Below are 116,302 nucleotides of genomic sequence, written 5' to 3'. Positions count from 1 at the left end.
TATTTGGTTTCATTAATCCTGAACCAGGCCATCTGTCACCAGTGGAACAGGTTTCAAGGATTTATAGCACAGAAGCACAGAGTAAGAGCTCCCAGTCCATTAAATGGATCTGCGTACAGGCTTAACAGCGATTCCTCCATACTCCCCATCTGAAATGGAGCAGTTCTTGGCACAAGAATGAATCAGTAACAGGCAGAAACACTACCAAGTTCTTTTCAAAGCAGCCCAAAGGAGTAACAGCAGGGGAAAGCAGGTGCTTCTTTGACTTTTACAATTCCTTTCAAAAACTCCGAGGCCTGCTGGAAGGAGCATCTAGTTCCCACAGACCTCCTTCCTAGATCCAGGTGGAACAAAGGTGGCAAAATATTCTTGGACTCCACATGTGTGTGTGGCTGGCCACTGTTGTGCTTATATTCCACAAGAGGCTCTAGGAAGAATTCACTCTGAATTAAAAGAACCAGCACTAATATATATAAATGTATCTGTCTCTCTATCAATCCTTCAATGGTTCAGATATGTTCTAATTACTTATCTAGTCTTGCCCACCAGCAGTGAAGGTACCAGACCCTTCTGGATCTGAAGTTTGCCTGCTACAACCAGCTCTTTCACACAGTGACTCCCTGATTTGCAAAGCTGCAGACTGTGTTTACTGTCTTAGTATTGCAAGGTTTTAAGTACTTCAGATTTATCGCTTACTGTATGTTTATGCAGTCTGACATAACAAAGCTTACATCATCACAGAGATCCTGCCGAGCTATCTGGGGACAAGACAAATAAGGAGACAGAATCCAGCTCTCCTCCCGAACTCAGAAGCGGGATTCTCATTGACCAGTGCAGAAGCAAACTGATACATAGAAAACAGCAGCCTTAGGATCCTTTTACTACCATTAAGATACATTAACAGATGGTATTAGAAACGTCACCTTTCACATGCTGTTTGAAACCACTTACAGGCAAGAAATACGGAAAGATCAGAACTGGCCCTGCTGAGCAGAAGCCCCACTCTCTTCCACCTTGTTTAACTGACCATTACAAAAGCCAAGTGCAGTTGCATTTTGAGCCACACAAACTACACAGCCACAGCAATGCTGTTCTGCATGCTGGACCAGGCAGAGCAGGTTCCACTAATTATATCCTCTGTTTAGAGTTCTGCAAACTTTCTGTCACTGTGTCCAGGAGGGTTTTATCATCTTTTTCCTATGAAAAGAGAGAGAAGTGCTGTAATCACTGCAAACCCCCCTATGTTTTGAGTGCAAATCTCACAAAGTGCCGGCTAAAAGCAACCGGTTACAATTTTCATAGGAAGTGGTACTTTGAGTCTCGAGAGTTCCCATTTTCATTCTCATTTCACTTCTCAATACCCCTTGTTCAGTTCATCACTGTTCTGAAAGAGTCACTTTGGGTCTAACAGGCTTTGTGTCCTCTGTACCCTGCTATGGAAAAGAAGATTCCCTCCTTCTGAGCTATAACTGCAGGAAAGATGTTGATGCGTGTTCACAGAGGTGCAACAATGCACTACGTGATTTGGCAAATACTACAAAAAGGCTAAAACTGAAAACATGCTAAGCAGAGGAATGCAAGTGCTCTTCCTTAAAGAAGAGAGACAGAAGAGCATATAAAACAGAGGAGACATTTATGAGAAACTGAGTTTTAGCTCCCATGGAATCAGCACAGAAACCAGCAGCCGAGTCTCCAGCCCAGCTATTCAGAATCCCCAGATTTGCTCATCCCTTAGATCATTCCTTACTCCCTTCCCTTTCAGGCCACCTGTGACCAAGTAAAGACCATTGAAACCCCTAAAGAAAGTGTCCCGAGTCCTGGTTGAAAGGAGCTCCCAGCCTAACAAAGTGTACTTTCACAGCTGGAGTCCCCACAGTAGGTACGCTGTCCCCCAGCCTACAGCACCCATCTCCAGGCAGTAACTACCCCATCTCCAGAACTCAAATCAGCAATAATATAGATCCTCAGATCTAAAATAAGCCTGCAATTAAGTTCAATTTGGAGTGAAATCCTGATCTCCTAAAGTCAGTTTTGCAGTTCCTTATCTCTTATTCTGAGATCTGCTCTCCCCATCTCACTCAGCTGCAAAGACCCCTAGCAGAACAGAGACCTTCCCAAGCGACTGCCCAGGTCAGGGCAAGGAGGAGCCTCAGGAGGCCCCAGAAATAAGGTGTCAGAGTCTCTGAAATCTCACCCCCTCCCAAGGGGCCATTAAGAAATCTGAATATAAATTAGCACCTCACCCACACAGTGCTTTTGCAAGCCTTGCTCCTTAGCTAGCTCTGCTTACAAATAGGCTGCTTTGAATAGCTTTGAAGAGTCATGTTCCCATTGTAGCAGTGCTCACCTCAACAAGCTGTATGTGGGAAGGCAGAAGGTATGTCCTACCCAGCAATCAGATCTCCAGAGGGATACAAAACTGTTCTGCCCCTCAGGCCTGCCTGCCTTCCCTGAGGCTGGGTGAGCAGTACTGCCAGGGTTCTCCTTGCAGCCTGGCTGATAACGATGCCTGGCCAGGAAGAGCTTCCACTGCTTTTGGGGACTAGGAAACTATCCTCCAGTTGTTGGATATGGCTTCAAACTGTGGCTTTGGGGTGGAGTGTATTAGGAAGCCTGAGAAACGTGAGAATCAGTAACACCAGGTTGTCTTAAAAAACAATAAAGAACTGTTTTTTGGTCTTTTAGGCGTGTGGTGGCTGGCTTCAGTGAAAGAAGTGTCATATGTATCCTACACAGAAAGACAGATGAGTGCTTGAAAATCAGAGCAGGAAACCCAGCATGCACATCTTTTCCCTCTGCTGACCCACACTGAGCTACTTCTGCATTGGCAGGGAGAACAGAACCTTCAGGGGGATGTGGGGGTGTGCGTGTGTGTGCTCAGCAGTTGCCAGCAGGCTGTCCAGAAGCAATGATCACAGACAAAAATAACCGTAAAAGATCTTTCCAAATATAGACCCATCATTATTGGTGCTGTATCAGTTTCATTTCAAGCTGTGCCTGACAGTGTCTCGTTCCTTTTAAAAGAACAACAACAGGTACTGTGGGACCAGGGCCTTTTCTCTAGAAAGGGAAAATGGGGAAAACAGTTTCATGTCTGACAAAAGGATGGAGAATTCTTGCTCTCCATGTTTAACCTTGAAGGCTCCCTGGTTAATCATAAGTAGAGTGAGCTCACCAGGGGCTGCTGAAACTCACAGGACATAGCAGTTTCGAGGCACTGCTGTACATACTGTAAGACCAGTCTGCAAGCTGAAAGTTTGGGCACCATGACATGGGGAAACCGTGTGTGGATTGTGCATTACTGTTAGCAAACCCTCACCCTATGCACCTGGAAGTGTTCAGTTGCACAGGACCAATTTGAGCCAGCTGGAACCAGGTTGCTGTGTTACAACCTGATTTAAAGCTTCACTAGGTGGGAACTTCTGACATAGAAAAAAGCAGGGAAGGGAGAGGGGGACATAAATGTCTGTTTTTAATTAATTCATTAATTGTCTCTTGGAAACGTTTACTAGCTTTTATACAATGTTGGCAAAATCCTGCTATTTCACAAAGGAAGAGAACAGATCTAACCAGTGCAGTCTCTGTGGTATATGTAAAAAAAAATGCACAAAGCTACTGTCAGAATACATCAGTTGACTGTCTGGAGGTGTTAAGTATTGCCACAGGTGCAGGGCAGGCCTGGTTACATACTGAGAAATAGCCATATTTGCTTTTGAGACATCTAAGGAATTAATGAGACTTGTTAGCCAAAATATGCCATTTTAAGGGACCCAATACTGCTTCAGGCAACTGAAGGCAAACCTTCAGAGGAAGTCAACATCAGTTAGGCTGTTTTTCGGATATGAAGATAAGTTCTTAGAAACACTGTAGCACTTGCAGCATCAGCTGCAGTACCTACGGGGCTATTGCTTCCTCCGTGGGCAGGCACAAGAGTCGAACTGACCAGAGAAGTGTGATCCACACTGCCAATCTCAGTAAGACAACTTGCCTTGGAAAACTGCAGAGTATAAACTATACTCAAAGACATAAATCTACTGCTGGTTACCCAATCTGACGGAAATCATGCCCAGTGAAGCACAGCAGCTTCAGAACTGACTTACCAGAGATGGTCAACTTACAGCTGCAGGTTGTCGGGATCCTTAGTAGGCAGATGCCACTTGAGCTGAATCACAACTCGGACTTACTTACATGTGATGCTAATCTTGCCCTTGTACAGGTCACTCCTGGATGGGGTTTGTTGATGAAAGCACAGTTCATGGTGCAGACTCTGCCCTGACTCATGGTGTGGTTGGTCAGTGAGGAGCACAATGCCAGTCAGTCCCTTCCTAGGACACTCCTCCATCTTGAAGTCAAAATGTTCTGCCAAGGACACAGAGACACCTTGGGCTGCTTTGCACTGCACTATCGGTTGGACACACAAACATACAGACACATAGACACAGCACCATCAGGATGGCATCTTCCCCTGCCTAAGTACAAATCCAAAGAGCTTGGGTATGAGAGTTCACGCCCTGGGCCTTCTTTCCCCATGAGGGAAAACTCAGGGAGGAAGAGGAATGAGCAATACGCTGCATTACCCTCAGCATCTGACCAGTGTACCTATTACCCATGTAAACAAATACAAACTGAAAAGCAAGAAAGGAAGGAATCAGAAACCTCATTCTCCCATTAACCTGCTGTGCAACTGTAAGGCAAGCAATTAATTTCTTTGTTTCTCAGTCTGTAAATAAGGTGTCAGGTTTTTGCTCCATGGGGATATATTGATGCTTTCTCTTGTTAATGTCATTAAATTGTAAAGTGCTTTGGGATATTTGACTCCCAAGGTGCTTTAGAAATGCATGATTAAATTACACCCAATTATAAACCAAACCAGGTGATCTTGGAAAGGAAGGGATATTGCTCTGCTGGCGTTCCTCTGAGGCATTAATAGTCTACACGATGCTCTGGGGGAATCATGGGGATCTGCATGGGCAATTTAATTTCCAGTGTCCACTGTTAATCTTCCATTTTCAGCCTCTATCTAAACATATTTTATGAAGTCTCCATCATCTTCTTTTGCATTGGCGTGGGGTCCCATCAGGTAAATCCCCTGCATCCTAAATATAACACTGTAAGGCAAAATTCTCCTATGATACCTCATTCTCAGCCAACAGCTCTATCTCCTTCCTTCTCCTTCAGACTTTTTCTACCATCTCTCAGGCTTGTGCAGATAAACCCAGTGACTCACCATTTATAATGATGAATAAGAAATCACTTCACATCTGCTTGTGTCCTGCTATCCCACCTGAAGACAGGCAGGCTATTACCAAGGAAATGTACCACAAGGCACAACCAATCTAGCTTTCTCCTATTTACTACTCTTTTATACGCACTCAGAAGCTACTGAAGCTATTTCCAGACCTGGAGTAAGATCCAGGCCTACAGCAATTCCACTGAAGAAAACAACTACAGCCACCAAAGTGGAGATGTTTTTCCTCAGCTGCTCATGTAACTGAAGCAATGTACATATGGTCTAGTTACATGGATCAAGAAAGGCTGATCATTAAATAAAAATAAGCTGACACTCAATTACTCATTTTAGTGTATCACTGTTACTGGAATGTATTGCCCATTGCTTTTAATGGGATTAAAAGATTTGTAGAAGCATGTGGACAGGCTTCTGAAGAAACATATGTATAGTCTGGTGACACATGTTAATATATAGTTTGCTTGATTTATATCCGTGTTTTAATAAACAAAATAGTAACAGGCCAGATGGAAAAACTGGGCTTGGATCTCACTACTCCAAGTACCTGCATACTGCTTTTCCCCAAACCGGGCAGAAAAATCACTTACCATTTTGATTTGATGAACTGGGGTGTGTTCAGTTTTATTTGGGACTACTGCTAATGAGACATCCTTATTACTGATTAGGCCTGAGCAGGTAACAACTGAACAAAGGAAAAGGCATTTACCTGACGGTGACTAGTGAGTGTGTTAAAAGCACATCTAACATACTTCTAGGGACTTCTATAGCTCTGGCCTGGAAAGACTGTCATGCAATCTCCTACCCATGACAGATTTTTTTTTTAACGAATCCTTTTCATTTAGGAAACAAATCCCGGTCAGACAGGAAATATACTCCAAGACAAATGACTTGTAAAGCCAGTATTCTGTTATGTCAAGACATGACATCACCACCGTCCCTGTACATGGACAGGCCCTATTGTCTTGAATTTTAATTTAATCAACATCTGTAGGAACCACTACGTAATGTGCGACACATGCACATAGTAAAAGGCAGCCTGGTCTTGAGAATACTGCTATCAAGTGGATGGAATAGAAGGGAAGGTAATCTTAAGCCCACTGCCCAGGTGGGGAGCTGAGGTGCAGAACCTGTTAGTGGTATGCCCAAAGCCAAAGAGGAATCCTGAGCTTAGTCCACAGTTGTGTATACAAAAGCACCCTTCTTCCTCCAGCACTGTCATGAATGTTTATGCTTACCTTTGTCTTTGCAGATGTATCACAACTCCGTTGAAGCTCAAGGGTCAGACAGTGCTTGTTGCTGTAGACCTTTTCTGCAGCTGTGAACCATGTGGCAGTACTGACATGTTTCAGCATACCATGAGTCTGTTAGTTGTCTTCCTCATCTTCATCTGGGTGGCAATTCTGTTTCAGGGTCACAGTTTCTGGGATTTTCTCAGCCAGCTGTGGTAGATCAGAGGGAAACTAAAAATTAGTCTGTATGTTTAAGTATTGGTTTCTTCTGTTTGGGACCCTCCCTGTGTCCTTTTCTGGGAAAAGAAAAATTCACTTCAGCTCCTCCCTTCCAAAGTCTCTGTGTGTGTAGTTAAAATACTTTCTTCCTTAATTTCTTTTAGCTTGAGGAACCCGAGTAGCAGTTTGCCCTGTGTAATTCCCTTCTGATGAAAAAATAAGGTTGTTAATTTTAAAAAGCACTCTTTTGTGAAGAGACGTACAAAACACAGTGCAAAGGTCCCTAACCCCCAGCAGATTGTTACAGTAATGGAAGTCTCTCTAAGGAGCAAACTAGTCTGCCTACACTTGGCTGCACCCACTTGCAATGGAAATAATCTCACCAGACCGCTAAGGGGACAGACACTGCTGTGTTAGTGCTATTATGGGTATGTGCCCAATCAAACACGGGATGAGAAACAAGGTAGCATTTAGGGATGTCTGGAGCAATACTACTTCATCCTTTCCCTCCACATTGGTCACAGTGAGGAAAGCCCAGTACCTTCCTTATCGCTTGGGTCTGAACTGTGCTGCTCCCATGTTTGCGTCAGCTAACTGGCTCTGACTTTGAGCTAGTGCAAAGGTTGGGCTTGGGAACAAGGCAGACAGCTGGCTTGACTTGGGAGATGCCACATAGACCTCATGCTACAGTTAATCCGTTTGCTTGCCTTGAAAGCTGAGGGACAATAGCTGATGATAAATTTGTACAATTTAAACCGAGATCCATTCTTACACTGGTGCTGATTCTGCAAGGTACCACAAAGCCACAGCTTGCACTGACATCTAGGCTTAAAAATAGGACAGCAAAGACATTGTCCTTAACCTCTCCAGATATGAGCTCAACATCCATGTGAAAAGAAATCATACCTCAGAAAGGACAGCATAAGGACCTCAAGCTCTGCCTTTACAACCTAATTGCTCCCCCTAGGTCACTCAAGGTTTAATCAAGAACGATTTAATTTCAGTTTGTGCAAACTGTAGTTGCATGCTTGAAAACTTCTGCTTCTGCTGATAAACCAGAGAGTTTCCTCCATGCTTTATGGTTTGCTGAACACTGTCAGTCCAGCTGCAGAGGGCTGCATGATGCAGCTGACAAACTTGTGTGCACAGAAGTCCCTCTACCCTAACCACCATCAGAGAGGTTTATAAAAAAGAGCTTGCCAGAAAAATAGCAAGCAGTTACGCGGGACTTGATGAACCTAAAGCACTGTTATGAGTTTTCTCCAACAGTCATCCTCTTTTAAATCAAAGCGACAGCTCATATGACAAAGGCCAAAAGATAACTGCAGCCTCCATAACCCTGCAGCTGTATTTCACTGGATGCCAAAGAAAACTCTAAGTGCAGGATTTCTCTTGTGACAGGACATAACACAGAATCTTACAGGCAAAGATGTATGAATGCACCCTGCCCTCCCAGAACAAACCACCCTGTGGCTCTCCAACCTCACAGTCAGATCAAACCTACGAGGGGACAGAAGCAAAACACAAGACAGAAAGAGATATTAAAAGATTAAAAAAGTGAAAGACTGCACAGAAGAGTGAAGCTGTTCTTCAGTTTGTTGAGTCAAGCCCGAACAAGTGAATGACTGAGACTGGAAGAAGAAACCTTCAAACTGTTTCAGCAGAAGGCAGTTAGTGTAAGGGTTGCAGTGGGCTAAGAGCAATGATGCCAGCTATTTTCTTAATACCTGTACCACAAGAAGAGAAACATTAATGCCTCAGCAAACAACATCTTAGTAATGAGCACCTATTCACACCAATTTTAGGTGAGGAAGCTAGAACATTTAAAAATAGTTCATGTAAAAAATGAATGAGAACAAACAAAAGAAGAGGCAGCTTTAATGCCTCATTAGATTATTTTATTGTCCACCTCCTGTCACAAACAATTTTGTACATCTGTTTCCAATAGGACTTGTCATACTCTTTGGTACAGTACTGCATGTTGCCATTCTGCACCAGAGAAGTTTGTTTGGAGCCTGTAGTGCCTCTGAGATTTTTTGGTGCTTCTCTCTTTGGAGATGTGGTACAAAGCCATGCTTCACAGACTGTTTATATAGTTCCAAAGTGGAGACTGAGAGGAGAAACAAGCATTTTTTGGTCACCCAGATGTTGTCTCCTGAGATTTCCTTAGTCAAGCGTGAACATCCTTCTACTCTGCAGAAATCAGTGTTATACAACATGACTTACGAATCATACACCTTTTCTTGCTGGCATTACTGCTGCTTAGAGCAGTCAGCATCATGCTTTGTCACTTGAGAATATCATAGGCATAATAAGTCTGATTTTCATAATTAATAATCAAGAACTCCTAAGTCCTAAACAATAAGGATTTAAATAATTTGCTACCTTGAATAGTAAGCTGGCTAGGGATTTCAGGAAATGTTATAAAATTTTCATTCTCAAGACATAATTAGTGTCTCTGAAGTATAACCTCTGATAATACTATTTTATCTTTAGCACGCTAGCACCTGACTGCTCGTCCCATTCAAACCCGTCACCTGAAAGAACTATAATCTTGTCTCAGTACCACTGTATTTAAAACTAACTGGCATTTCAAACATGACAGCTTATTTGCTGTCATACTTACCCACCTAACCCATACTCAGACTACAGTATCCATGACACAAATTGGACAATCAATTGTAATCACATGCTCAGTGTGAGAGGTCAGTGGTGGAAGAAACAACTGCCATTATACCTGACATACCCATTCATGGGACAGCTCAGTGCTAGCCAGGATCACAGAATGCTTTTAATTTGACTGACTGCACAGCTTGTGCTGGCCTCTGCTTCCTCGCAGCATCCTGAAAACACAGCAAAAAGAAGCAGACCTTCTTGCACAATGTTCCTTTGTGCAAGATGAATTTGATAACCCTTTACAAAAATGATGTATAGTTAGAAAACATAAGAAAGTAACAAGTGAGAGATGGGAATTCCAGCTGGACAGATACTGCAGGTCATACCTAGAGGTGGCATTGCTAGAATTCCTTCTTTGTAGAAGTAACTCCATTGCTTCTTCCATGACTTGGATTCAGAACAAGGATTTGTCTATGCTGCAAGCCTCCCACAGTGTTAAATAGTAGTAGAGATAAGCATTCTGGTGTATTTTGTCCATCCCTTGGTCCTCAGCTCACAACCTCTAGTACATATCTTGATGGCACAGCTCCCTGGTTTGGCTCCTGCCAGGCTAACAAAATGCTGGAGCTGGACAAATTCACCATGTGGAGGGCATTCATGAGTTCTAGAGGCTCCGTGACAGCAGGAGAGCTGTGACGGATCACTGTACCTGCAGGCCTACGCTTCTGTATGTGAACACAGAGCTGCTCCTATTTCAGGACGTCAAACCTAGAGTGAAAGCAGCTTTAGTAAACACGGAGCAAATTCTGTCCAACAAGATTATGCAGTTTCTAAAATGAATGCACATACATACAGCCCTGTTCCAAGGCTGGCCATTTAGAAGTCCTCACAATGTTTGACATGGGACCATCTGAATTCAACCTGGAAAGGACACCTTTTATGAGCACTGACCACCACTCATTCTCCACATATATTTGGGAAAGGTATCTATGCATTAAAGATCTATGCATTGCTTCTGTCTCTTCCTAGCTGATTGATGAGATCTGTACTGTATTTCCTAAAACCTGTCTTTTTATTGTTTTGACTGCTTTGTCTCTGTTCTTATTTAATAAATCTCCTCTTACAGTCCTATGTCAAGTGGTTAGGTGCTATCTGAATTGCTCAGGCAAGTCAATTTGCTTACTGGCTTGCAAGATACTGTTAATGTTCTTCAAGTTTACGTGCCAAGGAGTACAGTACCCCAGTTAATAGTCATTCTTGAAAATAGGTATTGGTTTTTTTGACCTTTAGTCTACCTTGCAGCAGTCTAGTTAGGTCTCTGTAATACATAAGAAGAGCAAAAGATAGGATATTAAAAAATATGTTTTGAAGCAAATGAATAGGGGCTTGAGTATCCAAATACACGTTCCGCTCTGAAAGTCTCAGGCAAAATGCAAAAAACAAAACAACAACTGCAACACTAAAAAAACACACCACCAAACCAAACCAAAAAACCACCAAACCCAAAACTAATCCACAAAAAAAAAAAAAGTCAACTAGTGCAGCATGCTGTGCCAAACTTGATGCTAGTGGCTTTTACAGAATATATTCACATGAGCATAAAGGGTCATGAGGAATATGGTGCATATGGATAATACATACTCTCCTGGGCTTAATGTGGAAGCCTATGCGAGTCTAATGCAAGCCTTCAAATAGGAGAAGAATCATGGCTTCAGGCATTAAATTGGTTTTGTGTTATCTTCTGATGTAAAGAAATCTGAATGCTTTCCCATCTGGGTAACTATTTAACCTCAAGGCTCCCATCTACTAAATAGAATTCTCTATTTTCTTAGTTATCTTCTATGCTCGGCTTTTCTTTTCCTCTAAATTATGTGCATCTACTGAGGTCCACTCCTATATTGATTAAAAGATTCCATCAATAGTTTAAGCAGTTTATTGATGGCTTCTGTTAGTCTTTTGTTTTTCAAATGCTTTAGTTCTATGGTCATACAAAGTAAGGAATTCTCTGTAACGGGTAAAAAAAATAGAATTTGTCCAGTTTCTGAGGCTACGGCAATCCTTTAGAATTTGTTTGTGATTTCAGTCAGTCCAGAATTAAGCACAGATTCTCTCCTACTAAAAATACAGTCTTAAGGGAGAAGGAAAAAAAAAGACGCAATTTAGGCAACTTTCATAAATTCTGCAAGACACAATGCAATTCGTTACATCAATACAGGCTGAAGTTTGCCACATTCCCTCAGACTTCAGTCATAAATGCATAGGTCTAGTTATAACATACATGTTTAGGAACCAGATGATAAATGCTGAAAGAAACATACTGATGGGATTCTTTGCAACAACAGGTTGAGGGTGTGCTGGGAAGTCCAGGGCCCGCATGGTTGATATCTATCACATGGAATTCATCCTATAACCTTCAGGAAACCACCCGTTTTGAATATGGTACCTGGAGAGACAAATGTTGCAATTAGACAACTTTCTAATCACCCATGAAAGTGTTCCTGAGTGGTCATTTATTTTTTCTAATTGCTTTTGGACTGAGAAAAAAACAAGAGGAAATTTCAGCTCACAGACTGCTGGAGAACAACATGAACTTAGGGGTCAAGGGAGCATCTTAATTAAATCTAGCCTTCAGATCTCCAGGGGTCCATTTTTACATCTCTCGCTAAGGTCCAGAAGAAGGAGATAGAATTTCTAAGAATATATTATGGAGAGAGAAATACATAATTTATCATTATAATGCTTTCTACTACATTATGGTCCATAGCGCCTGGTATAATCATACACGCTGGGGAAAAATATCTTCATATCTCGTCCCACTGACTTTAGTGGGACTTCCCATGAAGTAACAAACTCAGAGTGGCCAAGCCTTTCATAGTCCAGCCTTTAAGCAAGGTTAAACCTCCATTCAACAACAAAAAAAAAAAAGAGAGAAAAGCGCCTCTGAAACTGAATAATCTATCATAAAGTGTTTCCATTATTTACCATGAGTAATGCTGTTACTTTAAGGGGGATATTTTTGGGTAGTGTGATTGATCATAACTTAATTAATATGAAAGTCCAACATTTTGAATGAGACAGAGGAAAGAATCCAAGAAAGTACCAAAATATTAGCAGAAAAGGAAAAGCATAAGTCTCGTTAGTCAGATGCTGCTGCTGACAGGAACATTCCCATGTGTTATGCAAGCTGTGCTAAGCATTGATCATATGGTTGCTATCTGATGGATACAACAAAATCAGTCATTTGTTTAATTCAGTTCTGGTCTAAGTCAGGGAAAAACAGCCAAATTTGGGTAGGGAAAAATGTAAAACATAGATGCTTGAAATTAGGCACCCAAATCCACAGGTGTGGCTTTCAGAGGTGCTGAGTGTTTTGCCATCTCATTGCTGCTTGTGGGTATCCAGCTGTTTCTATTTGAGAATTGAAAAGCAGATCTCACTTTGAACAGTGTATGTCAAAATATACATCTTGCTAGATGCCATGATGACATTTGGTTGATTAATCTCTAGCTTTTCCTCTGGCTACATAAAACATAATAATCTTGGTCTGACCTTGGACTGGCTCTTCGGTGACTGGGACCCAAAGATTGCTGCCTTTCTTCCTTCTTTCTATGATGTTGACTTCCACTGGAAAGCCTCCATCCTGCGCTGGGGAGCTCCAGGCGATGGTGACGGTTTCTTTCCTGACATCTACAACTTGAAGCTGAGACATCTATCTTGAAGGCTCTATACAGAGAAAAATCAGTTTAGTGCAGCACAGACGGAATTTGTGGACTCCAAATTGTGTGCGTCTATGTACACATACGTACAGTAAGAAGTGAAGGAGGCTAACTTGCATGTTTAGGTTTATTAATGGCCACAACCTTTTTCTAAAGCCTCTTACTTTGCCATCCACTTCCCTTTATCATTTGAAATGGTTGAAACATTTCAATGCTTGCACTTATTCAAAAAATGAGCTCTTTCTGCAATGTGCTGCAGAGCAGTCCAGAAATGCCTTCCCTAATCCATAGGTGGTTTGAGTAAAAATGAAAAAATGCAAGGTTTTAGGTGAGAACTGATATATATTACTTTAATTTGGAAGTTTTCTGTCTTTCTGAAATGCTTCAATAGGCCAGACTCATTGTTTCTACTCTGGCTTCTGTGATACACTCTGATCCTGGGAAAAGGGGGCTGCAAATCTTGGGAGGTACAGCTTCTGCAAGGATCCCAGTCTGTGAAGAAAAATGGGCACAAGAGGTACCCAAACTATAACTCCTAGAACACAGCTCAACAGTGTTGCCTAACCAAGTTCGGTTTTGGCTGACATATTTTCTTTCTTGGCTGCAAAACAAAATGTTTTTAAGCATTCCCTTTTAAATTATCTTCTCTCCTCTCCCACAATATTTTCCAGAGAAAGCCACTTTTCATTTCTGCTGTATTCTACTAAGCTTATGTAACTGACACTAGAACAGAGTGTTAGTCAGTCCTCTCTCGTGGCCAGTCCATGTTGAGGGGTTTCTAAGTCCACAAACACTTGTAGTCAAAAGACCTGGCTATTTGCTTGATCCTGGCTATTAGCCCAGACACGAAACAGCTTCTAAGCTCCTGACCTTGGAACGTCCCCTGAGGCACAAGGACAGCGTTCTTTTGGAGACTGGCAAGAAGGAAGAGGACAAAAATGATGGGAAAGAGGACAGTGAAACCACCTTAAAACAGCTGTCCTGAGATGATCAAATGCTTACCAATAGGCTGGTCCAGCAAAAACTTCTGTTTCAAGGGGCTCAGGGAGGCCCTCAGAGTTCACTCCACATATTCTGAATTGGTAGGCTTTTTCTTTCTCCACCTTACCCATAGAAAATGTGGTGAATTTACTTTCCACCACCCTTACTTTGATTCGAGATTTTTTTCCCCAGCCCATCTTCTTCTTGATGGTGAAGTGAGTCACCTGCTTTCCGCCATTGCCTTTGGGTGCTTTTCATCTCAATATAGTGCATTTTCCCTGTGTATTCCAGGAACTTTACTGTCCCCTGTGAGGGTTTTGGTTTGTCTGCAGTGTGAGCACTGAACAGAGTGACGTGGAGAGCTATTATTTAGAGGGTCGTATCCTTTCATGGTGTAAATCAGGGTAGTTCTATTGATTCCAGCAAAAGCGACCTGATTTGGTAACTCAGTCTGCCCCACTGCAAGTTTTTTTTTTTTTTTAAAGGAAATCTGAATTCAGACAACATATCTACCAGTGACTGGCCTGCTATAAACAGATTTGGGATCTACCAACCATTCTGAGGTAAAGACTGACAGAAGCCGAGCCACAGACATTTTTTCAGATTCAGCACAAAGGCTCTACTGTCTTCTCTTGAACACTTTTTGGTTGTAACCCAGTCACTAGTTTTCTCCATCACCTCTTTCTCTGTCAGCTCAACACCATCTCTGAACCATGTGACTGCACAAGGCAAGACTTTGCCTTGAAAGGCACCTTGATGCTTGCAGTATGCTCAGTCTTCGTAGTGTGCAGCAAAAAGCTTGAGGACAGGTTCTTCAATAACAGGAGAATCTGGAAAGAACAGAAGACAACTGAAAACTGCAGCTGCAAATACAGTTTGACATTTTTCCTGTGTCTGCAAGTACCCAACAAAGATGGTCCAGAGCTTGGCCCCTCATACATTCCTTAATGTTTTTAATGTAAGAATCCTGTATTTCATCAAAGTCTTCAGGGATGTGCAGAATTTTCAGTGTGTTTTGATTTAAGTAATTTCGTTCTGTTTGTTGTTCAGGGAGCTGGCTCATCTCCTTTAGTTGTTCAGCTCAGCAGAGAAAGAGGAAGCTCTGGGAAACATCAAGCCCCCAAAGTTCCCCACTTCCTTAGGGCCCGGAGATTTGATTCCAGGCAGTTTCTAAGTTTTGAAGGTAAAAGAAGAAGCCCTTTGTGCTAGTCTTCCCTAAGGCTACATTTAGATAGCTATGATCATGACAAAGATCATGGAATCCAAGTTTACAGCTTGTAAACAAAATACTCTGTCAATTGCTAGAGCAATATTGGAAAATGACAAGGATGTAATGCATGCAGTAAAGGAAAATAACCAAGTTCCTAAATATTTCCGGTGTTTTTTCTTTCAACTGTCTTATGCATATGGTTTACAAAGGACAATCTTCTGCTGAAATAGTCATAAAAATGCAGACTAGAATAGTTCTGAAAGCAGGAAGTCAGCCCTCCTTATAACCAAAGCTTTGCTGTGGATGAGCTTTTACTGCACACAGGTTCGATAAATCTATATTTGGTGCTGCAGACAAAGCATCCTTACTGCTACATTTGTCCTGCTGCCTGGGCAGTGGTATCTATCCACCTCGCCTTGATTCAGCAGAGAGGCTCATTTCCATGCTGCAGACGAGTCTGAAAGTCCATCTGGCGCCATCTGGCTGCCAAGAGCTGAGTAATACACATATTTATATGTAATTTCAGAAAAGGTGTTTTTCTTGTTGCTCATGACAACAACGCTTGAAGCAAGCGTTGAGGCCAACATTCTCGATCACGGATTTATAAATACAGAAACCTATGCTTAGTCACTTATAATCAACGACTGTTCAATTTTCTCCTCTCAGCTAACAAAGAAGCAGAAAGAAGCTGTTTTGCTCATGCAGACAGATAAGCCTGTCAAATGGTACAGGCCCAGGTTAGAGTACCTGGTGAAACATCAGTTCTGCAAGCACTGTTGTATGCCTTGTGAACAGCAGTAAGGAGAGGGGGTGACTACCTGCAATGGCAACTGTTCCTCTGTCCCTTGGCTGAATGTGTACCTCCCTTCTTGCTTCTCTCCCAGCCTGTCAATGATGAGTTTGCAGATGGCTCCCTGCTACACTATCTAGATCCCTCTCACGGCCATAATCTGACAAGCATATTGAGGCACAAAACAACCCGCATTGCAACAAACACCATCTCTGACCCTGTCCCTGAATCCTCTGATCAGAGTTTCCTCCTCTAACACAACTAAGGGGTCAGGATTTCTAACTCCTTCTCTAGCAAAATGCTCTGTGATGTATGGACAGAATGAATTCAGTGTTATGTGGGCAGGGGGATCTGCAAATCTGCCTCTAAAAGCCACACATGGCATGCAACGAAGGGTGAGCATTAGCATGCAAAGGATATGCTTACTGATTACACTGAAAATCTGAGACTCGGTGAGGGAGAAGGGTGGGTGGTGAGAAACCAGCCTTGTGGGAATGAATGCAAGTATACAGGCTGAGAAAATGGGTTAACAAACATGAAAGCATCTGTACAGGAAACTGGGAAGGGAAAAAAAAAAAGCCAAGATCCAAAGCCAAAACTTACTAAGAGCAAGGCTGTAGAAGACTGGGAAGGGCCAGATCAGTTCTTGTCTGCTCTGTCCATCTGTTTGTCCTTAGTTAAAGGCCCCTTACCAAAATCAAGCCAAATCCCACAGTAGCTATACCGGAGAACTTCCCATTAGGGTTTTGCAGCTTTTCTTTATACTGACAACACCAGAGGTATTTTACCTACTTGCCATCCTTGAACCACACTCCTTCCACCTTCTCATCATTCAGGATGACACAGAGTTTGGAAGGATCCTCAGTTAGAGCAAGAGTATCACACATACACCCTTCACAGTGGCAAAAGCACCTGGAAGAAATGCCAGTGGAAGCATGTGAGCAGAACGATTGTGGACTGAGCATTTAAAACACCAAGGAGGTATTTACAGAAGGGAGACCTCATAACAAAATGGACAGGCCCTCAGGATGAAAGCTGTTATCTCTGCTGTGAATTGGACATCAAGGGAAGAAAGGGGGGTAAAGAAAGACTCCTGTTAATTAGTTTTTACCCTTCTTTCTGGGTATCCACTAGTGGGATACAGCTCTAGGAACCCAAAAGCCAAAGCAGAAAACAGCCTCTTGGCACTGCTCTGGACCCTTAGCTGATCCAGAGGAACTTTCAAACCAGATGAACTTTTCTGCTACTACCTACAGAATATTTGTATCTGAACCTGAACTCTGCACATGGAAGCATAAGTCTGTAACTAAGACACCAGACTGCAATTCCGTTGTGCACAGGATGGTAGGAGCGCCTGGAACCACTGCATAGAGAGGTGGCTCAGACACAGCTTTCCATGTTACCTGTACCACATAAGTGGTTTCTTCTCCAGAGGAGAGGTCAGAGAAGGCCCCTGCCCCAACCCTGTCCCTTCAGGTCATCCTGATGGGCACTCACATACCAGGCCTGGTACCCGTTTTCCAGAAGCCAGGGTTTTGCTGCCCATCACCATCACCAGCCATACTCAACCTTGGACCCAGACTCCTCATGAGGCTGCACACCTGGAAAGCCCAGCGCTGGGGATGCCACTGGGAAACCGCTCCTTTCTTCTGGCCTGTTTTGGGAAAACAAAATGAGACATGCTTGGCCAAAATGCTATTAATAGTGTGACCTCCACCCAAGTCTGTGCATCAAGTCAAGCTAGCATTTGTGGGGCATCATCTAATGCAGAAAATGCCTAGCTATTAGGAAGACACCACCCTCACAGCGACAGCTGTCAGGGGTGGGCACTAGGACAGATCAATCTTCCACATGAACAAACTGCCTAAAATCTGCCTGATTTCACATCTGAGCTGCTTTTGGCCCCCGAGGTTTCATTAATACCATCCTGCCAACTGAATAGTCAGGTGTTTCTGAACTTGTGAAGGATACACTAATATCATTTTATTGGCCTTTCAAGCAGTTTATTTTAAAATAGTCTTAAAACGCTGCATTTTTCATGGAAGGTATCTGGGCATACTCAAAGCTGGTCCACAGCTAACCGAAATCATCTCAAATACTAACAGCCACTGAAATCCACACACTGCGAAGAACTTTGAAATTCTCCTTCAGTCTATGCCAAGAGCATGAAGCTAAGCTTGCCAACCCTCTCTTTTAACAGCCACGTGTCCTTATAGAAAGTTCATAGATAAAAGCTTACAGCATCAATAACGCTACTGCAAAATTAATTCACAAAACAAATGTGATATTAAATATTTACTATAACAACAGCCTCACGTTGTGCTGCTGGTCTTCAGCAGACTGCAGTCAAACATCCCATGGGTCACTTCAAAGAATCAGGATGAGAATTCATTATGACAATCCTGGCTAAAATAAAAAACATCATATTTTACTAGGCTGGTTTAGGTGGCATGTGCAAGGACTTAAAAGGAAGATTTACTCCTTATGCGTCTACCACTTTGTACAGCAAAGGGAAATCCTTAATTATTACCTTCATGCTACCAAGACAAAGCACACACTAATGGCTCATTCCACATTAAACAGACTGCAGAGCAGGGTTATCTCACGTCAGTTTCCTATCTGTTACAGCAAAGCAGCACTACTACTCTGCAATGAAGAACAGTGCAAAGGCTACTGTTCCTCTTCCTCTCTTGAGCCAATCACACTTACCATCTTCAGTTAGACTGCCACTGATGTACCGCTCATTAGGGTCACTGTCTTGCACAGCAATCAATGCCTGTGCAATCTCTTGAATCACTCAGTCCAGCAGCATTAATGATAAGCTCTGCTCTCTTCCCTTCATGCTTTTTGGTGTACTTAAGAGACCTCTCAATCACCCATTCATACTTCATCCCCTTTAGGGTGACATCTTTGGAAGTCAGCACGTGCTCCAGGCAGGTTTTTCCCTTTTCATCTTGGGTGCTTCTCAGGTTCGCTGACGAACTGAATTGTAACCACTAGGAAAGGGGAGGGGATTGGCAACAAGAAATGGCATGTATCAGCAAATACCTTATAAATCAGAACAGGTGGCTTTGCTTTTGCAGGATACAGCCCACACTCCTACACAAGAGAGATTCCAGGCTTGGGACTTTACTTCCAGGGTGAAAGAGGCCCTGATGCTTCTCTGCTTGCCCATCTACAGACCAGCTGTATAACACTGCAGCTTCCAGTTCTCTCAGCCCAAGTTCTGGGGCTTTGCACTTTAGCTGTATGGATTTTGCAGCTCAAACCTTGCTAATCTTGTGTTTGATTATCCCACAGCCCAAAGATGCTTACCTTGTGTTACTTATGATTGATGAAGAGGGAAGCTTTCTCTACTAGATCTTCAGTCTCAACACTGAGTGCTCTAGGGCCACTGGACCTAATTGTGGACCAATCTGTCATCAGTAGAATGCCCTCATACTTATCATCTTGGTTCAACTCTTGCCCATTTTACTTCCAGGTGAAGCTTGGCATTTTGTTTGGCAGGCAGATTTCAAATACTGTTGTCAGCCCTTCTTTCAGCCTTTTTGGCTCTGTTAGGAATGTTAGGAGCTCACCTGTTAAAATACCAAAAAGACAAATACTCATTTTGTTTTGGCTAGTTCCTGACCTTAGATTTCCTACACTAAATAGTGAGACTTCAGTGAAGTCAGTTTGATTTCTTTCTTAAATGGCAGCAAAAAGATCAATTAATTCCTTAAACTTCAGCAGAAATTAATCTAACTAATGTTCAATAGAAATTTCACGTAGTCTTACAAAACTGAATACCAACGGACACATTATTTTTCCGTTCAGTTCTTCTGTCTCAGCTCTGTTTTTTTCCCCTCTCCTGACTCTAGGTCATTGTAAAGTCAATGGCTTCAGGCAGCTGCAGATAAGATACCTGGAACCATTTGGCATAGCTGGAACCAACTGGCAAGCAGGAAGAGGACTGCCATCTTTCTGCATGATCTGTCAAGGGTTCTGCAGTACCTAGCACAGGATTGCTATTTGGCTTATGCTTATATCGCAAGGCAAATGTTACCAAATACTCCGTGTCCAAGCCCTGCTACTCAAAAAGATAAGTATTACACTTAAAGAATGGTACTTCTGGCAAAGCTTATCTTTAAAAGATGGTCCAACTGCAGTAAAAGGTAAGGAAGGTAGGCAGCATCACTTTTACCAAGTGCCAAGGTGCACTTTATCATTCCCATTTTTTCCACTAAAACTGGTCCAAACTCAGTAGTGACTCACACCCCTACCACACTTACGTCAGCGGAGAATTGGGCTTATTATGTGTAATAACCAGGCTTCAAACTGAAATCTGCTATCTCATGAAAGGTGTTTTCACATGGGTGCTCTGGTAATTGCAGGTTGGTCTATGACTTGAACAATGTTAGATTTCTGTTTGAGCCTAAAAAGACCAGTGAATCATGATTGTTACAAGGATGTCTAAGAAAAGAAAGCAGGTCACAGTTTGGCCCACCAATTTTGACATTCACATTTTTTTCTGCAGATGTTGTCTTTGTACACAGAACCTCCCATATCCCATAACAAACATCACCTATCGCTCTGAATATAACAGAGTTTCTTGCCAGCCTCAAGAAAATTGTGGACGCCCAGGTATTTTTCATTCATGTTGGTAACACACAGCATATATTTCTTACCCATCTGCTTCATATTTTTCTCAGGGAATACTGGGAACACAAAGGCTTTGCCCCATAATAAGCAGAATGCCTGCACCTTTGAACACACTCTTTTTGTCCAGTGGACACAGCAGGCAGGACACGCAGTGCTGCTTAAAGGACACCTAAAGCCAGCAGGGGGTAGCACAGTGAATAAAGTCCAGCCTTGGTCTCCTTTTTAGTAGGAAATCAACAAACCATTGTCAGCAAGTGCAGCTTTGCCCCAGGCAAGTCAGCCTGTTAGAGAGCGAGTCTCCAGTATAGCTGAATGCATACCCAATCATCTGAGAGGCATCCTGTATGTTGCAGGTTACTCTGGCCAAGGGCATTTGAACATGTGTAATACAACAGTCATTTCTGTGAATAAGATCTTGTCTGCAATATTCATATTTGGGTTATTTCATTAACATTTAATTATTTCATTCATTGTTTATCCTAAGGAATACTGGATTGAAGACCTTGGCTAGACTATCAGGATGCAACATTAACATCAAGAACCTGATTTGACATGAATTTAATCTGTAGTGAGAGATCTTCCTACAGACATGATAACAGAGAAGTTCTGAAGACATTTTTACCTTGTTGAGATTTGGCACAATTCTTTCATGCTCCTTTAAAAATCCACCTTCAAAAGTCCTGCTGCAAAAAATGTAGATGTGTATCCTATCTGGGATGTGGAACTGCTTTCTTCCACAGCTGTCTTTTTTGGATGTAGGCTTTTTTTTGAGGTCTTTTATCTCTGTTAAGAGTCTTGGGTGCTGTGACAGACGTTGTAGGCCATTTTATGCACTTTTATGCAAAGGACAGTTAGTCACCGTGGACAGAAAAACAAAAGTATGAATGGAAATGAACATTTAAACTGTCCTGAAAGCAGACAGTGCCACCAACCTCAACCTCCACTTTCTTCTTCATCTCTTTCAACTTTTTTGAGAAGCCCATGGAAATCAGGGAACTTGTAAGTTCATGCACACCTTCTCAAAGTCCTTCTCTGACACTTTGGAGAGGATCTCTAATGTTTCTTTCTCCTCAATCATCATCTTCTTTATGTTCTTCTTAGCAGTTAGAGGTTCGACACACGTAACATCTCACAAGTATTTCATGCTACATTTCTAAGTAAGAAACTGTCATCCCTATAGCATTACAGATATCTAGGAAGGGGCATTGATGTGGTTCCAAACAAGCTCTCCTAGCTCCAGAGAATATAGCAAAGGTTTTAATTGCTTGCCTCATAGGGTCATTGCTGGATAAAGGCACTACAGAAATCCTTCCCACCACCTTGCCTGCTAGACCATCTGCTGGGAATATGCTGCATTGCTAATGCTCCAGGAACAAAGAAAGATGATTTTGGTGTTGATGGTGCCTGTGACACTGCAAAACTGACAGAAGCAGTGGCCTGCATTACTGGTGCTGAAAGTTTGACTATGCCTCGAGAAATGAAGACTTAGAATCAGTTCATAAACAAGGAAACAACCTGTCTGACCTTTTCTTCATCACTTTTTTTGAAGTCCAACTTTTATTGACCTGGGGAAAAATGCCAAGGTAATTTTTTTGACTGCTTACACTCCTAGTGTGACCTTCCACTAGTCATTTACATCCTCCATACTCCACTGAGTAAGATGTTCTAACTTCCACTGATGTCTTTGGTGGGCTATGAATGGGGCACAGGCAAGTAAGGAACCTAATTTAGATGTGGGAACTGCTCTTTCACTGAAATTTGCAGAGGACAGAGCTGCAAACTGAACCACGAACAGCTGCTGCTATGGCATGCAATCAGTGCTCATGTGCCACACTGGGTGGAAAAGGTAGATTCTTTCCTCCTGCTTCACTCCGCTACTTAAAGCTAATCTCCACTGTAAAGACACTCCATTTTGTTTAACTTAAGAATTTTTATAAACCTAGCTGCTAGTAACTGGTCTAGTCACTAATCAAGCCAAATCCCTAGCGCTTACTTTCAGACACAATCAAGGATACCATGTAGTATCAGTGTGGGTATTGGACACTATATGCTTGTACTTATCTGCATCATCTCAGAAGAGGCATTGGGACTGGAAAGAAAAAAGAAGCCAATGTTATCAGTGGTGGTAGTGGGAAATACAGCAAACGTATTATTGAATTTCTCTTTTTATTCTGTTAAAATCAGTATTTTTAACTCTTTAATAGAACTGACCTGTTGAAAATCCAGAATCTTTGAGGAGAGAAATCTGAGACCCACTCCTATGCCCCTTCCTCCCTAAAGATCTCTCACAGCCTTGCCAAAGCCTTAGAAACAGTCAGAAGCCTTTCCACTGACATTGATGTATTTTGGATTTTATATTCTTGGCCTAAGGCTAATGAAGATGCATTTCTTCTCCAAAGCATCCTTTTATTCTGGTGCTCTGCAATGAAAATGAATATCACCCCTCAACCGCATAAGCAATACAGAGAGCAAAGGAGTGTAAATGGAAGCTGCTGGACTTAAGACTCTGGAGTTTTGTAGGAAAAGAAATAGGGAGTTTGACCTGCCCTGGTGGGCAGACTTGTAAATAAAGGACTGTCTGAGAGATGAGGTGGAATAGAGTGGGCTAAGAAAGAGAGGAGACAAAGGGACAGAGCAAGTGAAATGAGGAAAAGAACAGAATGCAGAAAGGCAGAACTTCTGTTGTCAGTCACGTGACATCACAAATTAAACAGGGATGAACTGGGACATATGTCCTGAATATTATTATGAATTAAATGTTAGTATTGCTTTTGCCTGAAAGGCACACAAGATGCGTTAGTGCCCCACTACAATATACACAAAACCAAGGAACAAAAATAATGGTTCTTGCTCTAAAGCTCTTTTCTGTTGATAGGCAACAATGCCTTACAAACATGCAACAGCATCTGAAACTTGCAGTATGCCAGCTGCAAACTGGGACATTTTCCTTGCTGCTGAGGAATGCTATACTGCTTCAATTTTTCTTTTTAAAAGTTTTATTGTAAACAAAAGAACTAATGGCAAGAAAAAAAGGAGTGCTACCTTCAGCACATACTCCTTATTGATACTATAAAAAACGCTCTAGATCCTTCTTCTACTGGAACCCACTCTCTCTTTTCCCTGTTATACTAGGCTTTTGTTTACTTATCATTTCAGCTCAGAATGTCTCCAAAATTCAGGAAGAAATGTTGGAATGAATGAATGAATGAAAGAAATGGAATAGGGACCTGTTACCTGCTTTCTCTGTTTGAGTATATGATATTTTAAATGTCTGCTTTATGGAAAAGATTAGATTAACCTTGCTTTACTTTACTTACTGTACTTAGTACAACTTCATGTCCATCACAGATACCACTCTGGGAATTAAATTTGTTCTTTAGAAGTGCTCTGCACACTGACAGGAATGATTTGTGATTTTTTTGTTATATAAAATAGAGACTCTCATGACCTTTGTTACATCAGACAGTTATGGATCTATCATATGGGAAGACGATGGGAAGGCTTATTTACTTGGTCATTAAGGGCCACATTCTTCCAGCCCCAATCAAATCATTCGATCATGAGTTTTGCATAAACAGGAACTGCTAAATCTGAAGCAGTAAGGACTGCTTTCCAGAACTTAAAATGAACTGCATCTTTCCCACTGATTTTGACTGGTCCAACACAAGTCTCTAGAAACAGTGACATTATATCATCTACATAAGGGAAAAAAGTAGGCTGCCTAGTTTGCATAGGGGTGCTGCAAGGTGCTTTGATTCTCCGGTGTTAGACATCATTCAAGAATGGTAATAACAACTGGATGTAACAAAAGGCCCGTTAGGACTTACTTCCTTCTGTCAAGCTGTACTAAGCCCTACTTATGCCCTACGTTTAGACAAATACATATAGCTTAAGACAAATACTCAACCCCTACGTCATTCAGTACAAGTTTTACACAGAAAGGCAACATTTCTTTTGGTCCCATTGTTGCTTTAGTTACTCAAAAAGACAGTTTTAGATGCCCAGGTCACAAATGCTACTTGCCTTCAACAATTCTGGTGGTTTGAGAGACGTATTGTGTTTGCGAGCTGAAGACTTCAACGGAGCAGTGTGTCTCAATCTCAGTTTGCACGTGCACATCTTCTGCTGTTACAGTTCTGCTGTTATGGCGACAGGGTTCTGAGGGATGCAAACTCTGGAAGGGAGCATTAAGAAATACACTTGCCTGATGTATGTAGGGGTAAGTGTGGCTCTCCTGTCAAACTAACTGCTATCTAGCAATTTGCGTTGGCGAGCCACTGTGCATCAGGATAACAGAGGTGAAAAAAACCTTGTAGAATAACCTAGAAGGCTGTTTTTATCACTTAATGGATCTACATACTGAAATAGGCAACATTTTAAACTGTTAATTTTAGAAGGCTCCGAAGAGGTGCAGCATTTTTCAACCAGAATGAACCCATTTAGTATTTTTTTGAGAAGTATTTCCTCAGTTTAGGTAAAACAATAACTTTTTTCCAGCCAGACTGACCAATAAGGAGCTGACCCTGAATACTCATTTCTAACAGCTCCATGCAAATGCCTTACTGGAGCTAGTACATTTTTCTGTGGTAATAGCAAAAGGTCTCCATTTTACACCAGGAAAATCAACACAAACGCTACTATCAGAATGGATTTACCTTATTTATTTAGATAATTTCATTGCGCTTTTTCCTCATTAAGGACTTCCACAGCTGTCTCAAGTTTATCACACTGGAATATATGAATGCTAAGAGGGCTTGTGCACACCTCAGTCTTGGTGAATGTGGCTGGGAACTGAGTCGCTGCTCTCACTGCAATACCAAGACACAACCAGAAAGGAGGTTTCTTTAAGCCAAAATAAAGCAAGACAAAATGTTTCTAATCAAAGCCCACAGCTGATGGTTCAGCAGAGGCAATACATGTAGTGCCATGAGCTGGCCTTTGAGAATAACAAAAAGGCTCGCTTCCCTCTCAGCAAACCCCACAGAGAAGATGCAGCCCACTTTTTGTCAGTTTGGCATGCATCATTTGGTAAGTCATGTGTCTATGCTACTACAGAAACTTGTCAGCATATAACCTGTTTCCAGTGGGGATTCTGCTGCCTACAGCTATGCCAAGACTAGTGTCAGTATGGAAGGCAGTTTGGGGAAAAGGGACTATTCACTTCTCATCCATAAAGGATGAGCATTAGTCATCTAGAAATGGCAGGTCCCTAGTTTTAAAAAGTGTTCCTTGATAAGGCAGATAAAGTAAGAAATGGTAATCTTTGACACAGTTGTGTCCTTGCTGGAGGATCATGGGGCAGGAGATCAACCCAAAACACAACCCTTTCCAAAGTTAGGGGCATGGGCTTCTATTCTGATAGAGGCTGTAATAATGCACTGTAAACTAGAAGATACAGTCCACAGGGCAGACAATGGTAAAACCATGTGACCTTCAGACTTTGCTTTGTTGCCAGCAGAAATTACAGCTATACCAAGAGTGCTCTGTTTTGGGTGGTCACCCAAACAGGTCTTTTTCCTTCTCAGAACATAAATACTCCAGTCTCCTTGCTGAGCTGGCCTTTGTCTCCAGCTGGCCTGTATGAGAAATGAACGTTCTCCAATTCCTTATGTACAGAAGACGAGTGAAGAGTCTCTGTCCTAGCCTACGTATCTCCATATATCCTCTAAAAAAATAAAGGGATATCATGCGTCTCTAGACACTGTTTTGTCATTCTTCTCCTGCTCAGAATTTTTCTCACAGCAACACGATTTTTGAAGCCTTTTCTAGAAACCAAGAATCTAGGAAAAAGAGCTCTCTCTTTCTCTTGCCTGCTCTGCCCAAAGGGTTTTTTCTTCTTCTTACCACCCTCACTTTCACTGTTCTGTTCTCACCCTTTCTTTTCCTGCATACCAACGGTCAGCAGCGTGAGCAACAGCAATGAATGGGGCTGGCTTGGAAGAGATAAGAGATGTTATTCTATAATCCCAAATGCCCTTGTAAGGAGTGTATTTTGCCCTCAGTCTCTATGGAGCAACTCCATACCCAATAGCATCAAATGCTAAAGTGAGAAGGCACCTAGCATGCTGCTTTACTTACCTGCTCCACCACACAATCCACTGCACACTCACCGTGACTTGGTTTAAAAACCAACCCACCATTCTAACAGTTCCTTCTTTCACCTTAAAATGGAATTTCATTTACTTGTATTTCCTTTACCTGATCAAAGTTTTTCAGCCTTGACCACAGATTTTCTGAACATGAAAATGGTACAGGTTAAGATCCAGCAGCTTATGCCAGCTGTGGAGTACAAATGAACGGTAAGAAACCTTTTTTTTTTTTTCTGAAATGCTGGGCTATTACCTTTTGTTATTGTTCACTCTGGCTACTTTCTAGCCAGCAAGTGCTCTGTTAGAAAAATTGCCCTTAACAGTAAATTTAGTAAGAGCGAGCGAGCTTTTGGAAGACTTGTGAGGTTACAAGATTCCTTGTTTCTTTATAAGATTGCCTTCCAGAGACCAAAAAGTTGCACTTGAAGGATATGTCATTTTCTGTTACTGCCCATCACCTTGACTCAACTAGCCCATGTCTTGACTGTGGACAAGAAAAAAAAAAAAAAAAAAGTGGTAACACAGACAACCCTCCACGCTTAAGAACACAGGTGTACCTTGAATCAACTGATGGGTACTCTGCAGAGACATTAACTTCACCCATCACCATACAGCATTGCTATTCCACTGTATGGCTTCTACTAACAGAATCAGCATCCATTTGCAAGGCAAACCACATCTTGAGAAACGACTAGGTGGTACCATTGCACTATACAAAACAAAGACTTGGTGTGAGTGAATGTTCATTTTAGATTCTGTTACAGAAAAGAGTTGGACAAGTTTGTAAGTAACTGAGCTTTCCCTACACCATACTTTGCACAGCTCTTTTACCCTTGTTTTTAAGTGTCTCAAGGAGTGATACTTCAGAGTGGTATTTCATACGGTTCCTTTCATGGAAAGCAAAGAAAAAAGCAACACAGACATGAAACTAAAGCTATTGACCTCGTACAACCATTTCCACTTTGCATGCCTACAGCCACAAAATACAGAGTACTAGGACATTCCTGACAGACATATCTGCTGCCATATATTTTACCTTTTTTTTTTCTTTTTTTTTTCCAGCTGCTAATGTCCTGATCATACCTACCAAAAGAATGGAGATTTCAGACCATTACTGACCCTTCTGTGTCCCTTGGCTTATGTGAAGTCCTGTAGGTTGTTCCAGTCTTCGGAAGGTGCCTGGGTCCCTCCACACTGGACAAATACGGCTTTTGATCCATTCAAACTAAATACTTAGTGGCCTCTTACAGGCTATGCTGTTGCATCCATTACACTGACTTCAGCAGCTTCTCATTTTCAGAATAACAGGACAATGAAACTTCAAGTATGAGGCTAAAAGGAGCATATCTTCAGTAAGTTAAAGGTATGCCTTCTTTATTTAAAAACAAACATTACCTCCCCAATCCCACGTTTTCTTATAATCATTTATAACACCATTTTAGAACTTTGATCAAAGGCAGACTATTAAACAATTTACCACCCTCGTTTTTCATGTTAAAAAGAAAACATGTAGGGTCAGGTTTCAAACATTACAGCATTCAACAAATTCTGCTTTGGCAGTTAAGTCAGTCCTCAATGCTTGTTTCACAACCTAGTGAAATGTGCAGCCTTTGGCTTTGTTTATTTTTAAGTTCTACAGGCAGCAGTATCCACCATTTCTGAGTCCAACCAGTTTGTTCAGACAATCAGACAGGGACTGGGCTCTTTGGAAAACCACTTCATAACTTTAGATTACAGAGGATATTCTTTGAACAGTTCTTGCTCACCATGTAATAAGTCTGAGATTGTCACCCCTCTTTGTACGGAGAAGGACTTCATTCCCAAACACTAGGGTAGTTCTCAAGAGAATGAATTACAGGTCACAGCCTGTGTATTTCTCTCTCTTTTACATTACTAGTGTTAACAGCAGCAGTGCTGAAATACTGCAAGTACAAGAGGCCTCTTTACATGGATACAGGTCTATCCATTCTGAAGGACACAAACTACATATCTTGTTTGTAAATGAGGGTGAACTAGTGGCAATAAACTGCTTCTCTTCAGTAGCTGCATTTGATTTCTGCTTAGAACAGACTACAGTTATCTATTCTGTATTTATGCTAAATCCAAATGAGAAGGGAGTCTAGTGCAGAAGGCACCTTCCACTTACATTTTGCAACACACAGGAACTTGAAACACCAAAGGATGTTTGCTAGCCAACTTCCAGAGGCTGACAGAAGTAATTCTAAGGGTAAACGCCACACAAAGCAATGGCAATTCTCCAGGAAATATACCACTTTTACTGATGATTTCAGATGACTTCTACCTGTCTAGGAAAGAAAGGGGAAGGCAAAAAGAAATTAACAGAAATCAATAAAAAATAGTGCAGAGGCTAAAACATTGTCAGCTTTTTCAGTGAGCTAAAAATATTGTATATAGACACCAAAAATAACTGCATGCTGTAGTTCACAGGCTAAAGAGGGATTCCAGCATGACAGAGGCTCTGTGCTTCCTTCTCTTGAAGTTAGTGTTATTAACACAGATACATTCATCAAATCAGAAGAGTGTGGAAATAGGATTGGTCATGCCGTAAAGTGGATCAGGTATTACTTATTGCTTGTCTAATAAATCTGTCAAGGAACTGACTTGCATTTACCCCTTCAACGTTCTAATTGAGAAACAAGGGCCCAAATTAGGTACAGAGAAACCTGGTATCTGGGCTGAGAGTCACATTTTCCCCAACAAAAACAAAACACTGCCAACCCAATCCAATTCCACCCACTATTCCAAACAGACTTAAAAACCAGGCAGTCCGTTTCCATGCTCATTTCGCAGTGCTCACGAGTCCTCCCTCATCCTTCTGTTCTTATGCCAGCTACTGCGGCACACTGAGTGGGCATGTGCATATGCATACACATGCGTGCACAGTGCTGTAGGAGAAAGCTAATGTATATGAATGAGAAGATCTTTCACTTTGGATCGTTAAGTCTGGCCACACTGTCAGGTGTAGGCTTGAAGAAGGGAGTGAAGGATTCTCTAATGAAGAGTTATTACCCTGACCTTTATGATGGCTGTGTGTCTGCTCTTCATTATTCCTCACACAAGCCTAAGGACCAAGATGATGACAGTGGATGTAGTAAAAACCAATCACACCCATTTTTCCTTCTTCCGAGACAAAAGGAGTCAAAGCTATCTGTTAAGAGAGGAGGTTTCTATTGTTCTGTGGTACCTTATTAGTTTTGACTTAAATCCTGACAATTTTCCTTATGTCCACTTCAGAGGCAAACAAGCTAAATAAGCATGCAAAGGAGAAAGATTAGACCAAAAGGATCTATGCAGATTTTTTCCCTCTGATCCCTGGAGAGAAGCATTGCCTTTGCAGAGAAAAGCAGACACGTTGCAGCTGCTTATGGGACTAGAGGAGTTAAGGTCATACATAACAAAAATTTGACTCAGGCAAACATTACCATTTCCCAAAGGAGAAATGTCTTTAGTCTAAAGATGCATGGTACTGCAGATATTTTTGTCCCCAAAATTCTGAGATGTATTGAGATCAAAAGGTAGGCAGAAGAGGTCCTCTGAGGCCCTCTGAAGGGTGTCTGGCAACACAGGCTCTCTCCAAGGCAAGAGATGGTCCCTGGAAGACACTAGCTATCAGCATTTTGGATTAAAACTAGTGCAACACAGTGAGTTATTTATTTTTACTAATAAAAATAATTACTATATTTTAGTAATATATTTTACTAATAAAAATAATTACTATTTTTATTATTATTTTTACTGTATTTTAAGCCTAAGGAGCAACAAGCAGATAAGAGAGAAACAAGAAATATGAAACATGGAATTTGAGGAGCATGGTCCAGTGAAGAAAGAGAAATGAGGGCCGGGAATTACAATATGTGAGTCCTTTGCCAACTTTATCCTCTTAGATGCTCTGAACCATATTGCCAGCTGTGGTGCCAATAAGACTTTTAATTCTGAGTAAATTGTTTAGCCTCTGTGTTCAGCTTTGCTATCAACTGAATAAATCTTGCCTGCTGCCCTACTTGGAATTACATGCAGCACAAAGCCTGTGAAGATCTTCTGCATTGAAGTTAATTGTACTCCCTTCTATGAAAGTTCATGCTACGCCATGAGAATGTGGCTTCTGCTGTATTCAGGTGCTGGAGTCTGACCTGTATCAGTACTCAGAGGAGAGTGGACTCTTCTCTTTCCTTGCCTCCAATAGAAGGAATTCACCTCTTTGTGAATATGTGAAATTTACTTTTAGGTATCAGTTTTCTAGAGCATGCAGTTCTTTGAATGTTTGTTCCTTATGAACAGCGCTGCAAATGCTGCTTTCATTCATATATTCCTTTTGTGCTTTTGAATGGAGTCATTTTTTCCTGCAGGAGTCCCGAGCTGCCCTATGTTATCTTATGTTAATTGTCACTCTCACAGACATCAGCCAATACAAGTCTACTGCCTCAGCAGAAGAAATAAGGTTATCCCCAATGTATCTCAGAAAACATTTTTTTCCCTCCTTAGCAGATGCACAAAGCATGCGTTATGTCAAAATTAGAAAGAGACATTTACGATTAACAATTTGTAAAATTACCTTTTCCCTTTAAAATGATTTCCAGAGAAAGAACAAATTGAAGTCATACTTCAGATCCACTTCTAAAACTTACCAACTCACCAAGTGATTGACAAACACTTTAAGACCACCTTAGTGTGCAATCTGCACAGTTCCTCCACTGCAGAGACAGCAGGGAAACGACGGGAACCAAGATTCTGTTTCATGATCTTTTTAGTCTCGAGTCCTTTTGTTACTGCAAACTCATAGATTAAGAATAAGATTTTCCTAAGTAGTGTAATTACTGAGGAAACATCCAAAATTGTTAACAGCTTTTGAAAGTTGTGCAAGTGTGACACTATTGTACATAGTAGATAGCTGATGTTTCAGAGTAATTTGACCAAACTAACTTTTATCATGACCCTTGAGAGAGTCAGTCATGCTTTACCTGGGGACAGCTCATGCTCTCTCATGCTATGTTAGTCTTTGTTTTTACATAATCCTGTGTCTGCAGATCTCAGAAGACCTACAAAAGGACAGAAAGTGTCATTACTCTGTTACCACGAGAGAAACAAACAATAACTGCATAAGCATGATGGCCAATGACCGATGAACAAACAAGGAATTGATCTAGGCTCTGCCTTAGTCTTTTCACACTAAGCGTGAAAAAGTTTATGAAACTGACAGGGAAGACATTACAGCTGGTTCTAAATAAAATTATCTCAGGTTATTACACGCTAACATATCCAAGGAGAGGAATTCAGCCCTTTGAGGAACAACTGTGTTGTTCGTAGGTGTTAATACTGCAGTTTCAGGTACAAATAGGCTTGGGCAGTGAGCTGGAGAGGGAGGACAAAGTGTGCTAGATTTTTTTCTTAAGACTGCCTAGTAAAAAGAGAAGCCTAGTGAGATGCACAGTTTAGCTTAGTCCCTATTGTCAGCTCAGTTTCAAACCTTCTGAGTAGCAGAAACAGCAGCTCCACTCACCTCAAGTGCTTCCGCATGGTCAGAGACCCTTTCTGCTAATCCTAAACACTTAAGACTACCTCTGCCATCAGAACCAGAGCAGCTGATACAAGGTCCTTCAGACACACACACACACCCTTTTTTTTTTTAAAAGAGAAATGTTAATTATGGTAAGGCTGAAGTATAAATAGGAGGATTAGCTCTGACTGTTAGACAAAATAACACTTCAAGAGGCATTTGAATATTTTGATCTTGACTAAGCAGCATGCTCTTGCCTGGCGTGAGATGGCAGCAGGGCAGTCCTCATAACCAGAGAGGGGAAGTAGGCTGACACTTGCTTTGTACTAGTGAATTGATGCAAAACAGCCAGACTTTACCCATGACCACACTCTCAGGACACTCCATATATGCAGAACAGGAGCAGACAGCAGGTTAGATTTCATTCACCAGTAAAAATTGTTTGTTTCCATCCAAGTCAACAAACCACACTGCTAACTAATGCCTGCTGAAGATATGCATACGGACTTCGTCAGTATGCTAGAGCCCTTCGTACCGTGTTTGCCATAAAGCAATTCTCCTCTAGAAAGTTTCCTTGTACAGAAGGCAGCTTATACAGTCAACTTCTCTCCTACACGCACAATCCTACCCATCATCAACAAATATTCTTTATTAGATACACAGCAAGCTGATGACAGAACAAGTCATTTTATTCACTGAGTCAATTTTGACACTGAAGGGCACTGAACAGCTGAAAACATTATTTATAGGGAATTCCACTTACAATGCTATTCAGAACATCAGTGGTGCTTTTGTTATTTCTAAGGAGTGCTCAGACAAAATAGCATTACCCTTTTGAAAGGATCAGTAGCAATGGGAAGAACATAGCTAGCAAGGTTTACATAAAACTAACAGTCATGTTATGCTCAAAAGCTTAAGTTTATTGCTCTATTTAATGACTACCGCCAGTATTTTTAAAAAGAATGCCAGTTCTTCCTGCTAGCTTCTCACTGAAGGAAATATTTTAAATACAGCAATAAAATCAAGTGGTTTAAAGATAACACATTTTGCCACACATTCATGCAAACCCTGCTGACAGGATTTTTACAGGTTCATGGATACAGAATAAACATTAAGGATGTGTACTGAAATACTGGGAAGCTTTCTGCACAGTGATGAAGTTGTAGGCATAACATTTCTGGCCCTACCCTGCACCTGCTGATGTCAATGGCAAAACCTCAGTGAGAGCAGGATCAGCCCTTACTGTTCTGAGAGCTGCTTTCCCTTCTCCTGATAAAGAGGTGTAGTAAATTCAGAGAATCTCCTGCACTAACAAAACCAGTGGGTTTTGGTTATTGTCACAAATAGAGAAGCAAATTGTTTGTAATAGATGATTACAGCTTCTATTCACAAAACACTCATCTTTCATATAAAGGGTCCTACGTACCTCCTTTTTTCTCTGCTCATCAGAGAACTGAAACATGTGCTTACCTCTAAGCATTAAACACAAACTTAAGCCTGCATAGCCAGACTAAGGGCTAAAAACAAAAGCATGGGCAGTAGTCTGTCAGTAGTCTATTATTTTAAAGGAAATGCTGTTGCCTGGACTAGTGATTATAATGGGCTAACAATTGTCTCAATTGGGTTTGAGGGTAAACGTATCAAAGAGCAGCCAACAGATTTAGGCTTTTTTTTTTTTTTTTTTTTTTTGAAGCTGCCTATAAGATTTTCATTTCTAGTCATACTAGTTTTAATGAGCACTGGCCACCCAGTTACTCTCAAAGCATTGAAACAGGTTTAAATTCAGAACACAAGTGTTTGTTATTCATTTTTCAATAAAGATGAACTGAATTAAAAGAATAATAAATCCTCACCTCAAATTCCTCAAATTTATGGGGAAGTTGTATTGGGATTATGATTTCACTATGCAAAAAGAGAAAATACTTGCAAAAGTCAAATCTGGCTACATGGTGAGATGCCAAAATATTGACAAAGGAAAGGTAAAATATGAAGAATTCAGATTAACTTCTCCCCTATCAACCTTAGATTCACCCAGCTGTAAGGATACCAAGGTATGTTGCTGGTAGGAACTGGAGGCAAGAATTTCACTCACATCAATGAAATAATTTTTTTCCCTTTAGTTCTGATAACACTGGTGGGGGACTGCTTTAAAAAAAAAACAACAACAACAACAACAAAAAACAAGCAAACATGACGTGTGAAACATTTCAACATGAATCTACTTGAATCTTTCAATGCAGAGGCTCAGAAGGTTTACGATATACACAGTATTTGGTAATTTTATATGTAAAAACAATCAGAAAGAGGCAAAAAGTTACTTTCAAGCTTAGTCAACATATGGCACATTTCAGCATGACAATTCAAAAAGTTTCACACTGTATTTGGATAGAATAGCAATTATCTTTTAAAAATAGCAAACTGAAGACTGATTTTTTTTCTTTTTGATTTTGTAACAAATGAAGCTACTATCCTTATTTACAGTATAAATAAGCCTTTTTTGGTGAAGATTATGTCCTGTCACATATGTTTAAGACAAGGCATACCTCAGCTCTTAAATGTCAATGCAAACAAGAGCATAAAAGCAATATCAAAGTAAAATAATATATCTTTCTCTCCAGCTAAGACAGCCAGGTTACCATGCATCTCTTATCAGATCTGAAATATATCTGAATGCAGTCAAAAGTTCTCTTGGTTTTAGCCTTTAGGAATATCATGAACACTTATTCTTCTGCTGCTCTAGAAAGCTGTTTTCCGTACAAGCTCATGACATGATGGACAAATTGATACTGTTCACAAGTCTGGATCATTCCTCCCCTGAAAAGGAAAGAAAAAAAGGGGAGGGAAACAGTAGCCTTATTACATGCAAATAACATACTAGGAAATGGCACAGCTAGCATGAAGCTGGTGTTACACACAAAAAATCTATTCTAAAATTTCATGAAAGGAGTGAGAAAGCACCCATTGATTGTAACCAGCTTGCAGTCCAACCTCGAGCTCTGTTCTGAAAGTTTCTGCTAACCAAGGAACAGAAACAAGTCAGAACAGGAACAGCGGAGGCCTGAATCCAGTAAGACAACGCCATCTTCATTTGCATATATATGGCTGTAGCACCTGTATTCTAAGCACCATTTTAAACGTCGCAAAAAGAAACCCATACCTCAAAGCTCTACACGGACAGATATGAGCTGGGGGAATATAAAGAGGTGAAGTAGCTCCTGTAAGACTTCACAGTTGCACTAGGGACTGAATTCAGGAACAAATTCAGGACTACAGAGAGCCAGGCTAGCCCAGAGAATTGATGCAGCACCCTACTTTCCCAGTCTGCAATGTCTTTGTGCCATCCCAGACTGTTGGTTTTTTTTTTGGGGGGGGGGTAAGATCACCAGCAAACCAGATGATTGAGAGCAGGATTTTGGAACAGACACTGTAATTTTTGCAAAGGACAACTCTAACTAGTAACTCAATTGACTGCCATGCACACCTTGACTAGTAAGAGACTCCAAGAGCAGAAATGTGTTTTGGTTCAGCTTTTACTGTTCTCTTTAAACCTGCAAATCTGAAAGGAAATGCAAACAGGAGCAGAAACAATTTGCTTCTCTGTGCATCATTAACCTGTGTATTTCTGCAAGTACCACATTAATGAACACAAATACTACAGTGGGAGACAAAAATGAATGAAAAAGAAAAACACCTTAAATTTTGCTAAGAGTACCTCATAACAGTGATACGATCTCTTCATAATTGATTATGAAAATAATTAAAACCTGTAGCTCAAATTCATAGGTTTACGCAAAATTGTCCCAGCACTAGTGCTGGTGCATGGATCCAGGGAATGCAGTGCCAAAAGGAGTCTGAAACAACAAGTAGCATTGAGGAATGTGGGAGCCTGGGGGTGGCCAGCGCCAACCAGACTGTGTCAGCTTGAGAAAGAGAACATGTGATGCCTTCCGTCAGAAATCAGAGGAAATTAATGGAAAGTTGCTTCCTCTGAGCCAAATGGGCAGCAGACTGGTAGCACCACCCTCAGCGACTGCCCTCTTCTCTGGGGCCCAGCTTAACAATTGTGGATCACACAGTCATGCTACCAGAAGGTAGATGAAGGTTCAAGACAACCTCCTTCTTCAGCCTCTTGCAGTTACTTTGCTAACAGAATGCTTGAAACACACTCTTAACAATGAGCAGGAATCATGCTTCAACCTCTCATCAATGAGCAAAGGGTGGGAAACACACAGAATGTTTTTAAAGAAACTATTTCCCAGCTGAGCATCTCTTCTCCATCTGCTCTATTTAACACAGGCTCATGGTTAGCGTCCTTCTGTGCCACGCCCAGCACTGAAATATATTTGTGTCAGTCCATGACACACAAGGAATTTTAGTCATATCTGGCAACTACTCCCCATGCAATCCCATTAACAGCAAGGTTGGACCCTGAAGTTGTAGCAACAGAAGCACTAGGGTGGCCATCAAGTTTCAGACCACAGGAAGTGATTTTCCATTTTATCTCGTTCCCTGTTTTGCAGTAGCTTCCTCCCCTTCCCACGCATGCATACCACAGCATGTGCTTGCAGTCCAGGCTTCAGCACAGAACAGAGATATTACTCTTTCACCCCTGCTTGCCACAGGAACCTTTCAAATTTGAGTTGCATTCTGGGGAAGGACAGCAAATGTGTCTCAGCACTGCAGGAAGGATGCAGGAATGATCACTTCCTTTCCTTAGTCACACCGCGTTATGTTAGGACCAACTGTTGGCCAGCAGTGCAAAGCCCAATGCACAGTTTTTTTGCAAAGGTAATCCGTGAAGGAATGAAGGGATTTTTCACTCCTTGAAGAAACCATGCTTTCCTATAGCAAGGTGGTGATTTGACTGCTTTCCATCTTGAGTATTTCCTCCCATGAGACTAAATGGCTTTTTCACATCCCACCCCACTAACAAGAGGTACACGGCAGCAACAGCGGCTCCTGCAGGCTTGCTTTTGCTCTGTGGCATCCTTTAAGCACGACCTCCCCTCTCCTGCCTCTACAAACGACTGTCAGTTGCCCTCTCCCAGCAAAGCAAGTGTTTTTAATCTGCTTTCTGTGCCAAGTATGTTTGTAAACAGGTGTCTTTGACCATCATTCGTGTGGCTATTTTCCCGTGTAATACTAGTCATGGACACAAGATATATCAGATACAGCCAGATACTTCACTGGGCCATGGATAATCACCACTCACTATTCATATTTTGGTTTTCTTTTTTCTCAAGAAGCCTTTCCTTGTTTGGCCTGAAATCCGTTGAAATAGCCAAATCTCCAAGCTCCTGTAGGTCCCTGTCTATCAGAGCCTCAGCAGGGCAGCAAGCATTTCATTTTCTGCCTCCCACTGAGCATAATTTCTCCTCTGAAATAAAGTTCAGCGTGGGGTTGAGGTTCTTTTTTTCCTCAGAAAAATCTTTGGTATGTTTTTCGTGACATCTCTTCCCCCGACTACATTTATCATTATCATTAGAGAGAGCACTGAGACATGTTTTGATGGCACTTGAAACCAGTGGGAGAGGAAAAATAACATCTCTGGTGCAAAATTCAAGTCTGTTTACTTCATAATCAAACTCAAGGTGGTGTGTTAAGAAATGCTTAACTGGAAACCATTGAATTTCTGGAGATTTTCACAGCTCCTTTCATATGTCTGCAAACACTTCAGCCTGTGCATGCTCTCCCCCTCCCCACAAAGTCCCAAGCAGCAGTGCCCTCCCAGCAGTGCTCACAGCTCCAAGTACGAGGCCAATTTTCTCTACTCCTGGGAGCAAAGTGCTGACCTACAGTTCTGAAACAAGTGCAACTTTGAGCCTTTGCTTCTGTATGAACATGGGGCCAACTCCTCTGCTGGTGAAAGGTCATTCCAAGCCTGCACAGCTGCACAGATTTGGATGCCAGCTATGAACCTAGCTAGGGATGTTTGTTAAAATTTACTGCTCTCATAAAACAGGCAAGACAGAACTGCTTAGAACAGGACAACTTCGTTCCAGGAATGTTCTCCCTCTTCCCGTTTTCTCCTCCTTAAGTAAAGGGAAAGGTTACCAATTTTCTTTTTCTTTTTATTTTTTTCTGGAAAATAAACAGGTTTTCTTACCTGTCTAACCGTAACTGGCAGGCTGTTCGCAATATGTCAACTATGCCCTCACTCTTCAGCTGTTTACAACAGACACTAGTTGCAATAAAGCAGCCTGTCCTCCCGATGCCTGCACTAAGGAAGGGAAAAGGAGAGAGAAGCAGTGAACAAGTTAGAAGGGCTTTGGAACTTAATGGCACTCATTTAACAGGAAAACCAGCAGTCAAACCCCATTATTCCTTTCCTCCCTCCAACCTCTGCCAGGTGGGTGCTTGTGAATATGAATGGCTTCAATGGGACAACACGATTCAGTGTGAGCCGCTCACATCAAAAGCACGATTATTTCACATACAGTGCCAAAAAACAGACTACCAGGTACTGTCTTACCTAATATACCATTGAATTTGTCAAACTAAGAAGTTAAATAGTATTTCTTGGTTAGACTTGCTTTGAGATCAACCCTTGCTTTGAGGGCAACCTTTGCTTTGAGATTCTTAATCCTTACAGCTTCTTTGAAAGCTATTTTTCATTCATATGTACAGTAAAAAAGCCCCCTTGCTTTAGTAATTCAATTTAGCTAACAACAATATGATAAGTATGGTGCCATTTGCTATCAGTTCTGCAATCTATTAATTCTCTGAATTAGAGTAGGATACAACAAATTCACTATTAAAGAAGCTTCACCTTTCCTGAACATCTCTGTATCTGATTCAGTCCTTGCTTAATGACCAGAATTGATTTTATTCTCAAGGCACAGTGCTACTGAAGCTGTGAATTCTTATCACCTTATAAAAAACTATGCAGCAAAAGCTGACAGCCCTTCTTATACGTTAAATAATAAAGTGAGCATCCTCAGGAATAATTACCTGACACAACTGTAAGAAATCCTGCTTCCATTTAAATTGTGCTAAAGTCATAACACAAAAACACTGGCAACAAATGTACCAGCAATAATGGAGTCTGCAGATAGCTGCTGCTGATTGACTCCTAATACTGTTTTTCTTTGATTGTATAGAATGTTTTTTTTTTTAATTCAGTATTTATGCTTGTTATGGAAACTGCATTACCAACAGCTACATTGTAATTGTTTTAACTCGTATTACAGAATGATTGAGGCAATTCAATGGAAGTTTGGTGGGCCATCTTACTCCCTAAGAGCTAATCCCAGTCTTATAGTCAAGTAACTGTGATGGAGGTACCTACCTGACTTTTTTCAATGTCCCTAAAACTCTGTGCCTCATGTCTCAATTTATCTTCTAGTTTGTTTATTAAGACTTCATATATTTCAGAGTTTCAAAGTACTCTTTGATGCATATGGATGCACATCAAGAGATTAAAAAAAAGAAAAGCCCCTCACCTTACATTTGATACCATAATCAAATAGGCTACTGTACGCATCTCTTGTATGCTGCTTCCCATCCATAGATCTCATTATTGTGCAAAGGGAGGGTACAACATTTTCAAAGACAAATAGTACCAAGAGAATACTTATCCCAGGCCAAACTGCAAGTCCCTCAGTGGCTGAAAAAAAGTCATAATCCTTTTTAAGACTGCCACACTATCCACAGGACCTTACCAAGACTGCTAGCCTCCTTTAACTTTACATTGCTTTAAGAATAGCTTCATGATTGGCTTGTACTTATTTTTTTTCTTCAAGGTGGGTTACTTTACATCACTGAAGGCCAAACCCACCAGATTATGTTCTACTGAGGACCTCCCACAGAGGCCAAAGGAGATGCAAGTACCCTGCATCTCAGGCCTTGACCGATGGCTTGCTGCACACACCGCTCTCAATTAGAGGCATCAGTTTAAATTCCTTCTTTGGATAAAATGACTGCAACTAAGAATAATCTGAAAGGGCTCTGGTCCCCACCTATCACATAAAATACTTCATAACCCTATTGCCATGTCTCTTAGTGTCTCTTAGTTTTTGTTGTTGTTGCTTTTTTTTGTTTGTTTTTAAATAAAAATGCCCTAATTGCCTCCAAATTATATCCAGATCATGGATGTGACACCATACAAGACAATGCAATATGCAAAGCACAAGTGACACAGTGGTCAGAATCTTCACCTGCAGCAAACACCATCCTTCTTCAATGAGATTTTGAGAAATACAGATTTCCAAGGGTAAAGGGGATCTTGTTACAAACTGTTTGTTATTTTTCTCTGAACTCTCCCCTATTTGTCAAAATTTGTTCCAAAACAGGCAGAAAAAGTGGACATAGCACCTTAATTATTTACCCATTCTGCATACAGAAAGAATGACAACTCTGCATTTCTTATTGAATTTCCTTTTCTGGATTCAGAACTGCATTTGACCTCTCAGTTTCAGCATTATACAGGGAGCTCATATACAACCAATACAACCTCCAAGTTATTTTTGAGACACCTGCTTTCCAGGAGATCATAGCCCTAAGCATGATATCCATTTTTTTCCTGGACATAGGATCTTGTCAGTAGCTACATTTAAACACATGTTCTAAGTAAACAAATCAAACAATATAAACCTGGAGAGATCTGATTCTAACACTAGTGTGGAATTATATGAGTATTCTATTAATAATTACTCTCTATTTGCTTATAGGTGGATCTTTGGCAACACTGGACTATGAACCATTCATGCCAGAGCCTCTTCAAAAAAACCACTCCTGTTATATGATATCTCATTTACTATAGCTTTTGATTAACGACCGTATGTCATTTCCTAGAAAATTTTATGCAAAACTAGGTGAAATTCCTTACAGAAATCCCAAAAGTACATTTATCAAAATGTACTTTTATTGAAATAATGGAAAATTATCCTGGCAGTACTACTGCATCACTTACTACACTTTTGCAATTTACCTGGAATAATTGTTTTGAGAACTGACTTGTTGTTTTCAAGTAATCACATTTAACCTTCTAAACACTAGCAAAACAAGACTTGCTTTTGTTCTCCAGAACTTCTATTTTTTTATCGGTAAAAATTATCTTATTATTATTATTATTGAAGTTAAGGGTTCTTATTTTTCTGATTGCATGCATCTTCCTACTCAGTTTCATTCAGTGTGTTCATTTTGGTAAAATGGCCCTTTTAAGGTTACTGAAGACATTTATTTCTGGTAAGACAAATGAAATGAGACTTATTACTTGTAACTGAGCCACCAACAGCTTCTGTGTTCAGCTCAGACTATGTGCGCGCAAAAGGTGGAAAGAGAAAACTTGAATTTAGAAGCTCCAAGAATATTTAAAGCAGTTGGACCAGATCTCTTACATGTCTGACTGATGGCCAATACGACAGTATGCCACTGTATGCAAAGGAGCCCTTTGAAGTTGCATACATCATTTATTTACCTGCAGTGAACAATCACTGGGGCATTCTTCTCTTCTGCACTCTGCATTACCTCGTCCACTTCCAGTACTAGCTGTAACAGAGGGGGAGCTTGATCTGGTGTCTTCTGGTCTGGCCAAGATGTGTACCAGTAATGTTTCAGGTTTCTGACTTCTTCTCCTTTCTGCAACCCAGTTTAAGATAAACATCACATCACAAAGTGTTTTTTTTTTAAATCTAATTGTAAAGTCATGTTGAATCCTTCCTTTAAGAATGTGGTGAGCAAATCAGTGCTAAAAGAAACAGAAGAACCAAATGGTGAGCCACGCAACACAGAAATCTAGACTCCAAAGATCAAGTCTGCACTTCAGCAAACTGCCTCAAAAAGAAAGAAAACCTACAACCCCCCCACCAGAAGTACTCTGCTCTTTTAGTGCCAAGAACTGTGTGCAAAACAGTCTGCTCCCTCTTGACAGATTCATTCAGCAAAGCCAGAGCTGTACTTGTGACATAATTGCTTCATAATATATTTGACAGACAGAGAGCCAGGAGCCATATCTCTGTCTTTGATAGCTAGCTAGCTAGATGAGGGATAGAGATGGGAGCTTATTTTTCTCTCTTTTCTGACAGACAGACTCTTATCAGTTTCCTGTCACTTCTCTTCTCTTAGACACAGTGACAGATTCAGAAACACTGGAAGATGAGAATTGCATCTAGTTGCAGTCCAGGGCTTTTCATGAGACAAATTCTGATTGCCTTTATCTCTCAGCATGGCTATGAATATAGCAAATGTGCCTTTACCTTTTCTGAGTGCCAAGCAGCACTCTGTGCCTCTAATTTTGTGTTCAAAGTGACATCCTTCTGCCTGATTCCTGAAGGTGCCAAACAACATGGAGCTCAGGGAATTGGCCTTACCCTTTCAGCCATTACATAAGCCAGCTGGCACATGGCTAAGCAAATGGCTTCAAAAAGTCCAGGAACTGAGGTGTTAGTTTCCACAACCTTTCCTTAAACACGTCTGGCTGAGTTCAAGAGATGAGGGGGGAAAAAAAGAACAAATTTGATTCTTTCTAAAGAAAGAGATGCAAAAATCTAGAAATAGTTTCTGTCACTGAGGCTAAGTCCCTATGACTATCAGTTGATGGATGTTAGAAGTGCTCCATGACTGCCACCTTCCACCCTTCTCCTGGGTTGGCAAAGCTTTGCATAGCTTCACTTGTAAACTGGACTGTGGAAGTCATCTAGTTCAATCTTTTCTCTTTCTCTAGTAGGATTAATTTTCACATGGATCAGGTTCACTCTTTGGGTTACTGCACATTCTCACAAATGCTTGTGTTGGACATGGGAGATGGAACAAGGGTAGGAAACGAGAGCTGGACAGAGGGAGGCTGGGCTTCATTTTAGTTGTTGCTCCAGCTTATGCTGGGTTTGAAGTGCTCATTGAAGTGCACAGCCACGGGAACCTTAAGGGTATGTCTCGCTCAGTTGAGAAAGAGAGTCTTACTACTGTAGCACAGAGCATGGCCCTAGGTTATTTACCTTTGTCAGAAGATATTCTGGTTAAGAGAGGATAACTAACTGTCATGAATAGCACTTTGAGCTCATGACAGTAAACCAGATCAGATTTCAACACTGCTCTGAAACATGGATATGCACAGTTGCCTTTCAACATGTGACTATGTGTAAGCCACAGAAGTTATGAATACTGTATTCTTAAGTGGGTCGTGAAAATTGTAATTCAAATGTTGTCAATAAACTCAGAGAAAAGTAAAGAGTTAAAGTCATCTGAAGAAAACATGAATCACTACATAAAACCACTCATTTGACAGAAACAGAAAAACAGCCAAAGTTCTAAGCATGAGCTCTGGATATCTTTAGTTTGTCTATGCTGTTACCAGTTCTGTGTTTCTGCTTATAGAAGCTTGTACACTTCTGATTTGACTTTAATAAAAATATTCTTCACTGGTGCTTCTTTGAGGCTGAGAATTCTTGGGATAATTCTGAAGAAACTCTTCTGGAAGAGACTGCAGGATTTTTATTGAGGAAATTGTTTTGTCACCGTAACTGAAGTGTGACCAATTCTGTGATATCATTATTCCAGAAGAATTAAGCTATATATTGGTTCTTGCTGCTGCACTGTATTGTTTGGGATAGGTTGTATTTAAGGTCAGTGCAGTCTGCAGTACACTTGTAAATATTCTTTACTTCCCACTTGTTGGAGAACATGATTTTCTCCTTGCTGCTTTCACAAAAAGCTATGAGTGACAGACTTTCCACACTCAGTCCAGACCTGAAATTTCACATACTGGCTTTCTGCCTATTAGCATATGGCTGAAGAACTTGAAAATGGTTGGATAAAAAGGAAGGCTTTTTCAGCTTGGAAAGAAATGGTGTTGTTATATTGAAGTCAAGGGTAGGTGTGGTATATTAAATATGTATTAAGTTTATGTAATAGATTGTTCTTATTAAAGCATATAGCTTGAGATTCAAGAACCTAGCAATGAAATCAGTTGTAAAATAAGACTGGTATTTTAGACTAAGTAGCACCAAATAATTTAAAAAAAGTAAATCTGCCTTTAAACTCTCTATCCACGAGATGATAGAATGGTTACTGGTATGTAAAATTAGACAAATAGCTGGAAAGATACTATGCTTAGAAACATGAGCAGAGAGAATTCTGTGGTGAAAGGTGTTGATAAAGGTCATCGGCAGTTTTTAATGTCTTAGAGTGAATGATTCCTTAAAGCATCTTCAAAGTCAAGTCAGCCTTGTGAACACCAGGAGCATTACCATACCACTATTATGACAAGCAGACCAGTAGTCCAACCACTGCAAGAAACTGAAGACAGGCAAGCAACATGAAAAGACTTTTGGTCAGTTCGCAACTCCTCCATTTCTTGTTAGAGCACAACAGTCATCTTAAGCATAAACAACTGGAGATATCTAGCAGTCTGACAACAGTCTAATAATACTCATACATAGACAAAAAATACCATGTAAATGTTTTCTAGGGTCTCCTATTACAAAATATGTAAAACTCCATGCAAATAAAGATTCCTATTAGTAATCAGTAATGCTTTGACTAAGTCCATGGCCCAAAGAACATACAAGCCTTTGAATTCTACAGAATATCATCACAGCGGTTAGTGGGTTATTCCACAAGCACTGTCTGTAGTATGACTTGCAAAGGCTGGTAAGACCACTGAACTAACTGTCACTCTTAGTGACCAGTCATAGACTATCCTGAGTTGGAAGTGACACAACAAGGATCATCAAGTCTGACTCCTGGGTCCACACAGGAACACCCAAAAATCAAACCATATTTCTTAGAGTGTCGCCCAAATGCTACTTGAATTCCATCAGGGTTTGGTGCCATGACACTCCCCTGGGGAGCCTGTTGCAGTGCCTGATCACCCTCTCGTGAAGAGCCTTTTCCTGATAAGAAAAATCCAAAACATGCATCTTCATGCCATTTCCTTGGGTCCTATTGCTGGTAACCGAAGAGATCGATCAACACAAAAGACACAGGCACAGAATGAGTCCACTGATTTCTTCCGCACTGAGTTAACCCTGTACTGCTAAAGTTGGCCTGGAAGTTTTCAGATTGTATGCACATGGTATAAATCTTGGATTGCTTACATTATTGTGGTATTTGTAGTTTGGTGAATTGGACAGAGCAATATGACTGCAGTAGTTAAAGTGATACTTGTACAGTAATTTACTGTGCAAATATTTCTACACAGCGCTCTATGAAGGCCTGGTTTAAGGGTTTAGGTAGCAAACTATTTTAAGTACATTTGAATGATTTACCTTGTAGGTGTGATGAGCCTTAAACGGTAATCATCTGCTTGTATGACTTGGTTAACTGTGATTTCTATTCCTTCGTAGGTGACCTGTTCCTCTGGCCAATATTCTGTGCATTCTGTGTTGCAATATAAAATAAATCTAGTTAAGCAGCCGTCAGGGAGGTTCATTTTTACTCCTCTGAAATTGGATTAGCGCATGCATAGATGAATATGAATGATGGTTGTTTCTATAATAAGTACACATTTCATTTCTATACAGGGACCACAGTTCTGGCAATTTTTGCTGCATTCATAACAGCTTGATTGCATGATAAAAATGCACAAATCAATAATGACTAACCACTGTTTTTAAATACACACATCTTTATTTAACTTTGTGCATGCTATACATTTGAGGTGTCACTAGAAAGGCCAGCAGCAACGTACTGTGTTTATTAATAGCCTGTGTTTTCAGATTAATTCTTTTCTTAAGATAATAATGATTAGCACAATATATAGATAGGTTGCTGCTATTTCTGTGGTGTTATAAATGGATATGGAAATACAAAATACATTTTTTCTACTTTTGATAAAGGGCCATTGTCTCTGAATATAGATTATCACCTGCATAGTTTTTGTACAAAAGAAACATGACTGGAGATGTTTGGGAATTAGCTTATGTACCAAATCCACTTTAAATGGGTTGAGGATCTTACATCAAAGCTAAGGAACAAAAGGAAGCAATAGCTATGGGATCTATCAGACTGCTACAATTTGATTTTGCCAAAACACAACCAGAGATGCAGCCAGAACTACCTGACAATTAGAGAAGCTGAAACCACTGTCCATATGCAAATCTACATCATGGTACTGATACTTGCACAAGTAGGTGGGATCTGTACCACTCGTGTCCTGGAAGGACTGAAACAATTGCGTTTTTTGTATGCAATCTCTCTTTAAGCTAATCAACATGCAAAAGAAGAAAGCACTCAACACGGTGTAGGGACAGGTCCATGGACAAGGAATGACATGAACAAGACAGTTTCTTAGAAAAGACTCCCTGTGTTAAAGCAAGAAACAACATCTTGTTATCATAAGAGAATAAGAACCTGCTGCTGGACAGACCCAGTTAAAGAGGATGGTTGCATGCTTTCTCTACTACACAGCAGCACACAGTCTTGAAGGAAGTGAGTTAAAGTTGTGTTTGCCTCCCTCCCCCACCAAGAATAATTCCATTTCAGGAGAAAGACTAACAACAGAAAAGTGTCTTGCAAAGTTACCGAGTCAAATTTGTGTGGGGGAAGAAGCAGTGCTGTTCCATCTGTATAGCGCATCAGTTAATAACCCACTGGGAATGTGGCCCACTGTGTCTCTGTAAAATTATTTACGCAGATCTCATTTTTACTTCCTCTCTTCTTAAACTGCAGAATCCATTGTAAAAATTGTCAAGTGCGCTAGCATCTATCAATAGCAGACGTTGCTCTGCTTCAAGGAGTGGAGTAAGATTGCCCACTCATTTCTGTGGGCTGTCTGTCAGTTCAGATTAGATGCGACAGAGGGCTGAGATACAGAGCTCTTCATACGCACATTAGCCAAGTCATTGCATTGAGCAGGAACACAAAGCCTCTGTTACTAGCATCATGGCAAAACAAAGGTTTTGGTTTTGAATCTACGTAATTCTGAGTCCTGTTATTCGTATATTAATATGTATTATGGAAAAGAGGGAATGATATGGGAGACATCCACATGAAAGGACTTACCCTGTATTTATGGCTGAGATTCCTGACACCTTTTAATTTTTGATACAAAATGTATCAGAAAAACTCAACAACTGTTACGATATAGACTGTAGCTAGCTCCACTCATATAGAGCAACACCACTGCACTGTGCTCCTTCCCAAGACTGAGATGATGGACGAAATACTTTGTCAGTGTGGATAAGAGGAAATTCAGATATAAAGGTTATTTTACATTCCTGTTATATGAAAACTATAGCAGAAGAACTTCTCAGCAAATACATCATTCAGGACCAATGTTTCCTCTGCTTCTTTTTCTCTTTCAAATCTCAAAGTCCTTTAATGATTTGGGTATACTATGTCATAATATTTCAACATCTTGTTCACCATAACCTGCCAACTCTGATCAATGAGCAAGTTACTCTTTCAGTGCTGCCTCAGATAGAAGTGGATGTGAGGACGTGAGTTTAAAATGTTAGTACAAACAAAACATTTAGATTAGCAACTAACCTTTTTTTTTTTTTAAAAAATCAGCAGTGCCCTGAGAGCATGTGTCCAATTTGCCAGCTGTAATAACTATATATACATTTTTTTTTTATATTGCAAAGCATGGTAATTCTGTGTTTGTCTTATCCGCATCTATTTTTTCCATTAAAATTCAGGCTAAAATGATTTACTTCACAACTGGGGAAAGCTAAAGGTTTGTGAACATGCAAAAATTATGGGCACTCAGCTTCCAGCTAGCACTTCAGGCCATCTGTATGACTATATTCTCAGTCTTAAGTGTCTGAAATGTCTTCTCCAAAAGAAATGTCCCTGAAACTCAGTAGTTCAGTTGAGAGCAAGCTTTGACAAATATTGCTGCTGCAGATAAGAAACACCGTTTGTATTTCTCTACTACAGCTTGCTGCCAGAGGTGAAGGGGGATGCAGAGCTCAACACATGCCCAGACCATATTCTCACATTCTACACTGCCAATAAAGGCGACAGAAGAAGATCAGCTACCGACCTGTAAACCAAAGACCAAGCACACAGTTCTTGCAACTCTGCTATGGGGTAAATTTTGCAGTAGGTAAATTAGTAATGAACAGCTGCAGGGCAGCAGTATTTATTACTGCAAATAAAAATAACATTAGGCAGATTACCCAGAAACATTGTGACGATTTACTTTCTAGAAGTACCAATTCCAGCAGGTTGTAAACAGAAAATTTCTGCTTCTTAATTTCAATATTTCAACAGCATTTCCTAGACATATTTGAGGAAAAGAGCCTCCATACCCAAGTCAGCTCTAGTTGTTGATTATTGTAACTATCTTTTACAAATCAGGGACAGCCTCTGAGAGAGGTGGCTATAGACAATGAACTATAATAAATGCAAGACTGAAAAACATCGATGCTGTTGAAGACTAAAACAAATAGGGCTAGAATACAATTCTTTCTGATTCCTTTAGAGACAGCTTTAAAGCATGTCTGCAAATAGAGCTGGGTTTGGAAAGGCTTCAGGTCAGCAGGGAGACAAAAAATAGCAGAACCAGCAGGCTAAGTCAGACAGCAAAACAAGACTTTCAGTAAATTGAACTGAAAGAATAGCAGCTCACATCTTCTCTAACTCTGACGAATTTAATTCTAGCTCTGATTGTTTAGGCCACTGAACTAACTTCTGTTCACTTATTTCTGCTGGCTTAGCATCTGTGCTGAAAATATCTGCCAGAGAAAAGATAAAAATACAGACTATATGTAACACCATTACCTCATTCATCTCTTCTATATTGGTAATCATGACAATGATGGGAGAACGCTCCTGCCACACCATTCTCCAGAAATCACTGACAGTATTAACTATCGGTCCCTGAGTAGCAATATATACCTTTTCCTCTCCTCCATAGCCCTGCCAACAAAACAACAAGAGAACAGTTTTAACAGGATGTCCACCACAACCTTGAAGGTTCAGTCTTTAAAAGCTGGTTGGAATGAAGACACCATGGTATCGGTTCTTCCCCTCTCTCCTGCACATGGAGCAAAGACACAATATGGTCTCATAACTCCAGCAATGAGAGTCCAACAGCCTCAAGGTGACTCTAGCTAGGTCGCAAACCTTATTGAGGCTTATTTTCCAGTGCCCCGATCAGCCAGCTGACAAGCAATTTGCATCAAGAAGTGCAGAAATGTGCTTTTCTCTGGTTTGAACCAGTGTAATTGCACTTTGAGATTTAGTTTTCATTTAACGTAAGCAGGAGAGAAGAGCAATCAGATCAGCCACGATGTCTTTAAAAGCCAGTGGACGTTCAAATTTGTTTACATTAACAGTGGCTGATAGAGGCTAGACAAACATAGGACTGTTGAGCTCTTACCCTGATGTAGTTAGCATTGATGTAAGAGCTAAGTGGGTCGTCCTGATCAGCTGAGGTAAGGCACACTCTGCTGTGAGGATCTGAAATGTGTAAAGAAATAAGCAATAGTTTGTCATTTGCTGATAGGAGAGAAAGACAGACATCAGAGTTTGTACAGCGAGACATTTGGATGCATTCACGGCCACCACAATAAATGTCAGTGGCCTTAGAAAGCTCCCATGTTAAAATGTTAATACAGAAAAAGGTGAAAGGTACTTGGGGTCATTTAGCTTCCTCTGATAGTTTTACCCACTCTGAAGCCGCCTGAATTTCTCCTGTTGCAGAGTCAGTGCCCCAGAGTGACTCTGGAAAAGCAGCAACTTTTCTGCTCCAGAAAATTACTTCTCAGTCTGTTGGGTGAACAGATCCATCCTGGCTTGTAAACATTATTCTAATGGCAGCAAACACTTTTTCTCCCAAATCATAAATATACATTTCTTGCGTGCAGGCAAGCCAGATGAATTTTTCCCCCATTTTGTATTGCAATAAGCTAAAGTTCAAGAAGTGCTATTAACAAATGTAATGGCTGGGGAAAAATTGAAGGATATTAAACAGTCCTTTTGCACAAGATGTTTCAGTACTTGAGGCCCTTCCTCTTCAACACTATTTATGAAGCATTCTTCTTTTTAATAGGACAACAAAGGAAAACATGATTCCATCTGAGAACCTCAGTCTAGCTCCCACTGAAGTCAATGGGAGCTGTTCTACTTGTTTTAATGCAAGCTTACACCGGTCCATATTCATCCATTATCACCAGTACTCCAGTTTGTTATCGTTCACAAGAAACATTCTTCTGACAGCGGCCCTCAGCAAACATTAACAGTGCATCACCAGGAGAATATTAGAAACAAACCACAGATAACATCTTCATTAAAAAAATGAGACTGTTCAGAAACCAGAACAAAATAATAAATATGCAAACACAGTGTGATATTGGATCAAGCACAAAGGACCAAACACACAGCTGTTTCTACTGTACTATAAACAGACTCAGCATGAAACGCTGTCCTCAGACAGAACTAATTCACATAATCTATTATGTGATAATGAAGTCACAGTATCATGTGATCTACAAAGCAAAGATATTAACGGAGATGGTGTTTAGTAAAACAGAAATATGGAAGCTAGCGAGTTCCTCTGAAATACAATTCCTTCCTGCTCTCCTTTGCTCATCTCTCTAGTGCTGGGGAGATGATGAGACAGGAGATAATGCCACACCATAAAAAGGTGACATCGGTTGCCAGATATTTATTTAAATGTTACTGGACTGGGTAGTGAGGCCCATTGCCTAAGGTCCTTTTGCCTGGGTTTTATGCAGTCATCCATGGAGCCTGCTCAAGTTTGAGTAATGGTTACATCATTTCCCCCTTCTCAGAACAGCAATAATACTATGTTGTCCAGCTCACAGTGAATCTCTAGGGACAAAGAAATTGGATTTGAAGAACTCTATCAAGTAAGTTAAGTGCCACAGACTTCTAAGCAAAGGTTCCTGTTGGTATTCAGCTGCAGTTGAACTCAAGTTAATTCTCGGTGTGGACTGTTACTGCTGTGCCCACAAATATTAAAATGTTATAATATTCTTTTACTCCAAATTATAGTACTTGGCTTGTGATTTTTCTGCTAAGGTATTTACATTTTTTTTACAGTAGTATGTTAGTGAGCAGTTCTAATTATTTCATAGAAGAGAGGCTTCTTAATGCATTGTTGATAGAAGAATTTGCACTGTTTTAAGGAAGCGTAACTGAGTTAAACTGCCTCTCTTAGAAATGTATAAACAGGAATAACTCATTCTTTTCAAAAAATCATAACACTTTAATATCATGAGAGTTTGTGGCATGAATTTCGATTTTTTCGAGACAGAAACATTTAAAGTTAAATCAAATCCTACTCTTAACAAAAAATGTTCTTCCAGGACAAAACTAGTGCATAGGCCAGGCTAAAGAAGGCACCATATCTATTAAAACAAAAAATAAACAAACACACACACACAAAAAAAACAAACAGTAGTAGCCTGCATCTCTACGAAGCCAAACGACATCAGCTATTTTTTCCACAACCTCTTTTATGGACTTTCTGTATTTATGCTATGTTAGACATTTTAGAGGAATTGGCTAAACTTACTGAAATGTTTTGCATAACTTAAAATGGCATAAAAGCAATAAAACTGTGTAGAAATTAAAAAGAAAGTCTGTCTAGACATTACTCTTCAGAAAAGGATTCAAAGAGACTGACACGCAACATACCACCCTCTGGGATCCTGTAACAAGACCCTTTTCCATATAATCAAACAGTGCCTTCAAATATCCTAGAGAAAAGTCATAATTTTCCAGGAAATTCCACAGGACTTTTCCCAAATAGAAGATTGCAAATAAGTAATTTCATGTTTATGAAATAACCGCATCAACCTTGTTAGCTTGGCATTTTTCCAAAAACACCTTTCTGCCATCAGAAAGCCATCTAAGCCATTTTACTACCAACAGTGAAATGTGAGTATCTGCAAAAAGAATTTACTACAAATGAAATATAAATTAGATGAATAACAGACTATTATCATGTCTCTCACTTACTACAATTAACTTGAGGGTTGCAAGCAACTGATCATCATGTTAAGTGACTTTACCTTTTAACAATAACTGCCTAGAGTGCTTCTGGAGATGCAGTTGGTGATGGAATTTTAATTATTTTTAGGTTTTTGGATTTGGGGTTTCACTTTGGTTTGGTAATCAAGCACTTGCTGTTCCCTTGGATAATCAGTTACCCGAGCCTGCTCTGCTGCAGCTTGTCCAGTAGTTCCTGCCAGTAGTGCTTTCTGCAGCTTGGAGAAATACTAAGTAGATACACAAGGCAGCACAGGCTACATTCGGTCAGCTCGGAAACTGGGAAGTCAGTGGATGGTCAAAACCCAAAAAGGACTGGACTCTCCCTCATCTTGCCTACAATTCCCTCTCCTGCTTTGTGCATGGATACTTTACTGGGATCCTCAGATTTAAAGCATAAAGGAGAAAAGTATAATTTTTGCACTCCTTGCTAGCCTCTTTACTGCCAACACTGTACCCTTCAAAATGGAGGTGGCTAAACAAAGATGAACCCAGTCAGCCCATTCTCTCCTCAAAGACATCAGGCCATCCCCTGGCCACAGCCAGGGACATAACGTTGCACAGAGACTGTGGTTTTAAAATTCATTCAAGAAAAAAAATAATCCAGATCATAATGAGCTTGGAATAAGCTTGTTAATCTTTGGAGGCATGGTAGGGTAGAAACTAGTTATCAGGAGAGGTCAAAGCAACAGCAATGGCTGACACAGATATCCATAAGGCTGAGATAAAGTTTGCAGCAAGTAATTAACCTGGAGTGTGATCGTTCTCAGAAGTATATGGTAGCATGTTGGCAGTTATTTACATCTCAGGAACAGGGTGTTAAAAATGGCAGCAACTATGAGTCTAGAAATCCAAAGTGGGATTTTTAAAATGGATCCAGTTCTCAAAATGCACATTAAATACAGAATGCGAAATAGATAGGTCACTTTAAAATCCAGCAGTTTAGGCTTCTATAATCACCAGTAGCTTCTGCAATCTTCCCTTTCCAGCAAAACCAGCAAATTAATACCTGAATGATTCATCACAATCATTAGCACAGAAATCGTAAAGCATCTGGATGAATGTTTTTATGCTTCTGGTCTAAGGTGGAATGCAAAGTCATCAGAAGGGTTGTGCACAATGAATCATTAGCTGCAGCTGAAAAAGTTGTAAATCTAGTTTTAAAAAAGCATAAAAACCTAGCCTGGAACCATTTCCAACCCAGGTTCATTGTCTAAAATGACAGGTATAGCTGAGGACATTTTTGACGTCTCTGAACCTATCTTTACTAACCTGACACTGAACCATTTGGGCTTTGCAAGTATAGCTAACTCTGGTTAGTGGTGGCATCTTCCAACAATGGCTTACAGCAAAAATGAAGCATGACATCTAAATGTATTCATTTTCAAGTATCTTAAACTGAGACATAGGGGAAAATTATACATATAGAAATCTGTACCAAAACGTTTCTTAAAACTCCAATTCTTGGCTACAAATAATGTAACAGAAGATTCTGATTTTCTCTCTTTAATGCCATCAGAGCAGTTTCTAATACTCTTTCTCAGTTTGCATTTGAGGTATGATTCTGAGAAATACATTGCTCGGTAAAATAACGTCCTTCTAAAAGAGTTTATCAAAGAAACCACTAAGTAGCTTCTGAATAAACACACCAAATTCCTGTGTAGAAATTTTAGACAGAACCAAATGATGTAATTCTATTGACTTTAAAACATAAGCGCTACTGATCTTCTGTCAATTTTAGGTTGTTCATGCTCTGTACCTCTTTTGAAATTTGATTTAGCTTTGAAGCTATGTCGCTGCTTCATAAATACAGCCAGTGGACAATATGGGGTAGTGACAGCACACTTGATGTATCCTGGAAAACACACCAAAGTGCGAAGCCCTTCAGCATGTGGAATAGACCACCCTGCACTAGTGATTAAAAAAAGCAGGAAACTTACTTGGGAGAATTGTTTTGTAGCGATTCTTCCGCACCAAGCCTGGAATATCATTCCTTTGGATCAACAAAATTCATTGGAATTTCCTGCTCAAAAAAAAACAAACCAAAAAAACCAAACAACAACAACAAAAAAACAAGCAAACAAAAAAAACACAGAGTGGACTGTATTATTAGATTCACAAAAGGAATAAAAATCCCAAACCCATTATGCCTGTGAGGGAGGCAAAGTGATGAAGTCAACCAAGACATATGGTGCTGTACTTCTAGCAATTTACCACCATTATATGATTGATGTTCCTTTTACTGTCACTGGCTTTCTTTCCTGAAATTACATGAAAATGTTCGTAGTGACTAATTCGTTGAGTAATATGCGAGACAGCATTATGTTAGCTCCTAATATTATTAGAACTGAATTGCAAGTGTAGGCACAGAACTAAGTAAAAGGTAGTACGTAAGATACTCCGCTCCAAAAGCGATGGACCTCAGACACCATCCATTCTGACTCACATTCCTTCTTCCTCTCTGAGGGTGGAAGGAAGTAATTTGCTAGTGACTCTCACCAGCAACAAATGACGACACCACTATGACAGGTGCTGCATTGACTAGATATAAAACCAACACCCATACCAGGAGCTGGGCAGGAGTTTATCACTCATTTTGCTCGCCACACTTTACAGCTCCATGGGCAAGGACAGCAAAGAGGTGTTCAGGGATTACCTGCTCTCTACACTACAGTCCTAAAGAAACAATAAAGGAGAACCTTTTATTCTCCAGTACTCACCTCCTGCAATTAAGTGGCCAATGCCAGGCAGGGACAAACAAGACCCACCAACAGGAGACACCAGACATGTGATAAGATGGGATGTGTAAATCAGGCTCAGCAGAGAAGCAGCTCATGGAGCTTGGGAGCAGAGATGGTCAGCACAGCTGCAGCACACTGAATTTCAGAGGCCAGTACTGGACACACTGGTAGTGAAGTCAGGAAGTTATGATGACCTGTTAAATTCTCAAGCTTTAGAAGACGGCCTCTTATACAGCACTGAGCATGCTGTGGGCCTTAACCAGAGGCAATTAATTATAAAACATTTGGTGGAAGTAGTTTCCTCTCAATTTGAGGAGCTGCATGGGAGTGAAACCTTTATGGTTTCCTTAGTTATGTTGTATTCAGTCATCCACAACCCTACTTGAGCCAAGCTCTCTGGAACTTATTCTCCACTCAAATTCTTGCTGAAATCAAGAGGACTTTGAGTGATTAAAACTCTAAATCTTGTAAGAATTTCAGGACTTAGCCCTGCAAGTGACACCCCTGACTCTTCCCAGTGTCAAGCACGGCTGCTTGCTTTGTTATGAATTTGCACTTGGAAAGCCAAGTAGGTTAGACAGAGACAGAAAATACATGCTGTAGAGCTGGTGGTAACTGTTTCATAAAGCAATCTAGTTTACATTTTTAATTACAGAAGTTACATTTTGATTAAACAGCATTTTTACCTACACTTCAGTTTTCATTAAAGTATGAAAATGACCTGGGATGGTTTGGCTGTTGATTTTCTGGACAGAAGGAAAACTAATTCAAAAGTTCTCAAAGAAAGGAAACTTATTTCTTCTAACATTGCTTTCTTTGCGTGAAAGCTACAGTGGGCCTCAGAGACTGATTAAAATGCATATAAGATTTGTTCAGCAGTCAACTCAGACACTCATTAAGTGACCACTTCTTCCCTTGAACAGCAATAGATGCTTTATTTTGAAACTATCACAGATTACCTAAACAAAAGCTGCTTTTCTTCAACTTGTACAGCACACTAAGTGAATTAAGGACCACAGATATCTGTCAGGCTGCTTTAAAACAAAAGACCAATCTATCTCATTTCTGAATCTCTCTCAAGAGCAAGTGACACTTGAAGTGTCATAAAGGGGACAGGCTGAGAAAGATGCTATGTTGCAAAGCATTTTCTTTCCACTCTGCTGAGATTCTATGCTTAAGAGAATCCTAAAAGCAACTGACAAAGCAGCTTACAGCTAGTAAATAATTTTTGTGCAGAAGGAAAAACAGTACAACATACTTTCTAAGGCTCCAGCTGAGTGACCTAGCCATCCTGTGCTTCAGTCATCTGGAGAACATTCAGGCAACTTGGAAAGTAGCTCCATGACAAACATTCAACAACAAAGAGCATGCACTTGGAGTAATTTCATCCCTAAGGCAACTCAAAATTTCAAGAAGCTGTGTCTATAGCAAACTAGGCTTTTCTTCTATATTTCAGTAAAGTTGGATTTTGCATTAACTAGTAGCATGCTGAGGAAGAAAAGAGGAAAAGGAAAAAAAAAAGACAGACTGGTGAAAACAAGACTTTGCTGTTGTTTCCAGAACCAATTCTGTAGTTTTTAAGAGACAAGATCATTGAAAGCTTTCAGACATTGTCATTTCAAAGGATGATGAATTTGGGGATTTCATTTAGGGCTTCACTGATTGAAGTGTAATTTTTATGTACTAATTTTAGTCCTGCAGAAAAATAATAGCAAGGCTTATAGAATATAGACAACATCCCATTTTCCTGATGCTCCTATAAGGAAAGGTCAGATACTCACAAAGAACTCTGCCTGGAGTATGAAAGGATCCAGTGCTTTCTTGTGCAGTTCCTCTTCAGTAAGAATGTTTGATGCTGTCTGGAGGTATTCTTGAGCTGACTGTTCCCGTGGTGACATGATATAGCCAAAACCTTGCTCAGAACAGCCTGGGGTACACATATCTAGCGTGAGTGAAACATTTGAACCTCTCCTGCAAAACAGAGCAATCAGTTAGCTTACAACAAGATGGACTTACCCATCATTGCCAGCATGCGTCAGCAATGTATGCAGTCCCAATGACAGATAAACAACAACTTTAGAAAAGCACCCAGCTGGTTCTGCTACGTACATTATTGTCACTACCTTTGAAAAATTGGCGATGCTTCTTGTCTCAACAAGACTGAAGATCATTTTGTACACTGGAACACAAAGGCCAATATTATCAAAGTGTTGTCTGTAGTAAGGTAACTATATTTTGTCACCTAAATGGAAGCGTCAAAGGCACTGAGCAGGCAACTGCAGGAAAAATTTATATACTTGTGTAAATCACAAGGCTAAATATGGACATTTTAAACATCGCAGGTGAAAAGCTTGGTCCTAGGTTTCTTCAGGCCAGATCCTACTGAATAACCATCTCTTAGTAGCCCAGATAACATCAGGGGCGGGGGGGAGATCTTAGGATAAACATTACCAGTTCAACATGAATCAATACATGAGATGCTAACCTTTACAGTGAACAACTAACCTGTTTAAAAAAAACTTGCTTTCAACAATACTACATCATGAGAAGGTTATAAAGAAGGTCCCAATATTTTAACAGTTAAGAGCACCTTGTTTATAACCTAAGTGGAGAATTTTTAGTGGCATTTATACAAGTTAGCCACACAACAAATGAAAAAGCCAAAATGCCTGCATTGTTATTGAATTTTTAAAGCATTCCAAAGCTTCTGTCAATCTCGCATATCACAGACAAAAAAAAAAAGATGCAAGTGCCATCAGTGAAACTGTATTTAAACATCTTTAGTGTATTAACGACATCACACCATACGATGATTACTAGGTATAATGTTTATATATCCACACAGTAGACCTATTTTTGATGACTTTCACTCAGCTGGAAAAATCTACTTGGGAGGAGTTTTCAGAAGCTGCTGAAAAAACATGTAAACACATGAGGATGACCAGCCCACAGAGAAATGGGTAGAAGTTGTTACTTGGATCACAGCCTTTTTCTAGATTCAGGAGTTTTTCCAAAAGCATGTGCAGCCAGCCTCCTGCTGTAGTTCACAGTCGTGGGTAAATGATTTTGGATGAAACATGACTACTAGTGGTAGACACTGAGTCTTCAGTGGCGCTTTTCAAAAATATTTGACCCCATCATCCTGCGTGCTGTTAAAGAGCTACTACATCCCTCCCCCAAAATAACTGCATTTGATAACAAATGCTTTGGGTTCTTTTAGGGTAGAAGAGGCTACATACGTAAAGGTATCAATTCTTCAGCATGAGGAAATGAGATGGTCTCTTCATAAGAGTAACATTCAGTGCTGTTTGAATTTAGCTAGTAACTACTCTATTAATGGTGTGGGTGGTTAAGAATGAGAGGGAAGAAAGGTGCAGAAGCAAGATGGATAAAAAAGAGGGATGGATAGATAGTTTAAACACAAAAACACAAAGGAAGAGTGACCAATGCTTGATGTAAATTAGATTTCTCAGAACATAGTCCAAACCCCAAACAAGGTCTGGCTTCTCAAGCATACGTGTATATTGAAGAGAAGTTCACTTTACATCTTTGTATAACGCATTCTACCTAGTGAGAGAACTTCAATCAACTGTAGTCTTTTTCCCCATCCCTACTTCCTTGACAATTTTTTAATTTTAATTCACTACTTTAACTACTTGATATTCACTACTTCTCTTGAAACACTGAGTATCTTTCCTGAAACTAGCTGCCACCTGAGAAGAAATGTCAGCATCTTTAAAAAGAGAGATGGAATGAGATCAAGGAAGCTTCAAAGCACAAATGACTGATGCATTTCAGTCTTGCCCATAATGCAAAAACAACAGCAAAGTTCACTAATATCAGCAGGTTCAGGGACATGCACCCAAAATTACTGGAGTCTCTTATTTAAAGCAGAAGAATATAATACAAGAAGACAGACATTTTAGGACGAATAACATAATCAAGAGTAAAGTGTGAGAAAAACATTCTAAGCTCACAGACTGCAAATTAAAAGGCTCTGCTGTAACGCTTTACTGTGTTACAGGGAGCTTTGGAAATTCAGTCATACTTTTTTTAATTAATCTAAGTTTTACCTTTTAAGTTTTAGACATGAGAATTAACTATGGTTAGCACTCCAATTAAGCTTGAAAAAATGGAAATAAAGAAAGCTGATACCTTTCTACATTGGGCCCTGCATAAACTCTTTCTTATTCATGACACCATCACCTTTCAAGAAGTTCTTTACAGGATTTCTATTCTGAAGATTTTTGTTCTGTTTCATGAAGACAATTGAAAGAACAAGACAGGAAAAAAGATGCAGACAGCTAACAACGTAAACTCAGCCTTCCCATGGTCCACAGAAGAATAAAGGACAGGAACTTTAAATCAACTTCAGCCTCAGAGATGAGGATACTAAATCTGGTGTACTTCCTTTTCACTCACATGCACGCTTTTATGATTGGTAAAGTGTAATAAAATAATTTTATGGATTGAAGTTCAGTCCAACTGAACACTCAGCAACTCTGCTGAGCGTTCCCCTATCCGTAGTCACGCATTCTGGAATTCATGCACCTCTGGGCTTTTCAAATTTTGCCTATTACAGCTGACCTTTCTGTGAGATATATGAGTGAAGACAGAGAAATGCAACACAAATCAATGCTGCATCACTCCTGCCTTTCATCTCAGCACAGCCCTCTCCCCGTTGTGCATCTCCCTGAAAAGCTCTGTTGCCTTCCTGGTTCAAGTAGTGAACATCAGCTCACCCTACAACTCCATTCCTGGGTTCATTTCAAAGGAATTCATTTACTTTTTGACTAACTTAACTGATTTAAGAGAATTAGAGCAGATTGCCATTTGAACTATGGTTTGCCCCTGGAGTAAGGACTAATCCTTCAACATAAGTGACAGAAAAAGAATTAACCAGATCCATCTTTCAGTGGTAAAAGCTTTCACTGCCCTATACTGGTTTTCATACTATGCAGTTGCCATCTTGGGGAAGGGCAAGAAACTGATCAAACAAATGTCTTTTCAAGGAAACAAGTGACACTTGAATAAAATTGTGTGAGAGTCATCTGGAAATTGCACTTGTTGATTAATATGTTGCATATTTAGGACTGGACTGAAAACAGACAGGAAATAAAGCAGCTGCTTCTGTTTAAAACCACATTTGAAAGTGACAGTCATAAAGGTAATAAAGCTTCCTACAAGGTACAGAACTAAGCCCACAAAATCTGGGACCAAACTTCCCCCTATTCATTACATCTACCCTACCTTTCTTGCAAGCCCACGGATTTAACCGTTAGAGTAGCTGGATCTGTCTCCGCTTTAATGTCCATTACGCAGTCAAAGACCGGGGTCTCTGGTACGGGATCCAAATCTAGGAAGTCATCCTCATTTTTATCCTCTGTCCACTCTGAGTACGTGAATGAAGGCTGCCGGCTCACAGATTGGCGTCTGTCCTCTTGTAGCGGAAAGGGGGGATCTGGACGGGCTCTGAGCAGATGCCAAAACTGGAGGAAACAAACATTTAAAAAACCTTTCTGCTTGATGCCAGCCCTTCCATACAATCTGGAGGATTGGTCATTAGGGCACCATCCCAACTCACTGTAACATATCAGGATTAGGTAGTATCAAAGGGGACAGGAACGTTCCATGCAGGCAAAGCTTTGTGGTGTGTTACAGGAATTCACATCTACCCATTCAAACCTGCTTTCAGGCACAGAGGTTTCTACAGAGCTGGTTAGGCTGAACTCAGGGATAACAGTGGAAGCAGAATGTGCCTGTGATCATCACATGCAAGCCAACGTGACACCACTGTCCTTTTGTTCACTTTCTTACCTTTCCTAGATTTGTTTACAAAATCAAAGTCTACTATACTATTCCACAAATGATACCTCTCCTGAATCAATGTTGTTTTCCATCTAACAATTTGATATACTTGGGTTAAGGAAGGTAAATATAATTTTCCTAACTGCACATCGCTGATAATCTGACACCATAGCCTAAATTCAGTATATAACCAATCATTTTTAGAGACCTTGAGTTGGATGGCACCTCATTTTGAGGCTCAGAACTCCTATATCATTTTTGGCCAGTGGTGAAGCCTGTTTAAAAAATCAGACAATTAGGTTACAAAGCGTGACATATCACTAAATAATAAATCTTGCAAAGTTCTAGGACTGATGCAACATTAAAGTTGAATATTTCTGCATTAATTAAGGGTTTGAAATAGCATAATCTAAAAAAAATATTGTATCATATTAGTTTACATTGGTGCTGTGCCAGACTAGATGACTGTTGAGATATTATCAGTGGGCTGTTTAATTCTACACATGGACCTTAAAAATTACAAGTCCACTTCTGATTCCAAATCTGAAACTTCATGCCAGCTTCATCACTAGCATTGAACAGGAGGCAGCATACACTCAGGCTAGTATTATAACAAAGTGTCTGTACAGCCATGCGCCTTCCGAGACTAAGAAGAGTGGGTTGCATTTTTGAATTTTCTTATATACTTTTAAATGGGCGGTTGAATTTAGAAAACATGCAAATAAAAAGGTCAAATTTGTCCTTCCCAGGCTACTAAAAACACGTTAGCTTGTGCAAGATTTTAAACACAATTTTCTTGCATCTGTGTGTCATGTACTCTTCTAGCTCTAACCTAGAGAATGAAAAGTGAAGCAAGTTTTAATTTCGGTCCACAGCCAGTTTTACAGAATGTTAGATTCTCGGAAAGCAGCAGTATTCAGTTGACAGTTACTTCAATCAAAGTGTTGTTTCAGTCAATCAGGATATACAGCCATTACAAAAGCAAACAAACATGCTTGCAGACTTATATTCTATACCAATTTGGGGCCAAATCTGTCCTTCACGCTTGGCCTGTTGGGTGACAAGCAAGAAGCTTTAAGATCTGATTCCATTTTCATTCCCCAAGATGACTTCTGGAGTTCGGCAGTCCCCCAGTACTAGCCATGATTCGTACACATACCATGAACTGTCATATCCAAGCAGTTCATAGTGCAAAGTGTTTATCAGCTCAGCAACTTGATACTGCAGGAGAGCACCGTCATTACTCTGAAAACCTGTTCAGGAGGACTAGACACGCACTATGTTGGTCCTCTACAGCAGCTGGAACCTTAACACACCATTGTATGAGGCAGAAAACAACAGCATCACTACTACAAACCTCAAACACACTACCCAGCCTCTTATTTTTCCACTGTGATCATTAGCTTCCCAATGCATTCTGGTATCTGGGCATTCTCTGAAACATGCCTCAAACCATAGCTGAGGTCCACCCTCCTGAGAAATTTGTTCAACTTGTATCACAGTCACAAATTCCCTGATGCAGGAGTGAGCTATATTTTAGCATGTACACAGACAAGGCAAGACAGGGCCCCAGTTCTCTTGGTATCACTTCTGAAAATCCAACTATCATTTCCTCAGCATTGTATGGTGGCCCAATAATTATTGTTCCACAATAAGGCAAGTGAAGTAGCTATATAACAGGCGTTTTTCCTCCCTTCCCCAAGGAACTACCAAAACATTAGTGCAAGTTACCATAGGTTGCTAAATAAATATGCATAAGCTGTTTAACTGTATGCCATCTAGTATACATGTTGGTGTGGGACTGATGTATCAGGTTCATCTATAAAGAAACAAGGGTGCATTTGGTGAAGAAGATTTCATTATATGGCACTCCTCATGCAAAACACCCCTTCTATGTACCAAAGTCCTTTCTGGGCATCACATCACTTAAAATCCATGGGAATGAAAAAAACATCACTTGACTGAGTGTACTGGGTTCACATGGCAAGGGTTTGGTAGCAGGGGGGCTGCAGGGGTGGCTTCTGTGAGCACAGTCCAGCAGCTGCCCCATGTCAGATCATAGCCAGCTCTAGTCAGCTCCAAAGCAAACCACCGCTGCCCAGAGCTGAGCCAGTGAGCAATGTTGTTTGCACCTCTGTGAGAGCAGATTTAAGGAGGGGGGGGGGGGGGGGTGGGGAACAACCTACAGTGCAACAGCAGCTGAGAGAGAGGAGTGAGAAACAACCCACAGCCCCCAAGGTCTGTGCAGCAGGAGGGCAGGAGGTGCTGCAGGCACACAGCAGAGTTCCCCTGCAGCCTGTGGAGATGCCCCTGGTGGAGCAGGCTGTCCCCCTGCAGCCCATGGGTCCCACGCAGAGTGAATCTCTATGCTGCAGCCCATGGAGGAGCCCACGTGGAGCAGGTGGATGTGGCCTGGAGGAGGCTGCGGCCCATGGAGAGCCCCCGCAGGAGCAGGCCCCGGGCTGGAGCTGCAACCCACGGAGAGGAGCCCACGCAGGAGCAGGGTGTCTGGGGGGAGCTGCTGCCCGGGGGGGATCCGTGCTGGAGCAGTTTGCTCCTGACGGATGGACCCCAAGGTACGGAGCCATGTGGGAGCAGTTCATGAAAAGCTGCTGTCTGTGGGAAGCCCACACAGGGTCAGTTCAGGAAGGACAGCATCCCATGGGAGGGATCCTGTGTGGAACAAAGGCAGAGTGAGGATGAAGGAGCAGCAGAGAAAGCATTAAAGACTGATTGTAGCCCCATTCCCCTGCACTGCATAGGGAGAGGAGGTAGAAAAGAGTGGGATGGGAGGGGGAGAAGTGTTTTTAGTTTGCTTTTAGTTTCTCACTGTTCTAGCCTGTTAGTAATAGGCAATTAATCTCCCTACGCTGAGCCTGTTTTGCCTATGACGATAATTGATGAGTGATCTCCCTGTCCTTATCTCATCAATAAGCCTTTTCCATCATATTTTCTCCCCCTTTTCCTTTGAGGAAGGGGAACAAGACAGTAGTTGTGGAGTTCAGTTGCCCAGCAGGGTAAAAACATGACACTGAGACAGAAGGAAAATAAAGAAAACTGCCTTCATGCAACTGTCTGTTGTCCACCAGGCTAGGATTCTAGAAATCCTGCTTAGCTCCATCACTGTGGTATTGCCTGTGTCCTACTAGTGACTATTTTAAACCTGATTCCCTAAATACTGGTAGAAACCAATGCTTTCAAATTGCAAATCAGCATGACCAGTGATGAGCAGTAAGGTAACAAGTAGGAATGGACCAGGCTCATATGCTCTCTAAACACCCACTCCTAAAAGGTGCTGGGAGAGACAGACCATTGCTCTGACTGCACAGGACATTACTTATGGTCTGATGCTCTGTGAATTGTCCAGAGAACAGGCTGTCACAGTGACATTCGTGCCCTAATCCACCTTGGACCTGTCCGTTAGTGCAGACCATATGATCACAAAACAAAGCAAACTCAACTATAGGGAAGCTGTTATAAAACTGCTTCTATACAGAAGTTTTAACCAACACTTAATGAGCCCAATCAGCTCTCATTTACACTGATAAAAATGTTCATTTGCAAGGTGATGCTATAGATTCAAAGCAGTTCAAAATGAGTGAGATCAGGATTTTGGGGCACAAAACTCTTGTTTGAAGTTACCTTCTATCCTAAGAATGGTTTGACAATAAAATGTATATCCAGCCTATTTGTTGCTGGATGGAAACGGAGAAATCACACCTCTGCTATTCTGATTTCCAGCTCAGAATGTTTTGCTAACAATTACCTGGAATGCACACAGTTCATCAAAACCCTCAGATGTCTCATTTTTCTTCATTACTATTTGCAGTCACAAAATCACCAGACAAATTTTGTCCTCAAAAAATAAACATCTGGATAAGGAACAGCAGCATCAAAAAAGCAGAACATTACATAAGCCAGGTTAGCTTCTTTGCCTACATCAAAGATCACAGTAATGCAGACATTAACACTAATTACTTTGCCTTGAGAATGGTTTTAAAAAGTGTATCACCTTACACAGTAAACACAAGATTTTGCCACTGTGCTGCCTCTGAGTGAACTTCACCATGGTATATAATATGTCAAACTTCATACCAGGTGACATCAGGAAGAGCATGGCCAGCAGATTAAAGCAGGTATTATCCCACTCACCTTGGCACTGGTGCAGCTGCACACTGATTAAATAACATGCCCAGTTTTAGGTCCTCCACTTTAAAATAGATATGAACAAACTGGAGCAGGCCCAGTGTAAGGCTACAAAAAGGTCAGGGGTGTGGAGCACATGAGCTTTGAAAAAAGTGGAGAGAATCGAGCTTTTTCAGTCTGGCAAAGAGGCAGCTAGGGGTGATGCAATGGAAGCTTGGAACTACTTCAAGGGCAGCTACAGAGCTGATGCAGCCAGACCCTTCATACAGCTGATACCACAAGGGACAGGGGCCACAAGCTGCAATTTGGGAAATTGAGATCAGACATTAGGAAAATCTTCCTCCCCAAGCGTGCCATATTGTTAAGGCATGGGTACCTTGAGAGGTGATACATCTCCTTCCCTGGAGGTTTTCAAAACTTGTGTAGAATAACGCTCGTCTGACTGTATCAAGTGTTGGCAACAGCCCCGCTTCAACCAGATGTTGGATTAGCAAACTCCAGAGGTCCCCTCCAACCAACAGTCCTGTGATTCTATGATACACTTCATTACATTGCACATCACTTAAACTGCATGTACTCAGCATAGCTTCAGCTTCCTGAGCTGCCTGAAGATGCTGTAGTGACAGGAGGCCATGTTCTACCTGCATCCCCACTTCAACAGAACATAGAGGGGCAAGAAATGCCTTGTTCAATTAAAACTCCCTGAAGTGAGAGATTTCTCCCTAGCTTTCCCATCTAGTGCACACCTTTGTGCCAATTACACAGTCACACAGAAGCACAATACACTGCTCCTGCTCCCCAGTGGCTGACAGTTAACTAGATTAATTGTAGTCATGCCGCTAATATTGTTCTGCAGCTGGGGCCTTGGCCTGTATCTACAAGAACATTGCACCCACAAGTGCCCTGGTGCTCTGCAACAGCTCTTTCTGCCACTTCATATAACAGATGCTCTGTGGTCAAGTCATAAGGCAGCAATTTGAGATGGTTCCTTTACTGGGCCACATCCCTTCTATTCTAAGTGAAAATACTTTGTCCATCTGCAGACAGAAGGAATAAAAACCATCAGTGCAATCCACAATTCATCAAGAAATTGATTAAGAATAAGTGTAGTCATGATTTCTCTACATAAAGCATGCCAAAAGTTACATAGAAATTGCCCAGATGTGGTTTTAAAGCCATCCTAGGCATAGCGTCAATAGCTTAGGGTAAATTAGACATCTTACAAAAACTTGCTGAAGAAAGGGCACAAACACAGTTTGCACAGTACTGTACTCACCAGAGATCCTACAAGTAGCAGTCCTAGAGATGCTAAAGAGAGCAGGATATATGATACCACAACACTCCCAATTCTAGTCAGGTCCTGCAAAACAACAGAATCGATAATAATTATGAAGTACTTCAGAGCACAGTACAGTAGTATCTGCATACATGCTTTTTGTCAGACAGTATGCATCCATTCTTGGATGTTCCATGTGGATTAGTCACACCCTACTCTTGTTTGTGGAAAAGCCACCACCACCAGAAAAACGCCAGGCTTTGGAGAAGACAAACTATCTCTGAAGGTCTGAAAGCCAGATTCCACTGTGAAGGCTGTTGCTGAAACAGTAAATCTGCTTCCTGCCCATAAATATTTCAAAATTGAGATCTGGATACACTATTGAATTTTGCAGCCTGGACCCAAGTTTCATTGCCACAGTCAGTCTAATTTTATCTCTTGGCAAAAGGCTCTGAATTAAGTTTAGTACTGTTCCTGTGTTTGTAGGTCCTTAATAAGAACCCAGCCACAGAGGACTCTCCTGCATTTTCCATGCATTCTGTCGAACGTCATCAGGTTCATTCACAGTACTTGCAGTGAAATTCATTCTAATGCTCTGAGTCATATTTAAGTAGTTCAGAGTCCAGCCTCGTTCTCAGCAATATGTACAAAATGCTAGAAAGAAATTCAGAGTTAAGAGTTTTATTTAAATGTCAAATGTCTTTGCCTTTACTGTTCTCAAGTATAAGTGTGTACTGTAGATAGTGCTATAATAAACAGTTCTCAAAGATATGCATGAACATCTGCACAGAGTCATACTCAGGGTGTTCCTGTGGTGCATTCTAGGAATCACTTTTCTCCACGCTGAACTCACAGAACATTTATGTTCAGTTAAAGTCCTACAAATCAACAATTTTGTAAAGAACAATTTGTTAATGATAGGCCCACTGCAAATAAGATACAGGCAATGCTCTATGAAGAGCTTTGATTATGCATCATAATAAATCCAACCAAGGAAGGACAAAGAGAAAGTGCTTCTTTCAAATAAAGAAAAGAACAGGTGACATGCAGCTCAAACACTGTTAAGGGAACACAGAAAACAGTCTCCGCTGTACTTCAGCCACAAGAGGCACTGACTCAGATCTTCTGTTTGTACTGCTTAGCCTCCTTTACAAAGATCATGTACAATGAATCTAAACATTCTGATAACAATTATATTTCACCTGATTTTTGAAAGTAGCTGCTCACCATTTAATTAAGGTTCTGTCCATGCTAGCAGAATCTACACTGGGTATAATTACCCCAGTAATTAATCAAATGAATCATACCAGTATGTGTGTCATGTCATGGTGAGAAGTTAAGCAATTTTACTGAGGTAGCTTTGAAGATATAATTGTATCCATACTCCTAGTACACCTGAAATACTTTCACCACATCCAGATATGCTCTAAACACTCAACAAAAACAGGATTTTGTGACAGAGTATCTTGTGATCTGCACCCTTTATGCAACTTCATTCATTCTTCCAGAATTTAAATTTTTATCGATTCTAATAAATGAAGTTCCAGCTCTTCCTTTATGTCGGCTAAGCCTTATAGGGCTGATTTCTCATTGCTTTGTTTCATTTGCAATCATTTGTACATTCTAAAAAAATCCATTGAGCTGATGTAACATCATAAATAAATTTTAGCCCTGTTTCTTGAAAATAAAATATGAAAGTGCTTTCAGAAAATGCTTTTCAGAACATACACACAATGCAGCAGTCACGATATTATTCTGAGTGCATGCGTATCATACATGTAGTCTGAAGAGATATTGGAAACATCATCCAAAGCTACTGACATCAACCATACAATCAGAGAGAAGAGCACACGGACTTACCTCCCCCTGACCTGACAAAAATCGTTCAAATGGGGTAAGCAGGTAAGACAGCAGGTCAAAGGCATTCTGAGCTGCTGGGATGGTCCCATAAGTGCTGTACCACAGCATCATGCAGAGAAGCTGTGCAATCAATCAGAAAATACATAATGAGTATCCCTCATTATACATTCATTTTCATTTCAAGACAGCATAATTAACTAATTTAGTTCTCATTGATTTTATGTTGATCACCACTTTTGCTTTCAGAAGTCAGGTATTTTCTATGCTATAGCTTAACAACAATAAAAAGACTGAGGGCTAAATGCTCAGCAAGCATGAACTAGATGCTTATCGGTGAGTTCAGCAAGCTTCCTCCAATCTATACTAGCAAAATGATTGCCCACGGTAGTCTGTACATCAAAAGAGCAGAGATCCCTCTGACTTCTGAACTTTCAGCGTTATTACTTTTAAATCAAAACTGGAATTCAATGAACTTGGTGTTATTAAAACGTCTATCTCATACTATGCAAAGCTCTCACAAATAGCAATGTTCGCGTACTTATCCCTATAAAAATATATACACATACATACTGAAGCATTTCATTTGAATCACAATGTTGCTACACTCACCACAGTTAACATAAAATGACAAAAACAATGATGTTACAGTTAGCACCCTCACAGAGAGGTACACCCTCACTTCCTACCACGAAGGGCACACTGGAATGAACCTTAAAGGGTATACTTGCCAGTTCACTTTTTAATAAGATTGTTATTTACCCCCAAATATATTAGCTGCAGAAAACTGATCAGTTGTGAGATTAGCCATTTTACAAAGGAGGCATTTTCAAAGGGGCAGGGAATGGGATGGGAGTCTGGGACATCCAAAAGCAAAGGCTGTTTGCAAAGCAAGGCTGTGGGAGGTGACTGCAGCTCTGTCCACTGCTATGTCCACCACTAATGAGGAAGAATCCTCCCAAGACAAGAAAGCTTGAGAGAAGGGTCCCAGCATTTCAAAGTGATGACAAGCTTCCTTACCAGTATCTGCGAGAGGACAAACAGACACATGCTGTCTCCAGTCATGAATCCATTCCACCAGGCAGCCCAACCAAGCAGTGCTGTTTTCTGGGAGGCTTTCAGGGACTGCTCTTTCCTGCTCAGCTGTCCTTGTTGTCCTTCAGCTTCATCCATGGACTCCATTGCAGCTGGATTGGAAAGACCTTCACATGAAAATGACATGTGCAGGGAATGAATAGCACATAACCCTGCAGCCACTGCGGAGGCTGCAAGAACTATTGTTTTCCTAAAGACGATGGTTACCTCTCAGTTCTGCATCAGTAAGTGCGGCTCAGGATTGCGAGCGTCACACTCTATTAGTGCAGCTGTATTCACCTGCCTTCGTCAGAAAAAAGTGAGTGTGGGCGGATAAATTATTTTCCCTTTCTTTCCGGAGGTGCAGATTCTGGGCTTTGTTGTTAATGCATTCTCATTTACATCGCTGTACCTTTTTGTTTTTACTTTTTTTTTTTTTTTTTTAAAAAAGGAACCATCTGTGCTACTTCCTAGCTCCAGCTGCATGATGGCAGAGAATCCATTTTGTCCCTCCCTGCCTCAGTTTCTTCCTTTCCACTTATTTGTCTGTTTTGTCTAATTTGACTACAGATTTCTGGATTTTTGGCTGAGTGTTCTATGGCACAGACTAAGTCTAAAAACTTACTTCGTGGATGAATTTGTACTTAAGAGCTATTTTAATAATGTTATAACGCTATTCCATTCAATAGAAATATGCACTGGAGTGGTAAGTCCCACAGTAGCAGCTTTTTGAACACAGTATGCATAGACATTAATTAATTTACAAGTTAAAAGGAGTAAAAGATCAGACCTATCTGCTGTAAATACTCCTGATTTACCCCCTTCCACATGAGGAAAATCCCAAGGCTGCCCTATGTACAACACTATTCTTAAGCCTAAATTGGCTCTGTGTGCCCCAGGTAAAAGCCACATTGTTGGCACTTCTGTGGTTGGTCAAGGTCAGGTTTCTACAGAATGCTCTCTTCATCAGATATTTCTCTAAAAGTCTTGGAATCGTAAGCCTGTGTTGGATAAGCATCCAGAAACTAGCCACAGCTCTAATTAGGCGAAAGAAACATTGGATTCATGTATCATCTGAGGGGCTGGTCATCTGTACGATAAGGATTCATGGAAATCTGTCGTTCTGATTTCTAGAACACAAAATCGTGAGAGTGGGCAGGAACATGAGCTGTTAATTTCCACGAGCTGTTAATTTCCCACTACTCAATAGTCTTCCCTCCCTTTACTGAAACAGACCTTAGGACATGCCTCCATAAGAAAACAAGGCATTTAGGAAGTGTTAATGGCTTCCTGCAATGCTCTCCATTCCCACAGCTGCTCAACAGCAAAAGGATCATCAATGTGCAATGACTGTGGAGACCCAGAGATTAATCAAAAAGGAGCACCTGCAAGGTACTACCTGGTACTTTCACTAAAGCTCAGGTTACTTGTTTCTTATATTCAAGATATCTCCACTCAGTTTGTGAGGGGGAATGGCCCCAGCACGGTATGTTGGCTGTAAGTGGATCTAGGTAGCTATTTTCATTGTCTTTGTACAGGTATTTCTCAGGAAACACTGAGAATACACATCTAGAGAGACATACACCCAGGTATGTATGCCATTTTCGTATTAATCATACAGCAATAAAATGTGCAAAAAATATGGAATTAAAAAGGTAGTATCAGAAACGTCAACCAGCCTGTATTTCTCAATAGTAAATTTCCTTTCACTTCCATCTATGCATCCTTAATGCTGGAAGAAAACAGTTTGAAAAATAGCACTTGTTAATAAAAAGCAGACAATTTCTGAAATACAGCTGAAGAGGTCATGGGAACTCTACCTCTCTGCCCTTCAGGCTCCAGCCAGTAATGCACAGCCCATGACAACCCCACCCTCCAAGAAACACACACAACCCAAACGCCATCCAGAGACACTGGCCACACGCTTAACATCTGACCCCTGGTACTGTGCTACACAGAGCTGGACGCAAAGATCTCCAGGAAGATGACACAGCAGTCATGTCTATAGTTAAGGTTGCATTATAGTTAATACTTTCAATGTTGGCCTTCGTTTTCATATTCCACAATGAGTTAAATTTAAAAGTTTCCAACTCTTCAGACTGCTTCACGTCTCACTGGATTTAGACTAGAACAAAGTCTAGACTAGAACAAAGCCCTTGTTACTATTTGCCTATTTTTTTCTGCTCTTTTTGTGGAATGCTTATGCTTTGTGTTTTGGAACAGGAAGTTGAAATTTAGCCAGGACATAATCTTGATGTCAGAAATTATTTTTGCCATCCATGCAAAAGGCATTCACATGTGGCTGAGATAAACCTACAACAATGTCTATTTGCATAGTTTATTATGACTTGCTTGAGTCTCTAACCTGTTTTCACCAAGCACGGTTTAAGTCCAACTTTTCCTCCATCTGCATTAAATAACGTACTTCAGTCCCTGAGAATGGCTGATGAGTCTTTTACTGTCATTCCAAATCCTAGTGATGGCCGTTGTTGGATGCACCTTCCTGAAGCTCCAGAAGCAAAGCACAACTAAAATATCTTTGGGAAGACAACCAGAGCAAGGAACCAGAGAATACAGATGTCAAGTTCAGCTTTCAACTAGTTCTCATAAACTCATAATATTTCATATTTCAAACGACTTCTTTTTTAACTGACGAAAAGCTCGTTTACCTTGTTATGCAGCAGGTAAATAGAATGTCTTCATTTCATATCTGTAACAGCCTGAGATTTTACAAGGCCAATCGTGTCTAAGCTGGAAACAGAACCCTGACTCCAGATGACGACGGTAAGGCCACTTAACCACACGCCTTCTGGAACAAAAACGTCAAAGTTAGGTGAGCGCTGGGTCCGTAACCATGGGGATCTATGCCTCTCCAGAGCCAAGAAGCCCAATTGCCGGTATTCCAGTGTTGTCTAGCAACAGATGTACAGTTGTAGGAGTCAAGTTCTTCTTCTGCCCTATGTGAAGGACAATAGACACTTCTACCATCAATTATTTTTTACTGCACGAGGTAGAGATCTGCTCTATGGACCTAAGAGCCACGGATTCCTGCTATGCTGAATTGCTTCTGTTCAGCTGCTACCAACAGGTGTTTTCACTAGTACAGTAAAAATCAACAGTGGCGCTAGATCAAGAACTCAAATACTGGAAAACTGTCAGAATTCATATGTGCAAATGTATATATTAAGAATCATGTCTTGGACATACAAAGAATTTAAGGTAGATTAATACAAGTCCACTAAAATTTAGTACTCCAAATCCTCAAATATTAGACTTTAACAAACGTAGTGATGCCCACCTAGGATTTTGTATTGATTTAACTATGTCTGTGTTAAACAATACTTTGGTCACCATTCAAACTTCATATTACAATCCTACATTCATGTATTGCTTGTGATAATGGGTTGGGGTTTCTTTCAGTGCACAAATCAGATGTCTCACGAGTGAGACATCGGTAAAAGTTTTCATGTCAAGGTCAGTGGGAAGATCTTGAGACAGCTGACAAGAATGACTATATCCAGAAGGAGTCAGTTATGCCTCACCTCTGAGTGATTTGACTGACAGTGAAATGTAACATCCACGTGATAGCCTCCTGAATCCCTGTCCCATGATGCAGAAATTCAAGTTCCACCAGTACTTCTCCTTCGACACAGGGCTAAGTTTGCTAGAAAAACCGTTTGGAGGAAGGATTAAAAGGTCTCTGACATCTGTATCAGGCATTCTCCTTGTTAAAGCAAATCGGAATTTCAAAGCAGCACTGTGAACTTGACCATCATCCTTGCTGTTCAGGGAAAAATAACTTTCTAAAGCAAACTAGCGATGCATCCATCCTGTATACTTTCCCTAAACACGGCCACCAGAGCAAGTTGCTAAAAATAAATGGCACAACAATTTGCTAAGGAATGATCTATACAGGGGAACTTCTTCATCCCCTCACAAGGTAACAGTAGGCTTCCATAACTCAGAATATATCTATTTCTAATACCCCTTTACCTCTCTTTTGTTGTTGTTGTTTGCTTGTTTTTTGACTCTGCATATGGGTACAGATAGGGCAGAAGAATGAAACGAGAATATATATACACTCTTGGAAGAAAACCACACACTTGGAGTGCCAGACTTAACTGGAACACTAAATGGCACTGTAGTAATGGAAGTACGATGACAATGCCTTGCAGTAACAAATACACCATAAATCAATTGAATGCCACTGTGGGCAAGGCAGCAGCAGCTCTGTAACTCAATTGATTCATATTTAGAACCATCACATGAAAAAAAAAAACCAAAAACCTCCGCAACCATGTATCCTGGCTGTATTTCCTAACAAATAGGAAACACAGGACAGACACCAGCAAGAAAAAACAGGAAGAACAACCACTCCATGCTTCTTACGGTAGGTGCTGTCCTCGTGGCAGTTACAAGCAGAAGTAGCTTGGGGGCAGGGCAGCACAGGCAGGCAACCCACAGGCTCTGTGGAACTACCTGCTAGATGCAAACGGTAGGAAGGAGAAATGGGCCTCACCTATACCGCCAGCTCTCAAGCTGCAGCAGTCAGGAGGCCGCAGCAGCTCAGCTGCACTGTCCCATGTTTGTGCTAGGTGTGAGGAAGATATGTACCCTTGTCAACCTGCTTACATCTCCATGATGACTGTACTTGACAAGAATTTACACTGAAGAATGGGACCAGAGTTAGAAAGCATTGTGAACTATGAACATGATAGCAATACTTAACACCCAGCAAAATTACAAACACTTTACATCACAGACCTAAATCCATATATAGCCCCTACCTCTTCAGGTTTCAAAATGCAACTCTCTATTGAAATCACTGTCTCAGATTTCCATCTAACTGCTAGGAAGGCCTGCCATTGATTAGAGAACATTAACTGAACTTATGCTACTGATAGGGGTCTGCAAAGCTTGTTTTCACATGCACTGAAATTGCATATGCAGGACATAACCTTGGTTTTGTACTTCACCTAGCCGGTAAGGAGCCCATTAAATCTGCAAGTCATTAGACATTGGTTTCAGGGAAGTCCAGATGCTGTCAAGACACACCCAACATGGATGAGCTGCCTCAGAGAATACACAAACAAGAGGCAGCTTGTGCTGCTGGAGTGTAAAAAGACAGCTCCTCTACTCTAGGAATGGAACTATAGTACTAGTACAAAGAGATGGCCTTAGGGGGCATTCTCTTTTGCTTGCAACACCTTGCAGTATGAGAATGAAGGAAACAGAATAACTAGCTTCTAGATTAAGAGAATTTTTCTTTTGCACTGCAGTGGTATGGGAGGAAGTGGGTATAAGGAAGGGGACTTGCCATATTTGCATTGCAAACAACTTGTGGACTTGAATTCCTCTCCCCACAGGAAACCACCTGGTGAGTCACTAACCTACAACTCAAACTTTTACTGATCTTCACAACCAGCCAATCTCAGATATTCATGAACTAAATACAATGGCAGAAGCTATGTCATAACTTCTTACTGATGGGTACAATTCCCCATGAGGGAAAGGCTGTTTTTTCTTCATGTTCTCTACACTCCTAACTCATCCGACAAGTTATGCTAAAAATTACACTCAAGATCTAATGAGCTGTGTTGAAAGCAGTGGGAATGCTAGTTCCACACACGTAGTTATACTAAGAAGGCATCTCTCTCTCTCTGGCTCCTCCATTATTAATTTTTTTGTACCTTCCCAATTATGATACAGTACCGACTACTATTCTACTTGATTACTGTTTCCAACGGTCCCATACTTTATCTTTTCCAAATGTCTGAATAAAACACTGATTGGGAGAGTATGTAGTCCCTGGAAGTATCCAGATGAAGAGCTGAAAAGAAAAACAATCCCAAATGCACCTTACAGGTACCTGTGTGCGCACGCGTGTGTGCATGTATCATCTGCATCAGCTGAAAGGAAACAGTTCATCTGTTCTTTGAAAGATCAAACTCTGGAACAGAAGTTGATGGAAACTTCAGTGACAGCAATGCAAACTACAGATCTGAAACTGAGCTTTTAGTAAGTACGTTCACAGATACAAAGCGCCTACCTCCTGTTGCTTAGTCTACAGAGAAAAATCTTCAGTCCTTCCTTAAGAATAAAACTGATAACAAAATATCTCAACTTTCATTTGTATCATTACAAAAATGCTTAGTTAGACACTGCAATGCCCCTCCCTATTATTAGTTGAGAAAAAGATTAATTTACCCCTATGAAGTAGAGGACAACCCACACAGAGCATCAATTTGCCTTTGTGCCTGCTTGCCTGTGAGTGGCAGTTAGTGCACCTAAAGCCAGCCTTAATTCTGAGAAAGGCAAATGTTCTCTGAAGTTTGTTTAAACAGAAGCACAGAGAGGGACATGTGTGCCTTCTACTAGCCAGAAAGAGCACTGAGATTTACACTTTTCAAGGTCAGCTGGTGGAGTCCAGACACTGCTTAAGCCAAACCGATTACCAGAATGGAAAGATACATCAAGAGAAAAGAAAGGAAGGTGGAAAGTCATGCAGAAAAGTCATGATCAAACCAGGCAGCAAACTGAGGTCTATGTATTTCTAGTCCAATACCTCTCCTCTTTTACTGGTAACGTTACTTAACCAACTTAGAGAAAACTTTCCTCTCTACTTAAGATAAGTTCTGCTAAAAAGAATATACAGCCCTCTTTCCTGCTGGTGGGCTGCAAAACTCCATCCATAAATGGCCTATTCTCATCTCTGAAGGAACAGGAACCCAATACCAGAGTGTGTGAGGAGAATAGCTGCCTTTCCACTCAGCAGCTCCCTGCTGAACTGCTGAGTCACACATTTTCTCTGCATTCATTTTCACACTGCTCCCACTCAGTCCACCTGCCACTTCATCTGGGATGGGTGGGCGGAGAGAAAAAGAGGTGAAGTCAAAAAAAATGTTCACGTTCACCCAGGACCATTATTATGATACAGCAGGGTCACATATAAGAGCAAGCCTGTAAGCTGCTAGAGAAAGATGGAGAAGCGAAATATCAGATTGCAAGACAAATTGCCTCACCCTCTTCTTCTTCTACAAGAAGGGACCAGCCAGCAAACAGATTGCAGACCTCATCTGATTCCCAACTGGTCACTGCTGATCTGTTCCGCAAGTTTCAGGCTTCAGACCAGCCCTTGAGATTTTTCCCCTTTTCTCCAACTTCAAAGTTTTCAAGATGCTGTGACTTTTTCAACAGTCCAGCAGGCACTGCGTAGTAATTGCCTGGCTGCCACAGGGAAGTGTCACAATGACAAGTGACAGTACCTTCTGGATAGACCCCAGTTCCTAAGGCCATCTTTAGCTGAGTTGCAGCAGTGGAAATGTCCATCAACTGCAATCCTTTTTCAAACAGAATAATATGAAGAGAAAACCTTAACCCTTTTCCTTTGCTTGATTTTCATGGAAGCTACAACAGGAGTCAACATCTCCTGCCACCTGTTAAATTCTAATGTAAAGAAGGGACCCTGCTATCTGTGGTGGGATACTTGTTTTATCAAGGTTATAGCAGGCACAAGTCTCTATTACATTGGGCTGTACAGTTGAATAGAAATATACATTTAATTAAATTATGAAGGTAGTATTTTTTCTCTAATTAGATTTTTGGACACTTCAGTTCTTAAGTCATTAAAAAAAGGAAATGCCCAGAAGCTTCCCAGTTTATTAAACTGTTCCAAAAATACACCTCTGAAACTGACTTGCAGACTAAACCGGGATTAATTTTCAGACTAATTCTTAAACTAATGCTACGGCTTGTATTCAGTAGAAAAACTAGAGGCTTGTTAAGAACGAGATAGGATTTTTTTTATAAGGCAGAATTAGCACTTCAGAAAGCGAGCCTGATTTTTCCCTGTGAGAAAGAATCTGTTCTTAGCTAATGTTTGGCCCTGTCTCTCAGAAATTCTTCCAGTGCAAGTTTACTTGCTTGAAAGTGTGCTTGTTCTCTACAGGTCTGAAGTGCAAAAACAAAATCCATTCCGAGAAGATTTTAGTGAAAATTGTTTTAATGTGTCTTCCTATATCAGCTCTCTCGTCCCCCCCCCCCCCCCCATGGCTCATCTTCTTGTTGCTTAAGAACTAGTTCACGAAAAAAATATGATAACTGAGGGGAAAAGAAATACAGGAAAGAGAAAAAGCAAAATTCATAGCCATTCTCCAAGTTCCTTACCTCTGTAAGCTTGTTGTTCCAAATAATCAAAAGAGTTTGGAAAGCACTATTTTACATGACAGGACTCTGGTCTATGAAAACATCATTGAAGGATGCAGCCTGCCACCAAATACTTTGCTGCACCGAAGGGAGACACTCAGAGACCTCTTTTGCGCTGCTGCCAAATTCTTCCTTCCTCAGAGAAACCAGCTGCTCAAGACAGAGTCCTGCGCAGTGCTACTGACTGCTTAATATCGCTAGCCCAACGAGTGTGAGCAAGTAACTTACTTGATCATCACATCCAATCTCTAGTATTTAATAATTCACACGAAAGAGCTGCAAGAACATCGCAGCTCACAACACCCCTGGCTGAGAAGGCTAGCTCAGGTGCAAGCCCTGCTTACATGGGAGAGGAAAGCAAAATCATCAGGCTCTTTGCTCGAGAAAGACAGGCCTCCAAGTTTAGCACGGACAAAACAGGAGGAGCCATCAGAAGCAATAAGAGAGTGTCAGATAAAGGAACCAAATGCAAAGTATATGATAGCTACTCTACCATCTACTCGGGTCTCTTTCTCCTCCAATATTAGTTTTAAACTGCAATGCTTCCACTAATAATGTGGGAGTTGCTCTGAGTTTCCAGTGGAAGGTTAGTTATGCCCCTGTCCCCATATAAATCATAGTTCCACTATTAAATCAAATACACAAGAGGTTTATGCTTAACAGATCTACTAATGCTTACAGGTCCTAAACAAAGGATGTGTTGTTAAGCACTGTCCCTTTTCCTTTTCTCCTGGGAAACCTGTCAAGTTAAAGAATATGCTATTTCTCATGGCAGCTAGGGCCCCTAGAGCAGTGTTTGGTTCAAAACAATTAAAATATTAAATATGGTGTCAAATTACAGCTCTTGAAAAGTGAATGCAGACCCTCAGTGGGCAGAGGCAGTGAATATTAACTTCCATCACACCCACACATAATTAGCATTTGCCATCTTTCAATCAGGGCTCTATTCAAAGCTTCTTTTGTTTTTGTACAAGGCTTTTTTCCTCCTTTCCTATTAAATCCCTTACAGAAGGTCCTTCTGATTACTGCTTAACAGTTAACTGCATTCCCCTTTTTAATATAAAGAATACATTTCTTTGTTACACTGTTTTCTTCAGGGAAAGTTTTTCAAGTGCCTGGCAGTAATTCTGGGGGTGTCTTGAGCTTTTATAAACAGACCACAAGTTGACTTTCAGCTGAGTTGGTTGCCCCAAATCATTCCGAGCCTGCAAACTCCATTTAACAGGGAAAACTGACACCCCCAAAGCAGCTTGGCAATTCTGTAGTTCAAGAGTTGCTGCTTTGACTGCTTATGGATCTGCCTTGCACAGAAACATAGCTAGGGAGAATTGTCAACAGGGCAACAAAGAGGCAGATTTATATGTCCAGAGTTTAATTCTCTTTCTGAGATAGAATAACTGACTCTCCCTGCTCAAACCCAAATGATCACTTTTGTACCTTTAGCCTTTAACAACAGGATATGAGTAAAAGTGCCTGACTGCATAATCAAAAAACAGCTACTTTAATTTAAAACCAGTCAAACAGCCTCTGTGATAGCAATTAGAAAATTAAACAAAGTGCATTCTAGTTTCATGCACTTTTGAAAGTATTTAATATTAATACTATCATTTATATTGGCATTAGCACACTTGTATTACTCAAATAAAGCATATTTCTTTTTGCAAGTAAAGAACTTCTGCAGCTGCAATGCAAATACCATTGCATGTTTCTAATTTCTCTTGAGCAACTTCCTAGCCTCCTGACCTGTATGTTTTACATCTGTTTCCTCCTCTGGGGAATCAGAGAGCTTGCACCTTGAAGCAGATGGGTGATACACTGGCCTCCTACCAAGTTCAAATGTGAAGATTTTGATGCTGTCCATTTGGATACAGCCTGCTTTTCTAAGTGACTAAAACCTTATGCCCTGGAGCCTTCAGCAAAAACATCTAGGATAGCCACCATCACATTCAACATTTATTCCAATGACATTCTCTTCCCCGAGCAGAGTAAATTATATCAAGACTAGTCTCAACAATCATCTTCAGCCACAAACCTTATATATGCCTCAAGGGTACCATCCCAACTATAAGCATTTCACTTTCTTTTATGGATTTAAAAAGGCTATGCTTGCACTGCTTGGCTTCCTCAAAAAACAATACCTTTCAGATGCTATCATTTAGTCACCAGAATAAGCGCTTGGTTAGATAAAGGTTTTGGACACCTGGCAACAGGATGTCCACACTTCATTTTCTCTCCGTTTCCACCCAGAGCAGTTTCATTATGGGCACAAATGCAAAGGCTACACAATCAATCGTTGTTGCTCTGGATCAGTGCTCTGCTACCTCCGTAACTGCAGGCTCTTCATGTTAGGGCCATGCTGAGATGCATGCTAAGTATAATACTTCCATCAACCTCTCCTCCTCTCTAATTGACCACATAACAACACAAAAGCAAACTGTGCACCTAGAGGAAGGTAACAGCTCACTTTGTTTTCTGTGTCCAGTTTTTAAGGGTTCCTGTACTGTGCTCATCAACACATACACAAAGGCTTAAGAAGCTAACTAAAAGAATCCAACAGTTTGCCTTCTCATCCTCTTCCCAGTGACAGAAACGTGCACAGGGCAATGTTTCGTCTAGCTACATAAGCAGACATGCACAAGTTGCTATGGATTTATGTCAGAGTAGGTGAGAAAAAAAGCACATGCTGATGATAAGCTTTGCAATTATTCTAGGAGCATTTTTGTACCACTTGCCTGCAGTCAAGAGCTTCAGTCTCTTATAAAACAATCCGAAGAAACACACCTCTCACAGAAGCCTGCATCCCAAGGTTTTCCTTGATCTGAGAAGGTGACTACCTTATACTCCACAGCCTCATGCCAAGTCATCTAGCAAGAGCTGACATGAACCAACAGGTCCACAAGCTGATAAGCAAAGCTGTCAAGACATCATTTTGGAACCAGATCCTGAAACAATGCAGCATTGCTGCTTTCAGCTCCAGGGCAAGGTTACTATTGGCTAGTCTAGGAATTTTTTTATTCTGTGCACCAACAATCAGAGTGGACGTGTTCTCAGATACCTTGGACCAAGATCACTCTGGAAAGGACTTGCATATGATTTGATGTTCCACAGAAGCAGGTGGCACATCTGCTGTATTTGCAGGAGGCAGAACTGTCAAGGTACACTGTTAAAACTTTCCATTGCTACAGGTATAAAAGGTCTCATACCATCTACTGTTCTGACGATGAAAGGACATGAACTCATTTTACCACCTCATCTGTGCAACACAAATTGGGGTTGTTAAAAAAGATTGTTTTCTCAGGCCCCGATTAGAGTATTTCTCTTTTCAGGAGCTCCTGATTTCATAACATTTGTAATGCAAGTCATCACAAAGGCCAGACATCCTCATGGAGCCCAAGATGTCCCACTGCTTCGTTCCCATGCTGGAACACTACTGTGCTAGCTGCCTAAATCTGTATTTTCAGGAATTTTATAATGTATTTTGAAGTGTATGCAGTCAAATGTTATCCATACTGTGTTCCTTACATAGTGTGGGTGACTGTAGGTGCCAATAGGAAGCAAGACTTTTTCCAGTGGTACTTCTCATCCACACAGCTCTCTTCCCGCTATGCTATCCAGAACACTTCGTCTGCATTCACCGGAGATGCCAAATGCCTTATACCAAGTCTCTTCCCACACTGAGATACACACTTGACTTCTACAAAGAGCAGTTAAACCTGTACTGAATGATCTTGGAAGTCTCATTCTTAGCTCCTAAGGACCAGTGCAGAACGTTCCTACCTACCCTACTCGTCTTCTTCCACAGGGGCCAGATTCCACTCAATTTTTTTCTTTGCACCTCTCGACTCCCAGTTTCAACTATGTGCAACACTCTTTGTACTTTATGCTGAAGATGACATTAATTATCCTGGTAAAGTCATAAGCAGAATGGACAAGGAGAAACGTTTTACGCCTGGCTCAGGTAGAAGTGCTGTGATCTATTTCAGATATGCCAAATGTGGACTCAAAAGACGAGATGAATCAAGAAGATAACAAGTCCTACTTTTTTGGGGAGGGTAATTACAACATTAGTCTGTGTACTGACCTTTTATCTCTGCAGATCTTGAAGTGGTCTTAGCAACTGGAAAGTCACAGAATCACTAAAGTCATACATGTCTCAACTAGGAATTGCATTTTAGCAGCACACAGAAAAGCCTCAAGAACAAAGGAATCTTCACCCAAGAGCTGCTGCACAAGCACTTTCACCTATGGAAAATGGCAGAGGCTCCTGCGGCCTGGCCAAGGAGATTCAGAACCTGCCAGAGTCAGCGAGCACACGGCAGCAGCAGGCAGTGCGCAGAGTGCTAAAGGAACCATTTTGAGAGCCCCTGCCCAAAAATGACAAAGAAAAATGACCTGCTCTGAAAAAGCTTTCTGTATTTATCTCCCACAGAAGACCTACAAAATGGAAGGCACTTAGTGTCTTTCAGGAGTGTCATCCTTCTTCCTGAAAGCCTGCAAAATTGGTTAGATTATTTTTATTTATTTATTTCTAACCTATTTCAGTAGGAATGCTGCCTTGGCAAGGAATTCAGAACCAAGCCTTGCAGCCTTACCACCTCAGCCCCCATCTTTGGGCTCAGAGGTAAGAGACACTTCTTCAGGCACGTACAGAAAAGACAAAGGCATTCAGACTGCTGAAGACTTTGCCAAGGAGCAACTTTGGACTGCTATTTGAAGGTCAGTCTTAAACATACAGTATTTATCTGCCTATTGTGAAACAACTGCTGGAGCAGCACAGTTTTAATAGAACATGTTAGTTAATTAAATCCGGAATGTTAATGGGTTTTTCATAACACCGTGGCACTGTATCTATGAAAAGCAATGAAAAAATTGTTCTATTTAAAAGTGGTAATAGTTGTAGTCTTTGAACATATGCTTAATGAATAAATCTGTTAGGAAAAAAGGCCTGTGTGTATTGGAGGGGGTTAGTATGTTTGTTCTCACTTAAAGTGTGCCGTGATGGCAATAATCAACAGCAAATGGCCTCTATTGTCAGGACTAAAAATTCCATTTGGCCATTTACTTTCAGGTGAAACTGCTTTTTATTCAAAATAACACATTCTTTTAGCCTAACAGCTGAGTTGAAAATAAAGCCATGCCAGATTCATGTTATTAAGGACACCTGATAAGCACTCATGTTCTTTGGTGGGTGCAGAGTAAGAATCACAACATAGTAATACCCAGGCAGCTTGCTACCACAGCATGGGGTGCAGCACACAAGGAGCCAAACAGACTCCAGTGAAGAGGCATTCAGATCCCATAGTGAGAACAGTCTAACAACCCAGTATGAGCACATATCGTAGTGGTGGGCGCAATTTCAGAGATGAAATTATATAGAATACAGTACAACACAAAGCCTCAACAGAATAGTGCAATTAAAGCTCAGATGCCCACCAGAACACTAAGACAGCAAAGCACACTGGAAGAAACTCAGTCTACTGGGGTTCCATGTCCATGAACAGGTGTGAAATGAACACGCCAATGCCTTACGTGGGGCAATAAGTATGGGAGGTATGCACAGCTAAACCACAGCCAGCTGGGTACTTTTAAAAGAACTGACAGATGTTATTAAAATGCACCCCACAGAAGTCATGTGTGTCAGTATTTACTCAGCTCCTCTCCCGTCCTCCCAAAAGTTTTCCCGTGCAGTGGCAGAATCTCTCTTTTCTCCATTAAATCTGGATGCTCCTTAGGAAGGTTCACCAAGGCAGACTCCCCTTCCTGTCCCTTCCCTCAATAACATGCTTGAATAGGTTCTTTTTACAACATCCAATCAAAGCCAAATCTCAATTGGAAGGCACATTTTGTGGTTAAAGGGCCATGGCTAACTCCCTGGTCACATTCAACCAGATTTCCAAACAGGGCACGCTGCAGGTGCAAATCCTACTAACCAGGTGAAACCAGGCCATGATCAGCCCTGCTTTGACAACTCTTCTCAGGCAGCAGGGATGGGAGAGTGCTCCTCACTGCTTTTGGACAGTTCAGGCATAACTCAATGCCTGTTCTCCCTCAGCTTTGGTAACTTCTCAGTCCTTGCAGTCTCTCTTCTCTCTTATAAGAAATTTTCCCTATGAACATAAAGAGCAGATCCAGATTAACAAAGATCAGAGATCATGAGTGGGAGGAAAGAGATGAAAAGAGGCAAAAAAAAAAAAAAAGCAAGTCTCAGGTTCCCAAGGCTTCTTTTTTGAGAGAGAATTATGACACAATGAAGAATATATTCCATCATTAAAACCTCTGATTCTTAAGGATGGTATTTTCCTCCCACCCTCTTCTCAATATTATACTTACTGAAATACTTCTCTCATTGAGGTTTCTTGCATTTCCTTCTGCTAGATACAGAAATGGTACCAGCAGGTATAAGTAAAGCATGAAACTTCAGTCTGCAAACTATTAAGACAGAGGTCTAGATAGCATGGTTCCGAAAGAACAGGGCTTGTCAACGTTACAGAGTTGCTAAAGGAATGGCAGGAAGCTGACTTAGTTAAACTGATAGTAAAAATCTGAATGGATGCTCTTACTTTGTTTTCAGGCCGACAACTTCTGGCTGTTTAGCATGAATCAGCAGTGGAGGTTTAAGATACCATGACATGAGACATTAGACTTCCACAGAGTGGTTTGCTTCAGCTCAAAAATCAGTTTGAGACCGTTACTAACGGCCACATGTCAGCAAGGTTCTGTTCTCAAAAATGACTAGCATGTTTACTGGGCTGACTTTCAGTTTATTTCAGCATGTAGCTATGTAAATAGTTTGCCCATTAATCAATCAGTCTACCAACTCAAACAGTGACCATAAGGCATGCAAAAAAAAAAAAAAAGGTATGTAACAGGGTGCCTGAACCAAAAAACACTGAACTGTTTTGGATCTCAGATGCCTAAAACAGGCCTCTAAAATTTTTGACCTCTAAAATGTCTGTTTTATGACATTAAACTAGGTCCTACAAAACCACTCTCCATCAGGTAATATAAAAGATGAAAGTCAAGATAGACAAGAGACTAGCAACAACAAGCAGAGAAAGATAAAGATAAAATAAAGGTGAAGACAGGGACAAAAGAAGGAATGAGCATGCTTAAGAATAATGGAATGAGAATATGTGATGAGAGAAGAGATGAAAGAAGGAAATGAATACAAGGCCATAGAAGAAAAGCCCCCAGGAGGGGGAGTATGAAAGCCTGGCAGAAGGAGTGAGGGGAGACTAAAAACAGCAGCTGGCAGCAGCTCAAATCAAACAAGGCAGCATATGCAAGGAGCGCAGTACACTGAAAACTTCCTTCTTCTTGAGGATTAAACCTTAGAGTTATGGTAGAGTCTTCCCTCCCTCTCCTCTGGAAGCCCCTGCTCTAAACTCCAAAGCAGGAGATCTATTTAAACTTCTCTGCAATTGTCATTTCCCAATTGCTACTGAGAGCTCCTCAGGGAAAATTTTAAAGGCAGACCTGCAGAAATAAGACATGGATTTTGATTCATCTTCTCTAGTGGGAAAAATGATGCTGGGCACCACTCCCTAAACAGTTAAGGACATCAACAAGCCAGATTTTCAGAAGGTCTAGGGAAATTTTCAAAATTCCCAGTCCAGCCAGACAGGGTCACAGGGTCTGAAACAGGACTTTATACAGCTTTAATCTTTTTTCAAAAGATGGGCCTAAGTTCTATTTTTTTTTAAATAGCTTAAAGACATGGGGTCTGTTTTGTACTGAAAGGTAATGAGACAATACTGCACAGTTGCTCTTGAAACCAAGACTGGCAGGCTTTTCAAGCTGCTGCCAACCATATGCTTTTGCTTTCTTTAATTGTATGTCTGCAAATACAGCACACAAATGTGTGTCCGTGTGTCACTGACAGTTAAAGAACCAGGTGCAGCTGTGAGAGCATCATCTACTACAAACTGGACAGTCTGAGAGCCCAGCCTTCCAGGCCTTAAGCTACAGGGATGTTTATGATACTTGCATCTGCACAAAACCTGAGAATAAGTTCTAAGTTGGCAAGTATTACAGTACTAGCCAGGGCTAGTATGCATGACAAGCCAAGAAATTCCATTCCAAGGAATATCCCACTATGTCCCACCTGGTTTTTGTCCTGGTATGCACAGGCTGCTACATCTAACTGCATAGCAGGAACAAACTACAGCTGTGACTCTTCTCCCACCATGACCATCCAGAGCAGGGTTGTAAGAAGAGACTGCTGTTGCACTTCTCAGGCCCACATACCCACATTTCCCTTATCAGAAACCAGGAAAAAAGAAAGATGATGCCATCCAGACCTCACTCTGACACCGATAAAGTACGTGGCCAGACTCATCTTCTGTGATTGCTAAATAACAAGCCTAAGAGACATACATCCTTGTGGAAGGGAAAGAGATGTACATACATCCTTGTGGAAACCCAGGAAAAACTCAGCTGCTGAAGAAGCAGCAACAGGAGCAGAGTGGTTAAGATATCTTGCTATAGAAAAACAAATAGTGAACTGCAACTTTGCACAAAAACACTGCGCGAGATTAACCTAGGTATATTTTATTTTGTTACTTGGACTGTTACACTGAAGATGACAGCACACACCATAATACACCACTTCAAACTGCTTTTCGCAGAAATCTGTCTGCTCTAAAACAGTTTAACCTCCTTTTGAAGTTCATGGTTAACCCTCACAGCAATTCAAAACTCAAAATACACACTTCTCCAATACCAAGCTGTCAGCATTGCCAGAGACCAGTCAGATTCACAGTTCTCTCCAGAGCTGTTGTCACTCAAGATGGCCTGCTGAAGTCGTTCACTTGTCAGTCATGCCCACCTATCCTATTTCTAGTTTCTTTCATGTGGTTGTAGTGCTACAAGGAGAACTGAAGTCCCTCTACCGTGGTCTAGAAAGGCACTTAGTGACATACATCCATGGCCATACCAACAAGGTGACTCTATCGTGGTTTTGTGCAGGCTGCCCGAAAGGTGGCCAAAGGATAACAACTTCCATTAGAACTTCAGTGGAAAACAAATAATCAATTTCCTTAAATGTCTCTGGAAATCCCAGACTGAGTAACATAAAAGTATCTTTGATATTGAACACAAAGATATCCCTGATATTGTGAGAAGAATGAGACTACACCAGAGGACAGCCTTAGCAGGTGTAAACATCTGTAAGCTACAAATTTCAGTTTATCAGTTGTACCTGCTACATAGTATAAGGCAAAAATGAGAAGGACAGAAGAAGAAGGAAGAGCACCATGGCAATTCACCTGCTACTTTTCCAGCTTGAGAAAGGGTCAAGTACAAGAAGAATTCAAAGTAAAAGCCTAAGAATCTGTCCAGCCCTTCATAAAGGTATGTCACACAAAAAGAAAGTCTTTCAAACACCACCTTCCAAATCACCACTTATGTGCCAAGATCTTCACAAAGGCTAAATTTTGCTGTGTGAACTTCATGTATTTAATCCATTGGTAAATGCTGAATTTGCCATCCATGGCAAAGTTTCTTTTGAGGCTGCTCCTGAATGTTACAACTGGCATTTTCACTATTTACCTGCTGTGCTGTGAATGCCACTTATTCACGATTTGTAATAAAACAGGAAGAAAAACTGGAAGAAAATCTTACATGAAAACCAATGGGATTTTTCATGCGAAAGTCAGAACGGCTTTTTCACAATTCTATTTGCATGTTGTTATCCAAACTGTTCAAGTTACTCTACAAACACCTTGTAGTGACAAATCTTTCTGAATCAAGCATTCATTGGAAATGCTGACTAGCATTTATAAATACTACAATAAAATCATGGAATGTCCACATAATGAAAGCTCAAGTTTAAGTCAACAATCTGTCTAAACTTGTATTTGTTAAAATATTAAAGAAAACAACTATGTTCCCAGGGCAGCCTTCTTTCTGCTGTCAGTGGAAAGTGTTAGAACCTTATTCACTTCATTCTTTTTGCAAGAAATCTCCCTGAAGTCACCAGGATTATTTGTGCAACACCCCCAAATGAAAGAGATCACAATCTGGCCCACAAGAAACAATAATTATACTCTCACGTACTGTAGACAGCCGATGTCATCCCTCAAGTGAAGTTCCTTCAAGGCAAACTTCCTTATATAATTCTGAGAGAAACTTGTACTAAAGCAATAAGGACCATATAACTAAAACTAGCACATGGTAATTTACCAAATTGATACCTGTCAAGAAAACTAGATCGATTTTTGATTTACCTCTGTTGAAATCAGTGTCCCTGTAGATGCGAACCTTAAGAGGCAGTGTACCTTGGCACTGCAAACTGCCTCATTTTCATCATCTCCCTCTGAATCTTAGATGCAGAGTTAGAATGAGATTTATATCAGTTTTCTACCGTGTTGAATTGTGTACATACTGCAGAAGAAACTTGCTTTAACAAAGATTTAACTTGAAAGACCTCAACTTCAAGCTGTCAACCCAAGTGCACGTTCCTTCAAAAATAGCATGTTTAATTTTGCTCTTTTTCACAGATTCATGTGACCCCTTTTATCTGCATCCTCTGTTCTACTCTCACTGCTGCAGCTCACACATCTACAGCGAAACTTTTCAAGCCTCCAGGAACACCACCCAATTTTATTTTACTTGATGCACTATGTTGGGTGTAAGCACATGCAAAATCCAGCATGAGGCAGTTCTGTGAAATAAACAGCCTTCTGGGAGTTTGAAATGACAGTTTTTCCTATATAATCCATCATTTCATGCTTTAGCTGTCCTTTTCCACTGGCTAGCACAAACATATTCCAACAGTTTCCCAAAGCATTGTTCAGAATTTGAAAGTAAATATTTATTCAACATTTACCCTTCAACCTACCCTAACCAAGCAAAGCATTAGAATCATCTCATTAGTTCACACGCACAACACTGAAAGTGACAGTGTTTTCTTTGCACATGTTCCATTGATTGCTCAGCTTAGGCACTAAATACTGGGACCCTTCAGCCACATTCTAGATAGCATTTTCTGCATTGTCCAAGTTCATTAGCTTGTTCGTGAGCAAGCAGATGATATCTGTTCCTTAGCCAAACTGGAAGCAGGGGTCAGTCTATGGCCCTATAATGGACAATGACTAAAATGTTTATTTCAAAGTATCTTCTGGCAACTTTAAAGACACTGATTTGCATTTCATACACCACTTCCAGAGCCTTGGCTCCGATTACTATCGCTGATATTTTATCATTGTCTTTGCCTCTTGTACCAAAACCCATCCGTGCAGCCACCTCAGACTGAAGCTGTTTCAGGGTACCTTTTCAGCAAGCATGCTTACCAGAGACAGCCTATACAGCCAACTCTCTTCCTCCACAGTATTTTACCAATGCTTCCATACTGACAATATTGTGTTAACATGAAGGCAAGTACACAACCTTCAGCTCACACTCAGCTGGAGACCTTTGACTTTTTTTTGTTGGAACAAGTTCACCTTGATGTCAAATGGTTAACAACTGTCAATCTGTCAGTCTCTTCTGTCTCCCCTCCCATATCAGGTTTTCCCAGGGTAAGTTCTTCTGCAAGGCAGAACTATCACACCTTATTCTGCAATAAACAAAACTTAGTTGTTTTTTTCTTTTAAAAAACAAAACATAAAAGCCAAAAAAACCCTCTGCTTCGTATTGCCCACATATAAAGAGGAAGACACTATAATTGCTGAATTGAAAGTCTTTTTGTTAAATATCCTTTAGGCTACATCACGAACACATGATATTTAGGCGAAGCATCATCCAGTGGAAATGAGAAGAAATTAAAGAGGAGAACACTTGGTTTAGGGCAGTGCAAAAGCCTAAGCAAAAACAGAAGTGGGAGAAGTGATGTCTCATACTAACTAGGGGAAAAAGAAAGCATTATTCTATTAAAATCCTTCCTATATTCTCCACAAAGCAGTCATATGTGGACAGGAAAAAAGGAAATGAAATGTGAAAGCTCTGAACGTACTCGGTATCTTTAAGTAACATATGCTGACCTCATATCATAAACATATAACATTTACTACTCAGTAAAAACACTAGATAGTAGTAAGAGTAAAAAATAGATTTTGTTTGTGGTTTTTATGTTAGCAGATGGATCAAATTCACTCCTGTTTTAACTATGTACTTTTAAATGCATTTTACTCCAAATCTCACTGCAGGGATAAATTTGATAAGCTCTGTAAAATAAGTTCTGAATCTTTTTTGTTGTTGTTGTTGAACCAGCAGAATGGCATTTACATATTGCTTTGAAGTTAATATTAAGTCTATGCCTATAAAGATGACATAGCATGCAGTATCATGTTTTTACTTATGCTCAGCTATCAAGATTAAGTGCTTTGAGGCAAAAAGTGAGTTTGACATTTACTGCATGTTTGAAAACGTCCTAACACAATCAAACTTCCAATTATTTGGCATGTCTACACATAACCTCAATGTAAAAGTAACGAATACTGAGGTTTTATAGCCTAGGTTTAACAGTGGCCTCAGAGGACCTGGACAAGACCTGTATAACACAGACTGCAAAGAACACAAACGTGAGCTTATGGAAAGGAAAGCGCATCCTTTCTGCTGTCAAATGAACAGTAAGCATTGATCACCAGCTGACCAAAGCTGACCACTAGTGCTTCATCTGAAAAGACAACTTGAACACACAATAGAGATATTTGCAGGGTACCTGAAGTGTCTCAGAATTTTTAAGTAAACAAGAATAGGTCACAGCTCATAAAGGGCATTTCTGAAATAAAACGTACAGCAGGTGGAATGAACCCATTCACCTTACAGCTTGTTTGCATATGGAACATGTTTTTGTTCTCCAAATGCTCCCCAACAAAGGCTTTCAGCATCTTTCCATAAGCTGGGCCTCCCTCGCAGCGTGGAGTTGATTTGAAAGGCTTACCCACACCAACTGAACTGGCTTTTGTACCATAAAAACAATAATCGACTGCAATAATCTGCAAGGCAGCTATACTTGCAAGATGGTATGGAAGGCTGTACCAGTGCAGCATCAAGGCATTCTGATATTGTAAGCAGAAGGTAAATGGATTAGCTTTCTAGACAATAAAAAGAAAAAAGGTCTACCTACACCAAATGCCTTATTGAAAGTCCAGTCTTTCTAAAGTAGTTCTAAAAGCCCTCACTGTGGGGACAGGAAACACTTTAGAGTTAAGAGATAAAATATGCTTAGAACCAAGTCCAGAGTGACTTAAGTTTTCACCCGCCACCCTGACCACTTAAAAAGAAAAACAACCAACAAAAAAAAAGCGCGCACACAAATCCACACTAGTTTCCTTACTGCTTACCACTAATAAACAAAAAAATGTTTGAGACAGCTATGGACTAGATTTAGGATGACTTTCCTAGGAGCTTTAAGAAGACTGAAGATCAATCCTTTAGGTTTCTTTAGAAATCCTAGTTAAAATGAGCTTTATAGACATCAAGTAGTCTTTTAACAGAAGACAAACGGACCCTCTGCATAACGTGAGAACCACAGCTAGATTAAAAGATATTCAGCAGACCAAAAAGATCTAGCAAAAAGCATACATTCCCTGCTAACTGGGACTTGCAAAGCATTTACAACCTTGCTGTTACATGTTCCCTTCATTCTCCAAGAAAATTAGGACAAGTTCTGAAAGAGTGTATGACAATTTTTCTTCCATGCTGAAGTATAATGTAATCTGATCTTCCTTGCCTTACTTACCATTAGACGCACTCAGTTCTTTTAGTCACATAGTAGCTCAGTTTCAATGTCTGCTCCAGGACAGATGAACCTCTGGGATTATTGTTTACGTCCTTTATGCCCTAGAATCCTAAAAAAACATAAATGAAAAGTCTAAGCTTGAATGCTACCAGATGTCCAAGAATCATTGGGGCCTTTTACACATCCTTTTGCCCAAAAAAGAAATTCTAGTGACCGTGATGTGATTTTCATCCCTAAACTATCAAGCCACTGATCTGAAATAAGCAGAAGCCAGAAATTACATTACCAAGAAGGAGAAATGTTTAATGTTATGATAACATCATTAGTCTGGTACACTGCTTATGGTTCATGTTTATCATCACTGCTCTGGCCCAGATCACTGCATGGAACTGCTTTCTTTTGGAAAACAATCTGGCAGCAGCCTGCAAATTCCTTGAACAGTAGCAGACAGAAGTGCATCCACCTGTACTTTGTCCTCTCCTAAGGCTGGGTTCCTGTAAGCAGTGTCTGAAAGCAGCTATGCCTGGCAGCACATTCAACAGGCATTTGACCTCTGCTCAGCTTTTTGCAAATGATAGGATGGGATTGGAGGAAGCACAGAAAGGAGATGAAGTATATTCCTGTGTTACGCTGGCCCACCTACTTTTGTTTATTACCTGCATACAGAACTGTGATCCACGCAAAACCTTCAGCTGAAATCACAGTGACTGATTTCACTAAGATCTCAGAGTCCTTAAAGGTCTGATAGTACAGGACTGAGACACTTACTACTTATTTGTGAAGGACCGTTGACTGCATCTTACCTACCTAAGGAGCTAACTGAACAAAGAATTTTGGAACAGTCCATCATAGCCTTAGACACTTTGTGCCACACCATGCCACTCAAAGCATAGCAAAAAACATGGGTAAAAGAGGGCCATACAGGTATGTAGAAAAAAAAAAACAACAAAAAACAAAACAAAAAACCCACCTCTAACAAAGTGCAAGGACTTTTTCCTCCTTTACAAATTCTACTAAGAGTGGGACCAAAGCTGTATTTTGTTTATCCAGAGGATACAGTGCTCTTCGTCCAAGTCTTATATGGTGCACCATTAACTTCTAAAGCACATCACCAGGCACATTCATCCAAAGCCCACAGAAACCAATACAACTCTTTCTGCTGATGCCAACACACTTTGCATCACAAGCCCAATCACGACACCTCCTGAAGAACAAGAATAAAAAAAGGGCTAAATCCTGGAAGTACCCTCTCCTACAGAGCTCTTGTTGAAACCACAGATAATTCATTTTACTCAAAATTGGAAAGACCAGTTTTGAGTAGGCTAACAAACTGAAGTCCACCCAGAAATGCAGCCTTCACCCCTGACACAGGGACATGAGGTGACCACTGCATACACGTAAGCATGTCTGTGCGTTAAAGAAAAAATATATTTTTATTTATAATAATGCAAGTCACATTCTTAGAAGACACCAGGATACAACAGGACAGCAGCCAGCTAAAACAAAGTCGGAGTCAGCTGTGAGGCACTCCTCAAAACATAACCTTAACTAACACAGCATATCTTAGCATTAAGGAATCTTCTGTTATCCAGGGTAAGGGACTACTAAGTCAAAGGAAGAAACTTACTGTAAAGCCTCGGTACAGCATCTTTCACTTATAATACAAACATAGCATAGAAGAACTATATAGGTCCAAGAACAAGAAATACTGTCTGTGTAGACAGTGTGTGTCAAAACGGAATCCAAATGTTATTCCTAAAACCAGAAAAAAAAACAGGAATAAGATTCACAGACCATATTATATTTTTATAGCCCCTTTGAAATACCTCTCTCTCCCTCCCAGGAAAAATATGAGAAACAATTATTTTCATAAGTGTTTTCATTAAGTTTGTTTGCTGATACGTTTTCCAAAGTCAAAGCTCTAACACTACAAAGATGTCTTGCAGGCAAGTCCCAAGGGAAGACAGAACTTTTTTAAAGAGCAGATGTCATTCAAAGCAGCCAAAAAGTCCCATAGAAAGACAGGGTGGTAGTTCTGAGTCTACCATCACCATCCTCATTGCTCCACTAAGACTTCAGGCAATAACATAATTGCCAGCACTATGCAACAGTTCCAGAGTACGAGGCTTTGCAATGTGCTCACTGCAATCCAGCAGCCTGTCTTACCAAGAGGTAACTGGTTTCCATGACTTGCTACTGATGGCCAAACTATATGCCCATCTATCAAGTAATTTATTGAAAGATGCTCAGCCTCTCTATACCGCTCCCTTTCCATTCCTACAAAGGGCTCTGGTGTGTCAACACGTATGCCCATTGTAGAAAGTTACTACTTCAGTTAGGTGGAAGTGCAATCTACTCTGTATGCTCTCAGCGCAATGCAAACAGAAAACAACCGCTAAAATTCAAGCAAAAAATGCTTAATGCTTTTACAAAAGCAGAGTAAGAATGTGTACGTGTAGTTTCTGTGTTTCAGCTGACATGAGGTAATGTTCACACACCCAAGTTTTTAACATAAACCTATTTGCAGTGACAGCAGCCAAAAAAGCTGTTCTTTGACCTTCCCTAGCGTTTACAGTTCACCATAATATTCAAACACTGGTATAGAAGTTTTCTTTACATCCACTGCTGTGCAAGGAACCTGGTATTGTGACATTTCTAGAGAGGCCAAATGAAGAATTAATGTTGAAGTTGCAGGCACAGGGCCTGTATCTCTAAGTCCGTGGAGCTTTTAGAGAGAGTTCCCCCTTCCTAAGCAATCTGCAACTGTTGTAGTTGGCCTTCAGTGTAGGTACCTTGCCAGACTCCACACTGTGAAGGACTCCAACTGGTGAAGGAAATAAGCCCATCTATTACCTCACTTGCCCCATCTTTCTATCTCTCCTACAACATGTGAACACTCAGAAGAAAATACTACTAAATCAAGGACAGTTTGGAGTCAGTCCTGTCTCTGAAAACAAAAAATCTTATTCTCAAACATCTTACAAATCTTGCAGTTATTATCACAACTGGTGTGAAAACAATACTAAGACCTGGTAGCATTTTGTACCTACTTCGCAGTGATCTAGACAAAATATCCTGCTATGCATCCATGACTATGAGAAAAACCTTGGAGGCTGAATAATTTTACCAACACCTAGTCACCTGAAACACTAAGTTGAATGTAGCTGCGCAACCAAGCCCTTGCTTTTAAAACTCTTACATGTCCTTTGTTACGCTGACACAAGCAGATAAAACTAGTCACACACTTACTCATGTGCATAAGTGCCAGCAAAACCAGACTCTGAGTTAAGAGAGGAATTCAGCACATCAATTTGCTCTGTGTGAAACCTCTAGAGGATGTGTCACAGCAAACTGACAAGCAATTGCTGAACTACCGGTACCATGTACTCAGCAGCACATCCAGACTACTTCATGGAAATTGAAGTGACTTGACTTTGTACTCTGTACCAGCAAGACCCCAATTTTTGCTAAGTCCCCAGGTTAATTTTTGCCGAAAACTCTGGCATAGTCTGCCCAGACACAAGCAAAACTTGTGCATATGATTACCTGGGCACTGACAAAGGAACAAAGAAGGCTGATGTGCAGGAGCATCATCACAGAACAATAACACAAATCTAAAGAGTGGAACACAACAATATAATTGTTTATTGCTAGTTCTTCCCTGTTTTGGAAAGGACACAGAATCTAGTCCAACAAACACATCTATCAGGCAATCTGTAGCAAGGTTGTGTTGTAAGATGTTCCCTCCCTACATCTACAACCCCAAATCAGCAAAAAGTACTTTGTTACAGACGTCTCAACAAAGTACTTTTTAACAAAGTGTGTAATGCATTACCCTAAAAAGCCACACTCTCCAACCTTTGGTCCTTACATTCACTTTTTCCACCTTAAGAATGGACAAACCTGGAGACAGAGACAAGTCTCCTGGGACAGATGAGCAGGAATGTGTTATTAAACTAAAGCATGCATGTTAAGTGCTTTCTGTCTTGGGACCAGAAAAACAAGTTAATTAACCAGCTGAGAGTACTGCACAGTTTATATGATGCAGACTACTTGTAGACTCTCGCCCCAGCCATCCCAAACAACTCCTTGTAACTGCTAGTCCACGTAACAGCAATTTTTGCTAGTAAAAGTAAGGTAACTGGAATGAGGGATCTGGATGCCAACTTTCACAGAGATCAACAAATAAGAAACAGGTTTTTAAAATGGGAACAGAGAAAATAGAGACCAATCTATTACACAGGCTACTGAACAGCTCTATAATTTGTCATCAAATGGAAAGTTATTTAGCACTAAAAGGATACTGACAGACTCTGCTGCTGTCTACAAAAGAGTCCTGGGAAGAGTCTCAAGACTTCTGCCTTCTTTTACCTGTCCAACATTGGAACTCTGCTTTCTGAAATACCGTATGCTTGTGGGATGAGCCAGAGGTAAGTGAGACGAACTTGGAAAAACATTAGCTCTTGGAACAAGCTGAGTTCTTTCCATCAAATACTGATCAGCTGGTTGTCAGGTCACAGAACCGGTACTTGGTGGTTTGAAATTTTGTCTCCTGTTTCCAGGGCCTGCTTTTTTTTTTTTTTTTTTTTAAATCTTTATTTTTAAAGACAACTGAAGAGATGGTCTCCCACTCTGTGTTGGCAGAGTTCTTGACTCAGGTGGTCCTCAGCATTCCCTGGGGGATTTAAACGACACTGCCACATGAACAGTCAACACCTAAGTGCAACATAAAACTAACCTTAAGCTGGTCTAACCTTACACTGCTACAGACACAAATGTTTCATCCTGCTTGATCTCCTCCACTGCATCATATTCATCCATCTTATCTATGCAGAAATAGGGCTGCTGCTTCAGCTTGCAGAATTGATGGAAAACTAATTAATTAGGGGTGTGGATTAGTCATCACTGGGGAACTGAAAAGGGGACCACCTTCAATGGAAGCTCACTGTTTAAATGCAATGTGGAAATGCATCCCTCTTACAGGGATTTACAGAATTTCCCCTAGGTGTTCAGCTTAGTCATGTCTGCATGGGTATTTTAAAACCATGGCTGAGCAAGTATTAAATGAAATTCCTTTGTTACAGCATACTAATTTTTGTCAAAGTCTCTAACATTTTACCAAAAAAAAGAGATCGAACCTCAGAAAAGGGCAGTTAAATGCAAGACTTTCCAACAGACTTTCCACTAGAAAAGCAAAAAGGTTCTTCCAGAGCTTGAAAAGATTGTAAACTCAGATAATTACATCTGATATACAGGGCTATTCTACTGAACATTTATAGAAAGCGCTTGAAATTCTGATGTCACTCACAATAGATTTATCAGCTGGTGATTTTAAAAACTTGATCGTATATTAAAAACTATGACCAATATTGTTTTCTGTGCATAGAGATAAACATCCTGCTCAAGGATCTGAACTCCTATTTAAAAACAAAACCAAACATTAAGAATAAAAAGCACTCAGTATGGTTCTGAGACACATATGTGGCTGCATTGCATATTCCCTGCCTACACTGACAGTGTGGGAGCTCTGTTAGTCATCTAATGCGCATATTTGCTTGGCACAATGCCTTTACTTTCATATGCAGGCAAGAAAGATGATTACCAGCTTATTGTATTTTTACATCTTCATTGCATGTTCAGCAGTCAGTATGACCAGGCCTTCCCAGATCAAACTAGAAGCTGTTAGGAGACAGGCGAGTTCAAGGTACAGCCCAAAATCTGGAAGGTTATTAAGCAAGTCTATGAAGACAAGGATGACATTTTAGACTCATGTTGCCTTTTTCCCCTTTGGTTGGACTTAAAATGTTTCTTTTCAGAATAAGGACCTTTTATTGAGTATAGCCTTACTTTTGATTTCAACCCCAACACAGATTCCTTTACTATCTTAACAGACATTACAGCTTCTCAGCCAGTTTGCTTTACTGTCTGAAATGGAGGTGGAGGAAGACAAAGTTGGAGCAGAACCAGAACTTAGTTTTCAAGCAAGGCTGTCATAAGATCTCCTTGCCCAAACTACAGCAATACACCAGTTAAGTTCACAAGGATCCCATTCTTTCGGCATCTCTGTTTTACTTAAACCATATAAAACCAAACACACACGCAAAAAGGTGTGCCTTTTTCGTGTAATATTGAGGGTGAAAACTTTAGAGAAAAGGAGGGAAGCAGAACCTTCAGGCACCTCAGCATTGCCAACCCTTGAAGGAACAGCACTGCCATCTCCCCTCCTAATGGCCCTGAATGCTGCCAATTAATATTTTACCATGAGATACTTCATGTTACAACCTGCTTTCTGTAGAATTAACAGCACACAAATCCAATTCCTTTCTGACACACAAGGGGAGTAGTGCTTTGAGGGGAGGTATCTCAGGCTGTTTCTTAGGTATCTCAGCCGTTAGCCCACTCAACATTGACTACTATATTTATGTCAAAAAGACTCATGCTGCACCTCTCCACTGCAGAAAGCGGCAAGGCCAGCCTTCCAGGATAACCTGGGACAGCCCTGCAGGACCTCCTCTAACTTCTTCCTTGCTATTTTAAGTGCCATAGATGATGCGTGCTGCCATGTCTCTGCTGTTTATCCCCCAGAGGCACACAAGTTTGGATCCCTGAGGACTGCAGGGCTTTGGTGTATCTGCTGACTGCACTCAGAAGGTTAATGTCTAGCTGAAGGGAACAGCTTTTGACAAGCAGGAGTTCAGAATATGTTGGGTCTGGTCTGATCTTGTGGAGCTCTGCCTTTAAGTTCCATGATGGTAAGACAGGAGAAATATGTGGGAAGCATCCACAATAATCAACTATCTCAAGTTAATTAGCAATTAATTTTGTGAGCTACTGAAGTCTAGCAAAGACTGAGAGATTCTGGTCACAGTTACCCTGATGTAAATCTAGATTAACTCCTAGAGAGAACATCAATCGCCATGACAGTTACTTCAGATTTACACCCAGCTCCTCTGAATTTGTGCACTTGTTTTCACAGCTGTGTGGGAGATCTGTCTCAACACAAATCAGCTCTGCTCTCCTGCAGATTCTGCAAGGTACACAGAGTTATATTTCTGTAAAAATCTAACCTCAGTGAAATAGGAAATTAAATTCTCTGCTCTGATGAAACCTCAAACTCCCACATAGCAGTCAAAAAACCCTGCTAGAGAGCCAGCCACTACAAGTGGTCACAATATCTTCCTCAGCAATCAGTCTTTGTGCAGTAAGGATAATTCCTTTCAGCAGATTTCATGAAAATGATACACAAAGCAAGCACCAAAATTACTACATTCTTCTGCTAGGACCCTTATGAGGAGCACTAAGAATACCAGATGCACAGACGTGCATGGCTTTGTGTCCACAACCCTACCGAAATCCACCTGAGCCTTTGAAAGACATCTTTCTACGAGGATAAAAAGAGGTGGGTATGAACACCTTCTGGCCATCAGCACTGCACCATGGGATACACACTGCAGCTGCATCCAAGAAATTTTATATGAAAAAGGAATTATTGTTCTGCCGCACAGCCCTTCTACCAACTCCACACGGGTCTGCATCCCCACCTCCGCATAACCATCACTTCCCTGTTCCTTTATCCCTGAACTAACTGCTGGATTAAAATGACATAATGCTCCTTCCCACCCACATGAATCTCAATCCAAGTAGTGCAGTACTGCTCATGAAATTCTAATTCAGGTAAGCAAATGTCTATATGCTTCTGGGTGAGGCAGAGTACAGGCCGTAAGTAACAAAGGGCAAAAACAGATCACATGCCGTATACAAACACAAGTGCTGTAATTCTGAATTCGACACATATCCAGAGAGCTTGCCAAATGGTTTGTGGAAACATTATGGAGAAATGCATAGAGACACTATTGCTAGATGGCTTAAGTTTATTAAGAACTCTTTGCATCAAATGCATTTGCCTGACAATTTTTTTTGGAAACAAGTGAATAATTTCCCTATACCACCCTAACTTTGACAGAATAGGACACATTCCTGCCCTCATCCTACTGCCAATTATGTTTGCACTGCAAATCCTCATCTAGTTTTATCCTGTGCAGGAACCAGCTATCCGAAGGAGCTTGTTATCTACTCAGTATTCCTTCGCCACATGCCATAAGTGGTGTTGACAGGGTTCCTCAAGATGATCCAGCAAGCTCTCAGCATATTCTTCATCCATTCATAAGGATGATGTTGAACTCTGGTTAATTTAAATATTTTTTTTTTATTTTTTTTTTTTGCTCTTGTGCACAAAATCACTCAAGGCTGTTTTGCCATTAAACATTAGCGTGGATTCATGATCTCTCAGCACTGAGTCTCCATCAAAACAGTCTGATCAGCTTATGAGCAAGCATCATGCTAGCAAAGCATATGGCATGAGGAGAGGTAGCCAAAATTTTCATGGTTCCCAGCATTTGTAGAGTCAAACAGCATAAGTCAAGCACATCCACAAGTAACTCAACCCACAATAGAATGCACAGAAGAATATGTGTCATGGCTAAACAAGCTCTCATCTTGGGTAGCATTTTGATTTTTCATAAAGTTGAGCTACTTTCATGGTTAATGCTAGATTTTTTTTTTGGTGGAGAGTTTATTTTGTATCTATAAAATTGCTTCACAAGGGACAGCAATACATTTTTATGGACTCACTCTTTAACTAATTCCTCGAGAAAAAAAAAAGATTTTACAATACATTTCAGCACTTTAGTGTTTAAATCAAGTGGCTGGAAAGTATTTGACAACCAACAACTTGAAAACAAAACGAAGTATTTAGGGTAGCATGCCTTGAAAGGTAGTATACAACAGCTAGGTAAATGCTGATCTTTACAGAACATTATTTTTTTTTAAGGTATAGAACTGCTTAGCTAGAAGGTTTGCCACACAGGCCAGTTTAGTTCTTATTATTAGACCTCCCAATCATTATTAAACATTTATGAATTTGTTTACAGATACAAGTTATGCCAGAGTAGAGTAGGATGAGTATTTTAAGAATAGCTATTCTAGAATTATTGTGTTTCTATAAATGAAGTTGTTTAGAAACAGCTATTACACAGTGATGTTACATGGATAACCTGTAAGGAGTACAGAAAATTGTAGCATACCACAAATAGAAGCCAGTGCTCTTCTGAGAGGAAGCAAAACAATTTAGCCTCCAAATGTACTAAGAACTAAGTAAATCCTACAGCACCCTATAATGCTGATCTCCACCTCCCTCCATAAAGTAACTGGGCAGAAACAGAGCTAGGATTACATTTAAACCTCAGGTGTGTTTTCTGAACTTCAGTGCGCTTCACCAACATGTGAGATATTAATTTGATTGGTTACTTACAGCTAGGCATGAATATCCTGCTTAATCTCTAGAAAACTACGTGGACACTAAGCAGACAAACAAAGCAATCTGTCTTTGTACCGTATCTCCAGGATCTCCCCAGCTGACTCATCCTCCTGTCTAAAACACAGCAGAACAGTAAAAAGAAATCTTTTTACTTTTATCTCCTTAAAAAAAAATGAAAAAAAAAAAGAATAAAACACCATCTCACATTACGAGAATCCGAATTCCTTTGTGTAGTAGCAAGAAACAGACTAAAAGCAAAACTGGATGCCAATTTGCAAACTGCCATTAAATTTCCAGGAAGCTAATCCACCAAGGAGCATACTGCACCCTAGAGAGCCCTTAATTAATAGTGTCACATTTGCAACAGGCTAGTTAAGGTTGTGTCACCATTTACATTATAAATCCCTAATTATATGTTAGCAAAACAACCCCAAAGCTTACTGAAACATGATATACAGGGTTCCAGTCCACAAAGAAAGACTTGGAGATTGGGCGGGGAAAGGAGGAGGACAGGTGAGGAAGAAAATATTAGTATCAAGGTAGATTTGATATTTTAATTTGCAAATACAAAAAAAAAAAGACGACAAACTTGGAAGCATTACAAATGCCAAAAGCAGAGAACATTTTGGCAGGCATTTAAGGCTGAATCCTGGAGGCGGTTAACACCCTTGACTCTAATCTCAGTAGGAAGTAAGGGTGGCTAGCACCCCCCAAAGAATGATGGATTACCTGTTTCTAAATCAACGGGTGTTAAAGCATGTAGCCGCTCCTGGGGTCTGGACCACAGTCTCTCTGTACTTGGACTGCTATCCTTGGTTTAGAGAACTTGATTCTGCTTCCATCGCAGGACAGATGATATCTATTCAGGGTCAGGAAGATTAGTACTACTCCATTCCAGACATTATAAAATATACAGCACACATGAGAGCTTTATGCACAGAATATATTTTGTATTGGATGGAGCGTTACTTCCCCCTTGACATTTATATCTGGTATGTTTTACAGTTTGTTTACATTGTGTCTTTGATTACAGAACATATAGTATTGAATTTGGAGCTCCTATAGCTTCCAGCCCCATTGGCTGGAGAAGAAAGCATGCCTCTGATTTTTAGTTCTTGGAAAAGGATTACAGTAATGAGGAGGAGAAGCAGCATTAGACAGCATTAGAGAGTGTATGGAACAGACACTCCACAACCACCGGAGTCTGCACTAAGCGGTCTTAATATTAAAGGTCAAAAGTAAGGATAGTAAAGTCACACTAAAGTCCAAGTAAAGCCAGTAAGTGGTTTCAGTACCAAATGGAGGCCCATCTGCTGACTGCTTCCCTCCTTCATTGTCCCAAGGTCCAAGCACTGGTGCCTCAAACATCCCGTGACACACTACTCAGTATCCTTCAACGTCTCTGCTCCCCTCAAGAAGGTGTACTTGTCTCCAAGAACAGCCTCCAGAGAGCCTCAGGCCTCAGTTGTGGCCAAGCCTGTCTCACTCGTGACCCACAGCTGACTGGCAGTGGGGCACGGGAGGATGTCCCTTTAAATCTGCTCTCTGTATTATGGCTATGCGTCCAAGTGACAGCACAATGTCATCAGGGCCCCAAGGTCATGCCACAGCCTTGCGCTGCTTCAGCTGTGCTAACTCAGCCTTGATTTCTACACCTTCAAAGCACCCATGCATGAAAAAAAAAAAGTACATTTTTTCTAGGGTCCAATGCTGTAGCTCAAAACACAGTGGGAATCTCTTATGATTTTTCCTACACAGGAAGCTAGGTGTGATAACTTGGGTCCTAGGTCTGCACTCAGGAGCTCCATACCTTGTCTAATATAGACCTCCTAAATGACCCTAGAATTGCTGTTTAGTTTTTGTTCATCTCATGTCCTCCTGGATAAGGCACATCAGTATTTTCAGTCATCCCTGGAGAAAAAAATGGGAGGCACAAGGATAGAAGGAAATCAAGGCCAAAAGTAAGACAGTGAAATATTTGGATACCATAAGCTACAAAAGAGTGGCATATACATGAAACATGGCCACTCTTAACATATCCCGGTTTGAAAAGCTTACCCATTCACAACATTAAGACCCTGTAAGTCAGCAATCAAGGCACTCATCCAGACAATTACTGAATAGAAATCATACCGTAACTCATAACCTCGCCTTTCACATAGAGGTCTCCCCACCACCAGCTAGCAAGTGGGTCTGTCTTGCATAATCCCCCTCTTTCTATAAGCAGGCTAAGTTTATTAGCACAGTATGTTCATCTTAAGAAGCATTTCCATCAGACAGCAGAAAATGCTCTAGAAAGAAAACCATTTTCTTGTTTCTACCATTGTACCAAATGTCACCTTCCTGTAGGCTAAGAAGCCTACTTCTCAGGTTGAATATTCCCAGTCATCCTGGGGTACCGCACGTCACTGAAGGGAGCAGACCCCAAAAGGATGAATGCAGCACCTCAAACCATCAGTGTACCACTACTGTATGCACTTAGCCTGCTGCTGCCACAGCCTTAAAAAATTAATGAGTTCTCTAAGGAATACACAGACATAATATTCAAAGCAAAGGAAACTGCTGCCAATACTGTTTTTCTCTCTCTGGACACCACTTCAAACAATTTCAAAACAGAGCAACAGCTTTTGCCCCACAGCAGACTATCAGGATCCTTTCAGACAGAAAACTGCCAATGGTTGTGTGCACATGCCTCGACATTATACAGCCTGCAGACCACCATCATGCAAGTCTGACCTTGTTTTACCCATCTGGGGGATTTCTGCCATTAGGTTCAATATAAGGAAAAATTAAGCTTCACTTTGGGGGTACCTTCTGAGGTTATTTTGGACCAATTTTTTTTTTTTTTTTTTTTTTTTTTTTGTGAAGATGCTAAACCCTGCGTAGAAATAATGACCTCCAAATAACTAAGGGAGTGCTTAGCCTCTCCAGCTCTAGCACTGACTTGATTTCTCACTTTTTCCTTTTCTCTGCAGCAGTTACCAACACACCCACAGACATGATATGGCATACACTCAGAAACACAGGTCCAGCAACACCATTTATGTAAAGTCCCTTATTTAAGGAACTAACTCAAAGGAACGAACTAACACCACGGCAAACATCAACAGATGGGGCTTTCCTTCTGCACCATAATCCTCTAACATGAATGCGTGGCAGGTGCAGAGGGGAACAGGACCAATCACTCTCACCTTTTCCAGCCCTTGCTTTTCAGAGCATTGCCGTACACACAAGACACTGAAGAGAAATGGCTTCTTCTGCCTTCCCATCCCTTTGCTTCCCAAAAAGTACTCCCCACATCAACCAGTGTCACTGAGAGATAGTCTGCCACCAAAAAGCTTAGAAATCCTCAAAGAAAACAGATTAAACATTCAGAATTATCATCAATTAACAGCTCCAAAATGACGCATGAGAGATTAGTACAGCAGAAAAGCTTTAAAATTTACACTGGTGTAAAGTCTGAGACCAGTTCTTGAACAACAGAGAAAAAAAAGCTTCTCTAGCTTTACCAATATAATGTAAACTATTATTACTAGGAAGCAAGGCTTCAAATAGCCTGAAATGTCAGAAGGATCTCAGATTTCTACTCATCTCTAGCTCTGGTAGCTCATGAAGCATCAGCTCCTAGAACCACACAGCAACTGCAGAGAAGAAAGATGGCAAATCACAAGCAGATAGACACAACATGTAAGTTCAATATTTCAGGAAGCAGCATAGAAATAGTTGAATGGATCAGTGCCACTATTTCTAGGACCAGTGGTGGTTTTTAAAAGATACTTACAAATACCTGCTGTGTCCTGAAGACTAAGAGAGAATGACATCCATAGCAACCAGTTACAAATGAAGAAGAAAAGGGAGGAACAGGTGATTCTTTCACATAGATTGTAATGGTGACACACAGCTCATTTCAAGGTCAGGTCCCATCCCATTCTGTCCCCCATTACTGACTGGGAAGTCTCAACATCATCAGCTAATAATATTCTAGACTGTAATAAACTTGATCCCAAGGGTGCTGAATGTCATGAAAGCAAATTAACCACAAATGCTCAAAAAACAATGCTTTTCTCCAAATCTAATTATTGCCTACAAGTTGCCACTACTATTACTTGTATGTAAGGCTCTAGAAGACTTCATTATGAACATGCAAGAAATTGTCATCAACTCTTAAAACTTACTCGAAATTCCTTATCCTCTCCACAAGCACTGAGCACCTTGCTTAAGGACAAACATAAAACACATCGTAGCAAATGAACTAAAGAAATCACAGAACCACAGTATCAGATCCTAATTTAACTCACAGTATTTCCTCCTTGACTCAGAAGCCATAAAATAGATTATTTTCCCCAAAATTCCTACTGGATGGCACATCTACTGTGTTAAGTACTAGAGAAAAATACCAATATATTTGAAGCATCTGCATGCAGTAATTTCTATATAATCTCACTGGTTCTAGCTACTTATACATCATCCTTAATTATCTGGGGTGGGTTCATCTTCAGGTTATCACATATTGAACCCCCCTGATATCCCCCAGCTGACACAGGTAATTAGCTCTCCAGTGGTTTGAAGTTCTTCCTCATTAACACTTTTTTTTTTGGGGGGGGGGGGGGCTTGGCTACTTGTTTCTGCTGAGGCTCTCAGTTGCCACTGATTTTATGCTAAATGTGGAATTCTTCCAGCTAAGCTGTTCACTGTGTTTATGGGTAACCTGCCCTGTTTTCAGAGGTTATGAATGTAGGTGATAATATTGCTTCGGGGAAAAAAGCTCTTTCCTTCATACTTGGGAGAACATCAAACAGAAACTGCTAATCTGTGAGGATTTGATGGACATAGACAGTGGTTTGCACTTCCTTGGCCTGAAGCCGTTGTGGCAGAAGGTTATTGAGCTTTTAGAGAGAGAGAAATACATAGCTAGAGGAGATGACAATTGGGCTGAAGAGGTGACAGACCCAGGCGGAAAGGAGGAGAGCCATCCACTGAGCAGAAGACATTGGTATTGGCTGAAAAAATTAAGCAAGAAAAGCCTATAGACACAGCTAGGAAACTACATTCCAAACTGGAAAAACATCTGGTTTCAAGGACAGAAAGTCAGTTTGGAGATCTGCTCTCAGTTTCTACTTCTGTTCAATATTAACAACCTAGGGAGAAAGCAGGGTGCCTTCATAAAGCAAATTCCCAAATGACAGCAGACACTATTCCAGCTAGCTTTGGACTCCCTTCTCTTCCCAGCCTAATCGGCAATCTCACAGACACAGCTTTACAAATCCCAGACCACCAGATAAATCCACTCCAGTAGGCTGTGACAGAACACAGTAAAGCCAGAAATAATGTTAGCAGGACCTGACTTTTAAGCAAGTTTGCCAAGCAGAAAAAAATCTTTTTCAAAATCCTAGGTATACAGGTAATGGTCTCCTCCGTTCAGCACGACACCTGAATCAGTATCTTATCACTGACACAATTTTTGTGTTTAAAAGCCTTTATGTAACATTAAAGTCATACCAGGATTAACACCGAGCAACAGTTCTCAATTTAATCTAACGCAAACTAATATAATGTAATCTTACCCACTCAAGGATAACAGACTGTGATAACTGATGTTCTCAGCTGCACAGAATACGCTGCAAATAAAACATATTGTTGCTTAATTGCTGGTTCTCTCATTATCTAGCATCACTACAAAACATTAGAGCAGTGAGTCTCCATTTGTGATCTGCTGCCCACTGGCAATATGCAAAACTATGGCAAATGGCCAGCACTATATTCAGCAGCAAGATCTACAACAGTGTTCCCAGTCAGGAGTTTGAGGAGCTACGGCACCAGAGAGCACATGGGGAAATTCAAAGGGACAATGTTTTTTTCCTAAAAAGTTCAGGATATAACATTGTTGTGCACGATGCTTGGAAGTTCAAAAGAAATGAAAGTTAATTTAAAAGGGCAGTGACCACTTCAGGGAAAAATACGTAATTAAGGAGTCAGAGATGTTATAAAACATGTTACACATGCTTGCAATAAATTTACCACAAAGAACAGAGCACTTAAAGGTCTGAAAACATGGTTTAAGACAATAAATAATGGGTGACCTAATGCTGTGTGTATTTTAGCCCAACTCCTCATGTGTATTGGAGCAAGTTAGGCATCATGTGTGTGAGTGAGAAGCACCCCCTTTCTAACCTAAAAGAAAATTGTAACTATTTTCATTATGCAGCCATTCAAAATGGGCTCTGGATTGCAGAAACAATCACTAGCAGAATAAAATAGCCATTACATGGTTTTCAGTCACAGGATTTGTTACAATAATTCACAAAGCTCCCAACAGTTTCATAACAAAGTAGTCACATCTGCAGTTTCACAGAAACGATCGTGTCTGTGCCAAGATTTCATCTCACAAATGCTTTCAGGCTCTGATTTCCATGTTTAGAAGAGGACTGAAACAAGCCAATTAGTTAAATTATTCCACCTCTCTGGCTTGCTATTCTCAAACTTAAGGAGCAAATGTTTCGGTCAGTGTAATGGAATGGTGGCAATGATCTGTACTGGCAAGGGAGGCTTTGCTCCTAAAGTAGACGGATACAGCCAAGCTCCAGGCTGGTAATACGTACTGTTACTGAGACAGAAAATGATGGTACAGATGCTCTTGGAGTACTGAATGGAAGATGTTCTGTAAAAGAAAATAAGTCTAGCTGTACTCAACAAGTCAAGGTACAGGAAGAAGAAGCAGCAAGTCTCTGTTCCTAAAAGTAAAAGGGCTCTGCAGAACTTTCAGAAAATTGTACTGGCTGACAGATAAAATAGAATCTTTTTCCCAGTCTCTGGATGCTGCTGGAAAAAAAAAAAAAGCAGCTTATTTTATTTACAAGTGTATTAAAAAAACAAACAGGCGAGAGTAATTCAGTGAACTGACAGTAAATTCAAAAGCAGCATCACGTGTCCAAGAGAATGACATAAATAACATCTCTGGCAAAACAAATTCTCTCTCGGAGAGGCTGAGTCAAGGTGCCAAGCTTCTTAAATCTTGCAGGAGGGGAGAAACATTAAACCTCAAGCCCATGAGGACTCACTGCCATTAGCAAGCCTGTAGGAATCTACCTTCTTTATTATTTCATGGGAACATACACCTGCACCCTGCACAAAGTACTACTGAGATGCAAAATCTTATGAAGGATTGGGAAACACAGGGAATGCATCCCGGTTAGTCTAGCTGCCTATCTTTTGAGCAGGTAACTACTCAAGAGCAGAATTTTAAGAAAAACCTTCCAGAGTGTCTGTGTGGCAAGGTTTCTGGTGTTTGTGTTGTCACCACTGCTGCATGACTAGTGTGGGCCTACAATCCATGGACTGCTTGTGACAAGGCAATTTTCAGAGATCAGCCAGGAGCAGTGAGCAGGCGCGATGGACTGTTCCTCTGCCCACTACTTGTCTCAACCAAAGAAGAAAATTCTCAACCTCTCCTCTCCCAATCCCCTTGCCAAATACTTATAATCATCAACCTGCACAGGAACAGGGCTACAAAATACAACTTCTCTTTAAGAACTGAAATTAGGCAAACATCTGCCCCCCCAAGAAACAAAACCAAAAAAATGATTACTGCTGGTTTAACCCACCTCAGCTTTTTCAATCCTGCCTTCCAAAGGTATCCAAAGCTGGTTATACTCCAGTGGAACCTTCCCCTCATCTCACTTCCACAAAGCATTCACCTCCATTTAAAGAAGCGTGCAATGCTGTTGGCTGCTAAATACCTTCTGCCATTTAAGTGGCAATAAGAGAAAGAAGATAGTAATTGGAATGACCTGCTTTTATAGACTGCAAGTCATCTATTATGAAAATACTTCTTATTTATAGCACCTGAGAGATACAGTTCAGAAGAAAAACCCCCCACCATGCAAAATTCTTAGCTTATGTTTTCAGTAATTTTGGTTTTACACAGTGATACCTGAAAAAAACGCTCTGCATCTTTACAAAATGTCACTATTTGCATTTCATAACAAACTCTAAGGTACCATTAGAGGCTCGTCATATTGTTGGTGGTACAAACAGAACACATTTTCCCACTGAAGGGGAGTAGCAACTACCTGTAGGAAAAAAAAAAGGAAATGTTTTTCTCAGGGTAGAAACTGCTAGGTTTGCTACTTTCTCGAGTGCAGAATTAAGGAAAAATGCAGTAAAACCACATTTTGAAAGCAGCAAAATGGATAGGCTTGGGTACAAGCAACTAAATCTCATGTTATAGCAAACTTCAGTTTAAAAAAGAATTCACAAATCACATTTAGTGCCGATCACAGCCTCAGGAATTAAGATTTCCAGCGCAGCTTCCTACAAAGAATCCACAAACATCACAATCTGGGAGGGCAAGACATTTCTTTAGAGATTGTCTGGAATCTGTAGCATGATCTGTAATCTTGGTCTCTGCAAAGACCAAGAAGATCAAAAAGCCACCAGTACTCCTTGGGCTTGCCTAAGTCTTCACTGCAAACAAGGCAAATTACCAAACACAAGCCAAAGCTTTTAAAACACCAGATGCAGCTAGCTTGGTTTTAAAGGGTTATTAAGTCTCCAGGAGAGGTCTGTGTGTGAGGCAACGTCTGAGATAATTCTGTAATAGAAGACATGCTCTGAATTTCCATGTCTATTGGCTTATAATGTCTTGCAAGGCCTACTGGTTACAGCATGGGTTTGAGGGGGTGGGAAGGCAAGGGAACTGTGACACTCAAGTTGCTAACAGCACTACCTGGAATTGAAATGGTGTAAAACGGATTGGTTTTGGCTTCCGTCAGGTTATGTTTGGCATTTGCAGGATTAGCTTCCAGAGACCAATAAAGATGTTCTGTCCTGCCAACTGACTGGTTACAAGCATGTCTAGCTTCTGTGTTAAACGAGAGATGACAAATGAATTGAAAAACTGAAAGTTTTACCTCTTCAGGAAAACATCAAACTTTCCTTCCACATAAGACAAGATATCTCACCCATGGGCAAGATTAGGCCCTAGTTCCGTTGTCATTGACTCAGAACCACATGGATGCTCTGGATTAGAAAAAGCAACTTCAAGCTCAGCCTCCAGAGGCTCAGGTATGTGGGAATATTTCTTTTGTACTCCTAAGAGGTGTGAAATGTTTAAGTGTCTGAAGACAAACAAGAGCATGAAGTGCCAGGTCAGTCTGTTCAGAGAAGTAAAATAACCATTGTGAGACCTATGGGAAACCAAGGCCTTATGAAGAACAAAGCATCTGGCTGTGAGGAGTGCTCCGAATTCAACAGTGTCACTGTTGGGTTTTGCTGTTTTGTTTTGAAGAGCATGGCCTCCAGGAAGAACAGAACAGAAAATCCTGGAGTGAAGATTCTTGTCTACCTCCATTTGCTTGGCTACACAAACTATGGAATCTGTCTTGGCTAAAGATCAGTGATACTAAACCCTGGGACTCGCTGGCCTGCTAACACAGGTCTGGGTGACCAAAGGCAAAAAGAGGGAATCCAAAGCATGGGCTGAGAGATGTGTCAGAGCAGTAAGCCAAATATTCCACCTCCCCTCATCCTCCCCCAAAAGCAAGGTAGCCATTCATCCTAAAGATTGCATCATCTAAATTTGTTTAAGCTGCCCCCCCACTGAGAGGTGAAGTCACAGAAATAAACTATACATTAAACTGTGCACAGTTAAATAACTAAACATTAACTAATTAAGGAATATTAAGCAGCAAGTAGCATGCTATTGTTTCAATACTGAAACAACTTATGCACAGATTTCGTAAACACAAATGGCCCTGTAAGCTTTAATTGAGTCTTTCTGGAAATGAAAATTTCAAGTTTCTGCTTCTAAGAATGCCAGAAAAAAACACAGTTAGGTTATGAAAAAAGAAATGACCCAAAAGGAAGCACAGATGAAATAACCGAATGTAGCCATAATATACCAACTGATATTCCTCCAAGAAAAATACTGCTTTCTAAAACATTTTCAATTTTAAGTTTTCTACCACAACTTTAAATTCAGCGTTGGCCTATGAATTAAGCCATATTCTATTGTAATACTTCTTTGACATTCATTTGCAATGATTTTATAGACTGATGTGGTACCACAGTGCAAATACTCTAACATCAAATACTTAGGAGCTTGACACAAAAGCTGATTGTTTACAACCTGCATATTACAAAGAAAATCTAAAATACTTGTTGATATTTACCAAAACGCATAGAATTTTTTTTTAAAGATTTCCTTCAAGCATCCTGTTTGTTACTTTGCATGCATCAACAGTCTGCCATGTCCTACATCTTGTTCCTCCACCATTTATTTCAAATAATTTTACATTTTACTGACATAAGTTTAGAGACTAGTGCTATTCCAACACCAATTTTCAGTATCTATTTCTTAATGATAACTGGTGTGATATGTCATTATCTGTATCCCCTTGAATTTGAGCAACGGGCATACATCTCTAGACACAAAGAACTTGCAGGGTCTAGGGAGGCTGTGATTTTTAGGTTTAATCCTGATTTCATAACCATGCATTTCAAAGAGTAACAGATGTCCCAGAGTCACTCCTCTGCTGCGCTGGTAATACAGCATGCATCATTACCTGAATAAACAGTTAAAATTGTAAAAGAAAGTATTTTACCACTATTCACTATACATAGCTACAGAACAAGCAAAGGTATGGATATTTAAGAGGACATTTAACCTCGATTTCTCACATTGGTTTTACAGGTAAAAATACCTATCTTTATCAAAGCACGTGTGCTTTGAAAGATCTCTGTGCTTTTGTTACATTTCAAATTGCATAATTTTGGGGCTTCCCCCCCCCCCAGCTTTGTTATTTGTTTTTTCCCCTCCTCCATGTTTAGAGGCAATTTTCCCAACTTCTGCAATAGCAGTTTATATCTAATAGTCTGTCTATGCAGGAGTAACTACCAGAATAGCCATTTTTATTATTTAGGCTTATACATCTCCTTGTTCACAGCCTAGTTCTTTAAAATGTGTGCACACATAGCAAATAAGCTTGGTATACTAATGTTAGCAAATTTCCATATGTAAATTACTCCTCCATTTCCCAGTGAAAAACATCCATCTCCTGCTTCTCTCGGGGTCACACAGGAATAAATGACAGGATTTGATCACTGCCTACTTATAAATAGAATCACACTTTACAAGATTGCTTATTGCGTTTACTGTTTCTTAAAAGAACTGTGTAATGAAGGTGAAGGAAAATGGAAGCCTGAGATACGATTCTTCCACTTTTTGAAATGGAAAAAAGTCCACTGGACTTGTAGTTTCCAGTAAAGTATCTACTAATATTGATTTTTTTTCCCCCAGTTGTAGTATCAAGCTCATATCTGCCAAGCGTAGTGCAATTTTTATATTTAATACTGTAGTTACAACCATGTAATATATACTGCCAGTGTCCTAGCTTTCTGACCTGTAACCTGGTCCCCTACTGACAGGTCTCTATACAGTAAAAAGCCTCAGTCAAAAGCAGACTCTGCAAGGGTATGGATATCATTCACGTGAAATGTTTCATGGCATCAATGATTTCAGGACTGTTGGTACCTACAGGTTCCAAACAGCTTTCTGTAAATGAAACAATTCCTTATGAATACACAGCTTCAGAAGTGGAGACTCCTTTGGTAGATTCAGTCAGGGTGTACAGCTTACACCACCTGTTTCCTAGATTTCCTAGCAGTTCTGCAAAGTACTTGAGAAATGGGGGTTGTGGATCTCAGGCTCACCTGGGTAAATAAACTCCACTTCCTCTAATGGAGAGCGATTCAGTTAAAATCTGCATACAGAGAATACCTGACCCACCAAAGAAAATTTAGCTGCTCCATGCTGACATTAGCACAACTGAAAAGAAGCAAACACATCCATGCAGGTCCTGAAAGCAGACTCCAGCCCACTATTAAGTTTCTCCAGTGCAAGAACCTTTTGTAAAATGAAAGACATCAAGTCTTCCTCAAGACTTACAATTTCAGACTAGACTACGGTGTCATCTTATGCTGCCAGTGTCTGACAGGCACTCTTGAGCTCTATCCTCCATCAGCTTCTTTAAGGAACATTCTTATCTTGCACAAAACTGCTGTCTTCAGAGTTCTGGGTGCTCCTCAGCACTTTTAACGAAACATGATCTGTGGACAGAGCAGGTGGAAGAACAATTCTAGTGAAATACGAATTACAACATTTGAATGATTTAAGAAAGCAATGTAATTAATACTATCCGTGTCATAGGTTATGCAGTTTGATGAAGCCGTGTTTGCACGCAGACTTCCATCAGGATGGTGGCATGCTAGCTGTGCGTGGCAGTGGGTAAAACTTCACTGAAGCTTTCAAAACCTTTCTGAACCACTGCCACATCTGTAAGTACCCAAGTTTGCACGCAGGATTATGAAGACAGGTATCATCCTAAACAAATTAGCACACCTGAAATATATTACATGTGACTAGCACTTTTTCTGTCACTCCTTGCTACGTGAACCCAGCATCACATACACAACTCTTCTGGAAGAAAAAAAAAAAAAAAGGCTTTATTACACAGCAGTGTTTGACAAGGCTCATTGGAAGGTATTTATCTGATGCTCTACAAAAAAAATTTCACAATCTCCCTGTAACTTGAGTTGTTTATACCGGAAGGACGAGATTGTGTCAAAACCAAGAATTCCTGTTAACACATGCAGTTGTGTCCACATCAACTTTGTTATAAAAATGCTGAAGGTTGCACTAAATAGCTGTTATTCTGGTACGCACAGTAGTAAAACATAGAACCAAACTAGTCCAGGTGGTTCTATACTATTAAAGGAGTGTGAAAAGAGAGGGGGAAAAAAAACAATTACTGTGCCTGAGCTCCGGAGTAGGTTAAAAAAATCCTGCCACATTCCTGAGACATTAGGGCCCCTTGCCTTTCCTGTGTATCATGGCTCACTTGCTATACAAATAAGGGGCCAAAGTGCTTTGCCAGCTACATGTAATGAAGTCCCTGCCTGCAAGAAACAGATGACCAAACATCTCTAAGATAAAGCAAAAAGCCTTTTTTTTTATTATTATTTTATTTGCTTTTTGCCCTTTTGAGTCATTTCTTGGTGTTAGACTGAACTTATTTATCAAACCAGTATGAAAGCGGAGCCTGAAGGAAGGCATCTCCTCCAGTCTTGCTTTGCTAAAAGATGCCTTAGCACAAGTCACCTCTTCAGTTCATAACTTTCACTTGCATGTTTTACTTTCAGGAAGTCTCAAATATCCTCTAAAGTAGAAACACTTTATATTTAAAAGCTAGAAATAAATTCTTGGCATCACCAGCTTAAATTCGGAAGCTACATGTTATCACAGGTTGAATCTAGGGTCACATCAGCCTCACTTTGCTGTGGTCTATGCAGTTCTCTCTGAGTTAGCTTCTTATGCTGCGATAACAAAGTTCTCAGCAACCTCAGAAAAGATAGGATTTTATCATGCACCTTTAAAAAAAGCTACAATTGAGAAGACCTCTTCTGTAAAAGCCTACAGTGCTTGAGTCACCACTGCCTCTTCTGCTTTTTGACTCAACATCTCCCAGGACAGAGCAGTTTGGTTAAGCATCCAACAAAGAACGAAACCTAGGAAAACTGCTTTTTGGTGAGGTTTGGGGACAACTCTAAGGTAAAGCCAAGAAGGTAGAATTCTTTAACAGAGATTGTAACACAAGCTATTTTTTTTTCTAGAAACAAACACTTCCTTTAATTTGTGCATTAATTTCACTCCACTAATGAAACAAGTTTATCTGTGGTGCTTATCTCATCTCTTCTGTTGACAAGCCCTAAACAGAGCAGACCAAAAAAACAGATCCTTACTTCAAACATTCTCATACTATTTGAGGGACTTAAAGCTCTGTATCTGATCAATGCTTTATGCAGGAAAAGTCAGAACAGATATTTTTTCTCCTTCCTGTACTGCAAGTCATTGTAATTGCCCCTGCTGCAGCAACATCTGCCTTTCCAGATACTGAAAACACATACTGGAAAGCATCCTGCTGCATAATGGAATTTGGAGACCCCCCCAAAAAAAAAACAACAACAAAAAAAACACACAAAAACCACCACCACCATCGAAAAAACAAATGCTCAAAAATAACTTCTCTTCCCCATTCTCTTGTTTTTCTTTAAGTCATGAACTGCACGTCATAACAGAATAAAGCTCTTCCATTTAAAACAACTTTAGTTACTTGGAAGCTGAAGGCATTAATCTGCTTGTTGGCTTTCTACCTTTTCAACACTTGCCCCACGAGATACATGCTACAAACCATTCAGATTTGCTTTCCTGTTGTGTATTCTACATTTATCACGCTGAATTGATGGTCTTGCTGTCTGGAGGTTCTTCCAGTTTTACACACATGACATCCAGTTGACAACTCTCTATAGTGTACTGACAAATATTTTAAAGCTTAGCCCTTAAAACACAACCATAATTCTGGGTGAGAAAAAAAAGTCAGCAAAATATTAAAGAATAACACCTATTCAATTACAGCACAATGAATTACACAGGTGAACATGATGTGCTCACCTTCCTGGGCATACCTACTGAAATCCCTGGGATTCATCGTACACAAATGTAAACCAAGAGCTCTAGGATCCATTTTATTCATTCAAGTCAACAGACTAAATTCTGTTCTGTCTCAATGGGAGCATATTGAGCCTCAGAACTATCCTTTGCTTCAAATATACAACCACAATTCAAATATATCAATGAAACCATTGACCAAAGTGCTACTGCAAAGGAACAAAATGAAAAACAAGTGGCGGAAAAGCAAAAGGGAAAATTTCTACTTCAGATATCACAGACGGTAAAATTCAGCACTCTGTCATGTACAAAACTTGTGCTAAAATCAGGGTGAGCTCTGAATCTACCCAAGATTTCAATCTGATCCATTAGCTTCAGGATTTATACAACAAGTTATCTCAAACTGCCTGACAAAAGGCTGAAATCAAAGCAGATGTTGTTTCCTCGGCGCATACAGTTATCACCAAGTAAGAACAGAGGGCAACACGGCCACAATTCTCCCGAATCCCTAATCAAAACCAGCACAGGGTCTCATCCTCAGCTGCAAGTCTTTGCCAACCAGGTGGCAAACACTGGAGCTGGATCCAAACCCCATAAACTCCGTAAATAACACCGTTATACAAAAAGGATAAACCTAGTAAATTCGTCTTTCCAGATACAAGAATCACCGCCTCGCTAAAATGCAGCTGCGTAAGGAGAAAACCGCACGTCAAGTTGAAAAAAATCGCTCTTAACTGCGAGCTCAGGGGGCACACGTGAAGCCTGCGTCCTGCTCCATGCCAGCAGAGCGATCCCCACAGAACCCGGCTGCGCCTCCGCCTGCAGCTCCTCGGCACCAGGCACTGCCCGCTAAGGGGAAGCGGCTGCCGGCTGCAGTGCTGAGGAGAGCGGCGCCGAGCCGTGCTGCTGCTGCCGCTACCGTGCCTGTGGGTGTGAGAGCAGCCTCCCCGCTCCTTCCTCGGCGGGTCTGCGAGGCGCATGAAATCACACTGGAGAAGGGAGGGAGAAAAATCGCGGTGCGAGCAGCCGCCCGGTGCTGCGGAGGAAAGGGGAGGGCAGGGCACCGAGGCAGCGGGGGGGCGCCGGGCTTGGGGCTGCCCACAGGGCCCCCGCCGCTCGCCCACCTCCCTCCCATCCTCCCCTCGGGACCCGGACAGCCGCCTTGTGGCGGCGCCTCACGGCTCAGCCTTACCTTGCTGCCCCTTCGCCCCGCCGCCGGCGCTCCAGGTGCGGGGGGCGCACGAAGGCGGAGCCCTCAGCCCGTGCCCCCCACCCCCCGCGCCAAACCGTTACGACCGTTAACGGCTGTTCTAAGTTGCCTCGCGCCTCTCCTCAGAGCCGCGCCCCCCCCACACACACACACCTCCCCTGTACCCCGCCGCGTGCACGCGCACCCACCCCTCAGGCCGCCGCCGCTCCCCTCCGAGGGGCCGCGCCCGCCTCAGTCTCCGCAGAAGGCGCCCCGGGAAGGGGCCGTGAGGCTGGGGGCAGTGCCGCCAGCCGCCCCCCTTCCCCCCGGGCAAGCCGCTCGCCCTC

At 40.8% G+C, this 116,302-nt stretch overlaps 2 protein-coding genes and 1 long non-coding RNA gene across 3 annotated transcripts; all 3 read right to left on the bottom strand.

Moving 5' to 3' along the window:
• Window positions 1-5,362: 5,362 nt before the first annotated feature.
• Window positions 5,363-24,651, bottom strand: IGSF22 (immunoglobulin superfamily member 22). The gene is given in 30 exon segments (XM_040557955.1): window positions 5,363-5,491; window positions 6,484-6,609; window positions 8,118-8,196; window positions 9,699-9,759; window positions 9,866-10,061; window positions 11,591-11,716; window positions 12,836-13,021; window positions 13,899-13,911; window positions 14,031-14,287; window positions 14,289-14,335; window positions 14,560-14,608; window positions 14,610-14,752; window positions 14,755-14,903; window positions 15,994-16,169; window positions 16,798-16,921; window positions 17,579-17,732; window positions 18,719-18,785; window positions 18,787-19,005; window positions 19,105-19,108; window positions 19,335-19,587; window positions 20,605-20,691; window positions 20,694-20,721; window positions 21,583-21,621; window positions 21,623-21,652; window positions 21,654-21,778; window positions 22,644-22,673; window positions 22,676-22,720; window positions 23,114-23,255; window positions 23,693-23,728; window positions 23,730-24,651. Coding segments are annotated over 30 exon segments (3,192 nt in total). The 5' UTR covers window positions 23,802-24,651.
• Window positions 24,652-24,679: 28 nt separating this feature from the next.
• Window positions 24,680-32,378, bottom strand: LOC121070506. The gene is made up of 4 exons (XR_005820121.1): window positions 31,719-32,378; window positions 28,886-29,045; window positions 27,859-28,071; window positions 24,680-24,824 (listed from the first exon to the last, which is right to left on the bottom strand). It is a non-coding gene; the product is annotated as an uncharacterized LOC121070506 (long non-coding RNA).
• Window positions 32,379-34,699: 2,321 nt separating this feature from the next.
• PTPN5 (protein tyrosine phosphatase non-receptor type 5) lies at window positions 34,700-116,071 on the bottom strand. The gene is given in 23 exon segments (XM_040560181.1): window positions 34,700-35,068; window positions 38,361-38,474; window positions 41,673-41,840; window positions 45,469-45,571; window position 48,780; window positions 48,920-49,057; window positions 49,521-49,600; window positions 54,097-54,146; window positions 54,148-54,179; window positions 56,679-56,868; window positions 60,148-60,386; window positions 66,128-66,211; window positions 67,988-68,107; window positions 69,005-69,171; window positions 90,948-91,056; window positions 92,575-92,702; window positions 95,319-95,622; window positions 105,828-105,881; window positions 106,863-106,921; window positions 107,865-108,002; window positions 112,208-112,368; window positions 112,661-112,738; window positions 115,959-116,071. Coding segments are annotated over 14 exon segments (1,575 nt in total). The 5' UTR covers window positions 69,167-69,171; window positions 90,948-91,056; window positions 92,575-92,702; window positions 95,319-95,622; window positions 105,828-105,881; window positions 106,863-106,921; window positions 107,865-108,002; window positions 112,208-112,368; window positions 112,661-112,738; window positions 115,959-116,071; the 3' UTR covers window positions 34,700-34,974.
• Between the last annotated feature and the right edge of the window lie 231 nt (window positions 116,072-116,302).

Source organism: Cygnus olor, chromosome 5, assembly GCF_009769625.2.
Source record: "Cygnus olor isolate bCygOlo1 chromosome 5, bCygOlo1.pri.v2, whole genome shotgun sequence".
NCBI lineage: Eukaryota > Metazoa > Chordata > Aves > Anseriformes > Anatidae > Cygnus > Cygnus olor.
Note: the sequence above shows the minus strand (reverse complement) of the source record. Positions and strands in the feature narration are given on the sequence as shown.